Source organism: Bombina bombina, chromosome 8, assembly GCF_027579735.1.
Source record: "Bombina bombina isolate aBomBom1 chromosome 8, aBomBom1.pri, whole genome shotgun sequence".
NCBI classification, from domain to species: Eukaryota; Metazoa; Chordata; class Amphibia; order Anura; family Bombinatoridae; genus Bombina; species Bombina bombina.
In genome coordinates this window covers 15,903,066-16,047,244 of record NC_069506.1, presented here as the reverse complement: position 1 = coordinate 16,047,244, position 144,179 = coordinate 15,903,066, and the positions used below count along the sequence as shown (strand labels likewise).

The following is a 144,179-nucleotide window of genomic DNA, read 5'->3' as shown; positions in this document are numbered from 1 at the left end:
ACCAGTGTTCCTCAACCATGGTCCGACTCCTCAAGTACCCCCAGCAGGCCAGGTTTTTATTATAGCGGAACAGGTGAAATAATCAGCTGATCAGTAACCATGGTTACTAGCCTGTTATTACCCATCAGCTGATTATTTCTAATTCAGCTATAATGAAAATCTGGCCTGTAAGGGGACCACGGTTGAGAAACTGGTTTACAGCACGATAACCAGGTTTTGAACTGGAATAGCTTTAATTTTTGAACCTACAAAAAAAAAACAAGTGCAGTTATTAAGAATCAATATTAATTCTAATTTGCTTTTTAAAATCAAGTGTTTAATGTGATATTTGTGGTATTTTAAGGTCTCAGAGCATGTAAACAAAACAGTGCTGTAACACATACACAGGTATCTTCAGAAACAAAGACATTATATCAGTCGTTTTCACATTTTATTTCTTTTTTGCAGGTTCCTGATCTTGTATAAACGGGAGAAGGTTGCTAAAACGTGGCACAAGCAATAAAATAACACTGAATCAAGTGATTTCTATCCCCTTATTGTATGTCAGACCGCTAAACAAATGTGCTATTTGCTTATGTATACAGAACTTTACAATGTTTTTTACAAATAGTTTGTGATTTAATAATAAAGTTGGGTAACTGCTCCACAGAGAAAACAAACATCACATAAAGTCATTTTGCAAATGGACATAAAAGTTGGGGAGATTTCTGATAAAGCAGTTTCAACCAAAAAGTTAGAAGATGAACAGTTTCTTCACAATCTATAGGGCACACGGGTGACGTTACCTGGATTTGCATCCAAGTCAAAATGTGTTTTTAAAGGGGGTGCAGTTTTCCCAAGTCTTTTGCCTAGGGTAGCATAATTTAGCAAAGGAACACATGTTAAAGGGACAGTCAACACCTTAGTCATCTTAAAGTCTTACTTTAGATTAAACTGCAAATAATCACCTGCGCCCCTTTCTATATCATGCAGCAGTAACAGTAAAAAAGTTATTTTAAAATGACTATTGTTTCTGATCACTTTAAAATGGCTGCCAGGCTCCGCCCACTGATGACATCACAACCTGGGCTGCATCTATGCACTCTGCTGAATAGCATTGACATTCTGTTGAACCCAATTAGTGAGTCTTTTGTAACTAGTGAAGCCTTTAATGCAGCCCAGCTCGTGATGTCATCAGTGGGCGGAGCTTGGCAGCAATTTCAAAGTGACCAGAAACAATATTCATTATAAAATACCTTTTTACTGTTACTGCTGCATGATATAGAAAGTGTGCAGGAGGCTGTTTACAGCTTAATCTAATATCTAAATCATCTAAAGATGGCTAAGGTGTGGACTGTCCCTTTAAGTAATTCTGCAGCACAAATATCTTCCTACTCCTATGCTCTCCAAATATTTTATTTATTAATTTAATAAAAATGAATGATCCCACCATGCTCCCCTGGGCTCCGGTTCTGAAAAATATGGGAGGCAAATATGAGCTGAATGAATTGAAGGTGATGGAAGATTTCCTGTAGGTGCAGCACAACAGCTAAATACATCACTGTTTTTCATTAGCTGATTCCTTGAGTGTGTTCGGCACTTTTCCTGACTGATACCATCCGGCTATCGCTGTATATAATAAGCTGCACTGCTGTTCCAGTAAATATTGTCTACCTTTTGTCTCTGATTGTTCTATTTGATAAAGTATCGGATTTTATCATTTCATGATTTGTGGCGTTGTTTATTTACCCCTGTGCTGATAGTTATTTATCTGTTACTAATCAGCAAACTCTGTATACAGCTCCATATATCGGCATAGTAGGCAATTGCCTAGGGGTTCCTGGGCAGCAGAGCACACTTGTTCACAACAATCAAAGGGCTTGGATCTTACTGCTGGATAACATAGCTGCTGCACAGAAATAAATTGCAATCCTGAGTGCCAATGGGACAGAATTTCTAACTCTGTGATTGCATAAACTGAAAATGCACCTGACATACATACAGTGCGTGTAAGGATTTTCCTTAAAGGGACAGTCTACTCCAGAATTTTTATTGTTTAAAAAGATAGATAATCCCTTCATTACACCAGTTTTGCATAACCAACACAGTTATACACTGTATTAATATACTTTTTACTTCTGTGATTACCTTGTATCTAAGCCTTGGCAAACTGCCCCCTTATCTCAGTTCTTTTGAGAGACTTGCATTTTAGCCAATCAGTGCACTCGCATAAATAACTCCACGGGAGTGAGCACAATATTATCTATATGGCACACATGAACTAACACTGTCTAGCTGTGAAAAACTGTAAAATGCATTGAAATAAGAGGCAGCCTTCAAGAGCTTAGAAATTAGCATATGAGCCTACCTAGGTTTAGCTTTCAACTAAGAATACAAAGAGAGCAAAGCACATTTGATGATAAAAGTAAATTAGAAAGTTGTTTCAAATTCTATGTCCTACCTGAATTATGAAAGTTTCATTTTGACTAGACTGACAGTACCTTTAGTTATATTTTTGGTACTTTTTCACATAAAATGTAACCTCACAAGATTTCAAAATTCTATTATATGGTTGTTTAATCCCCTGTAGCAATGCACTTCTGTTTCACTTTTTTATATAAAAATAAGTTTACATGTATATAGGGAGAAATATATATAAATACAATACGTACCTGCAAATTGTCCCAAGTAACATGGCTCTCAACTAAAGGCTTTCCATGTTGTTCAGAAATACATAGAAACTATGGGGCAATACAGACAGGTTTATAAAAATGCACTCACGTCACCGCTACTCCCTTCTGAGTGATGCTCACTGCCTAGGGTAAAAAAAGAAATAAATCAAGTTTCATTTTGACTAGACTGTCCCTTTAAAAGTTATTTGCACAAATAGATCTTTATAAAGTATTGTATAAGAAATAATAACAGAATGCAAGTGGTATCCACTTACTTTTACTAAAAACTAAGATCTTTTACATTAAAAACGTATTTAATCCTTCACATTTTTTTTCTTTAAAAACAACAGCCCTCCAGAGAAGGTTGTGCCTAAATAAAATAATGTGGCCAATAATTTTTTTAAAATTATTTTTTATTGAGAACATCTTGTTTGCTCACTAAACGTATAGAGCATATGATTCAAGCAATTATACAACAGTGGACATACATAAACATCATTGGCATCAGCAAACATATAGATCTGTCAAAGTACAATAATAAGCCAGTTATCCAATATTTAGGGGACAAATCCCTACGTGTATGTCAAGACCATTTTATAACAATATACATAAACATCATTGGCTTTAGCGAACATATTAATATGTCAAAGTACAAAAATAAGCCAATCATCTAATATCTAGGAAGCAAACCTTTACTCTCTCTCCTTTTTGCCCTCAAAAGTAGCATAGGCCGTTTATGGACCTCAGTTATCTCATCTTTCTGAATTGAGGGTTCTTATTTAACAAAGGCCACTTTTGGGCCTGTACATTCACTAAATATAAATACTGATAAGATGCTACTGCTGATCCAGGTATCCCCTGGAGTATACAAAGATAAAAATAAAGCATACCCCTATTAAAACTCAGTGGCCACAAACGGACCGCATGTATACAACATAGTTGATAGGTGCTAGCGATAGGGCTACACGAGGGCCTAGAACAACAGCAGCATACTTCTATATGATAATAGGGCCACTTTTGAACCCTATGAATATGCTCTCAAGCAGAGAGCTAGAAATTCCCAAAAATTAAAAGAAGCTATTAGAGGAGAATACGTATATTCAGAACCTAGCCTCAAAGCTAGCACTCAAAACATATATTAACCCCTTAGTGACCAGAGCACTTTTCCATTTTCTGTCCGTTTGGGACCAAGGCTATTTTTACATTTCTGCTGTGTTTGTGTTTAGCTGAAATTTTCCTCTTACTCATTTACTGTACCCACACATATTATATACCGTTTTTCTCGCCATTAAATGGACTTTCTAAAAATACCATTATTTTCATCATATCTTATCATTTACTATAAAAAAAATTATAAAATATGAGGAAAAATGGAAAAAAACACACTTTTTCTAACTTTGAACCCCAAAATCTGTTACATATCTACAACCACCAAAAAACACCCATGCTAAATTGTTTCTAAATTTTGTCCTGAGTTTAGAAATACTCAATGTTTACATCTTCTTTGCTTTTTTTGTAACTTATAGGGCCATAAATACAAGTAGCACTTTGCTATTTTCAAACCATTTTTTTTCAAAATTAACGCTAGTTACATTAGAACACTAATATCTTTCAGGAATCCCTGAATATCCATTGACATGTATATATTTTTTTTTAGAAGACATCCCAAATTATTGATCTAGGCCCATTTTGGTATATTTCATGCCACCATTTCACCGCCAAATGCGATCAAATACAAAAAATTGTTCACTTTTTCACAAATTTTTTCACAAACTTTCAGTTTCTCACTGAAATTATTTACATACTGCTTGTGCAATTATGGCATAAATGGTTGTAAATTCTTCTCTGGGATCCCCTTTGTTCAGAAATAGCAGACATATATGGCTTTGGCATTGCTTTTTGGTAATTAGAAGGCCGCTAAATGCCACTGCGCACCACACGTGTATTATGCCCAGCAGTGAAGGGGTTAATTAGGGAGCATGTAAGGAGCTTTTTGGGGTAATTTTAGCTTTAGTGTAGTGTAGTAGACAACCCCAAGTATTGATCTAGGCCCATTTTGGTATATTTCATGCCACCATTTCACCGCCAAATGCGATCAAATTAAAAAAAACTTAAATTTTTCACAATTTTAGGTTTCTCACTGAAATAATTTACAAACAGCTTGTGCAATTATGGCACAAATGGTTGTAAATGCTTCTCTGGGATCCCCTTTGTTCAGAAATAGCAGACATATATGACTTTGGAGTTGCTTTTTGGTAATTAGAATGCTGCTAAATGGCGCTGCGCATCACACGTGTATTATGGCTAGCAGTGAAGGGGTTAATTAGGTAGCTTGTAGGGAGCTTGCAGGGTTAATTTTAGCTTTAGTGTAAAGATCAGCCTCCCACCTGAAACATCAGACCCCCTGATCCCTCCCAAACATCTCTCTTCCCTCCCCTACCCCACAAATGTCCCCGCCATCTTAAGTACTGGCAGAAACTCTGCCAGTACTAAAATAAAAGGTATATTTGGGCTTTTTTGTGCATTTTTTGTTAGCATATTTACATATGCTTCTGTGTAGGGATCCCCCTTAGCCCCCAACCTCACTGATCCCCCACTAAACAGCTCTCTAACCCTCCCCCTCTGACTTAATGTGCGCCATCTTGGGTACTGGCAGCTGTCTGCCAGTACCCAGTTTAGTGAAAAAAAATGCTTTTTTTTTAATAAAATATGTCCCTTTTCTGTAGTGTAGCTTTCCCCCCCCCCCAAGACCAACCCCCCACCCCTTCCAGATCCCTTAGATGGTTTTAAAAAAAAGTTTATTTATTTTTTTTTTTACTTTTCCTTTTCTACTTTTCTGTAGTGTAGCGGTTCCCACCCGCTCCCGCCCCGTGCGCGCGCCAACGACGATCCCGATCCCGCCCCCCGTGACGTCACGCGCAACACCGATGGCCGCCCACCCACCTCCCAATTCGGCTCCCACCCACCAACGATACCGGCCATCGATGTCCGGTGCAGAGAGGGCCACAGAGTGGCTCTCTCTGCATCGGATGGCCATGTATGGTTATTGCAGGATGCCTCCATATCGAGGCATCACTGCAATAACCGGAAAGCAGCTGGAAGCGAGCAGGATCGCTTCCAGCTGCTTTCCACACCGAGGACGTGCAGGGTACGTCCTCAGGCGTTAACTGCCTTTTTTTTGAGGACGTACCCTGCACGTCCTCGGTCATTAAGGGGTTAAAGCAAAACCCTGTGAACCAATAATAAACCCATGGATAGACAGCATATATATTCATACCGGATAATGTGGGTTCTAACATAAAAGTTGAGGCCTCCCCAAGGAAAAAAGTAATGAGTCTTGCTATATTCTCCGGGCTCTATATGTAGCTATGTTAATTAAAGGGCCTGATCCCCCAGCAATGTAAAGTACGCCCCAACTGCACCATCCCGGCCACAGACAGTACACCAAGGCCACTAACTAACAAAATACTAATCCCAGGAGCTCAATTAAATGACAGTCAATGTCTGCAGACCCAAGGAGGCCTCCCCTACCAACCCAAAAATCAGCAGAAGGTTACGTTATTACAGTATAACAAGGCTCACATATTTAACATAGTTAATAAATGCATAAACAAACAATAATACTATAATACTAGCAGACGAGCGCACTTATGAAAAAAAATAAATGTTAAATGCAGCTAAGCATTTCCCATACATAAATAATGCTGAGACTATAAAACCATATTCCCAAATGATAAATAGCAATCACTCTTGGGCTGCATAGCACTAGAGAAGAGAAATTATGGGATGAAAATATTTTTAAGGTCATACTAGGATTTTGATATTGTGGTGTAGCGTCTATGGGGACCTGTATACTATGTATATTAAAATAAAATGTTAAATTGTCCCCCTGGGACCCAGCACAGCATTACAAATCTATAAGCATAGTATAGGGAACAAGCCCGACATAAATACATCAATAGATAAGTCCCAGAAATTTAAACCATGCTGGATAGCAAAGTCTGTGAAATGTTAGGTGAGAACACAATATACATTTGATATTAGTGAAGTAAATTTGAAGAGACATAGGGATTCCATGTAACTTCATACATCTGGCTCATTAAGCAACCATCATTCAAAGTTTAGGAGGCTATATCATATCAAGTCAGTCTCCCACACATATGACACACACACCCAGTAATATAAAAGTTAGCCCACTCCTGTCCTGCTGTAGCTCTCAAGATCATGATCCTCTATAATGTTATTGACATCTGGTCAAAGGCGTCAAGCATATCGTGCTTCCTAACTGGTATGCCGAATCCCCAGATTTCCAAACGCAGCAGGGTCTGTATGGTGAGCCGCATGCACTGATCATCACAAGGCAATGGCACTGCTCCACTATTCCTCGGGATGAGGCCGGCCAGCACAGTAAACAGATGCCTTTCTGTGTGAACTTCGACCTGTGAGTCCTCACTATCCCCCTCCCGAGAGTTGGCAGCAACTCCCCGGACAGGGTCCAGAGGGAAAGGTAAGAAGCTGATGAAGAGACTCGCCCGTGTACTAACATCAAGAAGTTGGGTCATGGTTCGCCGCCCGAACAAGTCGCCTCTGTACGCAACTCTGTGTAAGCCTCAGGTACATCCCCTGCATGGGTGCGCTCCCTGTTGTATAATAGACGATCCAGCCTGTCACAAATTGTGTGCTCAAAATCGAGCATCAGGTTCCGAATTGCCAAGTATGTCTCCTTCATGTTTAAGCAGCTTATTCTTAAGACTGCGTTACAGCAGGCAGCCACAGCTACCTGCTGGGGGGTTAGAGCGGAGGCGTAGGCCCCAGGTAGTCTCCGGTATATTAGAGCTGCATAGAAAGTCATAAAAGGCTTGGTCAAAGCAGGTTTCATTCACAAATCAGAATCTGGGTTCCCAGGTCCTGGATGACTCCAATTACTGCTGCTTTGAATAAAAAATCTCACATGCTAGGAGCAGCTCAAAATATTGCGACCTAAGATGGCTGCTGCCCGGAAGTCCCCCCGTGGCCAATAATTTTGCTATGAGCAAAGCCAAATTGGCATATTAATGAAGCTGTGTGTGCACTCGATGTTATACGCACTAAAAAACAAATAGAATTGCATGTGCAATAGCACAGCATCATTCAATATTGCCTCTCAATGATGGTGACTTAAATGGATACTAAACCCACATTTTTTCTTTCATGATTCAGATAGAGCAGCAATTTTAAGCAACTTTCTAATTTACTCCTATTATCAATTTTCTTCATTCTCTTGGTATCTTTATTTGAAAAACATGAATGAAAGCTTATCTTTGGTTCAGAACCCTGGATAGCGCTTGCTGATTGGTGGCTATATTTAGCTGGCTCCTAAGCTTTCATTCCGGCTTTTCAAATAAAGATACCAAAAGAATGAAGAAAAATTGGTAATGGGAATAAATTTGAAAGTTGCTTACAATTGCATGCTCTATCTGATTCATGAAAGAAAAAAAAAATTGGGTTTAGTGTCCCTTTAAGAGATAATGTCACAGCCTCTAAATGTGTAGCCACCATGTAAAAAAACTGGGTTTAGAAATGAATTGATTTTTAAAATAGAATTGCAGCAAAAGGAGAATGAGCACTGTATAGAAGCTAATTGATTGTTTTAATATTTTGTCATAATTTGCCCTTTTATCCGATGTATCAACTGATTCACCAAGTTATCTTCACAATTTTAAAGGGAAAGAACAAAAGAAAATGACTGAAATGTTACACTGAATGAGAAATCAAATGCTTATGTTTAGGGTGAGTTGGTATCATGTCTGATTCGCTGAAATGGATAAAACTCCTCCGGGTGTGCAGGAATAAGGAGCTGCACATCAGATAGATAAAGAAAGCTAAGGCTAAATGCAGAAGACCTTATGATCATTGGCAGTTCCACAAACGCTCCTGTGTTTAGTTATAGGTCTTCCATGGGTGGGTGGAGGTGTAGTTACAAGGTTTCTATGTGCAGGTTCAGGGCAGGGGGAGTCAGAGTCACATGTGTTCTGAGGGCAGAGTCAGGTGGTTTGGGGTGTGGTTAGCAAGCTGTGGGCGTGGCCTGCCTAAAAGGACAGGTACAAGGAATAATTTTACCTTCTCCTCAGCTAAATAGAAGACTTCACCTTTGCTCCTATTCTAGAACCACCACTTATTATGAATTGACATTTAATGGGACATTAAGTTGCAATAAGATAAAAAAATTTTTTTCATATTTTACTATTACTTACCAATAATTTTATTTGTACTTCCTAAAATGAGTAAAACATATAGTTTAAAGTCAGTTCTTGAATACAAATGCACTACTGGTTCTAGAACTGAACACCGCTTCAATCAGGCCTGCATATGGCCTATTGAGCTTAGGATCAGTAGTACATTGTGGCTCCAGAACTGGCTTTAAGCATGTGTTTAACCACTTTGAGGCACTTAAACACATTTACAGCAATAAGTAATGTACTGGATATTTTTTTCATATTGGAGCTTAATGTCTTAAATGGTATAAAATATGAAAAAATGCAAAATCATTTGGTGAAAGCAGATCTCAGCTGCATAAGATGGAGGCAGATCCAGTTCTTGTAATGATGCCAGAGATCTATATCTAATTCATCCAACAGTCTATTAAACACAGGCCAGCAAATGACAGCAAAACAGCAGAGCATAAAGAGGGCTCACTGTGAGCACAACAATAAAACGCTAGCCAGCGAGCATGTCAGACCGTAGCAGGGTGTGTCTTTCTTCCTGACAGCCAATACACATCCGGATCACGTAATATTTCTACATAGCATGACATGGTAATAAAGATCAGTACATGGCCAATGCCAACTACTAATCTGATTACACTCCTTGGATAAATCTCATGGCAAGTCTTTACTTGCACAACTGAGCTAAAAGAAGCTACTCCCAGGTGTTAACAGGCCATAGAAAAAGCCACTAAGCTATTGTTCGTTCCTGGCAGACTGATTCTCTTCTGTTTATATTTGTATTATGAACCCTGGGGAAAGTCTCCATAAGCTTGATGGGAAAAACAAACATGCACTGCTTGCCCAATGTGCTTAGAGGGATATGGCCGCACCTCAATAAAGAGACCCAAAGGAGGCTGAAACGATCATCTGGGGTTGCCATTTCCCTTGTTCAGAGGAGAATTGCCTGGTATTTTGGGTTTGGACTGACTTTGTTAGGCGGGATCAGACTGATATTTTTCAGGAAAGTCTTCCTCTGTGAAAAGCACAACTGGGCTAAAAGAAGCTACTGCCAGGTGGTAACCGGCCATAAAACAAGCCACTGAGCTGCTGTTGGTTCCTGGCAGACTGCTTCTCTTTCTGTTTATATAAGTCTTTACTTATGTCCATGTGCTTACAAGAAACTTATTACTCCATTCTATCATTTGCCCTCTTATTATAGCCACATACAGACCTAAGGCAACATAAACCTAATGGTCTCTACCTTCTAAAACTAACAAATAGGCAGATAATAAGTACATCCACCAGGGGTATTATTAGAGGTGGGCATGGACTAAAGCCTATTCAAGGCATAAAATTCATCAGCACTTTCACCTGGACAGGAGATAATTCACTCTTAGTGCATAGTTTACAGTATATGTATTACCATGTGCAGAACGTATAGGTGCTGGTTTGTGGTTGTGTATGATTAAAGGGCATATAAAGATACATTTAAGTTAGGGTTTGAATTGGGGGAATATTTTTTTTATTTGCTTCAAGCCCCTGATCTGTAAGTCCCTAGTACCTTTCAATTATAGATATAGAAACTAGTGCAATTACTTACACAGTAAATAACTACACAAAATATATAAAGACTAACAACAATGTAGAATACAATCAGTACACAAATTGTAAATAAAGTATATTGTCATTTGACCCATTGAGTCATCCATTCACTGGCTCTCATCAAACCTAATCACCTACAATATTACTTACATAATAGACTTAAAGTTGGGATTAAAGATCTGTCCACAGCCTGTTTATTAAATAACACAAAACTTTAAATAACACTTACAAATTAACTGTTATCAAAACACAATAACATGATGAAAATCAGCAACCATTTTTGTGTTTGTGCCAGCACCTTTATAATATAATCTTCCACTTTCCACTTAACAATTTTGATTGACTAGGCCATCTTTAATTTCCACTGGACATAGCAAGGTGCCAAGTCCGTTACTTATTTTACTCTTCTACTCAGCTCCAAGGGACCCCATTCCAAAGTAGCCAATTACCCAGCTCTCCCACCCTTTGGGGAGGCTACTAAATAAACCCAGCTTTTTCCCATGGTCATAAAATTTTGATGCCTAGCACACCCACCACAAAATGGGAGGATAAAAATCCACCCAGTTCCGCCACCCTTCACATCAATAATTTTAGTTTCTCCAGAATATTGAGAATAAATAGTCGAAGACCAAATTCGTTCAAATAAACACCATCACGCCTGTAAAACTCACTGACACCTACATCCTCCAAATCATCGTGATAAACCACCGCTCCCCCAATTTTTTTTTAAAAAGAAGCCACTAGCTTGTTTACCTTCTGCCTGCTGTTATTCAAGCGGCAGTGATCCCAGGCTGCCCGCCAGATCAACCGCGGTACTATATTGGACCACACTATCAACAAGTTAGGAAAGAAAACCTGCAGCTTTGAACATTCATTCTTAATCCACCTCACAAGCTCCTTCTGAGGCAAAAACCCCAAGTCATTTTCACCAGCGTGGATGACCAACACTTGTGGCGGAGAAAAGTTCCTTGCACAGTCAAAGACAGTAAACAAAAGGTTGTTCCAGTGAAGGCCCCGTATTCCCAACCAAAGAAACAATGCATTTTCTCTTCCAAAACCTAGCTGAAGGCAATTCTCCGTTTCTGAAGCTGCTCTTTTTGCCCAGTAAATAAAAGAGTGGCCCACCACCCAAACGTGAACCGGATCTGATAAGAATAAAGAGAAAATATAATGAAATCCATTACACCCGCCCCTGCGGGCGAACATATGAGCAAAAACATTTAGACTGCCATCGACCAACACCCTTGATGACATCCTCACCCAAACCCAACCCCGCAACCTCAGTAGCAGCGCCAATTCTAAAGGAATGAGTACCGAATTCCCTGGGATTCAGTCCCAAATTCCTAAGTGCCCTCCCCAAAACCGCCTTAAACTGATACTGAGAAAGAGCCCTGCCATTCTTGTGCACCAACAATAAACCCCCCACCGGAGGCCGAAAACTCGTAGGGAACCCCATAGGGAACAACAACACAGTCGCCCCCTTACCCAACTGATCGGCTTACAAAGATGGACACCTGTGAGTCCGTAACCACTACATGTGAAGCACCCAAGCCACCCTGCAGCCCTTGAGAGCTACTAATCAGCACTGATATGCAAAAAGCACCGAAAAAGGCCAAAGCGAAAGCCGCCTGAAACAGCAAAACTTTGTAAGGCGAATCACACACCACCGCCAACGCTTTCCACAATTTCGATAATAGAGAAAACGTAACCGGGACGAATACAAAAAGATTTAGTAATGTCAACAATGTTCAGCAATTTGAAATGGAATGCCAAGGCAGTCAACTGCCTCTCCATTGACGAGGGTGACAAATTATCAAGCTTCCAACTCATATCCATTCAAGCAGCAATCTCTGACAGGCTACGTTGCCATCAATCACATTGTGCTGGTGGAGGAACACCTCCCACGACACCCAAACCTTGGAGTAAGCTTTCCATGAACTCGGGGCCAAGGAGGATCTTACCAGATCGGCAAGTCCTCCATACCAAGGGTCCACAATAAATCCGGGACATCTTTCCCCACATCCTCCGCCAATGGTGCCAGGTCCCGAAATTGCCTCCACTGCCAACGAGAAAGCGCATCAGCAATTGAGTTCTGTGTACCTGGTAAATGTTGTGCCCTGACCAACACATTCAGTTTCATACACTGCAGGACAAAAACTCTCAATAAACGGACAACTGGAGGAGAAGAGGAATGCAAACAGTTAACAGCTGACACTACTCCCAAATTATCAGTTGAGAATAAAATAGACCGATCCCTCAGCTCAGCACTCCACACAAACAGAGCCACCAGAATGGGAAAGAGTTCCAAAAACACTACATTTTTAATCAATTCCAACTCCTTCCACCAATCGGGCCACTCTAAGGTGCACCATTCATTTTCAAAGATGGCCCTGAAACCCTTCCACTCAGCAGCGTCCGTAACCAGGCTCAATTCCTCAGCCGAGGCCCTCGGGGCCTGAATTAAGGCTGAACCGTTAAAATGTGTGAGTTAAGCCTTCCACACACCCAAATCCTTTTTAAGGGGAGCAGTCAGCCTGATGAAGTGATGAGGCAACCCAATCCCTGCTGTAGCAAGGGAGAGCTGCCTGCAGAAGACCCTTCCCACCAGAATGATATCGCAAGCAAAATTAAAGGGACATGAAACCCAAAAAATGTATTTCATGATTTAGATAGAGAATACAATTTTAAACAACTTTCTAATTTACTTCTATTATCTAATCTGCTTCATTCTCTTGATTTCATTTGTTGAAGGAGCAGCAATGCACTAATGGTTTCTAACTGAACACATGGGTGAGCCAATCACAATCAATATATATATGCAGCCCCCAATCAACAGCTAGAACCTAGGTTCTCTGCTGCCCCTGAGCTTGCCTAGATAAACCTTTCAGCAAAGGATAACAAGAGAAGGAAGCAAATTAAAGAATAGAAGTTAATTGGAAATTTGTTTAAAATTGTATTCTCTATCGGAATCATGAAAGAAAAATTTGGGGTTTCATGTCCCTTTAAGTTTACCCAGCAGGGATTGCATCTCCAATAATTTCACCTTTTTAACAGACAGGGAATGATTAATCACCAGAATTAAATCCTTAACTCTGTTAACCGGAAGATTACATTCCATACAATCAGAATCCAATGTAATTCCTAAGAAACTTAAAACCGTAACCGGACCTTCAGATTTATTGAGTGCAATTGGAACACCAAATTCCTCGGCAATCCGATAAAACATATCACTCAAAATGGCGCATACTGCCTCACCAGCAGGACCCACAAATAAAAAAATTGTCAAAATAATGGACTACGGACGATAGGCAACTAAAGCCCCTACCTGAGGAGCACCTTGGCTGGCCACAGGCAAATTCAAAATGCCAGCCCCACCCCCGGGAATGGAAACTGGAACACCCACTTGGGGAACAGGCACTGCTGCCACCAACAGTGGGGCCCAAGCCCTAGCCACCGAGGGGTGAGGTGCAGCGGGGGCCATATAGGCCTCTACATTTCGCAACAACTCCCTTAACCCCTACAGTAGGCTCACAGATACACTAGTCGACCCTGAAACATCCACCATGCCACGTGAAACCCCCCTGACCTTGACATGTGTGTAAGCTCACCTGCCATCGCCGTCACATTCCGGGAGTCCAGTAGGCCGGCCGGAATACGCGGGTCATTCGTGGATGCTGGAGGTCCCCCGATAGAATGGGAAATACCCCAAGGAGCCTGCAAAAAAATTGTGAAGATGACCCCCAGAAAATGCACCATGATCCCCACGAGCCAGTTCCACATCCTTCTGTAATAATACACCACCCCCCAACCCTTTAGCTCTTTTTGACCCAGGCAAAAAAGAATCTAATGGTGTTTCCTTAATCACCTCCATACTTCTGATGTCGCCCCTGTTACCAGTAAAGACATCTCCTTCCACAGACTTGTGAACCACCATTGCACCACTTTTTTCAGTCCTATCATATGTCGGTCCCCTCAAACCATCCCCCAATCTGCCCCTAGATGTGTGCACACATTCACCTACCGCCGTAGAATTGTAGGCCTCACACGACACCGGTCCATCACCAGGGTCCAGACGAATCGACTCTGTCCAAGAATCCACTAGGCGGAAGGAGTCCTCCTCTCCACCATCAACAGGACACCTCACAGTCTGCTGCTCCAATGATGCGCCCCTTGAGGGTAACACCGTACCTGCTAGTGGAGAAGCAACATTAGCACCAGCATCTGAAACATTCCCTCTATACTGAGTCCCAGCAGAAAATTGCTCCCCCCCAGCAATGTCAACATGTTGAGCCTGAATACCCTTTTGCAACTTTAAACCTAATCTCCCCCTGGGTTCAGTTAAAAATGGGGTAGGGGGGACCACATCTTCACCCTCAGAGGAGCTAGGGAAATCTTCTATAACCACAGGGTCATTGTACACATTAGGGCCCCCTCCCACGTGAACCTCTTCCTGCAACACCTCTCCTTTTTGCCCTAGGATGCCTACCCCCACAAACTTGGGCCCCAGACTTAAAAGCTCCAGCACTACCCCTAGAACTAGGGCAGACCTGCATCTGCTTAGCCCCCAACTGACATACCCGGCCAGGCCTGGCCTCAGCAACCATTATTGAAATTTCATTACCTTCAGCGGCCACAACATCATGCTCCACTATAAAGTCCTCCTCTATCTGAACTGACCCAGCCCTGGAGGGGCCTAAATGGCTAACTGTATCCCCAGCAACCACATACACATCTTGCCCACTGATCATTCCCCCCTTTGATACCTCCCCAGGCCTAAGCAGGCTGTGCTGACCCTCATGGATTACTGTTTCCCCATATTTGGAGCCATGTGGTGCGTGGACCTCGGCCGTTATATCCAGGGGACGCCCCCATCACCAACAGCTTACCCTCCGTTACTGCCTCTACCCCTGCTGGGGCCACCACAGCTGATCTGACCTCCACCACCTCCTTCCCACTGGAATCCCTCTTACCGATGCTGGGACTTCTCTTATGATGACCACCCGATGTGCCAGGCTCAGGACTGAGACGTTCTGGAGGTCGGGAGCGCCTTGGGGGTCTGGACCTGGGAACCGGAGCCTCCTCTTCATGTGGAACCTCATCATCTTCAGAAGGACCGCCAGCTGTGCACGAACCCAATCCAGACCTCGAACTCCAGTGATGGAACGCAATCTGCTCACCAGATCATCCAACTCCATGGAGCCGGCAGCAGGAAAAGGAAGACGAAGACGGCACCAAACAATTTCTTCCTGTCAGGTAAGTAAACTCCAACTGAATGGCGCCAAATTCAGCTTCCTAGGACCTCCTTCTGTCTGATCATTCCACTTGCACTAACTGAGCCTCACTCCTCCCCCTGGGTCAAAGGGCCCCTACACCTACGTGCCTCTGTTTGCGGGGCTGAATAATATTGTGAACTCTTAATTAGGAAGAAAGGTAATTGTCTCTGAAGGATTGTTATTCCTCCAGAATGACCTCAGAGAAATGAAGAATTGAAAGTGAAATTCTATTATCAACAGGGTGTATCACAGGAAAGAACATTACCCGCACTTTGTGGAGCTATACCTAAGCTCCTATTCTATGCACATGGTTTTACCCATCACTATAACTTCAAGCAAGAATCAAACAAAGGATCCCGTAAAAAAATATTTATTAAAACATTAAAATCAAGGACATAAGAAGTGCTAAGTATTTTAGAGACTAGGGGCCAAATCCGCTGGGGTAGAATGTTTATAAAACACTGACTCTTACTGTAAACCTGCTCCTGTAATGCTGCATGTGCATTGCCTTTCAATTCCAGAACATGGCTTCCATTTATTAAGCAGCGGATGCTGCTTCGGAGTCCCATCGTTTCAGGCTCGTCTGAAAAGGAAATTAAGGAGCAGCAGTCATAAGATCGCTGCTTCTTAACCTGTCCGCCCCCTTTTAGGTTGCGGATTGAAATCATACCAATACGATTGGGATGATTGACAGCCCCTGCTAGCGGACGATTGACAGCCAGTGAGCAGGGGCAGCATTGCATCTTGATAAAGGCTGCCAAGCCGAAATGCATAGAAACCTGATAACCACACTGGCTGATTGCCGGTTCCACTTAAGGATACAATACCGAAGACATGTATTGTGGGACTATATGCATACCTGAAACCTGATAACTGTCCCTGATTTCCGGTCTCACTCAAAGGCATATAACCATAAACATGAAGCGGGGTGACATACTCTCAACCGGTAGATGTGGAGGACCCATCTCTGAGATAGCAGAGACCGGAACGTGTCAATTCGTCTACTAAAGCACTTAACAAGTGGACAAGGCATCAGATACTCAGACAAACAGTGCACTGTTTAGCGACTTCAGATTCGACATTGAGGAAAGCGGCATAATCACATCCGCTATGTTTACCCATAAGATGTTTAAGATCCGGAAAAGATCAATGTAACCCATACATATTATCTGCTTGGGGAATATATTTGAACTTATCATTTTGAACTCATAACTCTGCTAACATAGAGACATCCAACTACGAATACATACCTCTAAAAAGCCCTATCGATATTAACCACAATAAGACTGATATCAGAGATTTCTATTAATCCAATAAGAACGGATTATATCTGAAGGTTACTTTGTCAACTCAACCAGAATATAAATAAGATACATTGTACACTAAGTGATGCGCAGATTGATTGCATTTATATAGATACATTGTGCATGAAGAGATATAATATTGAGCAGTGCACATTAGAAATTATCCGTTTTATAAAGTCAAGACACCGGTGTCTGTTATTAGCATTTTAGATTATTTTATTTTGCTTTTTCTATATATTAGTGTATAGACAGGTTATTCATTTTTAATTGATCATATTTTAAGAGAATCCAAGTGTGAAATCTATCAAATGTTAAGTAATAAACATTAATTTGAAGTAACATCATTATCTCTGTTTTAAAGGTATATACTCTTTTGGAATACACATTGTGACCTCTCTTTATCACCTTTTTAATTTTTGGAACAGCATATTTGCGCCACCTATATTATATATAACTATTTCAAACTTTTTTCGGGGAAATTTGTTTTTAAGGTGTGCTAGTTTCCAATATCCTATATCTGATTCAGACAGTTATTAGTTCTTTTTACTGATTGCACAAGCATTTAACTAGAAATGCTTGTGCAATGATAAATGCCAACATCGTATGCTGTCGGCATTTAGCGATTTCGAGCGGATACGATTCGCTATAGCTAATCATGTCTGCTCGCCATTTTATACATTTACCCCCTGGAGTCTTTTATCTTAACGTATTGGAGCTATGGCAAATGGAGAATTATATTTAGGCTACAATTTTGGGTTTCAGTTAAATATTTTTTACTACTATATTTAAAAAGGCATACAAATCTTTAAAGCTGTAACATAAAATATTTAATTATCTGTAGTAAAAAAAGGTTTTCCACTGTAACTATTTATTTATTTTGTCCACTTTTTCCTGTAATTTAAATCCTAAACTATCTAGTTCTAAGAATCAAAAACACACTGCAGACTGCACAGGATTTTATGGTAGCACCATAATAAATGAATAAAGATTAAGGGCTAGATTACAAGTAGCGCACTTACTTGAAGTTGAAAGTAATCGCGAGAGGACAATCACATTTTACGCTTGTTGAATTAGCAAAACTGGAAGTCCTCACATAAAGGGCAGCACATTATAACTAAATATGTACTAAATACAACATAAATATATTTCAAAATACAGTTACACTCATATAAACGCTATCTGATAAAAATGATTCACTTAAATATAAAAATGTTAAAAGTTATACGGTATATGGCAAGGTATTTGACCGCAAAGCGCTATATTGTGTATATAGTGTACATACCTATACATGTCTAAATATGTGTATGTATATATGTGTGTACAAATGTTAATGTGTTTTACTTTGTATTTACTGAACATATTTAACATTTCAATGTTCTCAACATATAGGATAATGTAATTTGTATTGTAAATACATATTTTATTATTAAAGGGACAGTCAAGTCCAAAAAAAACTTTCATGATTCAGATAGGGAATGTAATTTTAAACAACTTTCCAATTTACTTTTATCAGCAATTTTGCTTTGTTCTCTTTGTATTGTTAGTTGAAAGCTAAACCTAGGAGGTTCATATGCTAATTTCTTAGACCTTGAAGGCCACCTCTAATCTAAATGCATTTTGATAGTTTTTCACCACTAGAGGGCATTAGTTCATGTGTTTCATATAGATAACATTGAGCTCAAGCACGTGAATTTACCATGGAGACAGCTCTGATTGGCTAAATTGCAAGTCTGTCAAAAGAACTAAAATAAGGGGGCAGTCTGCTGAGTCTTAGATACAAGGTAATTACAGAGGTAAAACGTGTATAATTATAACTGTGTTGGTTATGCAAAACTGGGGAGTTGGTAATTAAGGGATTATCTATCTTTTAAAACAACAAAATTCTGGTGTTGACTGTCCCTTTAAATATACTTATATGATAATGTTTATGTAAATTAGATATCTATACCTATATATCTATAGGAATAGATATAGATAATGGATATACTGATATAGGTGCATAACTCCTGTTGAGTTAGCGTGTGTGCAATAGGTGTTAGGCTTTTTTCTTCTGACTTCAATGGGGAGAATACGTTAAACTGGTTGCAATATCGCAAGGACCTTTGGTTAGCGCACATGGGGTTTTGCTTGTATACAAACTTTTTAATTTTTACTTGTAATCCACACACAACTCGACTCATGCAAAACGATTACTTACTAGCAAAGTTTACGCTCAAGTAGGTGCACTAAATAGCACTCCACTTGAAATTATTACTTATAATAATGTGATGGAGACCATTTCTCTCAATGGTTTTATCTTAAGATATTTTGCCTTCACTAAGCACCATAAGAAAAAAAATTACAAGATCAACAGGAATGGGAGAGAGAAATGGAAGCCCCCTTCTGGGAAGGACTTGTACGGCAATAAGATGCAAGGATTCCCTGTCTCACCCTTTGTGCTGTTCTCATTTTCCCTTAAGCTTGTTCTTGTGTTGTTTTACTGCAATATGAGACAATCTTCTAAACTTTACAGTGTAAAGGACAAAATATACACTTACAGCACCTGCCTGGAGGTAAATGTGTGAACTGTGATTACCCCTACAAGCCTGTAAAACATAGAAAGTAAAGTAAGGGGAACAATGGATTATTTCAATGAAAAATGTCTTTAAAGGAAATGTAAAACGTAATAAAGTTTTATAAAGAACTACTAATATAATATTATAATTTTTACATTTCAGTAAGGAGGAACAAAGTTCCAGGTAACCGGATAAAAACGTGTTTGGGAGCTCTGAAGTCTCAGCTTGTCATTATTAACCCTCTGTGGTGCATCAGTTTTAAAACGTTATCGTTTGGGTTAGTGAGATTATGTTGCTGCTATTTGTGTGATACTGCTGTATTAGTTTCATTTTAATATATAAAGCTTTCATTCATTTAGCTGAAAAGAAAAAAATGTGTTTAAATGCTGCTTTTTTAATAACAGTGGAATGTCCCTTTAATAACATTTGTGTTTTTCTACTTACTAATTGTGGAGTCTAATAATCTCTGTAGCTTTGGTGCTAATATTTTTTTATTAAATATTTTAGTTTTAAGCTTTGTATATGTACAAAATACATTCTGAAGGGCTGCACTTAGTATGTATGAACCATCAATTGCTCAGCAACCCTGAAGTGTGTATTTTTTATAAGAAGTGGCGTGTTCCCTTAATCAGCTTAAGGTTTTGGTTAGAGCACTATTTATTATTAATAATCATAACACTTTACAGTTTGGGAACTGTGTCTTCTCACTAATCAACAGACACCAGTTTTACCTAAATAAAGACATTAACATATCAGCACTACACAGAATGAGAGGTCACAGCAGCAGAATGAGAGGTCACTGCACTCAATAAGATACAATTTACCTTTCCCAGAAACACCCTATCACCAGATCTCCCACTATTACCAGATATTCTGCATTCCTAAACATAACACACAACGGGCCGGATTATGAGTGAAGCACAAAAACACTTTTGCAAGCTCGATATTAGCGTTTCACTTGTAATACCTCCAGCACACGCAATTGTGCGCTGCTATTTTAAGTGCCCCATAATCATTAACATTGCATGGAAGCATTGTGCATAATAGAGTGCGCTTCTGAAGGCTCCAATGTGAGCCTCGTTCTCATGCCGTGACACGAAGGGGGTAAGTCCCGCAGTGATGGGCAGCAGACTGTATATATATATATATATATATATATATATATATTTATATGTATATGAATATATATATATATATTTATGTGTTTATATGTGTATATACACAAATTTACACGTAAATATATATTTGTATATATTCATATACATACTGTATATATTTACAGGGAACACACAGTTCCCATAGACAGCAATTTAAAGGCACTTTCCAGTGCCGTTTTTTTCTAACAATCTCCACCCGCCAACTTTAGCCCCCATAAACTGCTTAGTGCAGTTATTTACAAAAACTAAAGATGCTACATTTTTTATTTTAATACAGGCACACTATTCCTAATTTTGGGGGCAATTGGGGGACTGTAATGGAGTGGACCTTGTCAGGAAATGTAGAGCACAAACCGAATGATGCAAAATAAGTTTTCACTTTTAAACAAAAGTCTTTACTTTCAGTTAACAGTTTAAGGGTTAAACAACCACCCTTTTGTGAAACAAGCAAGCAAAATAAAAACAGTACACATACAAAGGCATATGCTTTAGAACAGAAAAACAAACACACAACTTATATAATCCTACAAGTTCTTAGGATAAAACATTAGGCATTTTAATACAGGTTATCCAAGACAACTCTCCCAGTGTCTTGCTACTTCCCTGTCTGAGATCTAAACGACTCTCACCTTGCTTGGAAGAGCTGCCTTATATAGCCCTCTAACTATCCCAAACTGTTGTTAATTGGCTTCTTGTTGTCTGCTTGTTACTAATAGTAATATTTTCAGCAGTGAGCTGGCAAGCCTTACCATATTTTGGTTCTTTCAGTATAGTATTTTTCCCTATAGAGAAATTAACCCTTTCTACAGGAATTAGTTTATACACTCCATCACATACCTCCCCCTCAGAGTGGACCTCTGGTGACGCTCTACCAAATGAACCACACCACCCTCCTGAGAGAGAAAATCAGCATTGAGGTGGTCCTTTCCAGGTCTATAGGTGACAAAAAAAGAATAAGTTTGCAACTCCAAATACCATCTCATGAGCCATGCATTTTTGTCTTTCATAGTATTAAGCCACCTCAGAAGAGAGTGATCAGTGAGAATAGTAAATTGGTGGCCTAACAAATAATAGCGCAGAGTATCAACAGCCCATTTCACTGCCAAGCATTCCTTCTCTATAACAACATAACTCCTTTCTCTAGGTAACAATTTACTACTCAAAAAGAGAACAGGATGCTCCTGGCCATCAAATTCTTGCGATAACGCTGAGCCCAGGCCCACCTCAGTGGCATCTGTATGCAAAACAAAATCCTTGTCAAAGTCAGGGCTGTGCAATACTGGCTGAGTAAACAATATTTGCTTTATCTTTAAAAAGACTCAGCACAGGAAGGAGTCCATACTACCCTATTAGGAGCAGAGTTTTTTGTTAAATCTGTCAATGGGGCTGCTAATGAAGAAAACTGTGGAATAAACTTTCTATAATACCCTGCAAGGCCAAGAAAAGCCCTAACCTGTTTTAGGGACTGGTGAGCTAGCCAATATCTCAACCTTATCCGGCATAGGTTTAATGCAACCTTTACCCAATATATAACCTTAATACCTGGTTTCAGTTTTACCAATAGTACATTTAGCAGGGTTTGCTGTGAGACCTGCCTCTCTTAATGACCTCAAAACCACTGCTACCTTGTTAAGGTGATCTTACCAGTCGATACTATAAATGACCACTTCATCTAGGTAAGCAGATGCATACTTCCCATGGGATTAAAAAATATGGTCCATTAACCTTTGGAAAGTTGCAGGAGCACCATGGAGACCAAAGGGTAGGGTACAAAACTGGAAAAGACCAATAGGCGTAGAAAAGGCTGTCTTTTCTTTAGGGGCACTAGTAAGCAGTATTTGCCAGTAGCCCTTAGACAAATCTAAAGTTGTGATATACTTCGCTTTAACAAGCCTGTTTAACATATAAATCCTAGGCATAGGGTAAGCATAACATTTTGATACTAAATTTAGCTTTCTAAAATCAATGCAAAACCTAACAGAACCATCTGGTTTTGGCACCAGATTTACATGGCTACACCATTCACACTGTGAAGGCTCTATGACTCCAAGCCTAAGCATGCTCTCTAGTTCTTCTTGTACCACCTTTTCCATTCTCTCTGGTATCAAATAAGGATTTAGCCTCACAACTTCATTACTTTTAGTTCCTTTATGGTGAGCTATCAAGTGTGTACTCTCTGGTAATATGGAAAATACATCCCTAAAAACTACTACTTTTTGTGCTTCATTTTGTTGAACAGGACATGATTGTTCTCCCAGAGTCACCCCCTTTTGTTCTTTATCTATATCCCTGATATCTACAGTCTACACTCTCTGTTCTAGGAGCAATAAACACATTTTCCTCAGCCCTCCATGATTTTAACAAGTTTACATGGTATATCTATTTCTCTTTTCTGTGTCCTGGCTGGAAAATGTCATAATCCACCTCCCCAACTCTTCTAAGCACTTCATATGGACCCTGCCATTTTGCAAGCAACTTGCTTTCTGAGCTAGGTAACAACAACAATAGTTAAAGAACCAAAATCCTAGGACAGGGTGCACTCGGATATAATTAGAAATTTAATCGAAAGTATATGTGCTAACAGTCCCAAATAACATATTAAACATTATATAGGAAGAATTAAGTAAAAATTAATTACACTTAAACCAAAGCAGGACAAGGCTGCACCAAATACAAAAATGTTTGCTTTATTAAGAGTTAAAAAAGACACAAAGTATGCCTTTACCTTAAAAAATGTACCAATAAAATCATCAACAGATGAAATATAGAACACACAGATATGCATTTCATATACCTCACATGCTAGCATGTCCCAAATCCGGCCAAATAACAGTCCTGTAAGACACTGGGCACTAAGTGTTAACAAACACGCTCCGGTCAGACTGGAAAATAACACTGTCCCACAGGGTAGCCCAGGCTTGGATTTAAATGCTGTTAGTTTCTGTGAGCCAATGTCAGCTCCTCTTTATATTTGGATGCTTTATAACTGGGGATCGGATATATACCACTAATCGCAATGCAAGACTTGGCTTGCACGGCTTACCTTCACTCTGTAGTCTAATACCCGGTGCCTTTTCCTGGCCACCTATAGCCTCTGGACGTTCTGTGTGCCGATGCAGTTCTTCAATTGCCAGTCATATGCGTAGGGTGATCCGTAGGTCCATAGGTTCTATTTCAGAGCTGCTTGATAGCAATAGTGTATAGCTCCACGCTTCAAACTTTCACACTCCAAACATTACGCGTTTCGCCCCTCCCCCTTCAGGGCTGGAATAGAGGCTTCGTTAGATGTATGTTGTTACTGCTGCAATCAGCATTTAAATGTATTCTTTGTTGCAAACTGAACACGCCCCTTATTTATTTCTTAAGGGGACCACAGGCTACTGAATACAGAATATTCTTACTTGGTACATAATCTTATATTAAAGTTTTAAATATTTACATATATACACTTTTGGATGACACCAATGCACAGATATCTAGATAACAGAGCAAACTTGAGGAATAAAGTTTAACACCAATCCCTTACTAGTTGTTGCAAAACAGATTAATTTGATTTAATTTAAATCCTTGCTAGATATTAATCACATTTGACATTATTTACAAAAAACAAGCATATTCTATTTTCTCATTTAACCCTCCTGGGGCCAACCTATTTAGGGGCATATTTATCAAGCTCCTTATGGAGCTTGATGCTCCTTGTTTCTAAAGACCGCTGCTCCATAACTTGTCCGTCTGCTCTGAGGCTGCGGACAGAAATCAACCCGATCGAATACGATCAGGTTGATTGACACCCCCTGCTAGCGGCCGCGAATCTGCAGGGGGCGGAATTGCACCAGCAGTTCAAAAGAACTGCTGGTGCAATGATAAATGCCAACAGTGTATGCTGTCTGCATTTATCAATGTGCGGCAGACATGATACGCTACTGTACATGCAACGTGACTCATGTTGGAGCAATATTTTGTCTATGTTTCCCCCTCTCCTTTTGGGCTTTATATGTTCAATCCCTAGTACTTTTAATAGGGAGAAATCAGAATTGTGGTGTATCTGAAAGTGTCTGGCAATGGGGATATCTTGATCATTCTCAATGATATCGTCCCTATGCTCCCTAACTCTGTTTTTCAATTCACGTGTCATTTTTTCCAATGTAATACTTGGGACACGAGCAATGCAGCAAATAAATTCCATTATTTGTGTTACATGTAATTCTTTCATTAACATTATACATTTGTCCTGTTATATCTGTGCTAAATCTGGGAGCTTTCTCAATAAACTCACAGTAAACACAATGTCCACACGAGTGACAGCCCTTCTGGGGCTGTGATATCGTGAGCCAATTAGTGTTTCGTTCTTTCTGGAATTTGCTATGTACTAGCTTATCTTTAATGTTGGTTTCCCATCCGGCAGTTAGTGGATATTCTAATACATACCTTGTGAGAGTACTGTCACTGGTTAGAATATGCCAGTGTTTATTCAGTAATTTGCCCCAATGGGAGTTATATCTCGTTTTTTTGCCTTATTTGATTTTTTTTCTTTTTGAGTGTCCCTATTCCTATAGAGTAGCTGAATTCTAGGGGTGTGTCTTGCCCTAATCCAGCCTTTGCGTATTTGCCTTCTAGAGTACCCTCAACAAAGAATACATTTAAACGCTGATTGCAGCAGTAACAACATACATCTGACAAAGCCTCTATTCCAGCCCTGAAGGGGGAGGGGCAAAACATGTAATGTTTGGAGTGTGAAAGTTTGAAGTGTAGAGCTATACGCTATTGCTATCAAGCAGCTCTGAAATAGAACCTACGGACCTACGGATCACCCTACGCATACGACTGGCAATTGAAGAACCGCATCGGCACACAGAACGTAAGTCCAGATGATATAGGTGGCCAGGAAAAGGCACTGGGTATTGGACTACAGAGTGAAGGTAACCCGTGTGGGGCCAAGTCTTGCAGTGTGAGTAGAGGTATCCGATCCCCAGCTATAAAGCATCCGGATCTAAAGAGGAGCCGACATTGGCTCACAGAGACTAACGGCATTAAAACCCAAGCCTGGGCTACCCTGTGGGACAGTGTTTTTTTCCAGTCTGACCGGAGCGTGTCTGTTAATACTTAAGTGCCCGGTGTCTTACAGGACTGTTATTTGGCCGGCTTTGGGACATGCTAGCATGTGTGGTATATGAAATGTATATCTGTGTGTTCTATATTTCATCTGCTGATGATTTTATTGGTACAGTTCTTTTTAGGTAAAGGCATACTTTGTGTCTTTTTTATCTCTCAATAAAGCAAATATTTTTGTATTCGGTGCAGCCTTGTCCTGCTTTGGTAATTATTTTCACTGAACTCTTTCTATATAATGTTTAATAACAAAAACAATACCCTGTCCCCAGGTTCAAATGTTCGTATCCTTGCATCTCTATTATATCTGAGTGCCTGGGCCTGCTGGGCTCTTTCCAAATTGCTGCAGTCAAATTGTCCAATCCTTTGTAACCACTCTCTCAACTATATAGTATACTGGAGGACATTCTGATCAGGATTAGACTGAGCTTCCCACTCTTCTTTAACAAGATCTAGTATGTCTCTCGGTCTCCTCCCAAACAGCATCTCAAATGTGGAAAACCCTGTAGATGACGGAGGGACTTCCCTTATAGCAAATAACAAATATGGTAACATTTTGTCCCAGTTTTGTTTTTCACAGTCTAAAAATTTCCTCAACATCTGTTAAAGGGTTCCATTGAATCTCTCGACTAACCCATCCGTTTGAGGGTGGTAGACTGAGGTTCTAAGGGACTTTACTTTTAACAGAGTACACACCTCCTTCATAATCTTTAAAGCAAAGTTTGTTCCTTGATCTGTTAATATCTCTTTTGGGATGCCCACCCTGGAAAACAGTTTAATTAATTCAGAAGCAATAGTTGGAGCAGAAGTATCCCGTAAAGGGATTGCCTCAGGGTATCTAGTAACGTAATCTACTATTACTAAAATATGTTGGCTACCTGATGGTGTTCTCTCTAGTGGACCAGCCATATCTACCACAATTCTCTCAAATAGAGTTTTTACCAATGGTAAGGGTACCAAAGGTACTTTAATCGGAGCTACTAATTGACATTCAGGGCAGGACTTACAGAAATGTTCTACCTCCTTAAATATGCCAGGCCAATAAAATCTAGACAGCAACCTGGCTAGTTTTTTCTCACGCCCTAAGTGACCTGCAAGAGGAATAGAGTGAGAGAGCTGTAATAACTGTTTCCTATAGCATTTAGGCACTAATATTTGTTCTCATACCTCCTCAGTTATAGCGTTTTTACAGACCCTATATATCAATTCATCATGTAATATAAAGTGGGGAATGTTCTTACTTTGACCCACATCCAAAACATGGCCATTCGCTATGGCTAAGCTCTCATATGCTTCCCTTAATGTTGGGTCATTCTTTGTGCCCATCTAACATCCAATGGACTTGACAAAAATTCTGGAATGGGTGCATCTAATACATTTGTTGACTCCACATTCTCTTGTCTAACTTCCTCCACTGCTATTACCTCTTGGCTATAGCTATTTTTGTGTTTTACACAATTCACTTCTCCCCACTTCTCTCTTATCATGTTTCCTTTATTGTTTTGTTTTTGGGACCCGGACTCTAGTACAAAACAACTCAGGGTCTTAACAAGGGAACAGTTCTACTAATTCTGGGCACATTTCCTTTTTATTTGGCTCCTCCATATCCTTGACATGAGATTGGAGAACTTTAAAAAAATTAACCCAGTCTTTCCCAACTACTACTGAATATGGAAGGGTTTTGGCTACTTCTACAACAATCTGTGAAGCATGTCCCTCTATCGGTAGATTAACAGAAACTGATGGATATAGCTTTATGTCTCAATGGATGCACATTATAAACACTGTTTTTTTTAATTTCCCCACCTTCTAAAAGATCTTCATGTATAAAAGTTCACCTTCCCCCGGAATCAATAAGAGCCTTAACCTCTTTACCATTCACTAATGCAGTGACTAGAAAACTGTCAAGGCTAAAAAAATCCCCCATATTAGCTGTACAACACTGCCCAACATAATTACACTCCATGAAAGGACAGTACTTAGCAATATGACCAGTTTCACCATATTTGAAACAGACTAAGGATTTTTCCTTCAGCTGGTTGCTATGTGCATAACCTGGTGTCATTTCTAACTGGTTTCTCTCTTGAACACCTTTAGATGAGGGATCAGATGAGAAAGGTTTCTCTTTAATAAAATCTTTGTCTCTACTAGGAAAAGTTGGCTCTAATGTAAATCTCTGTTTCAGTGGACCATCCCATTTTTCCTTTTCCCCAACGTTTTGGGGACTTTGATATCCTCTAGCATCCTCTGCTTGCAAAAAACTCTTCTGAAGTTTGTACAGCATAATCTAGGGAACTACGTTTATGTCTTGAGACCTATTGGAAAAGCCCATGTAGTAGCTGTGTAATATATTGTTCCAAGATTATCATGTCCATAATATCAGTTAGTGTTCGAACTGAAAGTTTTAACCACTTATAGGCTACATCCTTTAGCCCTACGATGAGTTCCTGCGACAAAAAGTTTACTTCTGAATTTATTTCTATAATATTTATCAAAAAAACCCATATGGTTAAGTATAGCAGATTTAATCACATCATAGTCCCCAGCTTCTGTTTCTCCTAATGCATGATATGCTGCCTGAGCTTCACCAGTTAAGAATGGAGCCAGTCTTATAGTCCAAGTACCTTTCTGCCATTGTGCTAGAGTAGCAAGTCTCTCAAATGCTTTTAAGTAAGCTTCTGGATCATCCTCAGGCCCCATCTTAGCCAAGGCATTTGAAAAAGACTCCTGAGGTGAGCTTTCTGTCACATCTTGTCCCTTTGTTCTTTCCTGGATTTGTTTCCCTAGCCCAATTTGGAAGTCCTGTTGCTGCTTTTGTACTTGAGCTTGCAATGTGTGTTGCTGTGTATGCTGCTGTTGCTGAAGGGCTTGCATTTGCTGTAAAAGCTGGATCTGGAACTCCTGATGATGCCTCTGATGTTTTTGTTGCTCTGTCATCAACTTCAACAATTTTTCTGATTCCATTTTCCTGTAAAGGGAGCACAAAACACCTAGTGCAGACTGTCTGTAACTTCAGAAGGTACACAGATATCTTAGCGACTTAAGTACTCTTACCAACAGTTAATTTGGATAAGGCACATCTCCACTCCATACTTTTCCACCTGCTCCTGTAACCTGGTTTTCAATCCCACTTCTGACACCATATGTAATAGAGGGGATCTTGTCAGGAAATGTAGAGCACAAACCGAATGATGCAAAATAAGTTTTCACTTTTAAACAAAAGTCTTTACTTTCAGTTAGCAGTTCAAGGGTTAAACAACCACCCTTTTGTGGTTAAACAAACAAGCAAAATAAAAACAGTACACATAAAAAGGTGTATGCTTTAGAACAGAAAAACAAACACACAACTTATATAATCCTACAAATTCTTAGGATAAAACATTAGGCATTTTAATACAGGTTATCCAAGACAACTCTCCCAGTGTCTTGCTACTTCCCTGTCTGAGATCTAAACGAATCACACCTTGCTTGCAAAAGCTGCCTTATAAACCCTCTAACTATCCTCAGCTGTTGCTAATTGGCTTTTGTTGTCTGCCTGTTACTAATAGTAATATTTTCAGCATTGAGCTGGCAAGCCTTACACTATAGTATTTTTCCCTGTAGAGAAATTAACCCTTTCTACAGGAATGAGTTGATACACTCCATCACAGGGACATTTATAAAATTAACCAGAGCTCTGATCTCTGGTTTATTTAATGAGTGCTAATTGCTACTAGGAGCTCACAGTAGCAATAACTAGCCACTTGTAATGGCTGGTTATTTATCGTGCACCCATTAACGGGTGAATTTGACCATCTGCAGGCGTTCAATAAATTAGCGCTCCCCTTATAATGTAGCCCAATGTACCTAGAACCAAAACACAAATATGCCCTCCAAACCTCACCCCTATTGCCCTCAATATGATAGGTGGCGCTTGTACCTGCCCTCTCAGCTGTTTTATAGCAAAAAGACTGATCACATGACAAATTCTTATCTATTTCAGTGCCAATGAGTTCTTAAAATACATAACATATAACATGTTAATGATTTTTGTGGTTCTAAATAAATTTACTTTTTTAACTACGCAAAAATGCTTACAATTTCATAATTACAAACACACAAACAAAAAAAACACATATAAACATTTTTCCCAGTTTTTTTTTTACTACTGATGCAAGTTTACATGTAAAAAGCTATTGATCTAGCTGAGCGATTGCTACTGCTGATTGGTTCAAAATTAATTTCTGCTTAGGACCTGCAATTTTGTTTGCTGCTCCCAAGCAGTACTTTATTTATGTGTTTATCCTCTTTGCAGGGGTTAAACACATAGATTTGCAGACTCGCTAGTTCTAAAATTACATTCTCTAAAGAAATTGTGCATGTCATTTTGTGCACTTTGTAAACCTAGTAAAAAAAAAGTTAAACCACTATCAGGTTACACAAGCCGACTTAATCAATACTTTGTAACTTGTTTTTTTGCCCCAGCAATATAAATTTTACTTTTATTGGAAATGTTTCCATATAGTGTTTCCAATAGAAGGAAGTAGATTTGATAATATTTTTTCTCTTATGAATTGCATCCTCTTTCTAAAACATAAAAATTTAATTTTCCTTCCTTGTCCCTTGAATGCTAATAAAATGGTTGTTGTAATCTGTAAAATTTTGTTCATCTGTATAAAATAAAACGTCTTCTCGTGACATATAATTATCGTAGGGTTGTTTGCTTTTTGTGAAGTTAAGTACTAAAGTGATATTCCAGCATTTCATAGTAGCACCGCTGAAAGTAATTCCTGCAACCTGAGCAGTATATCTGTCAGAAAAAAATAAAATATTTTCTTCAACATAACTAAAGACTTGTGTAATGATTTTTTTGCTTGTAAGGTAAAATTACCTACAATAGGAATGTTCATTAAAATGACACCAGTACCACCAGTACCAGCTCCTCTGATATGAAATTAAATGGAAAATGGAATTAGATTATTACTTCACAAAAATATAACAAATAAATGTATTAAAAATATGATTTTTAATATAATAGGGTCGATTTGTAATGCCGACAGCATACACTGGGGCCTATTTATTAAAGGTCTTGCGGACCTGATCCGACAGTGCTGATCAGGTCCGAAAGACCTCGCTGAATGCGGAGAGCAATACGCTCTCCGTATTCAGCATTGCACCAGCAGCTCACAAGAGTTGCTGGTGCAACGCCGCCCCCTGCTGACTCGCGGCCAATGGGCCGCCAGCAGGGAGCTGTCAATCAACCCAATCGTACTTGATCGGGTTGATTTCCGGCGATTGCTGTCCGCCTGCTCAGAGCAGGTGAACAGGGTTATGGAGCAGCGGTCTTTAGACCGCTGCTTCATAACTTGTGTTTCTAGCGAGTCTTCAGACTCGCTAGAAACACAGGCCCACAAGCTCCGTACGGAGCTTTATAAATGGGCCCCACTGTCCGCATTTAGCATTGGACAAGCAGTTCTAGTGAACTGCTTGTGCAATGCTGCCCCATGCAGATCTGCTATCAGAGGGTGTCAATCAACCGGATCGTATAGGATCGGGTTGGTTGCAGTTCCCAGTTTAAAGGCAGCGGATCCAGCGAGCCTGAAGGCTCTTGATAATTCGACCCCAAAGTCTGTATTTTACGATTTATCAACATTTGTCTAGCATTTGTGTTGCAGGGCTCGATGACCTTAATGTCTCTGGGCTCACAAGATTATTAAAGAATGCTGGCCAGTCCTTCTATTTCCATGGTGGAATGATCTGAAAACATGGTGTCTCGGTAAGGGGCGTATAATGCGTTTTCTTTTGAAAAGTGCACAATAAAATACGTATTTTAAACATCATACAAAACAAAGAAGTTAACCATTCACACACTAATAAGCAGGAAAAAATTTATTGTTAAGGTGCATCAACTATTGTAATCAAATTGTTCACCAAAAATCGTATTTTACCAAAAACGTAAAATTTGTATCTAAATTATTCAGGAATAAATCTTCTTAAATATGCACAGTGAAAATCGTAATTTTAGTACACTGGATGCTCAAAAATCACTTCGAAATTTGTGCTTATTAGTGATGTCGCAAATAGTTCCCGGCGAACATAGCATGTTCGCGTTCGCTGCGGACGGCGAACATATGCGATGTTCGGTCCGCCCCCTATTCTTTATCATTAAGTAAACTTTGACCCTGTACCTCCCAGTCAGAAGACACATTACAGCCAATCAGCAGCAGACCCTCCCTCCCAGACCCTCCCACCTCCTGGACAGCATCCATTTTAGATTCTTCCGGAAGCTGCATTCTTAGTGAGAGGAGGGACAGTGTAGCTGCTGCTGATTTAATAGGGAAATTGATAGCTAGGCTAGTGTATTCAGTGTCCACTACAGTCCTGAAGGACTCATCTGATCTCTGCTGTAAGGCACCCCAAAAAGCCCTTTGTAGGGCTAGAACATCAGTCTGCTTTTTTTTTTTTCCTGTGTAATCTAATTGCAGTTGTCTGCCTGCCAGCGTGTGTGTCAGGCTCACAGCGTATACTGTGCCCACTTGCCCAGTGCCACCACTCATATCTGGTGTAACAGTAGTGTACATTAAAAAAAACAACACTTTTTTGACTGTGAAATAATAGCAGACAGCTGCCAGTACCCAAGATGGCCGCCAATAAGGCATATGGGGAGGGTTAGAGAGCTATTTTGGGGGGGATCAGGGAAGTTGGGGGCTAAGGGGGGATTCTACACCACAGCATATGTAAATATGCTATAAAAAAAAAATTAAAAACCTTTTATTTTAGTACTGGCAGACTTTCTGCCGGTACTTAAGATGGCGGAGACAATTGTGGGGTGGGGGAGGGAAGGGAGCTGTTTGGGAGGGATCAGGGGGTCTGATGTGTCAGGTGGGAGGCTTATCTCTACACTAAAGCTAAAATTAACCATGAAAGCTCCCTACAAACTACCTAATTAACCCCTTCACTGCTAGCCATAATACACGTGTGATACGCAGCAGCATTTAGCGGCCTTCTAATTACCAGAAAGCAACGCCAAAGTCATATATGTCTGCTATTTCTGAACAAAAGGGATCCCAGAGAAGCATTTACAACCATTTGTGCCATAATTGCACAAGCTGTTTGTAAATAATTTCAGTGAGAAACCTAAAATTGCGAAAAAATTTAAGTTTTTTTAAATTTGATCGCATTTGACGGTGAAATGGTGGCATGAAATATACCAAAATGGGTCTAGATCAATACTTTGGGTTGTCTACTACACTACACTTAAGCTAAAATTAACTCTACAAGCTCCCTACATGCTCCCTAATTAACCCCTTCACTGCTAGGCATAAAACACGTGTAGTGCACAGTGGCATTTAGCAGCTTTCTAATTACCAAAAACAACGCCAAAGCCATATGTTTGCTATTTCTGAACAAAGGGGATCCCAGAGAAGCATTTACAACCATTTATGCCATAATGGCATAAGTTGTTTGTAAATAATTTCTGTGAGAAACCTAAAGTTTATGAAAAAGTGAACAATTTTTTTTTATTTGATCGCATTTGGCGGTGAAATGGTGGCATTAAATATACCAAAATGGGCCTAGATCAATACTTTGGGTTGTCTACTACACTACACTTAATCTAAAATTAACTCTACAAGCTGCCTACATGCTCCCTAATTAACCCCTTCACTGCTGGGCATAAAACATGTGTGGTGCGCAGTGGCATTTAGCAGCCTTCTAATTACCAAAAAGCAACGCCAAAGCCATATAAGTCTGCTATAATGGCATATCTGGCACACAGTGTTGGGGCAAGGGTCCATCTGACCACTGATACCTGGTCTGCAAAGCATGGTCAGGGCAGGTATATCACCTGCACTGCGCACTGTGAAGTGGGCGTAACCCTTACACTACCTGATCGGCACGTTATTCCAAACAATTTAGGAATGTTAGGTGATTTATTATGCCCTTTATGGACTCTGCATCAACTATGTAATTTTCCATGGGAGTTTTGCCATGGATCCCCCTCCGGCATGCCACAGTCCAGGTGTTAGTCCCCTTGAAACAACTTTTCCATCACTATTGTGGCCAGAAAGAGTCCCTGTGGGTTTTAAAATTTGCCTGCCTATTGAAGTCTATGGTGGTTCGCCCGGTTTGGTCCAGTGTAATCCCTTCACCTCTAACCAGGATGATAGCTTACTTTATTTATTGGGTACAGAGGGGGAGACAATATTTCCCAAAGTTCTTCCTCTCCTGTAAGTAAAATTCACATGTTTCTGTTGATCTGATCCAAAACAAACTTCCGGTAGATGCTTTTTAATTATTTCACATACTTCTTGATAATGATTAGAGTTCTGTGTGATAAATTGTATATCTTTGTTATCTTTATTTTTATTTTTATTGTCGCTGGGATTGATTGCTTTCTTATCCCTAAGTAACGTATCTCTGTCCATCTGTGCCACAGAGAGCCAAGCGTTTTTTATAACTCTATTATTATATCCTCTTTCTCTAATGTCTCTATCCAATTTTGATGCTTCTTCATTGTATACTTTGGGGTCAGTGCAATTTCTCTTAATTCTGAGATATTGTCCCTTAGCAATTGCCTTAAAGGTGTGTAAGGGATGATTGCTCTTTGCATGTAATAACAAATTTTTGGAAATCGGTTTCTTATAAATCTTAGTTTCAACATTAGATTTCAATACATTACCCACTAACGTAAGTTCTAAATAATTTATTATATAACATTATCAGATATATATATATATATACTGTATATATATATATATATATATATATATATATATATATATATATATATATATATATATATATATATATATATATGGGCATTGGAGCCGTTCTACAGTCAAGTAGATGATGAAAACATGGAAAAACAAAACATATTTATGCAATATTCAAAGTCTTTAACTGTGTAAATATTACACATTCCAATGTTCTGCACAAGTATTTACAAATAGATATTTCTATATATGTATATATCTATATCTATATATATATACATATAAAAATATATAATAATAATAATATCTAGGTATAAATATATATTGTACCAGAAAACTATTAGATATATGTAGAAATATGTATTTATGAACAAATAGAACATATTCTGCTATGTGAAGAATGCTGGAATGTAAAATATATATATTTTCATGTTGGATTATTGCACTTGACAAAATGCGATCAGATTTGCGGGCAAGTAGGGTGTTAGTTTTTTTTTCTCCACTTTTCTTTCTTCATTGACCTCTCTGGGGGAATACATTAATGCTGTCAGGATATTTAAAGTTCAACTTTTTGCACGCATAGAGTTAGGGCATGAGCAAAACCTTTATACTTTCAACTTGTAATACGAGTGCTACCTGACGTGCGCAAAAAGCTTACTTCTGGCGGAGTTAGCGTACGAGTGGGAGCAATAAATAGCATTCCACTGGTAATTTAGCCCCAAATTATTTAATTTATGTGACATTAGATTGAACTCTGAATGTCCCTTTAATGCATTATCATTGAATTAACACTGAAATAAACTGTTAGACATAAAAAGTGAACAATAAATTAATACAGTGTCTCCATAATCGTTGTCGTTTTGAAAACTAATTAAATCATTTTGATAGGAATTAGGAAATGAAAAACATTTAAGTTGAAATGTTTAGAAATGAAAACAAGCAGAGATATAAGGAAATGTGAGAGAATCAGGTCTAACCAGACACTAGAATTAACCTTAGGGTATGAGTAACATACAGACTGATAACCGATACAATGCTTTGGGTGCTGAGTGAAGTGATAAGGATCAACAGATTACACCAGCAATAAAAGAATATGAAAGTCTCTGTCTCCATACTTGTAACAAATGTATTTATATTATTTTAGCTATCGCATTATTACAGCTAAAGACTTGACAAATCGAGCACCAGGGAACCATTTAGTTCTTAAAATTACGTCCTTAAGACACCTATGGGTGCCCCCCACTCCCCGCACCTAAAATTTTGCTTGGTGAGGCTGGATCCTTTCTAGGCCTCAAATATTGTTAGAAAAATATATATATATATATATATATATATATATATATATATATATATATATATAAATATAATGTATACATTATCTATTTATCTACCTATCCTTAGTGCTGTGTTTACGGTGTTGGAATCTCTGGGGAATAGGACATCTTCATTTAAAGGGACACAAAACTCAGATTTTTTTTCTTCCATGATTCAGATCAATGTATTTCCAATGTATTTCTATTGTCTAATTTGCTTAGTTATCTTGGTATCCTTTGTTGAAAAGCATACCTAGGTATGTTTTGGGACAGCAATGCACTACTGGCATTTAGCTGCTGATTGGTGGCTGCACATATGCCTCATGTCATTGGCTCACCTAACGTGTTCATCTATCTCCCAGTAGTGCACTGCTGCTCCTTCAACAAAGGATTCCAAGAAAATGAAGCAATTTTGCTAATAGATACAACATGAAAAGTCATTTAAAATGGTATGCTCTGTCTGAATCACAAAAGTCCCTTATATTTTCTGGGTTTACCATTTAGGGGCATATTTACTAATGTGCGAGCAGACATGATCCGATATTGTGGAACATGTCCGCTGCACATCGATAAATACCAACAGCATCTCTGCATTAATCATTGCACCAGCATTTCTGGTGAAATGCTGGTGCAATACCTCCCCCTGCAGATTTGTGGCCAATTGGCCGCTGGCAGGGGGTGTCAATCAACCCAATCATATTGGATTGGGTTGACTTCCGGTGATGTCTGTCCGCCGCCTCAGAGCAGGCGGACAGGTTATGGGCAGCAGTCTTTAGACCGCTGCTTCATAACTTGTGTTTCTGGCAAGCCTAACGGCTCGCCAGAAACACGGGGCATCAAGCTCCATACTGAGCTTGATAGATAGGCCCCACAGGCTTGGTTTTGACACAGCTGATATACTTTAAAAATAAAATGCATTTATCTAAATCCTTCACAATTTTTTTGCATTTTTAATTCTCTCTTTGTATTCACATTGCTAAAATAAATGTACAATTATTTTTAGTACTTCTAATGAATAAACAGATTGGTGTTTTTAATAAATATTTTAAGAGATATCTTGTCATGGGGCTTAAATCCTTATCTTTCCATCAAGCATGAGCGCTTTAACTGTTGATAAAAAATTAAAAACCTATATTACTCTTACTGGGTACAAAGATGCTCTACTGTAGACTAGGATCATGGGTAATTGTATGATAATCAGTCATTTTAAAAACCTTTAATATACCACTTCCAATTAGACGCACATACAGTATATATCCTTTAAAGGAAAAAAGTAATATCTGAATGATGGATTTATAATTATCATATATCAGTATACCTACAATATTTTTTTACCTTCTGATGTATTGTAAAGAATTATCGCTACATATTTTCACGGTCTTTTGGAGATTCGTTACTTAACATTATCACAGTCTGTTTCAGAAGGATTACTGCAGCTTTTAAATTTATCTTGTCACTTGAAAGAATGTATTATTTCAGCCTTTATGTCAAGTGCAATAGGATCAACTGTTGCGCAACTTCTATTGTGAAATGTTAAGTGTTTACTGACAACAAGCTGGGATTTGGGGCAACTCTTTACGGAAATATTTATTTTATTTAATTGTTTCCATATAACAAATTTTTAAATTCTAATATTAGATGTTAGCATCTAAATGGTGAATAAATATTGATTATTCAAAACTAATTTATAGATAAGTAGACCTGATTTATGACTTTCTAAATTTATCTGATTATTATGTAACTTTATAATATTATTTTGTTGTCTAAAGAAGGACTGCTATGAAAAAATATGAAAATATATTGGTTCATTTATTTCTTTTCAAAATATTGAAATAATGCTGAAATTCTGTTTGATTTTGGAGATTGAGAAATAATTTATTTTTGTTACATGTGTCTTTTTCCCATTTAATACACAGAGGGATTATGTACTTCTTCTGATAATTGTTTCCATCAGTAGTAGTGCCTGATGTTGTAGGACCACCTCCTGTTCTCTGCATGTAGCAAGCTTCGCTACTCATCTCCTCATTTATATATGGTTTCACTACCTATTTAGGTTTCACCTATACAATTCTTGACATTGGTAGTTGTATCCAGGGACACCCATGCGATGCCCAGCTGCCAACACATGCCTGCAAATCTGGTGGGAGAGTTAATATAATACTTGTTGCTATGTGGAGAGGCATTATAGGTTGTGATCACATCATGCACTTTCATGGAGACAAAGAGAAAGAAGAACAGATGCAGACACATGGAAGACCTTCCATTCAACAGAGAGATAGTACACTGGGTGCTGAGTGTGCCAATCTGGTGAATATGTGGAGTAGGTCCGATTAATGGCCACAGCAACACCACACTACTACAAAAATTGTCCTGGAAATGGCTGAGAGAACGCATGTAATCTTTCTTTTACATAAGAGATGACTAACTGGTAGCCCATGGGACACATGTAGCCTCTCTGACCATCACTGTTTTACATATTGCTTGTTATCATGGTATTAGTGGTGCTGGTCAGGCAGCATTGTTCCTCCCTCAAATTGTTAACCCTTTCTCAGTGTTAATGCCAGTGTCATATCTCATCATTCTTTTGTTGTGAGTGCTATTTGTCATGTTGTGATCATAACCACCTTTTTCTCATTTTGCAGTATTGCAGCTTTCCCATTGTAATGTCACATAACTCATTTTGTTGAGTGTTGTGTATTAAATAGTGAATTTATGTTCCAGCACCAAATAATTTAAGGAACTTATTATATTTATGACAAAAATCCTGTACCCTTGACTTGGATTTGAGCCTATGGTTTCTGTTTGTCCTACCTGCTTGATTTGCTAAACTTTACAGAAGCCTATACTAAGCTGTGGCTTGGGGTTTTTTTTTGACAAATTGTGTGTTTCCTGGTGTCAACTGATTATATATTGGTGACTCTTTGACTTGTCTGACTATGAGATAGACATTTTTTGAGAGTGGACTGTAGATTGACCTTTAACTGATGCTTCTTCTTCACATTAGCCTTTGCTAATGATCACTACATATTTGTATATATGTATGTATGTATATATATATATATATATATAAAATATACTGTATATATATATATATATATATATATATATATATATATATATATATATAGGCAGATGTGTGTATGAATTAGTGAAGGAATTATTGATTTAGGTGAAGTAGTTAAGTTGGTGGGTGACTTTCAAAGGTTAAAGGAGGCAATGTTTTTGTGTGTTCCACCCATATGTGTTCAAAACTTCTAATGTGTGACATCTACTTACATCAATCCACTCATTATAGGTTGAGATGTAAATGTCAGTCCAGGTATAGTGGCTGTGATGTTGCTTGACACTACCCCAACATGATGAATAGGGTACAGGGCTTGACCAATAGAAAATCATAGTGCAGTCCTTCTCAAGTAAGCACATGCAAATCAGAGCCAAATCAAAACCAAAAAGTAGATGAGAATGACACAGAGGTCAAACACATCCAGACATGACTGTGGAAACAAAAATGACCCAAGAGGTAATCAAAGAAATCCTGTAAGTGTAATGAAAAAAAGATCACCAGCGTTGTAATATTTCCATCATTACTATGTTGCTCTCCCACCTTCAAAATTTCTGTGCTGCTCCTAATCTATGGACCTCTATAACCTGCTCTACCATATTGTCTCCCACCTATTTAGCGAGATTTACCACCTCTTCTCTGATTGCTCCTTAACCAATAAACTATGTTTTTAACTGACTAGTTACCCCACAATTTATTTCTATTCAGATTGTAAGCTATTTTAGATCAGGACCTACTTCATGTTCACAGTGGTAGAAAATTTGGTGTCACTTTTGAAATAAATGATAATTGTAATGATAATAATATAATTTAGCGCTGCGGAATCTGTTGGCGCTCTACAAATAACCGATAATAATAATAATAATTGTTAATACATGAAGGAGAAAGGTAAAAAATTCATCACACAAATCAATGTTTTAGTCACAAATAAACATATGACCAATTATACTGATGTCAAATTGCAAAAATGGGGCTGCAGTGAAAAAAAATACCTATTGCAGTTTCTTTATTTTTAATAATTATATATATATATATACATACCTTCTCCATATCTGCAAGAGCATTTAGATATAGTCTATTGTTTCATGTTTTGCTGAGTGGGTGAACTGGTGGTACTGGTTTCTCCTGAAAATCACCTCTACATAACTAGAAAAGGAGCAGAATTTCCAAGTTAGTTTAACAGGGCTTCACAGTAAGAGACCAGATCAGGTAAGAGATATTTCTTTTTAATAGTAGCATTTATTAAAAATGATCTGTCCTAAAATCATTCTTGCAGTAGAAAGTCACATGCAGGAAAAGAAATATGACAAACGTAGTTGTGGACTATTATGTTTTCTAATAAACTGAAAAAAATTTAAACAACATAGAAAATAAAATGTAAAAAAGTATTTTTAAAAAGTCATATGTTATTTTCTTCCTATATTTAACCTTTAAAAAATATTACATTAGTACTATACTCTGTATACACCAGTAAAAATATGTTCCAATGACTGTTACCAATAGTAAAAACAATAACTACTATATTTTCAGTCATTACAAATGAGGACTCATTAATTTGATCAATTTATTATAAAAAATATATTTATTGAGAATTTTATGTAAACAAGTTTCAACTTCTGTATTCATGGCTATTTGGTTTCACTATTTTATAGAATTTTAGGCACAATATATAAAAGTATTTCCACTAAGCTAAGAGCTTTCTATAAATTTTAAAAAAACAAAAAACAATAATAATTTCATTTATTCTGTGGAGCATATTCACTAAAGTATAAACCATCTCTCCATAACTGAATATAATTTATTGAGGTCTTATATTGAACTGAAAATCTCCTTATTGAGAAAGACCAATTTCAATCACAGATTCATCAATATCCACTTAAATATTTTAAATCAACATTAAAGAGTTATTTTCTATATTTGAGTGTTTTTAGAACAGTTATGTTCTGTGGTTTGTGCTGTATTCCTGGATCATTGTTTAATCTCACAACATAATTAAGGATTTACAATCAGATTAAATGTTTTTCTCTTTTTTCCTCCAATCTGTATTTTTTTTTAACAGTTATAATTTCACTTCATTGAATTTAATGCTCTTACTTTAAAATAGAAGTATGTTGCGTGTAGAGATTAATAGCATAATTTATGAAACTTAATTGATTAATTGCAAGAAATAGCATAACATAGTTTAAATTGGATTCACAAGAGCAAGTGGCAATTTCAGAAAGGCAATAGACAATAAATAAATATAGGTTCGGAGATATGTTATTGTTTTAAATATTTATATTTCTTTGTATTTGTTTTTATTTATTACAACCTTTTGCTATTTTTGTATAATAAGATTTAACCGTTTTTTAGGAAAGGTAGAATAAATGCACATATATATATATATATATATATATATATATATATATATATATATATATATATATATATATATATATGTAAACATTGAAATAACTATAATAATATAAATGATTTTTTGCCATTTTTAACGTAAACTAAAATGCCATTGTGACTAATTACTTTAACCTAGTTTCAAATTGTGATGCTGCAAGTTATTCTGCAGAAATATGTATTCATTTAGCCTCTCAATAAGAACTTGTTTTGCTCACTGGAATGTGTATTTTTTAGCCTATAATCCCTCTTGACGTAGCCAATCATTACTGAAGACTGACAAGGTCATAGAACTTTGAAGTAAACATACTAAAATGCAAAGATTCTAAGCAAATGCACAAAAAATAAGCAAGTCTTGTCTGCCATAACATATGGGAATAAAAACCCTAACAATTATTCTTTTAGATGATCTACAAGTAGGAAATCAATTTTACAAAGCAATTTAAAAATATTAAAAAGGATTTATGTTGAGAAATAATAATATTATCTATCAATATCAGAAATTCAAAATGCATTCACCATTGTGAAAAGGCACTGCATTATTATTTCAGATTACTTGCCAGTAAGAAAGCAGTTCATCAAAGCAATGAGGAAAGAGATTAAAGCACACAATTTTGGAATGAAAGCTATGCCTTACAATAGCAGAATTAAAAGCCAAGAAATAAAAAATATTGACAATACTAACAAGCATGAAAACTATGTAACAAAAGATGGTGGAAAAATAAGTATGAAATATGGTTTAAAATAAAAGTTATAGCATTATCAACTTTAAGAAACTTTAAAAAGACCAATTTATGTTTCAAATTTCTTGCATGTGAATAGGCAACTAAAGTAACTGTAAAAGTTAGAAAATTAATAAGAAAGATGATCTTCTCAAAATAGATAAACTATTAAATGGCAGCCAAAATACTGATTACATAATCCAAGAATATAGTTACACAAGACTTACAACTAAAACTGTAAATGTTATATTTAGTCAGTATAGTATATGTTCATAAGACATAACAAAGATGAGAACAAAGGTAGCAGATAAATATTTATTTGTATTTAAAAAATAATGCTTCTAATTAAAATATAACAACACTAACTAGGAGGATATCTCTTCTCTGTTTCTTGGTTAAATTATGTATTTGTTTATTCATGTATTTGATTGGTTATACCCAGCTATGGTAAAATTGCAGTTTACTATGGAATAACTGTTCTGTCCAGAACTTTGCAGATGGAGATATTGTTCTGCAGTGTGTAGCAATTCATATGAAATTACATATATAATAATAAAATGTTTAAAGTATTAAAAAAAAACATGAACAGTGTGTTCTCCTATTTCACGTTGTTTTCTTTAAAAATAATAAATAAATATTATTTTTTAAAGCAGAGTGACAATATATAGCAGTGAAATATGCCATATTTATCAGCAAACAACATATTTATGCATCAAGTTTAATTGAAAACAAAAGACAACAAATAATTGTTTAAATGACATTAAAAATAAGCACAATTGTTTCATTTTTAAAGTATATTAAAATATTAAGTTTTTAGGAAAGTTTTAGATGTATACAGACTTCAGACTGCTTCTGTTTGTATAATGGGTCTTTTCATATGCAGGGGAGGTTCTGCTCTCAGCCCCATTCAGTGGGTGTCCCAGACTAATCTCATCAACAGTGCTAAATTGGGAGCTTCTGAGTAAGCTTTTAAAAGGTTTTACACTGGATTTTTATATCAGTATCTGTGCATATTCTTCTTTATAGTAGTGTCTATTACATGCTGTTAAGTGAAAAATGGTGTATACTGCCCTTTTAATATATTGTTTCTGAGATGTCTGATCAATGTTCCAGGTAGCAGCCAGTAAAGGGGACATTTTTTTGTATTTATGCATAAAAAAAATCATTGTGTTTGAAAAAATATGGCTTGTTTTGCAAACCTATGATACACTTCTTTAAAACCCTCTTGAATAATGCTTATCTTACTTTATTTGCTGTGGCCAAGTCTAAACAAACTCCTACACATTAACCAATCTTTGGTGGAGTGGAAAATGTACAGGAAAACCAGGCAAAATAAATAAGTGCATTGAAAAGTTATTTTATTTTGCATAATTTAACATTTCATAAAAATGATATTTTGAGTTTAATGTCCCTTTAACATTCCAATTTACTTCTGTTATCAATTTTGCCACATTTTCTTGCTATCCTTATTATAATTTATTTACAGAGCTAGCTGAACGCATTGGTAAGCCAGCGACAAGATATGTATATACAGGGAGTACAGAATTATTAGGCAAGTTGTATTTTTGAGGATTAATTTTATTATTGAACAACAACCATGTTCTCAATGAACCCAAAAAACTCATTAATATCAAAGCTGAATAGTTTTGGAAGTAGTTTTTAGTTTGTTTTTAGTTATAGCTATTTTAGGGGGATTATATGTGTGTGCAGGTGACTATTACTGTGCATAATTATTAGGCAACTTAACAAAAAACAAATATATACCCATTTCAATTATTTATTTTTACCATTGAAACCAATATAACATCTCAACATTCACAAATATACATTTCTGACATTCAAAAACAAAACAAAAACAAATCAGTGACCAATATAGCCACCTTTCTTTGCAAGGACACTCAAAAGCCTGCCATCCATGGATTCTTTCAGTGTTTTGATCTGTTCACCATCAACATTGCGTGCAGCAGCAACCACAGCCTCCCAGACACTGTTCAGAGAGGTGTACTGTTTTCCCTCCTTGTAAATCTCACATTTGATGATGGACCACAGGTTCTCAATGGGGTTCAGATCAGGTAAACAAGGAGGCCATGTCATTAGATTTTCTTCTTTTATACCCTTTCTTGCCAGCCACGCTGTGGAGTACTTGGACGCGTGTGATGGAGCATTGTCCTGCATGAAAATCATGTTTTTCTTGAAGGATGCAGACCTCTTCCTGTACCACTGCTTGAAGAAGGTGTCTTCCAGAAACTGGCAGTAGGACTGGGAGTTGAGCTTGACTCCATCCTCAACCCGAAAAGGCCCCACAAGCTCATCTTTGATGATACCAGCCCAAACCAGTACTCCACCTCCACCTTGCTGGCGTCTGAGTCGAACTGGAGCTCTCTGCCCTTTACCAATCCAGCCACGAGCCCATCCATCTGGCCCATCAAGACTCACTCTCATTTCATCAGTCCATAAAACCTTAGAAAAATCAGTCTTGAGATATTTCTTGGCCCAGTCTTGACGTTTCAGCTTGTGTGTCTTGTTCAGTGGTGGTCGTCTTTCAGCCTTTCTTACCTTGGCCATGTCTCTGAGTATTGCACACCTTGTGCTTTTGGGCACTCCAGTGATGTTGCAGCTCTGAAATATGGCCAAACTGGTGGCAAGTGGCATCTTGGCAGCTGCACGCTTGACTTTTCTCAGTTCATGGGCAGTTATTTTGCGCCTTTGTTTTTCCACACGCTTCTTGCGACCCTGTTGACTATTTTGAATGAAACTCTTGATTGTTCGATGATCACGTTTCAGAAGCTTTGCAATTTTAAGAGTGCTGCATCCCTCTGCAAGATATCTCACTATTTTTGACTTTTCTGAGCCTGTCAAGTCCTTCTTTTGACCCATTTTGCCAAAGGAAAGGAAGTTGCCTAATAATTATGCACACCTGATATAGGGTGTTGATGTCATTAGACCACACCCCTTCTCATTACAGAGATGCACATCACCTAATATGCTTAATTGGTAGTAGGCTTTCGAGCCTATACAGCTTGGAGTAAGACAACATGCATAAAGAGGATGATGTGGTCAAAATACTCATTTGCCTAATAATTCTGCACACAGTGTATATATTTAGAAAGAAAGTCTAAGAGGAGTTTGCGCTCGATGAGCCCAAGGACAGATCAGAAGAACCAGTGAACAAGGTGCAGTGAACAAGTGCGCATGCGCACAAAACATGTCTGCAGGAGGATCAGTTCACTAACCTGACTGCTCTGAGTCACTGCTGGCTTTTTTACAGGACTTGTGTCTTTGGTCCTTTTAACTTTTTTCAATAAAGTATGGTTTTTATTTAACCTTCTGCCTGGGCTTTCTTCATCTGATCTGTCCTCGTACTCATCGAGCGCAAACTCCTCTTAGACTTTCTATTCTTGTTTGTATGCGTGTGTGGCAGACACGCTTGGAGTTGCAACCAATGAAGAGGATCCACACAGGGGGTGTGTCCCCCGCCCACTCTCCATAGTGCCGGGTACGCGAGATTGAAAGGACGCTCAGGGAGAGCGCAACTTCCAGCGAAACTTCTTTGAACCTGTATGTATGTATATATATATATATATATATATATATATTTATTATATATACAATATCGAGATTAAAATCCTCCATAATCAATACAAATATTTGCATAGGAAATTAGCACATCTATGCAAGATTCCCTGCTTGCTTTTCCCCAGAAATACTCCATAAACAATGTTACCAATGCACAAGAGAATTCTGGGTAAGATATGCAAATTAGATATGAAAATTTTCAGTTTTTTTTGGTTCAAATACTGTTTTAACACAGCGATCCTTTTAACGGGATTATTGCAGCAATACAGAAATCACTCACTAGAAAGCCTGTTTTGTTCTTTTTAGAACTTATCAGTAGGAATTTTGCATTTGCATATCTAATTTGCAAATCTTACCCAGAATTCTCTTGTGCATTGGTAACATTGTTTATGGAGTATTTCTGGGGAAAAGCAAGCAGGGAATCTTGCATAGATGTGCTAATTTCCTATGCAAATATTTGTATTGATTATGGAGGATTTTAATCTCAGTTTTTTATTTCCACCATAATTTTAATGAATTTTGATTTAACCCTGAAAGTAGCTTTACCAAAGCAGCAACCAGAAATCTATCTCCTACTGACGAGTTCTAAAAAGAATGAAACAGGCTGTCTAGTGAGTGATTTCTGTATTGCTGAAATAATCCTGTTAAAAGGATCGCTGTGTGAAAACAGTATTTGAAACAAAAAAACTGAGAATTTGCATATCTAATTTGCATATCTTACCCAGAATTCTCTTGTGCATTGGTAACATTGTTTATGGAGTATTTCTGGGGAAAAGCAAGCGGGGAATCTTGCCTAGATGTGCTAATTTCCAATGCAAATATTTGTATTGATTATATATATATATATATATACACGGTAAAGGAAGGCACTCACTGGCCTTTTCTTCAAAAAAACTTTAATAAGCGTGACATTTCGGGGACACACTCCCCTTCCTCAGTGTGTCCCCGAAACGTCACGCTTATTAAAGTTTTTTTGAAGAAAAGACCAGTGAGTGCCTTCCTTTACCGTGTATATTTACCTGCTGGCACCCTGGCATCAGGACTTTGAAAGTGAGAGTGCTCTCTATCTACACACATATATATATATATATATATATATATATATATATATGTGTGTGTGTGTGTGTTCAGCCATCAATAAGCAGCTAACTCCCAGCTCCTGAGCCTACCTAGGTATGCTTTTTAATAAATTATATCAAGAGAATGAAGCAACTTATTTGGAAAATTATTTAAAATCGCATGCTCTATCTTAAAAGTGAAGAAAAAATGTGTAGTTTCATGTCCCTTTAGTTAAAATTTTGATCTGCTCAGTGCCTGTACTACACAGTGCATACACAAAATCTAATATGAGCATGCTACAATCCTCTGTAAGATAAAAGAGACTTCATAGTCAGTGGGAAATATTCTTTTGAACAATCTCTGGAATTTCATAAATTGTCCATGTTCATTTTAGTTTCAAGAAAAATTCATTTATTAAGAAAGTTTAAAAAAACAACTAAAAACTAAAACTTAAAATGTTCTGTGCAGGGAGAGTCAATGGTCTCTTTTGTAAGATTTGAATCATGAAACGAATGTTCACCTTGACATGTAATTAATCATTCAAATGTTTCTATACAATGAATGTAACTTCAAATGCTGATTCTCTTAGACTGAGATCGAGCACTGGGACATTCGACTTTCAAATGTAAGTTGTGATGTTTTGAATGCGGTTCTATGAACTCAAAGGTTTCTCGCTGTATCGCTATTTTTTTGTGTTTCATCATTTTTTTCACATAGCCCATCCTAAGCTCTCACTTATAAAAAATGTTTAGGTCATAAGTGCTTTTTGTTTACAACAGAAAAAATAGAAACCAACTGTCTTCTTCAGAGGTAGAATCAGTAATTAACATTTTTAGGTATTATTTAAAAGAGATGATTTACAGTTAGGATATGAAAGAATGTTGGAAATCTGGTCTGTCAAGCAACCTTAATACAGTTAAAACACCCAGGGACAAATTTGAAAACAATACATGGATATTGCTATGAGCTGCTCTTTAACATTTTAGCTGTCTTAGGTGAAATAAGTCGGTATTATTTGTACAGGTTCTAAGTATTTATCTGATAAGCACCAGGGCGCAATTAGCTTAGAAATTTAGACTGGAATTTAAATGTCTGTTTTGATTATCCAGCAATGGAATCTGCCACTCTAGGAAGTTTAAATGTAAAGTGCTATAAATAAATACATTTTACTATGCAGCAAATTAGACAATCGCTGAATAACAAATTATTAAATAAATGTAGACGTCTTAAAATTAGATCATTTGGGATCCAACATAATCACAATGTTTACTAATTCCCATATCTGATTATCACTGTAACTTTTATTATAAAAGTCCCCCGCTGAATTTTCGTTAGATATTTAGTGAAAATTATTTGTTTTTAGTATTTTTTTTTTCAAACTTGTTCCTCATTTTTTAGTTTGAAACGACAACCTATAATCCTTTAAAATCAAAGTCAAGTTAAAATTAAATTTTCATGACTCATGCAATTTTAAACAACTTTCCAATTGAATTGTTTTAATCAAATTTGCTTTGTTTTCTTGGTATTCTTTGTTGAAAGCTAAATCTAGGTCGGATTATATGCTAATTTCTAAGAACTTGAAGGCCGCCTCGTATCTCAATGCATTTGAATGTAAATGTATCCACCAATAAGCAAGCACTATCCAGGGTGCTGAACCTAAAATGGGCCAACTCCTAAGCCTTACATTCCTGCTTTTTAAATAAAGATAGAAAGAGAACGAAGAAAAATTGATAATAGGAGTCAATTAGAAAATTGCTTAAAATTGCTGCTCTATGTGAATCATGAAAGAAAAAAAATTGGGTTTATTATCCCTTTAATATAACTGTATTGGTTATGCAAAACTGGGGAATGGGTAATAAAGGGTTTATCTATCTTTAAAAATATTAAATTCTGTAGTATACTGTCCCTTTAAGATAATTTAATTAAATAAAAAAAATTCTATAATTTACGGTACAATAATGCATTTGTCTTTAATTTCATTCAGTATAATTATACAAATAAATTATAATATTTGTATTGAAAATACTGTGTCACACTATCTTAGACAAGAGCTTGATGTCTTTTCTTTAGATAAAACTTTTTAATTTTTTTTTAATTATTTTTTATTTTATAAAGTTTTAGAAAGGTGTATTTTATACTCCAAATAAGAGGTTGAAGCAGAATTCTATTTTAATTATATGAAGGAAATCACTAGAATGTCATAAAAAGTACATTTTATTACTTTATGTACACAAAGGATAGCAATAAAACACCTACATTTTATCTGTCCTATTCTGTGTTACAGTTATTAAATGTATTATATAAAAGTTACTACCCCAAAATATGTTACCATCGGTAAACCAGTTTTGTTTTAAATAAAAACATGCAAGGTACTCATGGAGTTAAATTTTGCACCCTTCATTTTGTGACACTTTTTTCTGTAATTAGGGCAAAGTCAGCATTCCAAAGTTTTAATGAGTTGACACTGCTTGGCAACTGGTGCAAAGCAACTAACACGCTCGGGGCGTATTTAGGCTTTGTGCTGCCCTAGGCACCGGCCTTGTTGGCCTATGCCTTAATACGCCCCTGAAGACGCTGTCTCGTATCTCTATAATCTGTAAACAGAGTCGTGTTTCCTGTAAACTATGAAATAAATATTAGTGCTTGGAGCATCATTTTAGTGGAGTGGTAATAAATCCAGATAAGAGGCATTTGTGTCATTGCACAAACCAAAAAAATGCTTGAATTTTCAAAGCATCAATCAGACACAATTTATGCAAATAATTTGATGATAAATGTGAGTGAATTTTGACACAAAATAAAAGCCAAATGTTCTTTTCCGGACTTGTAAATGTGGGATTTTATATTTTAGTATTTTTTGGTGATTCCTGCAAAAGGTATTTTTTAGTGTTAATAGTTAACCCGAGCTTAAAAACACATTAGTGTGCATTTTTTTCTGTCCGATAGTCATTAAAAAGCCAGAAAACAAAGACTTCAGCTTTTGCCAGTTTACAAGGATATACAAATGTTTATCATATATGGCAGCACATTTTTTTTTCTTTGCTGTCTTTGAAGTCAGGGGGAGCTATTACATTTTCATCTTCTATAAGTTTGTACTGAAGCCGTTACTACTTTTCGATTAGGCAACTGTTGAGATTAAGGTGCTTAAACGTATTTCTTCATCTTCTAGGTGTACAGGGGATAGCGTACCCTTTATAACTGTTATTACAAAATCAGAATCACTTTCAAAACATGTAACACACACATATTAAATAAAATCATATGAATTATAATGGTCACTCTAATATTTGCAGGGGCTAAAAACAATTAGAATTGTAACAGTTCAATAAGAAAGTGCTCTAGCGCACTATATCATTTTATGGCAGATTTATGTCCATTTGAGTGTATAAGAAATATTTGAATGCTGCTGTCAGTCTTCACTTGGTATGGCCAATGCAGGCACACAACCAAAACCCTTTTTACAAACAGAAAATATATTTCAATATGTGCTGTATCAAGGGTGCGAGTTTTACCTCCAGCAACTAAACTTGATGTTTTTAATACAATTATTCATGGTTACTAAACTGGGCACAACTGAAAAATATTAGAACTAATTTGTAAATACAACAGCTCATGTAGGGCGAGATTACGAGTTGAGCGCAAAATATCGCTTAACTGAGTAATGTGCGCTGGTATTGCATGTGAGGTGCATTGCACGGTTGCATTGCACAGAAGCATTGCGCGCACAAGAGCACGCTTCCATAGGCTTCAATGGGAGCCTTATTCTGATGCCATCATACACAACACGACACAGAACCTAGCGCACCAAAGGGGGTAAGTCGCACAGCCATGGGTAGCAAATATAAATATATATTTATATGATAATATACTGTATATGTATGTATTAATATGTGTATATGGGAGACTTTTAGAAAATTAATCAGAGCTCTGATCTCTGGTTAATTTTCTGAGTGCTAATTGTCACTGCAAGCTCGCAGATAGGCAGATGGGCAAATTTACCCATTTGTGGGAGCGTGATAAATTAGCGCTTCACTTGTAATCTAGCCCATAATAATAGTATTGTTCTTTAGAGCAGAACCTAAAATTGCAATAGAGAAAGACCATTTTTGTTTCATAATTCTCATACTGATCGGAGACATTAGTAAACTGACAAGACTGTTAAAAATCTGTTCACTGTATTAATATTTATTTGCTTTACAGCAATGGGGCCCCCTGGAATCCTGCGCTGCTTCCTCTTATTGGCCTGTGGATATGGTGAGTAGATTTATATGAAATAGCTGCACGACCAGTATTTATTTATATGATGTGTATTATGCTTCATGGTTATTATGCTTCATGGTTATGTAAAAAGCAAATATTATTACTGATATTGCTTTTGTTATTATGTATGTATTTATTTATGTATTTATTTATTTATGTCTTTATTTATGTTTTTATTTATGTCTTTATTTATTTATGTATTTATGTCTTTATTTATGTCTTTATTTATGTATTTATTTATGCATTTATTTATTTATTTCAAACCATCAAGTTATGAAGCACTAACAAACTATACAGTTACACTAACATACTGAACCATATTATTTTGGGCTAGAAAATAGAAGTAATAAATGAACATTAAACTCGATAAATGTGTATCATGCATATGAAACAGCACTATTTAAATATTTAAGATTTTAGCATTGAAAATGTTAAAGGGTCACTGTACTGAAAAATACTGGCATCCATATGGAATCACTAAACTTCAGTTTTTCATGAAAAATGTGCAGTTACATTAGTTTTAAAAATTAAACAAAAGCAGCTGTATCAGCTGTGTACTTCCTGCTAATATCTATTGCCCAATAGGTACTTCTTGTTGGTGCTCATTGGTCAATAGATACTTCCTCCTAATAGATACTTCCTCTTTGGTTGATAGGTACATTTCTCTTAATGTTCATTGGTTAATAAATACATCCTACAAATGCTCATTGGTTGATAAGTATTTTCTCTTAATGCTCATTGGTTAATAGGTACATCTTAAAAATGTTCATTGGTTAGTAGGTATTGTCTCTTAATGCTCATTGGTTAATAGGTACAACCTACGCATGCTCATTGGTTGATAGGTATTGTCCCTTAATGCTCATTGGTTAATAGGTACATCCTACTAATGCTCACTGGATAATAGCTCCCTGGTTAGTAGGTACTTCCTGCTAATGCTCACACCTACCCAATAGAGAATTGACTTGCCAGCTTAGGCCAACAAGAACACAAAATCTTAAAATTAATAAAGGGCCCAACAGGGACAATAACAAAATGCTCTAATGCATTATATTATTTTATTATTGCACTATTGCTTGCAGAGAACTATGTGTTTAGCCCTACTTAGCCAATCAAGGACAACATATGTGTGTAGCCACTAATTAGTGACCATGTTTAGCTCAGTATTGACAGTGTTTGCAGGGTTAAACGATACCTCCCAACATTTCCACAGAGCTTTTTGGGACAGGTATTTGGGAGGACTTGTGGGCAGTGTGTCAGCAGTGTTTTATGGGCAATTGGAAGCTGAGCATCTCAGTGGCCAGTGTGTGATGGGCTGGGCCATGCAAGATTAATTCATGTAATGTGTATAACTGTGTAAATAACTAGACATACTTTGCCCTGACCAAGGTAGTTGTGTGTCGAAAAGTGGGCTGGTTGAGAGATCTGGGTTAAAGGGACAGTGTACCCTAATTTTTTCTCCCCTTTAATTTATTTACAATTATCCATTTTATCTGCTAGAGTGTATTAACTTGTTTACAAATAGTTCCTTTACCTTTATGTTGGCTTTCAAAATAGCTTATTTTCCCTGTAGTATCTCTACCAATACTAAAAGTGCTATAGAAAAGCTATGTAAGCATAGTCAGTAGAAGAAATTACACTTCCATTGTGAGGTAGTAGAGATAATCAATAACATGTTAATTTTAATTTGTTCTATCTAAGTATTGTGCTTTGACACACAGACAGAGATAATATGAATAATCATGTGTTTGTACAGAAAGTGATAAATTAAGGAGATTTGATTTCCCTGCAAGCTCCACCTGTTTTAATGGGTTTGGGCTTCAAAGACAAAAAACAGCTATTTCATATACAGAACAACATAAAGAAGCAATTGCTCATACATTTTATACACTGCAGCCGGCATTGGAAAACTCACTAATAATTTTAATGTACACTTTCCATTAAATAGATAGTTCTATTCAAGAAATACTGCAGCTACAATATGATGCCCCAGCACATTACAGTATTTTATTATTTTATGTCCCTTTAAGATAAGTCTAAAAGGGGATCCTGTGACAGGTCTTGTATTTTATTGCTAAGGTAAAGCCAGTAGCTCTGTGATCTTTTATTGTTTCCTGGGATCTCAGTAGAACCAAATCTCCTAGAAAGCATTATATTTTACTACTGAGTAAGAAGCTACCCTTTGGCTGCTAAGCCATTTCCCACCTTGGCACTTAGCTGGATTTGAGTTTTTTTTTTTTTACTTTTTTTAAATATATATTTTTTTTTACTTTTTTTTACAGATCCCCATGCCTTATACATATAACTGGTTAGGCGATTACCTTTCCAATGGTGGGTCTTGGGGGTCTGTAGCTGCTTAGATGCCTGGGATACAGGCTTTTAAGCAGCATGCCCCCATTTCCCTATATTGTTCATTGTTAATTTTAAATAAAGTTGCACTGTGACGTCATTGCCCTCAAGGCGGGTGAGTGCTAGCGACAGCTCTGAGCCGTAGTCAGTACCTGACTGGGACAATTTGCGACAGCTCAGAGCCATCGTTAGCACTCAAAGGATTGAAAACTAGCCTTGCACAACTGCTTCTCGTACCCTTCACACTAGATAGTTTTATTTATTTTTAGCAATGAGATGAATAGCTCTCTGCTTTCTGACAAATCATAGTAACAGATTAATGTGGAAAAATGAAATTCAAAAAGTTAGTTAGCTGAGCCAAAAACATACTGAAGCTTAAAGGGACAGTCAACACCAGAATTTTTGTTGTTTTAAAAGCTAGATAATCCCTTTATTACCCATTCCCCAGTTTTGCATAACCAACACAGTTATAATAATATACTTTTTACCTCTGTGATTAACTTGTATCTAATCATATTCTGACAGCCCCCTGATCACATGACATTTTATTTATTATCTATTGACTTTAATTTTAGCCAATTAATGCAGTGTCTGCCACAATCCACGGGCGTGCTCACAATGTTATCTATAGGGTTTACCTGAACTAGCTCTCCCCTGCTGTGAAAAGCAAATACAAAAGTATGTGATTAGAGGCGGCCTTCAAGGGCTTAGAAATTATCATATGAGCCTTCCTACGTCTAGCTTTCAACTAAGAATACCAAAAGAACAAAGCATAATTGGTGATAAAAGTAAATTGGAAAGTTATTTAAAATTACATGCCCTATTTGAAACATGAACGTTTTTTTTGGACTTGACTGTCCCTTTAAAGGGAAATACTTTGTTCTTTTCAAATTCAGTTAAAGCATATACATTTAAACAACATTTCAATTTTCTTTCTATTAAAATTTGCTTTGTTCTCTTGGTAATTTTTGTTAAACCGCATATGTAGGTAGACTTAGAAGCAATGTACTACTGGGAGTATATGTGTCTTGTCGTTGGCTCATTGGGTGTGTTCAGTCATCTCCCAGTTGTGCATTGCTGTTTATTGAATGATTTGCAAAACTACTTTAAAACTTAGGTGAGTATCTTTATATTATCTCCCTAAATAGTGTTCAGTTAGAATGAGCTGTAAATAAGTTTGTCCACTATTCTAAGCAATCACAATGCTTGTGTGGGCAATTTGCTTCATTTAAAAAAAAAAAAAAAAAACTTATATTAAAGAGCAAACCCATTTTTACAGAAATGTTTAATAACCTCTTCTTGTTCAGGGCTGGACAAATGACATATATATATATATATATATATATATATACCTGACTTGAAAAACTATTGCTACTGGGCAGTGCTAAATAAATATATCGCTGAGTACACACCAGCAACCCTCTATAAATGACACTGAACAGAATTTTATGAATTATGGGGTCTCTGGCTTGTGGGATTTGTAAAGCTCAGAATGAGCAAATATGAATGGGCGACACAATAGTACAATATTGTTTTTACTGTTCTCATTGGTGGCCACCGCCTGGTAACACGACCTTGACTTTAGCGGAGGAATGCAATTTAGCCACCTTCATATTTACTGAGGAGTTTCCCAACACAGGGCAAAAATGTACTGCACAATTGATTGCTAATCTAGTTAGTCAGCAAAAATCTTCACTCTATAAATGCTTTGTACTAGAATAGCTTTATTGACTTAACATGCAAACTCAACTTCAAAGTTCAAACTAATAAAAATGTTACTCTGTGAGTACAGTGCAGCTCCTTAAAGCATTATGTTTAATTTGTGAGAACATTTTATTATTAGATCAATATCAATTTCCAAAATTCCAACATATCAGAAATCCCTTACATGCACATTGCAGCATTTTTTTTTTTGCTGGATTCAAATTCATTATAAACCTTGAGAATACTATCAGTGGAAGGTTTTTCAAAACATTCATGACAAGAAAACACCCAATATATACCCTACCTGGGGACAATTTACCTTGATTATTCAGTGGTTGGTGCTACTATAGGTACTGGAAAAATTGATAACCCCTGAATAGGGATGGGCAAATGTTTCACAATATTCGAAAAATGAAACGAATTTTAACACATTTGTTCATTCGTTTCGAATTTAGAATGTTTGTACATTTAAAAATAATATTCTGTTGAAATTTTTCTAATAATTTAATTCGAATTATGCAATATTCTAATTCGAAAAATTAGAATCTATATATTTGTAATAGCATTTCTAATGCTTTCTTTAAATGTAATATTCAAATTATGCAATATTCCAAATAGAAACATTTAAATTGATATATTTGTATCTATTATGTATCAATTTACTAAATTCCCTACCACATGAACTATTGAACTTCTGAATAGTATTTGTCAAGATTCAGATAAAGAATATAATTTTAAGCAACTTTTTAATTTACTTCTGATATCTAATTTTTCTTGTTCTCTTTGTATCCTTTGTTAAAAATCACACCTAGGTAGGTTTAGGAGCTGTGATCTAGCTGAACATATTGCCTCTTGTTAAGGATTACCAATATGTTCAGCTAGCTCCCAGTAGTGCATGGCTGCTCCTGAAACAAAGGATATCAAGAGACTGAAGCAAATTTGATAATCAAAGTAAAATAAAAAGTTGCGTAAAAAAATCTGTACTCTATCTGAATCTTGAAAGAATAAATGTGGGTTTGATGTCCCTTTAAGGGTATAGTTAACCCCTAATACACACATAGAGATGTACACTCCCAGGAATGAACAACCAGCTCAATACAAGGGCGTATTATGGCCTAGGCAGACAAGGCCTGTGCCTAGGGTGGCAGATTTTGAGGGGCGGCACTATTTGACATGCTTCCAGCCGGGCTGCTATCTTTGGGTAACTACTGTCAAGGGACCGGTGAGCAAACAGTTTTTTTATTTTGCTAAGTAACAGAAAACAGCTGCGTATCCAGCCGTGCTCCCTATGTGATACCAGCCTATTACCTGTAGTATTTCAGTCTAATCCCGCCTATTACCTGTAGTATATCAGTCTGATCCTGACTAATACCTGTAGTATATCAGTCTGATCCCGATTATTACCTGTAGTATATCAGTCTGATCCTGCCTATTACCTGTAGTATATCAGTCTGATCCCGCCTATTACCTGTAGTATATCAGTCTGATCCCGCCTATTACCTGTAGTATATCAGTCTGATCCTGACTATTAGCTGTAGTATATCAGTCTGATCCCGATTATTACCTGTAGTATATCAGTATGATCCTACCTATTACCTGTAGTATATCAGTCTGATCCCGCCTATTACCTGTAGTATATCAGTCTGATCCCACCTAATACCTGTAGTATATAATTCTGATCCTGCCTATTACCTGTAGTATATCACTCTGATCCTGCCTATAACCTGTAGTATATCAATCTGATCCTGCATATTACCTGTAGTATATCGGTCTGATCCTGCCTATTACCTGTAGTATATCAGTCTCATCCTGCTTATTACATGTAGTATATAAGTCTGATCCTGCCTATTACCTGTAGTATATCAGTCTGACCCTGCCTATTACCTGTAGTATATCAGTCTGATCCTGACTATTACCTGTAGTATATCAGTCTGATCCTGCCTATTACCTGTAGTATATCAGTCTGATCCTGACTATTACCTGTAGTATATCAGTCTGATCCTGCCTATTACTTGTAGTATATCAGTCTGATCCTGCCTATTACCTGTAGTATATCAGTCTGATCCCGCCTATTACCTGTAGTATATCAGTCTGATCCCGCCTATTACCTGTAGTATATCAGTCTGATCCTGTCTATTACTTGTAGTATATCAGTCTGATCCTGCCTATTACCTGTAGTATATCAGTCTGATCCTGACTATTACCTGTAGTATATCAGTCTGATCCTGACTATTACCTGTAGTATATCAGTCTGATCCTGCCTATTACCTGTAGTATATCAGTCTGATCCTGACTATTACCTGTAGTATATCAGTCTGATCCTGCCTATTACTTGTAGTATATCAGTCTGATCCTTACTATTACCTGTAGTATATCAGTCTGATCCTGACTATTACCTGTAGTATATCAGTCTGATCCTGCCTATTACCTGTAGTATATCAGTCTGATCCTGACTATTACCTGTAGTATATCAGTCTGATCCTGCCTATTACTTGTAGTATATCAGTCTGATCCTGCCTATTACCTGTAGTATATCAGTCTGATCCCGCCTATTACCTGTAGTATATCAGTCTGATCCCGCCTATTACCTGTAGTATATCAGTCTAATCCTGCCTATTACCTGTAGTATATCAGTCTGATCCAGCCTATTACAGTCTGATCCAGCCTATTACCTTTAGTATATCAGTCTGATCCTGCCTATTACCTATTGTATATCAGTCTGATCCCGCCTATTACCTGTAGTATATCAGTCTGATCCAGCCTATTACCTTTAGTATATCAGTCTGATCCTGCCTATTACCTATTGTATATCAGTCTGATTCCACCTATTACCTGTAGTATATCAGTCTGATCCTGCCTATTACCTGTAGTATATCAGTCTGATCCAGCCTATTACCTTTAGTATATCAGTCTGATCCTGCCTATTACCTATTGTATATCAGTCTGATTCCACCTATTACCTGTAGTATATCAGTCTGATCCTGCCTATTACCTGTAGTATATCAGTCTGATCCTGACTATTACTTGTAGTATATCAGTCTGATCCCGCCTATTACCTGTAGTATATCAGTCTGATCCCGCCTATTACCTGTAGTATATCAGTATGATCCTGCCTATTACCAGGGCCGCCATCAGGGGGTGACAGGGGTGACTCCAGTCAGGGGCCCAATGAGCCAGGGGGGCCCCATGAGGCAAGAACTTTAAAAAAAAAAATTTTTTTTTTTTTTTTTACATTTGGGCAGCCACCAGTGTGGTACTACAGCAGAGTGTTAATTGAGCATGGGAAATGTTATTACAAGGACTAAAGTATTAGCATTTGAGAGGATTTCTGAGTGTGCACTAAACCACTATGCACAGTGTGAGACAGACTTGGCACTTTGTACAGTGTGTGCCTGAGTCAGACGGCAGATCACTTTCATTTGCAGAGGAGGTACGACTTACTTAGCAAATATTTTTTATTTCTTTGTGCAATTTTGGATTGTTTTTTTTTAGCAGCAGTGTATTTATGATTATTTGACAATGCTGTAGAAATTCTATATTTAAAACCATGCAGAAATGTTTCCTCCTAAATACACAAATGGTAGATGCCCTTTTGGCAGATATGCATTATCTCCACACTTTCCAGATGCAAGGAGGCATTTTATCTAAGATTTTTACATCTACATAACATGTTATACTCTCAGACTAAGATTGCTCAGTGTTTGACTTAAAACTGTACAGTTTACACTACAGCTGACTTAATTTTGAAATGCATACCAACAAGCCTAAATCCTGCATTTAACCAGATCTAATGGTATGAGTACCACAGCTTATGGTTCCACCAAGACCATATAGAGTACAGCATTTTCAAAATCCATAAGTACAGCTGACAGCTGGGAAAATTTGTACACTATATTTGAAGTGGTGCTCTTGGTTGGGGAAAATGGGGAAAAAACAAACAAACATATGTCAACCTTTTAAAGGTACTTTTATTCATCTAGCCATCTACCCAGCTCATTAATGTACAATTTTGCATTCACAGAATTATTTTTGTTTGCACATATACAAATATGATTCTTTAAAAAGTGATCTCTTAATTTATAAAAAAATATTTATCATGCATGTCACACACTGTTGATTTAGGGGATGCAAGGTGCATAAATGTTTCTACATGTGAGTGTTTCTGTGGGTGTCTGTGTTTATGTCTTTGTGCTTTGGTTTGTGTCTCTACGAGTGTGTATGTATTTTTTATATGTGGGTCTCTCTATGAGGGTGGGTGTGGTGGGTGTGTATGTCTTTGTGCATTTTCTGTGGATGTCTGTGAGGGTGTGTGTATGTTTGTGTTTTCTGTGGATGTCTCTGTGAGGGTGTGTGTGTGTATGTATGTCTGTGTTTTCTGTGGATGTCTCTGTGAGGGTATGTGTTTTATGTGGGTGTCTCTGTGAGGGTGTGAGGATGTCTTTGTGTGTTTTCTGTGGATGTCTCAGTGAGAGTGTATGTATGTATGTCTTTCTGGGTTTTTTATGTCATTGTCTCTCTGTGTGTGTATGACTTTGTGTGTTTTCTGTGGGTGTCTCTGTATGTGTGTTTTCTGAGGCTGTCTCTGTTGGTGTTTCCTTGGGTGTATGTGCAAGTTTGAGTTTGTGTGTGTGTGTGTGTCCATTGTCTGTTCCTTTTTAAGACATTTTGACCTTACTACTAATTATTCACATCTTTCTACAGACTTTGAGACTAACAAGGCCTTTCCAGAAGTAACCAATCCACCATTTAACCTTTAAATTATTATTTAGGCAGTTCAGGGCCCTTCCTTTCAGCCACTGCATGCTGTTGTCATAATTTAGTTGTCATCTTCCTTTACAAAAAGATAATCAGAACTCCATATTTTGTTTTCTAAATCTTTTTTTTTTTTTTTTTTACAAAACTGTAGTTTACCTCATTACTTGTCAGGTCAATGTAAACAAGTGCTGAGTGTTTGGGTGTCTGTCTGTTTCTTTGCATGTCTGCTAGAGTGTCTATATGTGAATCCTTATGTGTGAGTGTGTGTGTGATTCAGTGTGTCTGTGTGTTTGTATGTTACTACCTTTACAACATTTCCAAGTTTAAATAGACAATTAAGAATAAAGTGCATATACGTTTTAGTCACTTGGTCAAAAATTGCACATGTCAGAGGGGGGGGGGGGGCCCTGATCAATGGTTGAGTCAGGGGCCCCAAAATTTCTAGTGGCGGCCCTGCCTATTACCTTTAGTATATCAGTCTGATCCTGCCTATTACCTTTAGTATATCAGTCTGATCCTGCCTATTACCTGTAGTATATCAGTCTGATCCAGCCTATTACCTGTAGTATATCAGTCTGATCCAGCCTATTACCTTTAGTATATCAGTCTGATCCTGCCTATTACCTGTAGTATATCAGTCTGATCCCGCCTATTACCTGTAGTATATCAGTCTGATCCTGCCTATTACCTATTGTATGTCAGTCTGATCCTGCCTATTACCTGTAGTATATCAGTCTGATCCCGCCTATTACCTGTAGTATATCTGTCTGATCCTGCCTATTACCTGTAGTATATCAGTCTGATCCAGCCTATTACCTGTAGTATATCAATCTGATCCCACCTATTATCTGTAGTATATCAGTCTGATCCCGCCTAATACCTGTAGTATATCAGTCTGATCCAGCCTATTACCTGTAGTATATCAATCTGATCCCACCTATTATCTGTAGTATATCAGTCTGATCCCGCCTAATACCTGTAGTATATCAGTCTGATCCCGCCTATTACGATCAGTCCAGCACTGAAATACAAGCCAATTCCTCTCTGAAAAAGGAACACAGCAACCACAGATAATCATTTTGGTCTGTTGTAATTAAAGGGATATGGAACACAGAAATTTTATTTTGTGATTCAGACAGAACATAACATTTTTAAAAAGTTTCCAATTTACTTCTATTCTCAAATTTGCTTTGTACCCATGATATTCTTTGTTGAAGAGATACCTTTGTAGGTTTCTGGAGCACTAAATGGCAGGAAATAGTGCTGTCATCTAGTGGTCTTGCAAATGGATAACATTCTTGCAAAACTGTTGCCATATAGTGCTCTGGAAATGGGCCAGCTCCTAAGCATTTGTCAATGCTTTTCAAAAAAAGATACCAAGAGAACAAAAGAAATATATAATAGAAGTAAATTAGAAAGTTGTTTAAAATCACTGCTCTATCTGAATCATGAAAGAAAAATGCTGGGTTTCTTGTCCCTTTAACCCCTAGCAGCCAAGTGATTAACACAGCATTTTTAACACCAGAGTAGTGTGTACCATTTTAATGGAATTGACCACTGTAATTTTACGCTTTAACCAATCTATGGCCAGATTACGAGTGGAGCACTAACAGTTACTTGCAAGTGAAAAGGGGCTCATAATTATTTTAATAGATTCATTTTCTTGGTGCTTTTTCTCTTCCACAACAGGTCTCGTCTTAGCTGGATTACCAGGAACAGAGTTTGTAACAGTTTTCTTGCAGAACCACCCTCTGAATCCAGACACGCCAAATCTACAACTCACTATCACCGCCCTTGCTCCTTCAACCGTCATCACTATCTCCATCAACAAGTATAGTTTTCGCAAGAAGATCACTCTGGAAGAGTATGAGGTGACGACCATCAAAATTCCATCATTTCTCCAAATGCCGCCCTCCAAACTCTTCTATTTTTCTGTCATTGTGATGTCCAATAACCCGATTTACGTTGTTTCATCTAACAGCAAGGACATAAGTTCGGAAAGTTCTTCATTGTATCCACTGGAGGTAAATAGACTTCAGTCCCATAAATATATCATTTATAAATGTTCACATATTGTTTGAAAGCAATGCTTTTTTAAGGATTACATTTCCCCAATAACTGCTTTACAATATATATATATTTTTTACTTTTAATGGGACATTAAACACTAAATACATTTTATAAGCATAGTATTGAGGTTATTCCATGCCTTCCTCTAGTCACCAGTGCCGCCATGTTGAAATCTAGGTGTCACTACAATCCAGTGCTGATGTGTTTGCACATGTGCAGTAACTCTCCTTCACGTACCTGCAGTATAACCTAGGTTACATAATGGCAGCCCTATAACTAGAGGGAGGTGCATGAAATGTATTTAGTGTTTTATGTCCCTTTAACAAATTTAAAGCTATTAAATATGAATGATGATGATTAATGAAAAACATTTTGTAGAATTAATGGGGAAATTAAATGAATATTCTAAAGCGGAAACTACATGTTCTAATTTGCCTGCTTACTATGGCCTAGATTTGGAGTTTGGCGTTAGCCGTGAAAACCAGCGTTAGAGGCTCCTAACGCTGGTTTTAGGCTAACTCCGGTATTTGGAGTCACTCAAAATAGGGTCTAACGCTCACTTTTCAGCCGCAACTTTTCCATACCGCAGATCCCCTTACGTCAATTGCGTATCCTATCTTTTCAATGGGATCTTTCTAACTCCGATATTTAGAGTCGTGTCTGAAGTGAGCGTTAGACATCTAACGACAAAACTCCAGGCGCAGGAAAAAAGTCAGTAGTTAAGAGCTTTCTGGGCTAACGCCGGTTCATAAAGCTCTTAACTACTGTACTCTAAAGTACACTAACACCCATAAACTACCTATGTACCCCTAAACCGAGGCCCCCCCACATCGCCGCCACTCGATTAAATTTTTTTAACCCCTAATCTGCCGACCGCCACCTACGTTATACTTATGTACCCCTAATCTGCTGCCCCTAACCCCGCCGACCCCTGTATTATATTTATTAACCCCTAATCTGCCCCCCAAAACGTCGCCGCCAGCTACCTACAATAATGAACCCCTAATCTGCCGACCGCAAAGCGCCGCCACCTACATTATAGCTATGTACCCCTAATCTGCTGCCCCTAATACCGCCGACCCCTATATTATATTTATTAACCTCTAATCTGCCCCCCTCAACGTCGCCTCCACCTGCCTACACTTATTAACCCCTAATCTGCCGAGCGGACTGCACCGCTACTATTATAAAGTTATTAACCCCTGATCCGCCTCACTAACCCTATAATAAATAGTATTAACCCCTAATCTGCCCTCCCTAACATCGCCGACACCTAACTTCAATTATTAACCCCTAATCTGCCGACCGGAGCTCACCGCTATTCTAATAAATGGATTAACCCCTAAAGCTAAGTCTAACCCTAACCCTAACACCCCCCTAAATTAAATATAATTTTAATCTAACGAAATTAATTAACTCTTATTAAATAAATTATTCCTATTTAAAGCTAAATACTTACCTGTAAAATAAACCCTAATATAGCTACAATATAAATTATAATTACATTGTAGCTATTTTAGGATTAATATTTATTTTACAGGCAACTTTGTAATTATTTTAACCAGGTACAATAGCTATTAAATAGTTAAGAACTATTTAATAGTTACCTAGTTAAAATAATTACAAAATTACCTGTAAAATAAATCCTAACCTAAGTTACAATTAAACCTAACACTATACTATCATTAAATTAATTAAATAAAATACCTACAATTACCTACAATTAAACCTAACACTACACTATCAATACATTAATTAAATACAATATCTACAAATAACTACAATGAAATAAACTAACTAAAGTACAAAAAATAAAAAAGAACTAAGTTACAAAAAATAAAAAAATATCTACAAACATAAGAAAAATATTACAACAATTTTAAACTAATAACACCTACTCTAAGCCCCCTAATAAAACAACAAAGCCCCCCAGAATAAAAAATGCCCTACCCTATTCTAAATTACTAAAGTTAAAAGCTCTTTTACCTTACCAGCCCTGAACAGGGCCCTTTGCGGGGCATGCCCCAAGAAGTTCAGCTCTTTTGCCTGTAAAAAAAACATACAATACCCCCCCCCCAACATTACAACCCACCACCCACATACCCCTAATCTAACCCAAACCCCCCTTAAATAAACCTAACACTAAGCCCCTGAAGATCATCCTACCTTGTCTTCACCTCACCAGGTATCACGATCCGTCCTGGCTCCAAAATCTTCATCCAACCCAAGCGGGGGTTGGCGATCCATCATCCGGTGGCTGAAGAGGTCCAGAAGAGGCTCCAAAGTCTTCATCCTAACCGGGAAGAAGAGGCGTTCCAGACCGGCAACCATCTTGATCCAAGCGGCATCTTCTATCTTCATCTGATGATGACCGGCTCCATCCTGAAGCCCTCCACCGCGGACCCATCTTCTTCCGGCGACGTCCAACTGAAGAATGACGGTTCCTTTAAGGGACGTCATCCAAGATGGCATCCCTCGAATTCCGATTGGCTGATAGGATTCTATCAGCCAATCGGAATTAAGGTAGGAATATTCTGATTGGCTGATGGAATCAGCCAATCAGAATCAAGTTCAATCCGATTGGCTGATCCAACAGCCAATCAGAATATTCCTACCTTAATTCCGGTTGGCTGATAGAATCCTATCAGACAATCGGAATTCGAGGGATGCCATCTTGGATGACGTCCCTTAAAGGAACCGTCATTCTTCAGTTGGACGTCGCCGGAAGAAGATGGGTCCGCGGTGGAGGTCTTCAGGATGGAGCCGGTCGTCATCGGATGAAGATAGAAGATGCCGCTTGGATCAAGATGGTTGCCGGTCCGGATCGCCTCTTCTTCCCGGATAGGATGAAGACTTTGGAGCCTCTTCTGGACCTCTTCAGCCACCGGATGATGGATCGCCAACCCCCGCTTGGGTTGGATGAAGATTTTGGAGCCAGGACGGATCGGTGATACCTGGTGAGGTGAAGACAAGGTAGGATGATCTTCAGGGGCTTAGTGTTAGGTTTATTTAAGGAGGGTTTGGGTTAGATTAGGGGTTTGTGGGTGGTGGGTTGTAATGTTGGGGGGGGGGTATTTTATGTTTTTTTTTACAGGCAAAAGAGCTGAACTTCTTGGGGCATGCCCCGCAAAGGGCCCTGTTCAGGGCTGGTAAGGTAAAAGAGCTTTTAACTTTAGTAATTTAGAATAGGGTAGGGCATTTTTTATTTTGGGGGGCTTTGTTGTTTTATTAGGGGGCTTAGAGTAGGTGTAATTAGTTTAAAATTGTTGTAATATTTTTCTTATGTTTGTAGATATTTTTTTATTTTTTGTAACTTAGTTCTTTTTTATTTTTTGTACTTTAGTTAGTTTATTTCATTGTAGTTATTTGTAGATATTGTATTTAATTAATGTATTGATAGTGTAGTGTTAGGTTTAATTGTAGGTAATTGTAGGTATTTTATTTAATTAATTTAATGATAGTATAGTGTTAGGTTTTATTGTAACTTAGGTTAGGATTTATTTTACAGGTAATTTTGTAATTATTTTAACTAGGTAACTATTAAATAGTTCTTAACTATTTAATAGCTATTGTACCTGGTTAAAATAATTACAAAGTTGCCTGTAAAATAAATATTAATCCTAAAATAGCTACAATGTAATTATAATTTATATTGTAGCTATATTAGGATTTATTTTACAGGTAAGTATTTAGCTTTAAATAGGAATAATTTATTTAATAAGAGTTAATTAATTTCGTTAGATTAAAATTATATTTAATTTAGGGGGGTGTTAGTGTTAGGGTTAGATTTAGCTTTAGGGGTTAATCCATTTATTAGAATAGCGGTGAGCTCCAGTCGGCAGATTAGGGGTTAATAATTGAAGTTAGGTGTCGGCGATGTTAGGGAGGGCAGATTAGGGGTTAATACTATTTATTATAGGGTTAGTGAGGCGGATTAGGGGTTAATAACTTTATTATAGTAGCGGTGCGGTCAGCTCGGCAGATTAGGGGTTAATAAGTGTAGGCAGGTGGAGGCGACGTTGTGGGGGGCAGATTAGGGGTTAATAAATATAATATCGGGGTCGGCGGTGTTAGGGGCACATAAGGATAATGTAAGTAGCGGCGGTTTACGGAGCGGCAGATTAGGGGTTAATAATAATATGCAGGGGTCAGCGATAGCGGGGGCGGCAGATTAGGGGTTAATAAGTGTAAGGTTAGGGGTGTTTAGACTCGGGGTACATGTTAGGGTGTTAGGTGCAGACTTAGGAGGTGTTTCCGCATAGGAAACAATGGGGCTGCGTTAAGAGCTGAACGCGGCTTTTTTGCAGGTGTTAGGTTTTTTTTCAGCTCAAACAGCCACATTGTTTTCTATGGGGGAATCGTGCACGAGCACGTTTTTGAGGCTGGCCGCTTGCGTAAGCAACTCTGGTATTGAGAGTTGAAGCTGCGTTAAAAATGCTCTACGCTCCTTTTTTGGAGCCTAACGCAGCCTTTATGTGGACTCTCAATACCAGAGTTATTTTTATGGTGCGGCCAGAAAAAAGCCGGCGTTAGATTTTCGGGTCGTTACCGACAAAACTCTAAATCTAGCCGTATGTGTTTAACTTCTACAAAGAGGTTAACCACATGGATACACAAGTATTCCGGCTTCTGAGTAGAACATGGATGGAGAGCCATTAATGAGAGAAAGTTGAACATAGCTACCAATCAGCTGCTGTGTCCCCCTCGGGAGCTACAATGCTTGTGACTCCAGAATGTGACTTTACCAATGTGTTTAACCCTTTTCTAGAGTTCGCAAATAGGGATATATTACAAGTAAATTGCAAATTTGCGCTCCCGCAAGTGCTTTATCTGCACTCAACTTTTTTTTACCATTGAGCACCTAGTTGCGCACATAATTACTTTGTAAGTCATTATAAACAAACAACGCTCATGATTCCAATAGCGCACACAAATCTTTATAGTTTAATTCTAGTGTCAAATTTACTTCTTTTTGTTGCTTTCATTTGTTGAAATATGGCTTCTTTCCATAGCAGAATACCTAGATAGCCTAAGGAGCATGCACGTGTCATGAGCTTTATATGTATATATGCATATGCTCTGGAGCTTTAGATGTGTATATGTATATGGTCTGGAGCTTTAGATGTGTATATGTATATGCTCTGGAGCTTTAGATGTGTATATGTATATGCTCTGTAGCTTTATATGTGTATATGTATATGCTCTGGAGCTTTAGATGTATATATGTATATGCTCTGGATCTTTATATGTGTATATGTATATGCTCTGGAGCTTTATATGTGTATATGCATATGCTCTGGAGCTTTAGATGTGTATATGTATATGCTCTGGAGCTTTAGATGTGTTTATGTATATGCTCTGGATCTTTATATGTGTATATGTATATGGTCTGGAGCTTTAGATGTGTATATGTATATGCTCTGGATCTTTATATGTGTATATGTATATGCTCTGGAGCTTTATATGTGTATATGTATATGCTCTGGAGCTTTAGATGTGTATATGTATATGGTCTGGAGCTTTAGATGTGTATATGTATATGCTCTGGAGCTTTAGATGTGTATATGTATATGCTCTGGAGCTTTAGATGTGTATATGTATATGGTCTGGAGCTTTAGATGTGTATATGTATATGCTCTGGAGCTTTAGATGTGTATATGTATATGGTCTGGAGCTTTAGATGTGTATATGTATATGCTCTGGAGCTTTAGATGTGTATATGTATATGCTCTGGAGCTTTAGATGTGTATATGTATATGCTCTGGAGCTTTATATGTGTATATGTATATGGTCTGGAGCTTTAGATGTGTATATGTATATGCTCTGGAGCTTTAGATGTGTATATGTATATGGTCTGGAGCTTTAGATGTGTATATGTATATGCTCTGGAGCTTTAGATGTGTTTATGTATATGCTCTGGAGCTTTATATGTGTATATGTATATGGTCTGGAGCTTTAGATGTGTATATGTATATGCTCTGGAGCTTTAGATGTGTATATGTATATGGTCTGGAGCTTTAGATGTGTATATGTATATGGTCTGGAGCTTTAGATGTGTATATGTATATGCTCTGGAGCTTTAGATGTGTTTATGTATATGCTCTGGAGCTTTATATGTGTATATGTATATGGTCTGGAGCTTTAGATGTGTATATGTATATGCTCTGGAGCTTTAGATGTGTATATGTATATGGTCTGGAGCTTTAGATGTGTATATGTATATGCTCTGGAGCTTTAGATGTGTATATGTATATGCTCTGGAGCTTTAGATGTGTATATGTATATGCTCTGGAGCTTTATATGTGTATATGTATATGGTCTGGAGCTTTAGATGTGTATATGTATATGCTCTGGAGCTTTAGATGTGTTTATGTATATGCTCTGGAGCTTTATATGTGTATATGTATATGCTCTGGAGCTTTAGATGTGTATATGTATATGCTCTGGAGCTTTAGATGTGTATATGTATATGCTCTGGAGCTTTAGATGTGTATATGTATATGCTCTGGAGCTTTAGATGTGTTTATGTATATGCTCTGGAGCTTTATATGTGTATATGCATATGCTCTGGAGCTTTAGATGTGTATATGTATATGCTCTGGAGCTTTAGATGTGTATATGTATATGCTCTGGAGCTTTAGATGTGTATATGTATATGCTCTGGAGCTTTAGATGTGTTTATGTATATGCTCTGGAGTTTTAGATGTGTATATGCATATGCATTTGTTGAAATATGGCTTCTTTCCATAGCAGAATACCTAGATAGCCTAAGGAGCATGCACGTGTCATGAGCTTTATATGTATATATGTATATGCTCTGGAGCTTTAGATGTGTATATGCATATGCTCTGGAGCTTTAGATGTGTATATGTATATGCTCTGGAGCTTTATATGTGTATATCTATATGCTCTGGAGCTTTATATGTGTATATGTATATGCTCTGGAGCTTTAGATGTGTTTATGTATATGCTCTGGAGCTTTAGATGTGTATATGCATATGCTCTGGAGCTTTAGATGTGTTTATGTATATGCTCTGGAGCTTTAGATGTGTATATGTATATGGTCTGGAGCTTTAGATGTGTATATGTATATGCTCTGGAGCTTTAGATGTGTTTATTTATATGCTCTGGAGCTTTATATGTGTATATGTATATGGTCTGGAGCTTTAGATGTGTATATGTATATGTTCTGGAGCTTTAGATGTGTATATGTATATGCTCTGGAGCTTTTGATGTGTTTATGTATATGCTCTGGAGCTTTATATGTGTATATGTATATGCTCTGGAGCTTTAGATGTGTATATGTATATGCTCTGGAGCTTTAGATGTGTATATGTATATGCTCTGGAGCTTTAGATGTGTATATGTATATGCTCTGGAGCTTTTGATTTGTATATGTATATGCTCTGGAGCTTTAGATGTGTGTATGTATATGCTCTGGAGCTTTAGATGTGTATATGTATATGCTCTGGAGCTTTAGATGTGTATATGTATATGCTCTGGAGCTTTTGATGTGTATATGTATATGCTCTGGAGCTTTAGATGTGTATATGTATATGCTCTGGAGCTTTAGATGTGTATATGTATATGCTTTGGAGCTTTAGATGTGTATATGTATATGCTCTGGAGCTTTAGATGTGTATATGTATATGCTCTGGAGCTTTAGATGTGTATATGTATATGCTCTGGAGCTTTAGATGTGTATATGTATATGCTCTGGAGCTTTTGATTTGTATATGTATATGGTCTGGAGCTTTAGATGTGTGTATGTATATGCTCTGGAGCTTTAGATGTGTATATGTATATGCTCTGGAGCTTTAGATGTGTATATGTATATGCTCTGGAGCTTTTGATGTGTATATGTATATGCTCTGGAGCTTTAGATGTGTATATGTATATGCTCTGGAGCTTTAGATGTGTATATGTATATGCTTTGGAGCTTTAGATGTGTATATGTATATGCTCTGGAGCTTTAGATGTGTATATGTATATGCTCTGGAGCTTTAGATGTGTATATGTATATGCTTTGGAGCTTTAGATGTGTATATGTATATGGTCTGGAGCTTTATATGTGTATATGCATATGCTCTGGAGCTTTAGATGTGTATATGTATATGCTCTGGAGCTTTAGATGTGTATATGTATATGCTCTGGAGCTTTTGATGTGTATATGTATATGGTCTGGAGCTTTAGATGTGTGTATGTATATGCTCTGGAGCCTACCTCAATATGTTCTCATAGAAAGGAGCTAAAATTCAACCATGTCACTTTGCCAGTCCCTGATAAGCAAACTTGTTTGTTTGTGTTATCTTACATTAATGAAATGCAAAATTTATAGTCAAAATAGTTGAAGTTTCAACCAATAGAAAAATAAGTTAATTGTATATATATATATATATATATATATATATATATATATACATATATATATATATATATATATATATATATATATATATTTACATTGCAAGTTCTATCTGAATCATGGAAGTATAACTTTAACTTACATGTCCCTTTAAATGTTACAATTTCATTTTATTGATATATGTTAACAATTGAATGTTGATTCTCATAAAGTTTAATAAATGTCTGTTGGAATCAATATACCAATGTTAAAATGTAAACATATAAATTGTAGAACATATATCAAGGAGATTATGTAATCAACCATTAGAATATCAAAATATAGTCATTTGCCCATTCCTACTGAAGGCAACACCAATAAAATCTTTATTTTCAAAGTTGTTTTCTAATTAAAGAGACAGTTTATTTAAAAATCGTCTCCCCTTTAATTTGTTCTCAATGATTCTCTTGACCTGCTGCCGTGTATTACATTGTTTACAAGTATTTCCATTACCCTTATATTGGCATTTGAAATAGTTGATTTAGCCTGTGGTATACCCACCTATCCCGGAAGTTTTGGGCTTTAAAGGGACAGCCAAGTCCAAAATAAACTTTAATGATTTAAATAGGGCATGTGATTTTAACAACTTACCAATTTACTTTTATCATTAATTTTGCTTTGTTCTCTTGGTATTCTTAGTGGAAAGCTAAACCTAGGTAGGCTCATATGCTAATTTCTTAGACCTTGAAGGCCGCCTCTAATATGAATGCATTTTGACAGTTTTCACCACTAGAGGGTGTTAGTTCATGTGTGTCATATAGATAACATTGAGCTCATGCATGTGAAGTTACCTAGGAGTCAGCACTGATTGGCTAAAATGCAAGTCTGTCAAAAGAACTAAAATAAGGGGACAGTTTGCAGATGCTTAGATACAAAGTAATCACAGAGTAAAAAAAAAAAGTATTATTATAACTGTGATGGTTATGCAAAACTAGGGAATGGGTAATAAAGGGATAATCTATCTTTTTAAACAACAATTCTGGTTTTGACTGTCCCTTTAAGGCCAAGCTGTGTAAACAGAGCCAGTAGAAGAAATTATACTTCCAGTGGGGTATAGAAGAGATAAGGTGATAAAATGTTAATTTTTCATTGTTCTCTCCAAGTATTGATCTTTGGTTTACGGACAGATATAGGATAAAGACACATGTATATGTACACAATGTGATAAAATAATGAGATCTGATTATACCTACAGATATAAGATAAAGACACATGTATATGTACACATTGTGATACAGTAATGAGATCTGATTATACCTACAGATATAAGATAAATACACATGTATATGTACACAATGTGATACAGTAATGAGATCTGATTATACCTACAGATATAAGATACAGACACATGTATATGTACACAATGTGATAAAGTAATGAGATCTGATTATACCTACAGATATAAGATAAAGACACATGTATATGTACACAATGTGATAAAGTAATGAGATCTGATTATACCTACAGATATAAGATAAAGACACATGTATATGTACACAATGTGATAAAGTAATGAGATCTGATTATACCTACAGATATAAGATAAAGACACATGTATATGTACACAATGTGATAAAGTAATGAGATCTGATTATACCTACAGATATAGGATAAAGACACATGTATATGTACACAGTGTGATAAAGTAATGAGATCTGATTATACCTACAGATATAAGATAAAGACACATGTATATGTACACAATGTGATACAGTAATGAGATCTGATTATACCTACAGATATAAGATACAGACACATGTATATGTACACAATGTGATAAAGTAATGAGATCTGATTATACCTACAGATATAAGATACAGACACATGTATATGTACACAATGTGATACAGTAATGAGATCTGATTATACCTACAGATATAAGATAAAGACACATGTATATGTACACAATGTGATACAGTAATGAGATCTGATTATACCTACAGATATAAGATATGAGACACATGTATATTTACACAATGTGATACAGTAATGAGATCTGATTATACCTACAGATATAAGATAAAGACACATGTATATGTACACAATGTGATAAAGTAATGGGATCTGATTATACCTACAGATTTAAGATAAAGACATGTATATGTACAAAATGTGATAAAATAATGAGATCTGATTATACCTACAGATATAAGATAAAGACACATGTATATGTACACAATGTGATACAGTTATGAGATCTTATTATACCTACAGATATAAGATACAGACTCGTATATGTACACAATGTGATAAAGTAATGAGATCTGAGTATACCTACAGATATAAGACAAAGACACATATATATGTACACAATGTGATAAGTAATGAGATCTGATTATACCTACAGATATAAGATAAAGACACATGTATATGTACACAATGTGATAAAGTAATGAGATCTGATTATACCTACAGATATAAGATAAAGACACATGTATATGTACACAATGTGATAAAGTAATGAGATCTGATTATACCTACAGATATAGGATAAAGACACATGTATATGTACACAGTGTGATAAAGTAATGAGATCTGATTATACCTACAGATATAAGATAAAGACACATGTATATGTACACAATGTGATACAGTAATGAGATCTGATTATACCTACAGATATAAGATAAAGACACATGTATATGTACACAATGTGATAAAGTAATGGGATCTGATTATACCTACAGATTTAAGATAAAGACATGTATATGTACAAAATGTGATAAAATAATGAGATCTGATTATACCTACAGATATAAGATAAAGACACATGTATATGTACACAATGTGATACAGTTATGAGATCTTATTAAACCTACAGATATAAGATACAGACTCGTATATGTACACAATGTGATAAAGTAATGAGATCTGATTATACCTACAGATATAAGACAAAGACACATATATATGTACACAATGTGATAAGTAATGAGATCTGATTATACCTACAGATATAAGATAAAGACACATGTATATGTACACAATGTGATAAAGTAATGAGATCTGATTATACCTACAGATATAAGATAAAGACACATGTATATGTACACAATGTGATACAGTAATGAGATCTGATTACAGCTACAGATATAAGATAAAGACACGTGTATATGTACACAATGTGATACAGTAATGAGATCTGATTATACCTACGGATATAAGATACAGACACATGTATATGTACACAATGTGATACAGTAATGAGATCTGATTACACCTACAGATATAAGATAAAGACACATGTATATGTACACAATGTGACAAAGTAATGAGATCTGATTATACCTACAGAATAAGATAAAGACACATGTATATGTACACAATGTGACAAAGTAATGAGATCTGATTATACCTACAGATATAAGATAAAGACACATGTATATGTACACAATGTGATAAAGTAATGAGATCTGATTATACCTACAGATATAAGATAAAGACACATGTATATGTACACAATGTGATAAAGTAATGAGATCTGATTATACCTACAGATATAAGATAAAGACACATGTATATGTACACAATGTGATACAGTAATGAGATCTGATTATACCTACAGATATAAGATAAAGACACATGTATATGTACACAGTGTGATACAGTAATGAGATCTGATTATACCTACAGATATAAGATAAAGACACATGTATATGTACACAATGTGATACAGTAATGAGATCTGATTATACCTACAGATATAAGATAAAGACACATGTATATGTACACAGTGTGATAAAGTAATGAGATCTGATTATACCTACAGATATAAGATAAAGACACATGTATATGTACACAATGTGATAAAGTAATGAGATCTGATTATACCTACAGATATAAGATAAAGACACATGTATATGTACACAATGTGATAAAGTAATGAGATCTGATTATACCTACAAGCTCAACCCATTTTATTAGGTTGTGACTTCGAAACACAAAATCAGCTAATTCATATACACAAATAAGCCTTCAAAAGCAAATCAATACATTTTATGCTCAGCTGGTAAAAAAAAGTAATTGGAAACACATTAAGGGAAAAACAATTTTATAGTATACTGTCCTTTTAACCTTCTGCTCAATTAAAGGGCCAGTCAACAAAAGAATTGTTGTTGTTTAAAAAGAAAGATAATCCCTTTATTACTCATTCCCCAGTTTTCCATAACCAACACAGTTATATTAATATACTTTTTACCTCTGTGATTACCTTGTATCTAAGCCTCTGCAAACAGCCCCCTTATTTCAGTTCTTTTGACAGACTTGCATTTTAGCCAATCAGTGCTCACTCCAGGGTAACTTAACGTGCCTAAGCTCAATGTTATCTATATGAAACACATGAACTAATGCCCTCTAGTGGTCAAAATGCATTTAGATTAGAGGCAGTCTTCAAGGTCTAAGAAATTAGCATATGAACCTCCTAGGTTTAGCATTCAACTAAGAATACCAAGAGAACAAAGCAAAATTGGTGATAAAAGTAAATTGTAAAGTTGTTTAAATTACATTACCTATTTAAATCCTGCAAGTTTTTTTTGGACTTGACTGTTCCTTTAAGTGAGCCTTACCTGATATGATGAATTGTATTATTTGTTCTAGATATACAGTGGGGCAAAAAAGTATTTAGTCAGCCACCAATTGTGCAAGTTCTCCCACTTAAGAAGATGAGAGAGGCCTGTAATTTTCATCATAGGTATACCTCAACTTTGAGAGACAAAATGTGGAAACAAATCCAGACAATCACATTGTCTGATTTGGAAAGAATTTATTTGCATATTATGGTGGAAAATAAGTATTTGGTCACCTACAAACAAGCAATATTTCTGGCTCTCACAGACTTGTATCTTCTTCTTTAAGAGGCTCCTCTGTCCTCCACTCATTACCTGTATTAATGGCACCTGTTTGAACTTGTTATCAGTATAAAAGACACCTGTCCATAACCTCAAACAGTCACACTCCAAACTCCACTATGGTGAAGACCAAAGAGCTGTCGAAGGACACCAGAAACAAAATTGTAGACCTGCACCAGGCTGGGAAGACTGAATCTGCAATAGGCAAGCAGCTTGGTGTGAAGAAATCAACTGTGGGAGAAATAATTAGAAAATGGAAGACATACAAGACCACTGATAATTTCCCTCGATCTGGGGCTCCACGCTAGATCTCACCCCGTGGGGTCAAAATGATTACAAGAATGGTGAGCAAACATCCCAGAACCACACGGGGGGACCTAGTAAATGACCTGCAGAGAGCTGGGACCAACGTAACAAAGGCTACCATCAGTAACACACTACGCCGCCAGGGACTCAGATCCTGCAGTGCCAGACGTGTGCCCCTGCTTAAGCCAGTACATGTCCGGGCCCGTCTGAAGTATGCTAGAGAGCATTTGGATGATCCAGAAGCGGATTGGAAGAATGTCATATGGTCAGATGAAACCAAAGTAGAACTGTTTGGAAGAAACACAACTCGTCATGTTTGGAGGAGAGAGAATGCTGAGTTGCAACCAAAGAACACCATACCTACTGTGAAGCATGGGGGTGGCAACATCATACTTTGGGGCTGTTTCTCTGCAAAGGGAACAGGGCGACTGATCCGTGTACATGAAATAATGAATGGGGCCATGTATCGTGAGATTTTGAGTGCAAACCTCCTTCCATCAGCAAGGGCATTGAAGATGAAACATGGCTGGGTCTTTCAGCATGACAATGATCCCAAACACACTGCCCGGGCAATGAAGGAGTGGCTTCGTAAGAAGCATTTCAAGGTCCTGGAGTGACCTAGCCAGTCTCCAGATCTCAACCCCATAGAAAACCTTTGGAGGGAGTTGAAAGTCTGTTTTGCCCAGCGACAGCCCCAAAACATCACTGCTCTAGAGGAGATCTGCATGCAGGAATGGGCCAACATACCAGCAACAGTGTGTGACAACCTTGTGAGGACTTACAGACCTCTGTCATTGCCAACAAAGGATATATAACAAAGTATTAAGATGAACTTTTGATATTGACCAAATACTTATTTTCCACCATAATTTGCAAATAAATTCTTTCCAAATCAGACAATCTGATTGTCTGGATTTGTTTCCACATTTTGTCTCTCATAGTTGAGGTATACCTATGATGAAAATTACAGGCCTCTCTCATCTTCTTAAGTGGGAGAACTTGCACAATTGGTGGCTGACTAAATACTTTTTTGATGATGAAAACTAACCTGCTCAACGGGGCGCCTCTGGGGTATGTAATGAATGAAACAATATTATAATAGGCACTGCTAGAGTGAGGGTGTGGGAATTATATCCCCGTTCAAGACAGTTATATTCTCCGTAATTATTCTCAGGCGGCAACTGTTGTTCCCTGTGCGTCTGCACACGCACCCAAAATCCTCATAGTATCCAGAGTTGGGAACAAAAAATGGCGCTCCAAGCCCAAAAATATAAAAAGTTCAACTTTATTCCAAATAAGTTTAAAATAATACAAAAATGTATAAAAAGTGGTCAGCACAATAGTGCAAAAAACAAGATGAGATATTCTTTTTAAGAAATATTCTTTTAATATCATGTACAAACAATTATGTATTTCTTTAATATGTCATTTAATGAATTTAGAAACACAAGGTTTCTTGTCATAGGCTCCCTTACAAAATAACAAAATACAAGTTGATAAAATCCATTATGTTATTTTAAGAAATTGTATTTAAGCAGGAGAAAGGGTCTAGATTTTGGATATGTTCCTTGTCATAGGCTCATTTGTGTAGCATTTATATTTTTTCTGCAAAATGAATATATTATTGTTGTCCATGAGATATTCTTCTTAAGAAATACTGTCCTAATATCATGTACAAACAATTATGTTTTTCTTCAAAATGCCATTTAATGAATTTAGGAAACAAAAGGTTTCTTGTCATAGGCTCCCTTACAAAATAGCAAAATACAAGTTGATAAAATCTGTGATGTTACTTTAAGAATCTTGGCAATAAAAGGAGAACAGAACAGGTGCATCAATTAGCAATGACCAAGTGCGTGGAGCACGAAACGTTTGCTGTTTTTTGCACCTGTTCTCTATCTTGTTTTTTGCACTATTGTGCTGACCACTTTTTATACATTTTTGTATGATTTTAAACTTATTTGGAATAAAGTTGAACTTTTTATATTTTTGGGCTTGGAGCGCCATTTTTTGTTCCCAACTCTGGATACTAAATACTTTTCTGCCCCACTGTACAAACTAAATTTTTATTTTTTATTTTCTAGTTTGTATAATGGTAGCTCAATTTAACCATTTTTGTAACCCTTTAGGAACTAGGAACAGAGTATTATATATTTACTCCAGAGGAAGGTCCAGAAGGATCCTTTAAGGAATTTGCAGTGGTTGCATCGAAAGAGCCAACGTCAGTAACTATTACTCCTACTAGAACGATTTCCTTCCTTGATCGCGAATATCCTAAAGGAACTAAGCTCATTATTAATCTTGAGCCTTTTGAAGCTGTGGAGTTTTTGAGCAAAGAAGATTTGTCTGGCACAAGAATCCAATCAAATAAGCCAGTGGCTGTTCTGAGTGGGCACACATGTTCCTGGAAGCACACTAAATGTACCCACGTGTATGAACAGCTTCAGCCAGTCTCCTCCTGGGCAACAGATTACCTAGTAGCACCATTATCATTCCAGACCAAATATGATCTGGTTTATGTAACAGCCTCAAAAAACACAGTAGTAAACTATCAAGCTGGACAGCTTAAAGCTACCAAAGAACTAAACTCTGGAGATGTACTTGAGATCAAACTATATGCCTCAGCACCTCTCTATATAACTTCAACTGAAGGTATTCAGGTCCTTCTGTACTGTGCTGGCGGCAAAAACGGCACATTGTCCTATGACACCTTTCTTATGAATGTCCCAGACATTACATCTTTTTGCACTACCTATCAAGTTGTAGGCCAGGAGGACTTCTTCAATGATGCTGTTGTCTTAGCTAAAACATCATCATTGCAGAGAATAACAGTAGATAAAGCATCTCTTGGAGAAATAAATTGGAAGAATATCCCAGATACAGAGTATTCTTGGGGAGAATTCAGTTTGGGATCAAAGTCAAAAGCTTTGTTAATTGAAGACCCAGATAACCCATTTGGACTCATTACTGTTGGAATGAATTTATTGAATAACTATGGGGAGCCTGGTATCTGTGTTAAAGGTAAGCCTTGTGTGTGAGTGTTTAATATTTTTATTTACAATGAAAATAAATTAAAATGTTATAGCAAAATCCATATAGATCTTTTAATGCGTGTACACCGTAAACTTTGGATAAAAAGATTGTATATAAAGGCTAAGTTTGTAAGTTGAGTTATTTGTATATCAGGAATGTCAGTACTGGAAATACAGGTAGCAAATCAAATAAAAATCACAGCATAGGGTGATCTATATATAATGTATGCTTGGTATGTAACATATTTATTTGACAAATTCAAGTTAAAGATTGTTAATAGAGGGAGGAATTTTAATCCTTTTGTAAACACTATCTTTTTGTAGCAGTACTGTTGTGATAGGATATATGCTTGCTTAACAGATAGAGATTTGTGATAAATGGAATTGTGTTTTATGGGTGTGACCAAGGTAAGCACAATATGAAAACGGAGTCTGTTCACAAGAATTAAAAGCTAATATGGTTAATTATTAAGGGCCAGAATATGACTGGAGCACATTACACGAGAGCGATATTTGCGCTCCATTCAGTAATACCAACACATGTAAATGTGCGCTGGTATTACACAAGAGCGCACTTCCATAGGCTCAAATGGGAGCCTCATTTTCTTGCTGGTAGCCACTCAAACCAACCAGTGTACAAGAATTAGCAATTGAGTACAGCACCTGTTAGTACCTTTTAGTAAATGTCTGTTCTGTTTGATGCCCGTGGAGAAAGGGTTACTGCCACCCTCACAGCAATGTAGAAGAATAGTATCCACAGCACCAATTTCGGTAAAAGAAAAAACCTTTATTTTCACATTACATGCAACGTTTCGGCCTGTATGGCCTTAATCATGCATGAGAAAATAAAGGCCGAAACGTCGCATGTAATGTGAAAATAAAGGTTTTTTCTTTTACCGAAATTGGTGCTGTAAACCAACCAGTGTAGCTATTTTTTTTCTCCTTTGACTTCTATGGGGTAATATACAGAAAAGACAAAAATATAGACTGCGCTTCTCTTACTCAAACCCCTAAAACAGTAATGTTAGTAAATTGATATCAAATGGTTTCTAACCATATTATGCAATGTGCAAAAACCGAGTTGTTTGCTTCTGCTGGTCATAAATTGTCACCAAGGGAGGTTCCCCTAGTGTCTGCAGTAAGAAATACTAATCACATGTGTTATAAAAATATACACTTAAACATCGAGTATAAAATATATCAATTGACAATATAAAATGTGACCAGATAAATTGGCTAACAGCAAATAACCACAGGGATAAACAAATGAAATAATAAAATAAAAGAAACACAATACAAAAAGGTGAAAAAAGGTAAGAAACACAATCGCAAGTAATAAATGCAGACTATGTATACTTCCCAAATGTAGGTGGGAGTGTTGACCCAGGGTAGGATGCCGCTCTGTTCAGGGACGCAAAAACTGTGCTCCTGCTCCCAAGGAAAAGGCTATAACAAAAACAGAAGAGAGACAGAGCGCATCCACCTCTGAGCGTAAAACTGTTTAATACAAACTCTCAGTTAAAAAAGTACAAAGACTAGTGCATAACGAGCACATACATAAGACAAAAAAAATGCAGTCATAAAAAAATCACCACCGTTCCAGATCCTCCTTAAATCTCCAGAGCGTGCTGTTCTATTCCCTTGTTCCACTGCTCGTCTGAGATCCCCAAGAGCGGGTAGCGAGGACAAACCGGGACGCCACCGGAAGTAGTTCAGGTAACTACTACGTCACGGATCCACCGTCCCACTGTCTGAAGCTGTTGATGGCTACTACACTGTAGCCAGGTTCTGAAGTGCACTCTACGCGTTTCGTCGGGTTGCGACCCGACTTTGTCAAGAGATAATTCAATGCTAATAGGCAGTTCATTTTAAAAGTGGCGGTTTTGACTCGCCTCCAAAATCCAACGATCTGATTGGCTGAATGTCGTAAAATCATATAGTCAATAGAGTTCATCGGTTCCTGAAGTCCGGCGGTGAAGTCTTCTTCCAAGCAGCGACTGGTTCCTGAAGTCCGGCGGTGAAGTCTTCTTCCAAGTAAAAAGCAACTGTGTATAAAATATATACACCACGAAGCGCTGTTATATTTAAATACAGCAAGTATATAAGTTGTTCTATCATATAATAGATGTGCTATATAGTCCAGCAGCTCCTCTTAGATTAGGGCAACTCCAGGAATCCCAATAACAAAAGCTTCTTTGCCAAAAGTCAATTATATTGAATTCAAAGAAGACTTCACCGCCGGACTTCAGGAACTGATGAACTCTATTGACTATATGATTTACGACATTCAGCCAATCAGATCGTTGGATTTTGGAGGCGAGTCAAAACCACCACTTTTAAAAGGAACTGCCTATTAGCATTGAATTATCTCTTGACAAAGTCGGGTCGCAACCCGACGAAACGCATAGAGTGCACTTCAGAACCTGGCTACAGTGTAGTAGCCATCAACAGCTTCAGACAGTGGGACGGTGGATCCGTGACGTAGTAGTTACCTGAACTACTTCCGGTGGCGTCCCGGTTTGTCCTCGCTACCCGCTCATGGGGATCTCAGACGAGCAGTGGAACAAGGGAATAGAACAGCACGCTCTGGAGATTTAAGGAGGATCTGGAACGGTGGTGATTTTTTTATGACTGCATTTTTTTTTGTCTTATGTACGTGCTCGTTATGCACTAGTCTTTGTACTTTTTTAACTGAGAGTTTGTATTAAACAGTTTTACGCTCAGAGGTGGTTGTGCTCTGTCTCTCTTCTGTTTTTGTTCTATGGGGTAATACATGAACGGGTACCCCTACCCAATATTTTGAGTTCGGATTTTTGCACTTGTCGGGTTACCGGTAGAGTGAAAACAGTTTACTTTCAACTCAAAATACAAGCGTAACCTGACGAGCCTACAAATATTACTTCTAGAGGAAGTAACGCTTAAGCTGGAGCGTTAATTTGCACTCCACTCATTATCTGGCCCTTAATATTTATTTTAATGAAAATAAAAAGTTAATGATCAAATGTAACATTTAAATACTCAGATATCAGCATTTGAATATCCATATATCAATATTTACATATTCTTATGCACATCAATGGAAGCCTGTGAGAATAAATAGTCAACTGCTGATACATAAATATTACAATGTTACATTCATTATTTAACTTTTTATGTTACAATTGTTCTATAGAAACATTTGAATTGCTGAACTAATATCAAGGGGAACATTTGTTATGTAATTCAGATTTGAAAATTACTACATTTACTGTTACTAAATAACATTGTAACAATTTCAAATTCAGCAGATTGTAAATATTTTAGTTTGAGAATCTAAAATGTGTGTGTTGACTAAGTTGTGCCATTTTGTATGTGACAGGTTCAATGCGTCCATCATGCAGTCATATTAAATGCAGGAAGAAGGAAGTGTGTAAAATAATTAAGGGTCAAGCAGTGTGTGTTTCAAACTCTGAATCCGTGTGTTGGTCATGGGGAGACCCTCATTACCACACCTTTGATGGAAAGAACTATGATTTCCAGGGAACCTGCAGGTACACAATGGCCAAGATGTGTAGTTCGGACATCACTTTGCCCGACTTCAATATTGAGACCAAGAATGAAAACCGTGGTTCTTCTCTTGTGTCCTACCTAAGTTCTGTTAGCATACAGGTCTATGGATACAATATCTCTGGTTTCAGGTCTGAATACGGTGTTATCAGGGTAAGTACTGTGAGTGTAACAATCATTACCGAGTTTACATTGGTGGCTGTGATAATTTGTGACCTGTAAATAGATGTTTAAATGTCTGTGGAAAATGATAAAACCATTGGGTAATATTATATATTAAAGTGATAGTAAACACCAAAAATGTTATTGTTTAAAAAAAAAGATAATTTCTTTATTTACCATTCCCCAGCTTTGCACAACCAGCACTGTTATAGAACTTTTACTTTTACCTCTGTAATTACCTTGTATCTAAGCTTCTGCAATCTGCCTCCTTATCTCAAATCTTTTGAAAGATTTGCATTTCAGGCAATTAATGCTGACTCTTAAATAACTTCAAGTATGTGAGCACAAAGTTATCTATATGAAACACATGAACTTATGCCCTCTAGCTGTGAAAAACTGTTAAATGCATTCAGATAAAAGGCGGCCTTTAAGGGCTTAGAAATGAGCATAGGTTTAGCTTTCAACTAAGAATACCAAGAGAACAAAGCAAATTTGATGATAAAAGTAAATTAGAAAGTTGTTTAAAATTACATGATCTATCTAAATCATGAAAGTTTAATTTGGACTTTACTATCCCTTTAAAGTATTAGAGAATTAATTAAATAAATAAGAAATTGTTTAAAACTGCAAAGAAAAAAACTATTACCTAATCATTGGAATCTAACATTAAATTAAACAGTTCACTAAATATTTTAATTTTTATATATATATATATTATAATAAATGAGTCAATCAAAGGTGACAGTAACAGGTAAATAAAAAAGGCTTTTATATACTAAGGGCTTGATTACGAATTGGGCTCTAACTGTTGAGTGTTAGCGACAAGGGTATATAGCGGCTCTTTGCGCGTCTGAAGTAGTGTGTGTTTTATGAGTGGAAAGTAAAGGTGCTTACTTGAGCGCAATTGAATTTAATATGTGTCAGGTTAAAGCTACTTCAGAGCTCTGGTTTAAAAAAAAAAGAGCTGCAAAGGGCTTTAACAGATTCATACATATACATGTCTAAATATATGTATATATATATAGGAGCATATTTATAAATGTGCGAGCGGACATGATCCCATATAGAGGATCATGTCCACTGCACATCGATAAAAGCCGACAGCATACACTGTCAGCATTTATCATTGCACCAGCAGTTCTTGTGAACTGCTGGTGCAGTACCGCCCCCTGCAGATTCGTGACCAATCGGCCGCTAGCAGGGGGTATCAATCAACCCGATTGTATTAGATTGGGTTGATTTCTGTTGATTTCTGTCCGCCGTCTCAGAGCAGGAGGACAGGTTATGGAGCAGCGGTCTTTAGGCTCGCCGGAAACATGGTATCAAATATGCCCCATAGACTGCACTCACTGAATTTGAGAAAAAAATAGATTTATTTTGTTATATCATAGTGACGTTTTCGGGATCCACAGACCCCTTCCTCAGAGCAAACGGTCTGTGGATCCCGAAACGTCACTATGAAATTTAATCCTGACTAAGCACACTGGTTGTTGACTACCTGGCAGTGAGAGTGCAAATACTTGTGGGATTTATATATATATATAAAACAATCCAAGATGTGAATCCGCCCTCCTGAGGTCAACCACCTGGTCCCTCTGTGTACATACAGCGAGCTTCAACAATGTCAGAAGCAAACCAGATTTTCTTCAAAGCAATTAGTCAAATTTATTGACGTTTCGGGGAACAAAACTCCCCTTCTTCAGAACACAAATAACACACACAAACCGTGCTTAAATAGAGTGACACACAAACAGGTACCTCCTTCTTCCTGTCAAAAAAGCCACCAAACTGACATCATTTCCGGTTTAGGTTAATGTGACCCTGGAAGTTTACAACATCCACTTCCGGGTAATAATAATCTTTATACGTACAACAATTGTGAACAAAAAGGGGATCACTAGTGTCCCCAGTGGCCCCGTGTATTAAAACAACTCACCATTAATAAACCTAGTTCTACATTGTATGTTAAAGGGACAGTCTAGTATAAATTAAACTTTCATTATTCAATTAGGACTTTTAATTTTAATTAACTTTCCAATTTACTTTAATCATCAAATTTGCTTTTTTCTCTTGGTAATCTTAGTTTAAACTAAACATAGGTAGGTTCATATGCTAATTTCTATGCCTTTGAGGGCTGCCTCTTATCACAGGCTTTTTAAATCTCTTTTCAACACAAAGAGACAGAAAGTACACATGGGCCATATAGATAACACGTGTTCAGGCGCAGCGAGTTATTTAAGAGTTAGCACAACACAACACTAAATGCAAGTCAATAGATAATAAATAAAATGTCATGTGATCAGGGGGCTGGAAGAAGGTTCCTAGATACAAGGTAATCACAGAGGTAAAAAGTATATTAATATAATTGTGTTGGTTATGCAAAACTGGGGAATGGGTAATAAAGGGATTATCTATCTTTTAAAACAATAACAATTCTATGGTAGACTGTCCCTTTAAAGCACAATTTACAATGTACCTCATTCTATATATTTCTTATATGACGCATAGTGTGTGCAGTGCTTCACTATACGTGTTTACTTATACTTATGCTGGAAGTGGCGTCACTTCCGATTGCACCGGAACTCTACCATTGTGACATCACTTCCGTGACAAATATTTACAATATCACACGTGCAATGCGGTGTCAGTGTTTACATGGCAAGTAAGCCTAAACCATAGCGATGTCAGACGACAATTAGAACAGCCAGTAAAAATATACCAACAAACATTACGTGGTCAACCATTTAAACATGCCAAAAAAATGGACAATACAACAATAAGTTAATGCTCAGAGGATCAGCAGCAGGGTTACATCTCTTAATCCACACATATATAATTCCTCTTACAAGAGGGGCTTTAGTGCATGTCTATATATGTATATACATCATTCTTTGTTACAGATAGTAATCAATATATCACATTAACACCCATCATTATAGCAATTTTATTGGCAACGGTGCATACCTTGTACTACCATTTATCTGTCATGTGTTAAAGTCACCTATAAGGGTGGGGAACTTAATACTGGTCGAGGGGGTACCATGGCGATAGCGCAAATCATCTCTAATCAGCATCATCGCCTATACCATAGACAATGGCTGGTGGTGTATCCCTCGTCCAAAGGCGAGAGGAACACCCCCAGTCAGTCCCCATCCACAACCAACAAGTGCCCCATCCCAAGAGTGACACATTACAAGGATATATTATGTTAATGTGCCAAAATCAGCCACAGAGTTCAGTCCCTTAGGATTTATGGTATCCAGCCTGTACATCCATTCCGCCTCCCTTTTGAGAAGCAGCTTATTTCTGTCTCCACCTCATGATGGTTTAGGGATATGATCAATGAGAATCACTTTGATTGTAAATACAGGATGCTTGGCCACCAACCAGTGGTGTGCCACCGGTTGGTCGGATTCTCCTTTCTTTATGGCCTGCCTTATAGCCATTCGATGGTTGGCCATTCTTTCTCTGATTATCCCCTGGGTCTTCCCAATGTAGTGCAAACCACATGGGCATATCAACATATAAACAACGTGGTTTGTGGTGCACATTATGAAGTGATTGATGGTGTACTTCCGATTACCATGTGGATGGTTAAAACATTTTGTAGCTATCATTCCATTGCAGGTGGTGCAATTAGGGCACCGGAAGCAGCCCTTCCGTGTTACCTTCATATCATCATTTGAGTAACACTTTATGAGATCTGAAATGACCAGAAGGTCCCTGAGATTAGTATTGCATCTTTAGTCTACTATGGGGTTAGTGTTCTTGGCAAATTTTAGCTTATGATCCAAGAGTAGGATGTGCCAGTGTTCTTTCATGGATTGTCCAACCTTGGACATGTTGGGGGCAAAAGATTTATTAGTTCCTATGTTATTCTATTCACCTGATTCACAAAAGCATTGGAAGTTGAGTTGGTGTTTGCAAAGTCACATATGTTATTCAAGGAGTAGAACCACAATAATGAATAAAGAATTTGTAAGAACACAACAGGCTGAGCAAATTCTTGCACATTACCCATAGATGTACAGTCCACAGAGCAGGTAGACATGGTACCTGGGTGTAATGGTCACTGAAATCATAGTAGGGGCAAAACAAGTGTGTATACAGAGAGGCTGAGGGTCCTATTGGAAAGGTAGATAGGAACCAATTTGTGAGCCAAACGAGTAGTTATTAAAGAAGATAAAACTATCTGGCCTTCAGATCTTCTCAAACGCATGACCCACCATCACCCAACTCTTTTCCTACACTGACCGCCCCATGATTAGATATCAATGTGTAAAGGGTGGTATGGTTTTGGTAATCAATTACATATAATAACATAGGAACTGATGACGCTGAAAAGGCATGGTGGTGGTGGACCTATCCCTATTGTAATTAAAGCATATTGTTAAAGGCTCCATGGCATGCTCATATTTCCCTATGGAGATGTTTAACCAGCAAACAGCTAAAGACAGGGTCTTACTCTTAGACTACGGACACAGTGTATTTTTGTATGTACTGTTCTTCTGTCCTTTAAATATAACTTCACTAAAATAGGAAAGATAATTGGTTAAAATATTCCATAGGACCATGTGCATCTCTTCTAGTGAATAGAACATCACTCACTGAACAGAAATACAGTTATTAACTTTAATATTACTATGTTATTTCAGGTAAACAACCAAAGGTCTCAGCTTCCAGTTACGTTACATGATGAGAAGCTTAAGATCTACCAAGTTGGTACTTCCTTTATGCTGCAAACAGAATTTGCGCTCAAAGTTCTCTATGACTGGAACATTCTCTTGAAGATCACTCTTCCTAGCAGCTTCTCAGAAAGTGTTTGTGGTTTGTGTGGCAATTACAATGGGAACCCAAATGATGACCTCTATTCTATTGCATCAATTCCTTTAACTCCTATAGAATTTGGACGGAGTTGGAAGGTGGAGGACAACGGTGAGTGTTGGGATGACTGTAATGGACCATGCAAAAAGTGCTCCATTACTGTAATGCAACAATATAGTCAGCCTTCATCTTGTGGCATCATCAGCTTAAAAACAAAAGGACCCTTCAGGATGTGCCATGCAGTCATTGATCCACAAATCTACAGGGACAACTGTATTTATGACTTATGCATGAATGACGGGTACAAGCAGATAATGTGCCAGGCGCTTAAGACTTACAGTGATGCCTGCCGCAGTCAGAGAGCAGAAGTCTATGAGTGGAGAGACATCACAGGATGCAGTAAGTATAGAACATCTATTTATGAATCCATATTGAGACTGCATAACATTTTAAGTTTTATGTTAGGAAGGATTGCACCTAAAACTAACTAAATGTATTTTGTACCATATCTTATCTTGAGTGCTTCTTGTATCCTTCTTGAGAGCTTTGTTTTTTATAAAATTCACCCAGAATTAATACAACTTAACATTCAGAAAATAAACATGTGTGTAATCTTTTAAATTTTTATTTAAGTGGAATGTTTGTGCTCAGTCCAGCAAATCAATTGTATTTTGGGAAGATGATGGTAAGAAATGCATAACACATACACAGACACAGTATACACACACACAAACATACCTACACCACACACACACACATACATACATACACACATACACATACATATACACACACACATACACATACATACACATACGTACATACACTCACACACATACATACACACACACACGCACAAACACATACGTACATACACTCACACACATACATGCACGCACAATCTGACAATCTGGCCCCTCTTACCATAGATCGGAAATCACACACTCATCCTCAGCCCTGGCATACACCTCTGACATTGTACCTACGCAGATGTTCCCGTACTGTTGAGCGGCACTGGAGAAAATCTCGGAGTTCAGCTGATTTTCTTCATTACAAATTCATCTTGAACTCCTACTATTCTTCCCTTAATCTCCATAAGCAACACTACTTCTCTACTCTTATCTCTAATCTTTCTTCAAACCCAAAACGTCTGTTCTCCACTTTCAATACTCTTCTCCACCCTCCCCCACCTCATAATACAACTTCTCTGTCAGCTCAAGACTTTGCCGGCCACTTCATTAACAAAATCGACTCCATCAGAAACAAAATCAGCTCTCAACATAATTCCATTCTCTCACCCCCTCAAATGCTCTCAATCAACCACAACCCACATAACCTTAAACTTAGCTCATTCTCCCCTGTTACTGAGGAAGAAGTTTCGGCAATTATACTGCACTCTCACCTCACTACCTGTCCCCTTGACCCTATCCACTCACAGTTACTCCCCTCCCTCTCTGCTACACTTACCCCTATACTGACACACATTTTCAACCTCTCCCTCAGCACCGGAATATTTCCCTCATCTCTGAAACATGCACTGGTCACACCTATCCTCAAAAAACCTTCCCTTGATCCTACCTTCCCATCCAACTACCGCCCTATTTCCCTCCTCCCTCTTGCCTCAAAGCTTCTCAAAAAACTAGTATATGCACGCCTATCCCACTTCCTTACATTAAACTCCCTCATTGACCCACTGCAATCTGGATTTCGTCCCCATCACTCCACAGAGACAGCAATTGTTAAGGTTACCAACGATCTACTTACAGCAAAATCAAAAGGCCACTTCTCTCTGCTTATCCTCCTTGATTTGTCCGCGGCCTTTGACACTGTTGACCACCCTGTTTTGCTCCAAACCCTCCAATCCTTCGGCATCTGTGACACAGCCCTCTCGTGGCTCTCTTCCTACCTGTCAAACCGTACCTTTAGTGTAGTCTTCTCTGGGGCCTCCTCTGCCCCGTCACCACTTTCTGTCGGAGTACCACAAGGCTCTGTCCTCGGTCCCCTTCTCTTCTCAATCTACATGTCATCACTAGGTTCCCTAATAAAGTCCCACGGTTTCCAATATCATTTGTATGCAGACAACACCCAAATCTACTTCTCTGCACCAGACCTATCTCCTTCCTTGCTAACCCGTGTCACTGTCTTTCTCACATCTCTTCCTGGATGTCCTCTCACTACCTCAAGCTAAATCTCTCCAAAACTGAGCTCCTTATTTCCCCCCCTTCTTCCAAAATCTCCACCCACAATCTCTCTATAACTGTCAACAACTCCATCATTACCCCTACCCCACTTGCCCAATGTCTCACATTTGACTCAGATCTTTCTTTCCCTCCTCACATTCAGTCCTTGGCTAAAGCCTGCCGCTTCCACCTCAAAAACATCTCTAAAATTAGAAACTTCCTTACACAAGACACAACTAAGATTTTAATCCACTCTCTCATCCTTTTCCGCCTCGATTACTGCAACTCTGTCCTCTCTGGTCTCCCCACCTGCCGCCAAGCTCCTTTACAATCCATAATGAATGCCTCTGCCAGGCTCATCTTCCTTACACATGGCTCTTCATCTGCTGCACCTATCTGCCAATCCCTTCACTGGTCTCCTCTTGCCTCTAGGATCAAACGCAAAAAAATCATACAAAGTCCTCATTTGCACTGCTCCCCCCTATATCTCAGACCTTGCCTCCAGATACTCTCCCTCCCATCCCCTTCGCTCTGCTCATGACCTCCTACTCTCCTCCTCTCTTGTTACCTCATCACACTCCCGTTTACAGGACTTCTCCAGACTGGCTCCCATCTTGTGGAACTCTCTGCCTCGCTCCACAAGACTCTCCCCTAGTTTTGAAAACTTCATGCGCTCCCTAAAGACTCTACTGTTCAGGGATGCATACAACCTACGCTAATCTATACCAGTTCCTCTCCTCCATTGCTATCCCCTGAACACCATAGCATGTAAGCCTAAGAGTCCAGCTGTTTGTAGATCACCTTCTTAAGAGCTGACTACAACAGTGCAACTCTTGGCAGGGCCCTCTACCCTATAATTGTTTTGTTGTACTCCGCCTTTGTTTATAGCGCTGCTGAATCTGTTGGCGCTCTTCAAATAACCGATAATAATAATAAAAAACACACACATATATACACACACACATACACACAAACATACATACACCACACACGCACACCCATACATACACACACATACATACACACACACACACACACACGCACACATACGTACATACACTCACACACATACATATACACACACACACAAATATACACACACATAATACATACACACACATACATATACACACTTATACACATACATACACACACATACATACACTCACACACATATATACACACACATACATATACACACACACACATACACAAACATACATACACCACACTAGCACACCCATACATGCACACGCACACACACACATACAAACAAGCACACATACACATGCACATACATACACACACACATACAAACAAGCACACATACACATGCACATACATACACACGCATACACACACGTACATACACTCACACACATATACACACACACAAATGCAGACACACAAACCTACACATACCACATACACACACACCACATACACACACATGTACACACACGCATATATATATATGGACAAACACACACATACACACACACACCACATACATACGCGAACACACACACATATATATATATATATATACATACACACACACAAGCAAATATACACACACACGTACACACACATACATATATACACACAAACATACACAAACATACAAACACATACACACACTGACACACATACATGCACATACATACATACACACACAATCATACACACACTCACACACATATATACACAGTACACACCACATACACACACACTCAAACACACAAAAACACATACACACACACATATATATATATATATATATATATATACACACACATATATATACTATATATATATATATATATATATATATATATACACACATACACACATATATATATATATACACACAAATTCAAACACAAAAAAACACATACACACACACATATATATATGCACACACGCATATATATATATATATATATATATATATACACACACAAGCATATATACACACACACATATATATATATATATATATATATATATATATATACACACGCTAATATTGAATATTCAAACATAGGAGAGGAAAGGATTGATTTATCAATCATTATTATTTTGTTCTCATCTTGTACCTATTTATTCTTCTCAGGTTTTGAATGTCCCACTAACAGCACTTACAATTTTTGTGGGAGCGCTTGTCCTGCCACATGTCAGGACCCTACCGCCCCTTCAAAATGCAAAGAACCTTGTGTAGAAACTTGTGAATGTGATGCAGGATTTGTAATGATTGAAGGACGCTGCCAACCCAAAGAAAACTGTGGCTGCTTTTATGAAGGACGATTCCTTGCCCCCAATGAGTCATTTTGGGGTGACTCTTTTTGCAAAGAGAAATGTTTTTGCAATGCAAATACCCACAAAGTAGAATGCAAGAAGATGGGCTGTAGACCAGGGGAGGAGTGTGCAGTTAAAGACGGTCTTCAGGATTGTTATGCAACCACATATGGAACCTGTACAGCATCTGGGGATCCTCATTATATCACCTATGATGGATACCACTACAATTTTCAGGGGACTTGTCAGTACAAGCTATCAGGGCTCTGTAAACAGAGTCGTGGGCTAACTGATTTCCAAGTCCATGTACTCAACCAGAATAGAGGAAGTCTTAGTGTATCTTATGCCACGGCTGTTAATGTAACGATATATTCTATAGAAATCCAGGTCCGCAGAGAATACCCAGACCAAGTCCTGGTAAGTTTAAAATAGAGGTGAAAATATCCTCATATATGTGAAATAACAGGAGTTTATAATGAGATCTAAAATATATAACAACTGTCTTCAAAATTGATGAGTCAAAAAATGAAAACTTTTATATGGCCGTCATAAGGATGTTCCTCACATTGACTGGGCTTTTACTGCTACAGTATAATTGCTTCACCCAAAATTATTGTGTTTCTTGATTGTAATAATATTATGAAATATGGGATAATTGTTTTTGAAGGTTATTTATATGAACACAAATCTGTAGCAGGTCAGAACTTCCTAAATAAGTTGCAGAGCCCGCTGAAAACCCAGCAGCCAGTCAGAATCTGCGGAAAAAGCTGTAGCTAATCAATATAGGTTTAAAACCAGTACAAACTGTGCTTTGTTTCACGTTGTGTCAACATATGGGGCTCAGTTACACCTAGATTACAAGTTTTGCGTTCGGGTTTTAACGCTGAAAAAATGGCTATTTCAGCGTTAAAACAGCACTGCAGCCATTACAAGTCTTGTTGGTATAGCTGTACCGCAAACCTTTTAGCCTGTAACGCAACGTCAGTCCCGCACTCATAAAAATTAAAAAAAATTATGGGACTTCCATAGCACAGCCATTACGAGTTTTGCGGTCAGGCTAAAAACCTGCATTCCAGCCTAAAACGACAAAATCCGTTTCGCAATCTGAGAGCAGTAGTTATGAGTTTTGCGCTACAAAACTGTAACTTAAAACTCATCACTAAACTGCTACAAAGTACATTAAACACCCATAAACTACCTATTAACCCCTAAACCAAGGCCCTCCTGCATCGCAAATACTATATTAAAGTTATTAACCCCTAATCTGCCGCTCCCGACATCGCCACCACTAAAAATAATTATTAACCCCTATTCTGCCGTTCCCTGACATCGTCACCACTATAATAAAGTTATTAACCTCTAAACCGCCGTCCGCCCACATCGCCCCCACTGTGCTCAAGTTATTAAGCCCTACACCGCCACCACTATAATAAACCTATTAACCCCTAAACTGCAAGCCCCCCACAACGAAATATACTAAAGTAAACTATTAACCCCTAAACCGCAAGCCCCCCACACCGCAATAAACTAAATTAAAGTAGTAACCCCTAAACCTAACCATAACCCTAACGTAACCCTAACCCTAACACCCCCTAATTTAATATTAAAATTACAATTTCCCTATCTTAAATTAAAATTTACCAGTCAAATTAAAAAAACTAAGTTTAAACTAACAATTAAACTAATATAATTATTAAACTAAAATTAAACTAACTACCAATTAAATAAAACTAAACTACCGATTAAAAAAATCCTAACACTACTCTAAAATTTACAAACTATCTAATTACAAAAAATAAAAAATACTAAATTACAAAAAATAGCAAACACTAAATTACAAAAAATAACAAACGAAATTATCAAAAATAAAAAAGAATTACACCTAATCTAATAGCTCTATAAAAATAAAAAAGCCCACCCAAAAAAAAAAAAACCTAGCCTACAATAAACTACCAATAGCCCTTAAAAGGGCCTTTTGTAGGGCATTGCCCTAAATTAAACAGCTCTTTTACTTGTAAAAAAATACAAAGACTCCCCCCAACAGTAAAACCCACCACCCAACCAACCTCCTAAAATAAAAAACCTAATTTTTAAAAATCCTAATCTACCCAGTGCCCTGAAAAGGGCATTTGTGTAGGCATTTAGCTCTTTTGCTGCCCAAAACACTAATCTAAAAAAAAAAAAACACCCAAAAAAACCTTAAAAACACCTAACACTAACCCCCGACGATACACTTACAGTTTTTGAAGTTCCGCTTGAACGATCTTCATCCTGGCGGCGAGAAGTCTTCATCCAGTCTCTTCTACCTTCATCCATGCGGCATCTTCTATCTTGATCCCGGAGGCGCGGAGCGGGTCCATCCTGAAGACATCCGGCGCGGAGCATCCTCTTCATACGGTCGCCGCCATACATGGAATCTTCAATGCAAGGTACGCAATTCAAAATGGCGTCCCTTGCATTCCTATTGGCTGAAAATTTTGAATCAGTCAATAGAAATTAGAGCTGCTAAAATCCTATTGGCTGCTCAAATCAGCTACTAGGATTTAAGCAGATCTCATTCTATTGGATGATTCAAATTTTTTCAGCCAATAGGAATGCAAGGGACGCCATTTTGAATTGTGTACCTTCCACTGAAGATTCAGTGTACGATCAGCCAATAGAATGCAAGCTCAATCTGATTGGCTGATTGGATCAGCCAATCGGATTGATCTTGATTCTGATTGGCTGATTCCATCAGCCAATCAGAATATTCCTACCTTAATTCCGATTGGCTGATAGAATCCTATCAGCCAATCGGAATTCGAGGGACGCCATCTTGGATGACGTCCCTTAAAGGAACCGTCATTCTTCAGTTGGACGTCGCCGGATGAAGATGGGTCCGCGTCGGAGGTCTTCAGGATGGAGCCGGTCCTCATCGGATGAAGATAGAAGATGCCGCTTGGAAGATGATGGTTGCCGGTCCGGATCTACTCTTCTTCCCGGATAGGATGAAGACTTTGGAGCCTCTTCTGGACCTCTTCAGCCACCGGATGATGGATCGCCAGCCCCCGCTTGGGTTGGAAGAAGATTTTGGAGCCAGGACGGATCGGTGATACCTGGTGAGGTGAAGACAAGGTAGGATGATCTTCAGGGGCTTAGTGTTAGGTTTATTTAAGGGGGGTTTGGGTTAGATTAGGGGTATGTGGGTGGTGGGTTGTAATGTTGGGGGGGGGTATTGTATGGGTTTTTTTTACAGGAAAAAGAGCTGAACTTCTTGGGGCATGCCCCGCAAAGGGCCCTGTTCAGGGCTGGTAAGGTAAAAGAGCTTTGAACTTTAGTAATTTAGAATAGGGTAGGGCATTTTTTATTTTGGGGGTCTTTGTTATTTTATTAGGGGGCCTAGAGTAGGTGTAATTAGTTTAAAATTGTTGTAATATTTTTCTTATGTTTGTAAATATTTTTTTATTTTTTGTAACTTAGTTCTTTTTTATTTTTTGTACTTTAGTTAGTTTATTTCATTGTAGTTATTTGTACATATTGTATTTAATTAATTTATTGATAGTGTAGTGTTAGGTTTAATTGTAGGTAATTGTAGGTATTTTATTTAATTAATTTAATGATAGTATAGTGTTAGGTTTAATTGTAACTTAGGTTAGGATTTATTTTACAGGTAATTTTGTAATTATTTTAACTAGGTAACTATTAAATAGTTCTTAAATATTTAATAGCTATTGTACATGGTTAAAATAATTACAAAGTTGCCTGTAAAATAAATATTAATCCTAAAATAGCTACAATGTAATTATAATTTATATTGTAGCTATATTAGGGTTTATTTTACAGGTAAGTATTTAGCTTTAAATAGGAATAATTTATTTAATAAGAGTTAATTAATTTCGTTAGATTAAAATTATATTTAACTTAGGGGGGTGTTAGTGTTAGGGTTAGACTTAGCTTTAGGGGTTAATACATTTATTAGAATAGCGGTGAGCTCCGGTCGGCAGATTAGGGGTTAATAATTGAAGTTAGGTGTCGGCGATGTTAGGGAGGGCAGATTAGGGGTTAATACTATTTATTATAGGGTTAGTGAGGCGGATTAGGGGTTAATAACTTTATTATAATAGCGGTGCGGTCCGCTCGGCAGATTAGGGGTTAATAAGTGTAGGCAGGTGGAGGCGACGTTGTGGGGAGCAGATTAGGGGTTAATAAATATAATATAGGGGTCGGCAGTGTTAGGGGCAGCAGATTAGGGGTACATAGGGATAATGTAAGTAGCGGCGGTTTACGGAGCGGCAGATTAGGGGTTAAAAATAATATGCAGGGGTCAGCGACAGCGGGGGCGGCAGAATAGGGGTTAATAAGTGTAAGGTTAGGGGTGTTTAGACTCGGGGTACATGTTAGGGTGTTAGGTGCAGACGTTGGAAGTGTTTCCCCATAGCAAACAATGGGGCTGCGTTAGGAGCTGAACGCGGCTTTTTTGCAGGTGTTAGGTTTTTTTTCAGCTCAAACAGCCCCATTGTTTTCTATGGGGGAATCGTGCACGAGCACGTTTTTGAGGCTGGCCGCGTCCGTAAGCAACTCTGGTATCGAGAGTTGCAGTTGCGTTAAAAATGCTCTATGCTCCTTTTTTGGAGCCTAACGCAGCCATTCTGTGGACTCTCAATACCAGAGTTATTTTAAAGGTGCGGCCAGAAAAAAGCCAGCGTTAGCTACGCGGGTCGTTACCGAAAAAACTCTAAATCTAGCCGTAATTTAATTATAGTGTAGTGTTAGGTGTAATTGTAACTTAGGTTAGGGTTTGTTTTACAGGTAAATTTGTATTTATTTTAGCTAGGTAGTTATTAAGTAGTTAATAACTATTTAATAACTATTGTACCTAGTTAAAATAAATACAAACTTGCCTGTAAAATAAAAATAAACCCTAAGCTAGATACAATGTAACTATTAGTTATATTGTAGCTAGCTTAGGGTTTATTTTATAGGTAAGTATTTAGTTTTAAATAGGAATAATGTAGTTAATGATAGTAAATTTATTTAGAAGTATTTAAATTATATTTAAGTTAGGGGGGTGTTAGGGTTAGGGTTAGACTTAGGTTTAGGGGTTAATAACTTTAGTATAGTGGCGGCGATGTTGGCAGCGGCAGATTAGGGGTTAATACATTTAATATAGTTGCGACGATGTTGGGGGGGCAGATTATGGGTTAATTACTATAATGTAGGTGTCGGCGATGTTGGGGGCGGCAGATTAGGGGTTAATAAGTGTAAGATTAGGGGTGTTTAGACTCGGGTTCATGTTAGGGTGTTAGGTGCAGATATAAAATGTATTTCCTCATAGGAAACAATGGGGCTGCATTAGGAGCTGAACGATGCTTTTTTGCAGGTGTTAGGTTCTTTTTCAGCCGAATCTGCCCCATTGTTTCCTATGGGGAAATCGTGCACAAGCACGTTTAGCCAGCTTACCGCTACTGTAAGCAACGCTGGTATTGAGGTGAGATGTGGAGCTAAATTTTGCTCTCCGCTCACTTTTTAGAGGCTAACGCCAGGTTGAATAAAACCTGTAATACCAGCGTTGTTTGTAGGTGAGCAGTGAGCTGGAACTTAAAGTTAGCACCGCACACCATTACCGACAAAACTCGTAATCTAGCTGGTAGTTAGTTAATAATAGTAAGTTTAATTTAGCTCTATTTTAATTATGTTAAAGTTAGGGGGTGTTAGGGTTAGAGTTATGTTAGGGTTAGGTTTAGGGGTTAATACCTTTATTTAGTGGCAGCGATGTTGGGGAGCGGAGGAATAGGGGTTAATAACTTTAATATAGTGTGGGCAATGTTGGGGTGTAGCGGAATAGGGGTTGATAACTTTAGTATAGTGGCGGCGATATCGGGAGCGGCAGATTAGGGGTTAATAGGTTTATTTAGGTGGCGGCGATATCGGGGGAGGCAGATTAGGGGATAATAACTGTAGGTAGGTGGCGGCGATGTTGGGGGCAGAAGATTAGGGGTGTTAAGATGTGGGGTTTATGTTAGGGTGTTAGGTTTAAACATATCTTTATTTTTCTCCATAGACATCAATGGGGCTGCGTTACGGAGCTTTTCATTCCGCGATCGCAGGTGTAAGACTTTTTTCTGACCCGCTCTCCCCATTGATGTCTATGGGGAAAGCGTGCACGAGCACGTCAAAACAGCGATTGTATTTTGTGCGGTATGGAGCTTAAAAAACCCATATCGCACGCACAAGCCGGCTGTTTCAAAACTTGTAATGGCAGCGCTATAGAGGGTTAAATAACGCAACTTTTGTTGCGTTCTTTAATTTCCCTATAGCGCTCATAACTCGTAATCTTGCTGATAGACATTATGAAAATAAAAACAAAATCTTATGTCACCAATACCTGAGAATGGAACAAAATATTGGTTCTAATTTCAAATTTTAATTGGAATTTCTATGGAAAAAAAATTCAGTTGCAATTCCAAGTAGGTTTTAAAAAACTAAAAAAAAAATAACCAATTAGAAGTTAAAATACTGATAAACTAATTCTTAATTCTTAATTATTGTGTCATATTTTAAATGTTTTACCTTTCTAGCTCAGTTGTCTAAAGAATCCTGACTTGAATGCACTTTTCTTTTCCTTACAGATTGATGGGTTACTATCCAACCTTCCACTGACCCTCAGCAATGGGCATTTGTCCATTTTCCGTTCTGGCCGCCACTGTATAATTCAGTCCAGGGATGGAATTCGAGTAACTTTTGACTGGGATGCACGTGTTGCTGTCACTGTGCCCTCTTCCTATTACGGATTAGTTTGTGGCCTCTGCGGCAACTTCAACAATAACCCATTAGATGATTTCACTGGCCAGGACGGTAGTCTTATTAATGACATTATTGAGTTTGGACAGAGCTGGAAAGTAGGTGTTGTGCCAGGGTGCCGAGAAGTCCCAGAAAAACTGTGCCCTGACTTGGCATCTCTGGAGAAAGAACAAAAGAAAAGCAAAGAAGAGTGTGGCATATTATTGGACAAGAAGGGTCCTTTCAGAGATTGCCATGCTGTCATCTCACCTGAAGATTACTTTGAAGACTGTATTTATGATCTCTGTGCTTATGGCAAACGTGGGGACATTCCCTGTCGCCTTATATCAGCATATACTTCTACTTGCCAGGAAGCTGGCGCTACTGTATATGAATGGAGATCTGACACATTCTGCAGTGAGTACAATCCGTCAAGCCTTGCATATTATAGTCCAGACTACCTCTACCCAGTCCTCAAATATTTATTTCCTAAATCATGTCTAAAAGATTTTCCAGTTCTTGTGCTAAAAACAAGGGTTATTTCACTGTACGTACAAAAAATATATTTTTGGCATTTACAAAGAATATTTTTAATATTATGCATTAACATTTTTCACAATGAAAAGACCAGCAAATACAGTAGATTTGCATAACTACTAGTGCATAATAGAAAGACAATGCAGTAAAGTCTGAATTTCAAATGAATAGTACGTGTTTTTTCTGATACATTTCAAAGTTACTTCTATTTCCCTTCCCTCTGTATCACGTGACAGCCATCAGCCAATCACAATATACATGTTATATGTAAATATTGGGAAATCTTGCACATGCTCAGTACTAGTGCCTCAGAATGTGTGCATATAAATAGAATAAGCACATTTCGATAATGGAAGTAAATTGGAAAGTTGTTTAAAACTGCTGCTCTTTCTGAATTATGTAAGTTTAATTTTGACTTAAGTGTCCCTTTAAGTTTGTGCAGATGTTTTTAAACATCATTATGCTATAACCGAAAACTGCTAAATTCCTTTTACAAAATCTAATACTTTGGTAAATTACTTTGTTCAAAGTCAGTTTGCTGTAGTTGTTTCATCTATAAGACAGTGTTTACAGAAGGTCTTAAATGTATTGAAACTGAATTCTGTATAAGGTTACTTATTCTGATTCCAAACATGACTAAACATCTTAACTGTCTCTCACTAAAATTTCAACTTTCCACCACTGCAGCACTGCTCCTCTGAATATGACTTCACTCTACTTATTGGGCTTTAAGGCTTAAAGGGACAGTCTAGTCAAAACTAAACTTTCATGACTCAGATAGGGCATTTCATTTTTAAACAACTTTCCAATTTACTTGTATCATCAATTTTTATTTATTCTCTTGGTATTCTTAGTTGAAAGCTAAACCTAGGTAGGTTCATATGCTAATTTCTTAGCCCTTGAAGGCCACCTCTTATCTGAATGCATTTTGTCATTTTTTTACACAACTAGGGGGCACTAGTTTATGTGTGCCATATAGATAACATTGTGCTCACGTCTGTGGAGTTACCTAGGAGTCAGCACTGAATGGCTAAAATGTAGGCAAGTCTTTCATAAGAACTGAAATAAGGGGGCAGTTTGCAGAGGCTTAGATACAAGGTAATCACAGAGGTAAAAAGTACATTAATATAACTGTGTTGGTTATGCAAAACTTGGGAATGGGTAATAAAGGGATTATCTATCTTTTCAAACAATAACAATTCTGGTGTAGACTGTTCCTTTAAAGATACCAAGAGAATAAAGCACATTTGAAGGTTGTTTAAAATTGTATACTCTATCTGAATCATGAAAGAAACATTTTGGGTTTGATGTCCCTTTACTTTATCTATATGAATGAATGCTTTCTGCTCTGCTCTCAGAAGAAACTAACAATGTTTTCACTACCTGTTTTGCAGATCTCACCTGTCTAATCAATAGCCACTATGACTTATGTTCAAGTGGTTGTCCTTCCACTTGTCTGTCACTGACCACTTCCACAAGCTGTGATGCTCTTTGTAAGGAAGGCTGTGCCTGTGATACTGGTTTTGTTCTCAGTGCTGGCCAATGTGTTCCCATGTATGAATGTGGCTGCTCCTTCAATGGGCAATACTACAAAGCTGGAGCAGTCTTCTACCCTACAGACACCTGTGACCAGAGATGTTCTTGCAACATTGGAGGTTCTGTCGCATGTTCCGCTTTCTCTTGTGGGCCCTATGAAGAATGTCGTGTGGAAAAAGGCGTACAAAGCTGTCACCCAGTTGGCTCTGCTCTATGCTCAGCAATGGGAGAATCAAGCTTTATGACATTTGATGGTTTGACATATGACTTTTATGGGAACTGCTCATATACTTTAGCGAAGTCTTGCATCTCTCCATCATACAACCTGAATCCATTTGCTGTCAAAATAAGAAACCAAAAAGCTGGGGCTATTGTTTCATCCATTAAGAAAACAATTACTGTAGAAGTCTATAATTTTACCTTAAATATTCTTCAAGACTCAGAAACTAAAATATTGGTAAGTGCATCAATTCCCAAAATGTTGTGCACTGTATTGATATAACAAATTGAAATACATTTATATTTACTACTATTTGTTTATTAGGGAATTTTATTGTAATGTATTATTGTTATGATGTATTATTTGTACATTTTTACAAAGGCACCTGTTGCCTTCAAGCTTTATTGCATAAAAATCCACTTTGGAACAACATTATTATTTAAAGATGTGTTAGCTTCTTGGGTCACTAAATGGAGAATGTTTTTATGTAATACATTTTACAATGTCTGTATATATACTATACAGTATATATACTTTCGTGGCTGGACTTTTAGCCGACGGACATTTGGCAGACGGACATTTGGCCGACGGACATTTGGCCGACGGACATTTGGCCGAAACACAAGTGTCTGTCAGATAACAGTCCGACCACGAGATAGATAGATTTGATAGATAGATACATAGATTAGATAGATAGATAGATAGATCAATAGATGCAATAGATACATTTGCTAGATATGATAGATAGATAGATAGATTTGATAGATAAATAGATAGATTTGATAGATAGATAATTTCCCAGACAGAGAATTACAAAACGTGCGGTCTGGGACCCATGGTAAGGTTCCCAGAGGCAGTTGCGGCGCCCGAGGCTCTGATTAGAACAGAGCACTCTGGAACGTATCTGCCCTCGGCCGAAATCGGAACATTCTTTAGCTTTCTGTATGTCGGCCAAATGTCCGTCTGCCAAATGTCCGTCTGCCAAATGTCCTTCTGCATTTTGTCAGAGCACCTATACTTTTATAGAACACCCTGTTCAATCTAAGAATAACAGAGAGATAGTATCTCATAAAAAAATGTAATTAAAGTTACTTAAATGGGTGCTTATACTTCAATATAAAGAGCAAAATTCCAGGGAGCGCGGCTTGGTGCATCTTGCTTCCCCCTCCAGACTCCCACAATGCATGCTCCAGACTTCGAAAGCTTTACCCTTCAACATGCTATAAAGCAATTTTCTTGATCAGTGTAGGAGCTAATTTATTTCTGTCCCTAACTGTCCACAGCCTATAAGATAAGATAAAACCTACTTAACATGCTTTTCACAGGGTGTGTTACTGGATCTAAAATCAATAAATGATTTGCTAACTGAATTTAATTGATAAGCAGATCTTTTACAATGCAGTATTTAATTACTGATGCATAAATAAAATGTTTAACCACTTTTCTTTATTAATACAACATTAATCTTCTATTATTTAAACAGGTGGATGGAGTAATATACAATGCTCCTTTTGACCTTTTGTCAGGTAAAATTAGCGTGACACTTCAAAGCCTTGGTATATCTATTAGTACCGACTTTGGATTGATCATAAACTCTGACTTGACTGTTCGGGTAACTGTTCCGGGCAACTATCACAATCAGATGTGTGGTCTTTGTGGGAATTACAATGACAACCCTGAAGATGACCTCAACATTACCGATGGCAACATCCCTGCATTTGCAAACTTATGGAAGGACCAGGATTCAGCAGAGCTCTGTAGTAGCAGTGAAAGTTGCATCGGAGAGGGCTGTCCAACCTGTGCGAAGAAAAAAGCAGAGGCCTTGGCAAAGGAGGCATTCTGTGGAATACTTACATCACCTCATCGTCCATTTGCTTCTTGTCACTCTTCAGTTGACCCATCTGGGTATCTCAGCAATTGCGTAACCTCCCTGTGTTCTGGAAGTGGAGACTTGTGTGTCATCCTTCAAAGCTATGTCACAGTTTGCCAGGAAGCTGGTATCACAATCACATCATGGAGGACACCAAGTTTCTGCCGTGAGTATAGAAAAAAAAATGCAATGATTTGTTTAAAAAGGAATTATAAGAACTCCTGCTCTAAAATATTTTTTTTTAGTCTTGAAATTGCCAGTCTTATTTTTCATGTTTATATTAAAATGTACATATGGAGTAGTAAATATTTAAACATATGTATAACTAAAAGTCTTACAAATAGCGACTCACTGAATAGAGCTTGGTTAATGGGATATGAAACCCAAACATTTTCTTTTATGATTCAGCTAGAACAATCAATTTAAAACTAATTTCTCATTTACTTCTATTATTAAATTGTCTTTGTTCTCTTGGTATCTTTTGTTGGAAATCAGGGATGTAAGCTTAGGTGCATGCACTTGTCTCTAGTACTATATGGTAACAGTTTTGAAAGAATGTTTTCCATTAGCAAGCGCACTAGAGGGCAGCACTATTACCTGTCATGTAGTGCTACAGATACTACCTAGGTATCTCTTCAACAAAGAATTATTAATAATAATAATTTTATAATAGAAGTAAATTTGATTATTTATTTTTTTAAATTGTGTGCTCTGTCTAAATCACAAAAGAACATTTTTGGGTTTCATATCCCTTTAAGGTTGCAGTTATGTTGTTCAAATTGTAGAGTGAATATTACCTTTGACATTTCTTCTGCCACTGAAAGGTTTCTAGAGAATGAATATTAACATTTGAATATTACATTGAAATATTGATTTACGTAGACATACACTGAAGTGTTTGAAAATCACCCTTTGAATGTTGATATATGGCTATTCAAACAGCACATTCAATACTCAATTGTTCTGTTTCACAAATGAATGTTTCATTCAATATTAAAATGTTACACTTTTAATATTTGTTTTGCAAAACTAGAAATGTTCAGCAAACATTTGACATTCACTTAAAGAAATGCAGCCAATATGTTCTATTTTTAACAAATGCCAGGAAAGATTTACTCATTACTTACACTGCGATAGTGCAAATATTCTATTTTAAGAATTCCCATTTTTCTTCCCTATAGCATTAACTTGCCAAGAACACAGCCATTTTGAATCCTGTGCTGATCTCTGTTCTACAAGTTGCTCTTCTCTCTATGACACTGCCATCTGCCCAACGACTTGCTCGGAAGGATGTCAATGTGACACTGGTTTTCTGTTTCAAAATGGAGCCTGCGTTCCCCCTAACCAATGTGGCTGCTACCAAAACATGAAATTCTATATGGTAAAACTTGTCACCTGATGACTTATGAAAATGATCCTGCTTTATATTAATTGTATATTTATAGTTGAAAATATCTGTGTCCATTTTATTTAAAAGGACATTAAAATATATTGGAAAACTAAAAGATAATTAACAAATCACATCCCTGCAACCAAGCATTTCCCAAATGTATATCTAATCATTAAACAAACAGATCCACACTAATTTATAATCTGCTATATGTACCAAAATATAACTATATATTTATATAGACACATTCATATCCTTATAGACCCACAGGGGCATATTTATCAAGCTCGTATAGAGCTTGGTGCCCCGTGTTTCTGGCGAGTCTTCAGGCTCACCAGAAACACAAGTTAGGAAGCAGCGGTCTAAAGTCTGCTGCTCCATAACCTGTTCGCCTACTCTGAGGCGGCAGACAGACATCGCCGGAAATCAACCCGTTCCAATTCGATCGGGTTGATTAACACCCCCTACTAGTGGCCGATTGGCCGTGAATCTGCAGGGGACGGTATTGCACCAGCAGTTCACAAGAACTGCTGGTGCAATGATAAATGCAGAGAGCGTATTCTTTCGGCATTTATCGATGTGCAGTAGACATTATCCGCAATATCGGATCATGTCCGCTCGCACCTTCTTAAATAGGCCCCATTCTTAAATAGACCCCATAGTCTATAGATAATGAGAGGTAGCCTACTGCATTTTAAGTTATTGTACAAGTACATACTGTTGACTTCTGTTTGACCATAATATTCATACATAAGCTGCCTATCATCCTCATTACTACTGGCAAGCAGCAACATAAATAATCCCCCCGAAGAGAACGCGTGGTTAGAGAGACTATGAAGAGTAAACACTAGAGCATGAGAAAAAATCAATAATAATCTGAGCTCAGGAATTTCTGGGAGGAACTGGAACAGGCACCCACAGACACATGCATAATACACAATTCATATACATTGTAATGTTGTTATGTTTATTTTATGGATGAGTTACATTTTGAGTCTTAATATCTCTTTAATCTTACAATAATATTTATTTTTTTAAATGCACATTTCAGAGTCTATAACCAGTGATAGTTATATTTATTTTATGGGGTTGATTCTATTCCAGTTGAAAAATGTACCACAGATTCCATCTGCAAAATCTCCCATAGATTTTAATGGATTTTCTTTAAAAAGAAATCAGTTTACAAAGCCATCAGATGAATTATAATTAGTTTACCCATTGCGTGATACTGTAACAAGAGCTGCCTTAGTACTTAGGGAAGTGTAGAAAGGTTTTATTAAAGTATCCTACTGATTCCCACCTTGTGTTTCCTTCCAGCCTAATGAAACTGTCATATCAGATGGCTGTAGTCAACAATGTACATGCAAAGCCAATCAGTTGTTGGTCTGTGAGCCCTACGGTTGTGCTGCTAGTGAATTGTGCACGTACCTTTCGGGATCTGTTGGATGCATAAATCCTGGTAAGATGAGTATATAATCCCTGTGATGACTCAATATAGTTCTTCATTTATAGCATTGATAGAACAACAATATTTTATGGCCGTACAATAGTATAGACTATAAAAACAAATAAACTTCTGATTATTATTATTTAAAAATGCCTTATTTATAAACATATTCCATAGCATTATACAATGTTTCAATAAATAAATTGTAGGAACATCACTAATTACAAATCCACATACAGACTAAGTAAGGACACACTTAATATATGGTATTGCACAGTTTAGAGAACATGTTCATATTAATATTATTGTTTATTTATTTGTAAAGCCCCACTGTGTTTCTCAGAATACATGGCCATTCGGGTTTATAGTAGAAAACAACGGTAATCCTGTATTTTATTTATGTTACCAGGAAGTGTAATATAAAGTATTATTCTTTATATAGGAACAAGTGAATGCTGGTATAGTGGTGTGCCATACAGGGGGCAGAGCTAAAGACCCCCACAAATTGGTCTTTCCCAGGGCCCTGCACACACTAAGGGTGGCCTTGGTTTTAACAATGCAAAGTAACATGGAGGTTATTGGAGGGTTGAGAATCCTGCTTCGACGAGCTTACAGTCTGTTATAGTACTCTCAATGGGGTCCATTTATCATTGTGCGGACGGACATGATCCGCTATAGTGAACCATGTTCGCCGCACATCGATAAATGCCGACAGCGTACGCTCTCAGCATTTATCATTGCACCAGCAGTTCTTGTGAACTGCTGGTTCAATACCACCCCCTGCAGATCGCTAGCAGGGGGTGTCAATCAACCCGATCGTATCTGACTGGGTTGATTTCTGTCCGCCACCTTTAGAGTAGGCGGACAGGTTACGGAGCTTGATAAATAGACCCCTGTTAGGCGATATTACATTGTAAATGATTATTGTAGCTATTATTATTATTATTGTTATTATTTTTTAGCAATAAAGCACAGCTTGGTATAACATTACCACAAATATATAAATTCGCATACCTTTTAGGATATGACAAATAACTGTTTACTTTAATTTAGATATATATTTATATATTCAAATTCAAATGGTATAATGAATATTCATGTTGATTAATTGTTTTACCATTCAAGAATGTGTTTGCTAATGAATGTTCTAATGGTATTTGTTAGGGCTAAGGGTACGATGAGCAAAAACTTGCTGACATGGAGAGAAATCTCGCAAAATCTTTGTTTTGTTTTAAAATAAATTCTTGCTGTGCGTGTGTCTCATCGTCACATCCCAAACTTGTGAAATAAACCGTTCTTAAGCTAAAATTTGCCTTTCTAAAATTCTTTGATGGACCTCACAGAACTGCCAAGACTATTTGTATAATCTCACCCGACGACAGAGCGTTAGATCATCATCCCTAAGTGATGTCATTTTACATTTAAATAATAAGTGATAAATTCTCTTTTCTGTATAAGAAGGTTTTCAGGGAAAAGATTTAAAGCTATGAAAACTGGGGGAGAGTCCAAGAGAGCAAGGAAAAAAGATTCACTTAATAGACGCAAAAATCATATCTTATAAGTTGCGCTTTGCTGCTTTATATTATTTCAATATATTTTAAGTATGATGTACAGTACATATTATTTTAGTGTAATGGTTCTTTTTTTCAGATCCATGTAAGTCGATCACCTGTAGAAGCCAAGAATCATGTAAGATTCAAGATGGAAATCCTGTCTGTGTCCCTAACTATGTAGGAACTTGCTGGGAACTGGGAGATAACCATTACAAAACCTTTGATGGTTATGAATTTGACTTTCATGGCACCTGCACTTATGTCCTGGCTAAATATGTGGGAAATGACAATAATCTGGTACCTTTTCACATTGAAGAGAAAAATGAGAACAGATGGAGTAAATCAAAGTCCTTTGTCCAGATCCTTACTGTTTTTGTGTATGACTACAAGATTTCCATTAGTAAAGGAGAATTTGGCAAAATCAGGGTAAGTTCTTCCTACAATGACATTTTTGTTGCTGTACAATACACAGATTTGTTTTAGTTAACATTAACAAACATTTTTTTAAATATTGCTGCCTTATAGTGCTCAAGACACGTGCACGATCTTGAGCCTACCTAGATATGCTCTACAACAAAGGATACCTAGAGAATGAAGTACATTTCATATAGAAGTAAACTGGAACGTGTGACACAACTTTCCAATTTACTTCTATTATTTAATTTGCTTCCATCTATTGTTATCCTTTGTTAAAGGGTTTAGCTGCGTGAGTTTAGAAGCTGTAAAGTGCCTGGGTGCTAGCTTCTGATTGGTGGCTGCATATATATACACCGAATGTGATTGGCTCACCCATGTGTTCAGTTAGAAACTAGTAGTGCATTGCTGTTCCTTCAACAAATGATACCAAGAGAATGAAGGAAATTTGATAATAGAAGCAAACTGGAAAGTTGTTTAAAATTGTCTGTTCTACCTAAATCATGAAAGACAAATTTTGGGTTTCATGTCCCTTTAATAATAATTTACTTAACATAATAATAATGTAAAAAATATTTTAAACAAGTAGAACAATTTTCTTTTTATAATAATGCACATTTTTTTCCCAAACATGAGCCATTTAAGTCAAAAAGCAAAAGAGGAAGCTGTTTATAGACTCATATACTGTTAAAGGGACACTGAACTCAAATTTTTTCTTTCGTCATTCAGATAGAGCAGCAATTTTAAGCAACTTTCTAATTTACTCCCATTATCAAATTTTCTTCGTTCTCTTGCTATCTTTATTTGAAAAAGAAGGCATCTAAGCTTTTTTTTTTGGTTCAGACCTCTGGACAGCAATTTTTTATTGGTGGTGAATTTATCCACCAATCAGCAAGGACAACCCAGGTTGTTCACCAAAAATGGGCCGGCATCTAAACTTACATTCTTGCATTTCAAATAAAGATACCAAGAGAATAAAGAAAATTGTATAATAGGAGTAATTCAGAAAGTTGCTTAAAATTTCATGCTCTATCTAAATCACGAAAGAAAAAATTTGGGTTCAGTGTCCCTTTAAGTAGTTAAAATAAGCCTTTTCCTGACATAATGTAAGTGTAGCGTGCAGCACTATCAGAACTAGATATGCTGTTACCACTATTACCTTCCTGTGAATATAAGGACTTCTGGAAGCAAAATAATGATTGTTATACAGCCGCAAAAAAAGACAGTATTAAAATAGTTCATTTTCTGCTGGTCCATTTTACAGAAAGATCATTTTAAAATTATATTTTTCAGTATATTTCTTTATTGTATTATGTGTTTAACCCCCTGAAAATGTATTACATACATAGATAAAGCTGGGCTCATGTGCCACTCCAGATGAAGATACAACTAATGAGCTAATAAGGAGGCGGCATACATGTGTATGAGCCAATCACTGGCCGTTTCCTCATTTAGAGCACAATGAAAGTGTTCTAGGAGTACAACTTTGACTTCATGAATTTCCCTGTTCCCTTTTGCAGTTAAACACATAGTAAAACAGACTTGATTTAAATATAAAATGCTGTAACATAAAATGGTATTTATTTTTACACTAGAATACAAATAAACCATCTTGTATTCATTTATGCTAAATACTGTATACAGTGACTACAATTTGTCATATTTTGCCATTGTGTTTGCTTTGGTCCTGTCTCATGAATCCTCAGTGTCTGACATCTTGAGCCATTTATTATTTCTGCTTCTTTTTTCATTTTAGATAAATGATGAAATCACCAATATTCCTGTAATTTTATTGGGCGGCAAAATCTCAGTAAGCCTCAGTGGTCCTAGTGCTGTGTTGAGCACCGATTTTGGCCTTCAGGTAGCTTATGAGAATGACTCTAATGTGGTAATCACCATCCCTAGCAGCTACTATGGAGAAACCGGTGGCTTGTGTGGAAATTTTAATCAAAATTCTGGAGATGAAATGACCATAGAAAACGAACCAGTGGGCTCAATAACAGAGTGGGCAATGATTTGGAAAGTAAAAGATCAAGACGCATTTTGCTTTGATATCTGTCATGGAAATTGTCCAAAATGTGATGAGACCAAGAGGACTCTTTATGAAAGCAAACAATACTGTGGTCTTCTTGACAAAACTGTTGATGGACCTTTCAAAGAGTGTTATGGCATAATCAGCCCCGAGAGATTCTTCGATAACTGCATGTACGATGTTTGCAATAATAATGGAGAAAAACAGTATCTGTGCCAGGCATTGCAATCCTATGCCGCAATGTGCCAGAAGGAAGGGGTTAATGCAACCAGCTGGAGAATAGAATCTGGATGCTGTAAGTATAATGTGAAATTATTATGAGGATTATGATGAGTTCTATATATATAGGAATAGATATACATGTATAGGTATATATGGATAGATATAGAAATATGTATTTCAAATAAGAATAACATGAAGAACATTGAAATGTAAAATATTTGAGGTAAATACAAAATAAAACACATTATTAAATATTATTATAGAATGATTATTTAGATTATTTAGACACACACACACATATATATATATATACTGGTATTTATGTAGTGTTTGGTGCAACTTTTATTTTATCCCTAACCCTTTACACAAGGTTTTCTGTCGCACTAACCCGGTGCACTCTAAATTTGATTGCTCTCAAGCGAACGCTTTTCTTTCAACTTGTAATACGCTGGCACCCGTGACATTCTTATACTGCTTACGTGCAAAAGTTATCCCCCCACTTGTAATCTAGCCCCTACAAATAATTATAAGACAAAATATCAGGACAAAAAACTTTATAATAAAAAGTAATTGTACCATATAGGTTGCATCATATACTAGCATCCAACTTAAATAATAATTATAATAATAATCATCTATTATGTATTTCTTTATTGCTTTTTCTCTAGTACCCCAGTGTCCTGAGAATAGTCACTATGAGGCTTGTGGCAGTGCTTGCCCTCCTACCTGCTCTGACAGGACATCTCCAGAAAGATGCACCCAACCTTGTAAAGAAACTTGCCAGTGCAATGATGGGTACATTCTAAGTGGTGATAAATGCGTTCCTGTTGAAAACTGTGGATGCAGCTACAATGGTCGTTATTATCAACCCAACCAAGAGTTTTGGTCTGATGACAATTGCAAAGTGCGCTGCAAGTGTGATGCCAATTTTGGAATTGTGATGTGCAAAGAGTCAAGCTGCGGAACTGGTGAAATATGTAAAGTGTCTAATGGTATTAAAGGGTGCTACCCAGTAAATTACTCCATCTGTGTAGCCTCTGGTGACCCACACTACACCACTTTTGATGGCAGGAAATTTGACTTCATGGGTTCTTGTGTTTACCAGTTTGTTGGTGTTTGCTCCAATGATACCTCTCTCGAGAAATTCATGGTTAAAATTCAGAATGAACATCGTGAAAATAAAGTCAGGTCTTTCACTAAGGAGATAACCTTGGAGGTGTACGACCAGATTATTACATTAAGAAGAGAGAATCCACAGCAGGTCTTGGTAGGTTTCTTGTGATGCTTTACTGAATATATTTGTTTAGCAAATAAAATAAACAAGAATACCAGACAAATATGCAATGTCATATTCTATTCCAGCCACCAATATATATTCATCATTATTCCTTTGTTAATAGATCTATAATTCACAGGTGGTGTCTAAGGGTATGTGGGGTCCTCAGTGGCTTCAGCAGTGTAAAATGTCTTTGTTTTACCTCTGGATCATGAAATAATGTTTTCAAAATATAGATTGTCAAGAATGAATCACTGATTTGAGAAATACATCAATGCAAAATAAATATTTAAAATGGTGAATTTTTATGTTTTATGGATTAAGACCAATTAGGAATAAAGGGGCCGATTTATTAAAGGGACATGAAATCCAATTTGTTTTCTTTCATGATTCTGATAGAGAATATCATTTTACACAACTTTCTAATTTACTTCTATTATCTAATTTGTTTCATTCTCTTGGTATCATTTGTTGAAGGAGCAGCAATCCACTTATGGTTTCTAACTGAACACATGGGTGAGCCAATCACAATCGATATATATATGCAGCCACCAATCAACAGCTAGAGCCTAGGTTCTCTGCTGCTCCAGAGCTTTCCTAGATACACCTTTCAGGAATGTATAACAAGAGAAGGAAGCAAATTAAATAATATAAATACATTGGAAAGTTGTTTAAAATTGTATTCTCTATCTGAATCATGAAATAAAATGTTTGCGTTTCATGTCCTTTTAAGCAGTCAACCTGCTTATTCCGAGCAAGCCTTCAGGTTCGCCAGAATCAGGAATTAAGAAGCAGCAGTTATAAGACCGCTGCTCCTTAACTCACCTGACACCTCTGAGGCGGCGGACAGCAATCATCGTAATCAGATACGATCGTGATGATTGACACCTCTGATAGTGTCCGCTAATGTGCAGGGGGCGGTATTGCACAAACATTTCACGAGAAATGCTTGTGCAATGATAAATGCTGACAGCGTATGCTATAAGCATTTGTCAATGTGCGTCAGACATGATCCACTACAGCGGATCATGTCCGCCCGCACAATGATAAATCGGCCCCCAAGTGTAAATGGCTAAGTATATGTGGGCTTATACACAGCTCTAAGCAATTAGTGGTATATAGCTGTGTTCAGAAATCTGCATCATTTTGTGCATATACAATATTATACATTTCCTTCTAGTTTTAATACAAGCTAAAGTATATTTGTATGCCCCCTTTAAGCATAGTTACATAAAGATATTTCAGAAAGTAAACATGGCCATTTCTTTCTATGCAAGGAAGACTGGGAAGCAAAAAAAACAGCACAGTATTCTATAACATTGGATTATTTTAGCTTTCCTTTAGAATGTCCCTTTATTTTGAAATTGTTTGTATGGTCTCTATTTGTTTTTATTGATAAAAATGTCATATTCCTTGCTTAAACTATCGGTACTAGGAATTTATTTCACATTATGCAGTTCCATAGTGACCCTATCTTTCTGATTTTAGGTTAATGGAGTTCCCATGAAGTTTCCCTTTTCCTACGAATCCAATAAAATCAAGGCCTTTGTTAGAGGGGAACACGCCTTTGTCAGAACCAATTTTGATGTTACAATGAATTTTAACTGGGACAATTATGCTCGGGTGATGCTGCCCAGTAAATATACTGGTGCTGTCTGTGGTCTTTGTGGTAACTACAATCAAGATCCAGAGGATGACGTTGCACCAAAAAACATTAAAGAAGATGTTGAGTTTGCCAACACATGGAAGGTTGGAGAATGTATTTACGATTGAGACGTCCCTATTGCAGTAAAAAGTAAACACTGACATAAAAGAGCATAGAATATTCTTGTTCAAAATTAACTGACAAAACAACTATCTTTATGATGCCTTCAATTACAAATGACATCTAGAAAAGAAGGAAAGAAAGAATTAATGTTTTTTACTGCAAAATGCAGATGATAAAGATAATAAACCTCAATAAAAAAAAGGGGGGTTCTGTGGATTTTTATAAAAGTGCTATTGGTAATGTGTAATAATAGACAATGTGATATACCCTGATTTAGCTCAATAAATATAATTATAAGTAATAATAAGTGTCAACAAGTCTCAATACTTTAGATGTTTCTTGCAAAATTGATAGATTACACCACAGCTCATAAATATTAACAAACTTATGTGTCAACATCACTTGAGCAAATCAATAACGCTTTTGTTTTTTTCTCATATTACAAGTCTATGTTATTTTTTAGAGTTGGAGCAATAGTCTAAAGTGCGTTAACATCTGCACATCAGATAACGTGGGTACACATTAAAGGGACATGAAACCCAAAAGTTTTCTTTTGTAAATCAGTTAGATCGTACAATTCTAAACAACTTTCCAATTTACTTCTATTAACAATTTGACTTAATTCTCTTAGTATCCTTTATTGAAGGAGCAACAATGCACTACTGGGAGTGAGCTGAACACAATGATAAGCCCACCTCCTTAGCCTATCTTTATAAGCTTTTCCCCAAAGGATACAATAAAAACAAAGCAAGTAAAATAACAGAAGTAAATTGTAAAGTTATTTAAAATTGTATGCTCTATTTGAATCATGAAAGAAAAATGTTGGGTTTTGTGTCCCTTTAAAATTAATGTCATATATATTGCATTATCACTAAGTCATGGGGGCACTGAGCCGAGGGTACACTAATCTGAAGGTGGGGTAAGCCAAGGGTGCGCTAAACTGAGGGTGTGCTAAGACTAGGATGAGCCAAGCTGAGGGTGGGCTAAGCTGAGGATACGCTAAACTGAGGATGGGCTAAGCCAATGGTGCGCTAGCTGATGGTGGGCTAAGACGAGGGTGCGCTAAACTGAGGGCGAGCTAAGCTTAGAATGTGCTAAGCTTAAAGTTGGCTAAATCGAGGGTGTGCTAGGCCGAGGGTGCGCTTAACTAAGCGTGCAATAAGCTGAAGGTGAGCTAAGCTTAGGGTGGGCTAAGCCAAGGGTGTGCTAAACTGAGGGTGCGCTAAACTGGGGGTGGGCTAAGCTGACGGTGCACTAAAATGAGGGTGGGCTAAGCTGAGAGTGCACTAAAATCTGGGTGGGCTAAACTGAGGGTGCACTAAGCTGAGGGTGGGTTAAGCTGAGCGTGTGCTAAGCAGATGGTGCACTAAACCGAGGGTGTGCTAAGCTGAGGGTGGGCAAGCCAAGGGTGGGCTAAGCCAAGGGTGTGCTAAGATGAGGGTGTGCTAAACTGGGGGTGGGCTAAGCTGAGGGTGCACTAAGCTTAGGGTGGGATAAGCTGAGGGTGCACTAAGCTGAGGGTGGGCTAAACTGAGGGTGCACTAAGCTGAGGGTGGGCTAAGCCGAGGGTGTGCTAAGCAGATGGTGCACTAAACTGAGGGTGTGCTAAACTGAGGGTGGGCAATCCAAGGGTGTGCTAAGCTGAGGGTGTGCTAAGATGAGGGTGTGCTAAACTGGGGGTGGGCTAAGCCAAGGGTGTGCTAAGATGAGGGTGTGCTAAACTGGGGGTGTGCTAAGCTGAGGGTGGGCAAGCCAAGGGTGTGCTAAGCTGAGGGTGGGCTAAGCCAAGGGTGTACTAAGCTGAGGGTGGGCTAAGCCAAGGGTGTGCTAAGATGAGGGTGTGCTAAACTGGGGGGGTGCTAAGCTGAGGATGTGCTAAACTGATGGTGGGCTAAACTCAGGGTGCACTAAGCTGAGGGTAGGCTAAGCTGAGGGTGCACTAAGCTTAGGGGGGGCTAAGTTGAGGGTGCACTATGCTGAGGGTGGGCTAAGCTTAGGGTGGGCTAAGCAAAGGGTGATATATTAAAAGAGAAAAAGGTGCAGACACATCCTTGAACAATTAAAAAGTCTGATGTTTATTGTATACAAAGTATATTCATATTATCAAATTCAAAGTCCTGGAAGATATAACAGGAGGCGCCTCATGGTGTGGTTCAGTAATCCCAAACAAAAACAATAGGCAGAAATTGACAAATTCAAACTCACAAGTTCGATGGCACGCAAAGTGCAAATGGCGCAGGCCGAGGCTTCAGAGCCGCCCGACAGACTCACTCCCGTGTTTGGGATTCTGGTATCACTCCGCCAGTAAGGTCAGAGGCAGTGTCACAGTACGCCAACCAGTCATCGGTCCAAGAAAAGGTAAAAGCAAGTTCCATTATAATCGTCCGGCAATAATGACTCAAACAGAGGTACAGCCTGATGAAACAGCGCATGAGACGAGAAACGCGTTGCTGTCTTTTATTAAAGTTTTTATATTACAGCCCGCTCTATTTGAGTAATCATTTCTGGGCAACAATCCTGGAACTTGCTTCTACCTTCTCTGGGACGGATGATTTTTGCACACATTAATTTATTTTTTTACATAAACCGTCATTAGATATTATGGCCTTATGATCGACCTGGAGAGAACTCACACAAAATCTTTTGGGGGCTTTTCAGCATTATATTGTAATGCAGGTGTTTCTCCTTCACATCTAGAACCTACACAGTGCAATAAACGGCTATCAAGCAGGAATTTGCCTTTATAAAATTATTTGAGGGATCACGCACTTCTATTGAAAATTCTTTAGATCAGTAGGCCCTATATGACTAACGCTTACATATTTACTGTATAGTAAACTTTAAATCAGGGACGGCGCAAGACATTGTACTGCTTAGGTCTGAAAATAAAGTGACTCTGCAGCTGACCTTATTTTTGCTAAAATCAAAGTCCAGCCATGGCACTGAATTACATTACAGGTAGGGTTGCACCGATACCATTTGTTTAAGACCGAGTACAAGTACCGATACTTGTTTTCAAATACTCGCCGATACCAATTACCGATTATTATTTTTTTATGTCATGTGACAGTTTACCAAGCACAATACAGACTAATTATTTAAGATTCCTTCTTTATAATTATGAAGGACTCTAGCTCAAAAGACAAGAAATATGGTTTTATTTGTCACAAAGTTCACAGAACATGTTTAGAAATAAAAATATTACAATAAAATATATTAACAACAACAATAAATAAATAACAAATATAAAATTGCAACCAACCAAAAGTGCCATACAGTAAAAAATAGAACAGAATACTGTTTAATCATGGTGAACAACACTATGGGCTAGATTATATTTGACTGGTAAGCTTTAGCAATGCTCTCATTACACGTCCTACTCCATTAAAGGCTATGGAGTTGGAAATGTTAACAGAGCATTGGTAAAGCTTACCAATCAAATGTAATCTAAATCTAGTCCTATAATTGCAGGATGAGTGTTCATTGTGATTAACTTAATTTTTCCTATGAGTACTCTTCCTGCAATTATATAAGCTAAGATGTTCCTCAGAGTACAGTATGTTTTGAACATAATTGTGCAAGATAAGAACTAGTAGTATAAAAGGCAATCTAGCAATGAGAATAATTTTTCAAAAGTTAGTGGCAAGTTCTTTTTAAAGGGACACTCAGTTTTATTACATTTTCATGATTCAGATACAGCATGTAATTTTAAAAACTTTCCAATTTACTTCCATTAAAAAAGTGCACAGTCTTTTATATTTACACTTTTTTTTTTTAGTCACCAGCTCCTACTGAGCATGTGCAAGAACTCAGACTATACGTATATGCATTTGTGATTGGCTGATTGCTATCACATGGTACAGGGGGAGTGGAAATATACATAACTTTAAAATGTGTTAGAAAGAATCTACTAATCATTTGAAATTCAGACTAAATGCTATTGTATTGTCTTGTTATCTTGCATTTGTTGATTATGCAAATCTGCTGTGTTCACTGCTCCTTTAAGGAACAAAACAGAAGCATCTCTGCATATTCAGCTATAAGTCTGTTTTTACTATCAGTAAGGAGGTTCAACTTCCCACAAGATATTGTTGGGCCATTTTAGCCAGAGCTGGAAATCTCAGTTTATTAACTGCCCAGTACTTCAGGGGTTTGTCTGAACGCAGTACAGTGATCTCTCCTACAATAATACAAATAAGAGCAGTTTGTATTGGCAGAACAGTAGTAAACAATGTTTAGTTTAGTCCCCACTCCAGCTTTAAATGAAATGGGAACATGCAGTTTGAAAAAAACACCACAAGGTAGCAAATATCTGATAATTTCTTTTTTATTTTGTGTAATTTAGTATTTGTTTTTGTAATTTAGGTAATTGTATTTAATAAATGTAATTTATTTAATTGTAGTGTAAGGTTAGGTGTTAGTGTAACTCAGGTTAGGATTTATTTTACAGGTAAGTTTGTGTTCATTTTAGCTAGGTAGTTAGTAGATAGTTAATAACTATTTAGTAACTATTCTACCTAGTTAAAATAAATACAAACTTGCTGTAAAATAAAAATAAAACCTAAGCTAGATACAATGTAACTATTAGTTATATTGTAGCTAGCTTAGGGTTTATTTTACAGGTAAATTGGTATTTATTTTAGCTAGGTAGTTAGTAGATAGTTAATAACTATTTAGTAACTATTCTACCTAGTTAAAATAAATACAAAGTTGCCTGTAAAATAAAAATAAACCCTAAGCTAGCTACAATGTAACTATTAGTTATATTGTAGCTAGCTTAGGGTTTATTTTACAGGTAAGTATTTAGTTTTAAATAGAAATTATTTAGGTAATGATAGTAGGTTTTATTTAGATTTATTTTAATTATATTTAAGTTAGGGGGTGTTAGGGTTAGGGTTAGACTTAGGTTTAGGGGTTAATAAATTTAGTATAGTGGCGGCGACGTTGGGGGCGGCAGATTAGGGGTTAATACTATTTAACTAGTGTTTGTGATGCGGGAGTGTGGCGGTTTAGGGGTCAATATGTTTATTTTAATGTTTGCAATGCGGGAGGGCCTCGGTTTAGGGGTTAATAGGTAGTTTATGGGTGTTAGTGTACTTTTTAGCACTTTAGTTATGAGTTTTATGTTACGGCGTTGTAGTATAAAACCCATAACTACTGACTTTGAGTTTACGGTATGGATCTTGAAGTTTTAGGCTGTTCCACTCACTTTTTGGCCTCCCAGGCAGACTCGTAATACCGGCGCAACGGAAGTCCCATTGAAAAAGGACTTTTTGAAAGCTGCAGTAATTACGTTGCGTTACGGCCAAAAAAGTGTGCGGTGCCCCTAAAGCTGCAAGACTCGTAATACCAGCGGTAGTGAAAAAGAGTCTTAACGCTGCTTTTTCACCCATACCGCAAAACTCGTAATCTAGCTGATATGTTAGTTCAAACATGTTTTCAAAATGATGTTAAACACGTTGGCAAGTGAAAAGAAAGCAAAAACGTCCTTGTTTCACTATAAGGCAGATTTCACTTTACAACAGGGCTCCAGTCCCTAACGCGGTATGAGCGAAGCGTAAGAATATATAACCATAGTGCTGCCGTATACCAGGCTGTATCATACAGAAAAGATAAATACTTCAACAACAGAATATGCTCATTTGCACAGAGACTCTGCAAACACATGACAACATAAAAACATACCCGAGGATAGGACCTGCACAGATAGTGAGCTGACATTCTACTGTAAACTGGTAATGAGAAACCATATGTAGCTAATATCATCAGACTGTAAACTGGTACTCTAAAATGGCTAGGGATGAAGATGATTATGCTAACGGGAAGGTATATACCTATAATAGGAAATCAGGAAATGAAATTAAAGAAAATCCAGAAAACAAAATGGGAGACGGTACCATCACACAATAGATTTATTCACAATAATGATAGGCAGACACATACAACAGCCAGACATGGACCCCAACACAAAAGTTGTCACCACTCCAATTGGAGACAGAATAGACATATGAATCAACATCAACATAACACATCTAGTAATAACAATTGGAGACTGAGAAATAATGGCCCACATCAAACTCATTGGGATACCAATAGGGATCACAATTTTGGTTGGGGGCCCAATAGCCATCACCATTATGATAATGGATATCAGAACAAAACCCACCAAAATTTTGATAAACAAATTACACATAGCTATGGTAACAATGGTACATACAATCGAACTGGACGTCACAGCTATGAAACAACTACACATAACAGATATGAGCCACTTACAGATTTAGATCCCAATCACATACCTATTGTTCCATATCAAGAACAAACAAATCCTAGAATTGAAAGACCATCAACCTCAGGAAATGCAAATAATAATTTTTTAGGGGACAGACCTTTAGCTCCCCTCTGGAACAGAAACAGATCCTCCCAACCTCCCTCAAACAACAAATAAAGATCATATGCAAGCGAGGGAGAAGAGGTAGAGGGAAAACCGTAAAAAAAACAGAATTACTAAAATTAAGAGAAGGGATGTTCAATCTCTCTACCCATGAATTAACAAATGATGAAATTAGAATTCTAGGTAGGGGTCTATCATTCCGTCCCCCTAATGAACCAAATTTGTTTAACTTATATGTAGATCTGAAAGCATTCACCAGAAAACTCAACATACAAAGGTATTTTGCAGCAAAACATCCTAAGAAAAAGAATTTGGAAGGTGTTCCCATACTAATAGACATAATGGATCCTAAAAGGTTAGACTATATTCTATATACTCAAATGGATGATATATCCAATGAGTTATTTGAACAAATACTACATACCCCTTTTGCACCTCCCTCCGTATTTAACCCCCCTAAGTATGAATGCTCTAATGTGGATCTATATCAGCAATTAGTTATGGAGGACATAAAAAAAAAGCTGTAAAACTGGCAAACATACCTCTAAAAAATTATGGCACAATTCATCTTGTCACATAATTACTTCCAATTTTTGTATGAATTTTTTCTACAAATCAAGGGGACAGCCATGGGCACCAGGTTCGCCCCCAGTTTTGCCAATTTATTAATGGGCAAATTTGAGGAAAGATATATATATATCAGCCTGACTGGAGGGGGAACCTGGTGTTCTATAGCCGTTACATAGATGATTTGATATTTATATGGGAGGGGCTGTTAAAACTAGCGCAGGAATTTGTAAATAGTCTTAACTCAAACAATATGGATCCAACCTTCACATCTAATATCCAAATAAATAAAATAGAATTTCTTGATGTTATACTAGGATGGGAGACAGATGGTAGTCTCTTGTCATCCACATACTTCAAAAGTGTAGATAGTAACCATTTTTTGCATTTTTCTAGTAATCACCTAAATGGTTGGAAAACCAATATACCATACAGCCAGTTTAGGTGAATTAGAAGGAATTGTGGAACTTTAGAATTGTACGACACCCAATCGACTATTCTAATAAACAGGTTTAGAGAAAAAGGCTATCCCATGAATTTGATTAAGGATGGATACACTAAAGCTAGGAATATTGATAGAGGGTTGATATTACAACAAACACCTAGGTCTAAAATTACCAATTAGATGGATATGTCATAAAATCCAGCATTTATTACCCAGTATAATTCAGGGCACAAAATCATTAGGGAAATATTGAATAAACATTGGCCCATCATTTTAAGGGACCCATACCTTAAAGGAAACCTTAAAAATAATCCACAAATGGTATTTAGACGTGCTCCAACTTTGAAACAAAAATTGGCCCCCAGCAAAATAGTGGTTTCCAAAAGGAATATACATAATACACTACCTAGAAAAACCATTGTAAACAAAAAGAAACTGGGTGCTTTTAAATGTAATAAGAAAAGGTGTCATATGTGTAAATCTATTACAGCATTTCCATTACAAGTTATACCACTGGTGACATTTTTAATATCAAAACACATATAGATTGTGGTTCAGACTATGATATTTACGTCCTCACATGTGAATGTGGAATACAATATATAGGGTGTACCTGTAGGAAGGTGGGCACAAGATGAAGTGAGCACAATAGAAATTTGAGAATTGGCTCATCAAAACATAGTGTATCAAGACACAGTGTTTTACAATAAGGCAAACAAAATTATTTTGTGATCACTCCACTTGAGAGCATCCCTTGCTCTAATAAAAGAAAATAGATGCACTTGTTTATGCCAGAGGGAGACATATTGGATCTATCGTTTCCAGTCCCTCTTTCCATCTGGACTAAACAAAGTCATTGATTTGGCTGCTTTTTGATGGTTATGTCCATTCAACCTGTCTCCAGTTACACCACAATATATTATATATTACACTTTGGGTCATGTATGGTTCACATTTAGTTTGATTTAGTAGTTTATGTACTATTTGGGAAGAAGATTCCCTATTAGTGATTCACTTTATGTCGGTATTTTATAAGTACTGTATATATTGGTATTGGCCACATGTTTATGGTGTATTCCAGCCATGTATATCCATATTTTGTTGCTCATATTTTATGAGAGTATTATGATCTACTACTGCCAATATATATAGTCTTTGGTCTATATAATATATTTTTATGCTAATTTCTATAGATATTATTTATGATAGTGTAGAAAAACTAGCAAACATTGTTTTGGGCATAATATCTATCTAATATTCTCACATTATAGAAAAGACACTAGTTATAACTTCACTAGTGTATTATGCAGTAAAGTTAATCCTCCCTAGGGAATTAGTAGGGACACATTATTTTACTGGTCCCATTAATTATCATTAGATTATGTTCTTTGATTTTAGATAGTCTTTGTTCCCCTTCATTATACACATATTCCACACTCCACAATGGTTTACACCATTATTAATATAATCTATAGATCATGCTTTATATGATAAAATCATGCTTTAGATAGCCTATACTATTCCATTATTATATACTGTGATTCCTATCAGTGGAGGGTCATTAAGTTAATATATAATGTAGACCTTATTGTAGTTAATATAGGAACCCTATATTTATATACTGGGGATCTAGCCTCAGATATAGATATATATGTAGGGGCACTCATTACAGATTAGTTCGAATGATAATGTGTAACAAGTTTTAATTTGTTACATATTCCATTCCCCATATAATATATACTCCCTTTCCACAATCATAACCTTCTATATATTAAACACTTATGTATAATATTGTGATATTTAATATAATTTGTAGTTATATCACATATATAACTCTAGTTTTAGTGCCAATAAATAAATGTAACATAGACCTGTCAATCATATAGTACTGTATTATGTTATATAATTTATTAGGAGAATTATTATACACTTCACATTGCCCTTAGTGTCAACAGCCAATATATACATCATCATATTATAGGAAGAAACACTAATGTCACTTACTAATATAGACAAACTCCTTTAAGGAGACATTTAGCACATAATATACTATATATCTCATCATATATATTTGACACGTCTATATAATTACACTCTCACACTCTTGGAGAGTTTTACTATCACACACATATCACATTGGTAATTTATACACAATCTTTGTGATACACACGCATAATGAGATCCAAAGTCACCAGTACATTAGAATATATATTATCACGTATTCTGGCCACGCCACGTCATATTTACTGTGCATAGGAATCATTACATTGATATAGGCTCAACACAAGCCATTTTAGATTCACCTACATAACTTTACTACACACTTCATAGTATATCACACTGATTGCACTACAGTCACACGATTTGCACCTCTTTTGACTATAATCACATCATCTTAGTCACACTAGTACCTTCAGGTACGTATAGCCACAATACATCGTATCACGTCATTAGGCTACTCCCTAATGAGGAGCATGAATAATTAATTTTTCACTGTGAGAATCTGACATTAACACAGATTGAATACAAGCCGGCTTTTGATTGGCACACACACACCCCACATCACATAATAGTTGGTTAACACCATATGATTGGTCTAATGCGGTGATGTCAGAGAATGTGACACTGGAATTGGATAAACATCATAACAATTACTGATCTGAAAAAGTAACATTATGTGCAGATTTTAAAACTCACGCTGCCTATAACAGCTTAATCTATAAGGATCACAGAGGTTTTTGGTTTTTTTTTTGAACACCAAGCTGTATAAAAATATAGGAAATCAGATAAAAAGCTAACTAGAAATGAGGGCCACAGTTAAAAACGCTAACCATAAGTATGGCGAAAACGGAAGTATGAGCATAATAAGTATATTCTTCATGAGGGATGATATAAGTATATAGGCATATAAACAAATGAGCAATAGAAAATGGAGATGGGTGGTGTAGCGGGTCTCTGTACCCCAGACTGGGTATACCTGCTAAAGTCAGCTTCCTCCCACCAAATGCCAACCCATGAACCTCCACTGGATACCTTCCGCTATTAGAATAACGGCCGCTGCAAGTTATAACTACCCCCAAGAACATTAGCCAAGACTGAATGCTTGAGGGTCAAAATAGGAACTGCTTTATTGCACAGAAAACACAGCTTTTTTATGGGGGTAGTTACTACATAATCAATAGAAACAAATATTATACAATGAGACAAACATCAGACAATGGTTAGTTAAACAAGATTCTAATCACCTCCTGACTTACAAAAGGACAATGGATGACTTACACAATAATAGAAAGACACTTCACATCTAGACTAGAAAACAACAGTTGGTCCCAGCATTAGAGCAGGAGGTTTCAATTAACTCAAACATTCTGAGTCTCTGAGTCTGGGGGGGGGGGGGTTGCAGCAGACAATGCTGGATTGGGCTGTCACCTTATACTCCAACAAAACACAGGAAACGTCAAGGCCCTTCAGTTCTTAGAGTCTATGGGAATTCATGGAAATGAGGTAAACCTGAATCCAGGGTAAAAGTACTCCAAATGTATCCTGGACACCCGCTTCCCAAATCATAGAATCCCCTCAAGTTCCAGGGTCCATAGTCGGTGGGGAGGAGGCTGAATTCCTCTCCAAGTACAAAAGTAACGGAAGCTTCCGTTACAGGTGGTTAATAAGGTTAAAACAAAGGGATTATGAATAATACTCTCATGTATTTTACCATACATGTGTCCAATACTAAACATTTTTGTTCTGTGCCAGTTTATATCATAGTCCTGCATCCCAGATGGTGCATGCATAGATCTACATTTTATATGAAGTTTGATATATATATATGCTTTTATTTGTTGTATATTACTGTGATCGCCACATATGTGCTATGTCTTTTGCTTATCTCTTTACATTGTAAACCATTGTATATATATTTACTCCAACTATAGAGTTGCTGTTAGCTACCAATTAATGATGTATGGTATTCCATACGCCCCTTTGTGGGTGTTCACTTGTCTATAATTGGTTAGAAGTAGTTCAAAAAGGATGTCAGTTAGAAGGTGCTTTATGCCTGATGAAACAGCCAATGCTAAGGCTGTGAAACGCGTTGCATTTTATATTCTTCTTCTGTAACCACTGCTTGTCACTTGTTTTTATTTGTTTTTAATAAATAACTTGTTTTATTACAAGCATTGGTTCAGAACCTTATTGAGTATCATAGCTACTGCATCTGACATTTTACGTTTTGGAACACACCACTCATTGAGTGGGACAAGATATACCTGCATTGGTTCCAATCTGCCTGGAGAGGGTTAGCTGGTACACCCCAAGTTACCAGCCTGCTTCTACCAGTACATAACTGTACTTGGGCCAAATGTGAGTATCCATTTGGCTCTGTCTACTTCTGTTCATTTCACTTGATATGCTGATACACGCATGAGACGCCCCTCTGTTCTCTATTTTCTTCTATAGTTTTATCCAGACAAGTCTGTGAGGAGGAGAACAGCCACCTACCTGTTTTTGCCATACATCCAGTTGGATCATCCAGTCTCATTGGACATCCTATTCTGAATACTAGTCCAGCACTCAAATTGGGACTTATCTGTTGGGATCATATCACCCATGAATATTGGATGATATGGTTTGAAATATTTTGTTCTAATATTTGTTTTTCAAAATACACAATTTGTAATTGTAAATGTATATTACAATGGTTTTTTACTATATTTGATATAGATTCATAGAGCGCCCCCTCATTTATTACTACTGAGAAGACATATGTAGCTAATATCATCAGAGTTTACTGTACACACAGATGACATTACTGTATACTCACATGTCAGGAATTACTGTTAATTAGTATTAACAAGGCATAATGTACCTGCTTTGGTAAGCATAATTTAAAAAAAAAAATGTACCTGCACAGGCATGACAAGGATCTGGTAAGTCCACAATTTAAAGTTAAATTACAGAAACAGGACAAACTAAACCACAAAAGCATATTACAAAGCTTTTTAGTTTTTTACAACACATATTTAAACATTTTATATTGAAATCTCAATCAGTTTTTTGTATCACTTTAAATTTCAGTGAAGCACTATCAATGAAATATATAAGACATATGTTTGCTTAAACTATATTGAAAGACAATATTATATCCCAATGTAGTATAAAAAGAGGCAAATATATAAAGGTTTGAATTCTAACATTTGTACTGTGTATTGTTCTATTGTTGTATTATTTTTCACCACTAGATGGCATCATTTACATTAGATTAAAGGGATGTTAATCACCGTAAAAAAAAAATGCACTAAGCAGTTGCTTATCGTTAATAGAAATCATTGCAATACGTATTATTCAAAATTTTAAATGGATTTGACCATTTATTTATTTTTTACACTACATTTGTATAGTGTCAATTGCTTCCTGTCACAGCCTCAGCAGGAAGGTTTTTCTGATGTCATAAAACGTTTAGGCTGGTTTACTATAAATTAAATAGATAAGGGAGTCAGATTTGCTCATGATCAGAACTGGCAGAAGGAAATTTAGGGCGAGATTACCTATACGGAGTAGGTTTCAGCGCAACTGCTGAAACCCATGCCGCCCGTAAGTTCACCTCGCACATCGGGTGAATCACTTATACGGCTGCGGCAGATCATATACTGCCATAAGTCGGATAAACCAGCGACGTTCAGAAATGTACAGAAATGCCAGTGACTTACGACCGTTTATGAACTGCCAAGGCCTAAGAAAAAAAAAGTTTAAATCAGCCAATAGTATTTAAGTCCTATTGGCTGATTTTAAATTTTCATCCAATAGGAATGCACGGTACCCCAATATAAAACGGGAACCTTGCATTCAATCTTAAGTGTGCGGCGGATGGTTGCATGAAGAGGACCCACCACACGGCCACCGTTCCTGCTCCACGCCGCCTTCTCTCTGGGCCACCTGGATGAAGAAAGAAGATGGCCCCACATTGGATGAAGATGAAGCCGCCTGAAAAAAGACCTTCACCGCCGGTCTTCAGGAATGGTAAGTACCTATGTTGGGGTTAGTGTTAGTTTTTTTGGGTGTTGTGGTTTTTTTTAGATTAGAGCTTTTTTATTGGGCACTAAAGAGTTGATTATTTTATTAAGGGCAATGCCAATACAAATGCCCCTTTAGGGGCAATGGGTAGCTTAGGGGTTTTTTTAGAGTTAGGTCTTTTTTATTTTGGGGGGTTGGGTTGGTGGGGTTTTTTACTGTTAGGCGGTAATTTGTATTTTTTAAAGTAAAAGAGCTGTTAAACCTTTAAGGGCTATTGGTAGTTTAGTGTTAGATTAGGGGGTGATTTTATTTTGGAGTGGCTTTTTTGTTTTTAAAGGGCTATTAGATTAGGTTTACATTTTTTTATTTTGGATAATTTTGTTTATTTTTTTCTGTAATCTTAGACTTTTTTATTTTTTGTAATATGAGATTTTTTATTTTAATTTAATTTTAGGATTTTGAATTTTTTATGTAAATTTAGTTTTTATGTAAAGAAAGGATTTTTTATTTTTGGTATTTTTTATTAATGTTTAAAGGTAGTCTTTTTTATTTTATGTAATTTTAGTTAATTGTGGTTAATTTAGGGGGTGTTAGGTTAGGGGGCTTAGTGATTAGATTAATACTTTGTTTTGTGGGGGGATGGTGGTTTAGGGGTTAATAGGTTAATTAGGTAGATTGCGTTGTGAGGGATTGGCGGATTAGGGGTTAATAGTGTTAATAGGTAGATTGCGTTGTGGGGGGTTGGCAGATTAGGGGTTAATAGTGTAATTAGATACTTTGCGTTTTAGGTGGGTGGCGGATTAGGGGTTAGCAACTTTACTAGATACTTTGTGATTTGGGGTCAGACATATTGGGGTTAATAGTTATTGCGGTGGGGGATGACGGTTGAGAGGTACATATGGCGCATGCGTTAGGTGTTTGTTAAGACTTCCAGGAAGTTACAGTGCTCATATAATCAGCGTAAGGCTTGCTGTGCCTACCTATGTGTGGAGAGGTAAATACAGAGAAAAAAATTCTCCAGTTTTGCCACGTAAGTCCTTGCGCTGAATACCGACTTGCAACGCCGGTTCTATGTTAGTTTATGGGAGTAATAACAGCGGGCAATGGGTGAAATATATGTGCCGCACTTGTATGCGGCACAGTACATATGATTGCTAGATCCGTCTAAAAATAGCCAACGCCGGCTTTTGCAGTCGACGCCGCATATGTGATCAGACCCCAGGTTTTAAAATTTTTCCACTCTTATCAAATTGTGGGAAAGGGCTACACTGAGGATCTCTTGCTTATCTGATGGGTGGTGAAAACTAGATATAAGTCTGCTTATCTTACTCATCAGATAAGCAGACTTATATCTAGTTATCACCACCCATCAAATAAGTAGACATATCTAGTTGTCACCATCCATCAGATAAGCAGACATATCTAGTTGTAATCACCCATCAGATAAGTGGACCTATCTAGTTGTCACCATTCATCAGATAAGCAGACTTATATCTAGTTGTCACCGTCCATCAGATAAGCAGACTTATATCTAGTTGTCACCACCCATCAGATAAACAGACTTATATCTAGTTGTCACCACCCATCAGATAAACAGACTTATATCTAGTTGTCATCATCCATCAAATAATTAGACTTATATCTAGTTGTCACCACCCATCAGATAAGCAGACTTATATCTAGTTGTCACCACCCATCAGATAAGCAGACTTATATCTAGTTGTCACCACCCATCAGATAAGCAGACTTATATCTAGTTGTCACCACCAATCAGATAAGCAGACTTATATCTAGTTGTCACCACCCATCAAATAAGCAGACTTATATGTAGTTGTCACCACCCATCAGATAACAGACATATCTAGTTGTCACCACCCATCAGATAAGCAGACTTATATCTAGTTGTCACCACCCATCAGATAAGCAGACTTACATCTAGTTGTCACCTTCCATCAGATAAACAGACTTATATCTAGTTGTCACCATCCATCAGATAAGCAGACTTGTATCTAGTTGTCACCACCCATCAGATAAGCAGACTTATATCTAGTTGTCACCACCCATCAGATAAGCAGACTTATATCTAGTTGTCAACATCCATCAGATAAGCAGACGTATATCTTGTTGTCACCACCCATCAGATAAGCAGACTTATATCTAGTTGTCACCTTCCATCAGATGAGCAGACTTATATCTAGTTGTCACCTTCCATCAGATAAGAAGACTTATATCTAGTTGTCAACATCCATCAGATAAGCAGACTTATATCTTGTTGTCACCACCCATCAGATAAGCAGACTTATATCTAGTTGTCACCTTCCATCATATAAACAGACCTATATCTAGTTGTCACCTTCCATCAGATAAGCAGACATATCTAGTTGTCACCACCCATCAGATAAGCAGACTTATATCTAATTGTCACCACTCATCAGATAAGCAGACTTATATCTAGTTGTCAACATCCATCAGATAAGCAGACTTATATCTTGTTCTCACCTTCCATCAGATAAGCAGACTTATATCTAGTTGTCACCATCCATCAGATAAGCAGACTTATATCTAGTTGTCACCATCCATCAGATAAGCAGACTTATATCTAGTTGTCACCTTCCATCAGATAAGCAGACTTATATCTAGTTGTCACCATCCATCAGATAAGCAGACTTATATCTAGTTGTCACCATCCATCAGATAAGCAGACTTATATCTAGTTGTCACCATCCATCAGATAAGCAGACTTATATCTAGTTGTCACCTTCCATCAGATAAGCAGACTTATATCTTGTTGTCACCGTCCATCAGATAAGCAGACTTATATCTTGTTGTCACCGCCCATCAGATAAGCAGACATTTATTTCTCTCGCTAGAACAGTTTGGACTGACGGGGCAGTTATATGAATTTATCCGTATAGTTTATTCCGCCCCTAACTCATCGTTGCTTGTTAACGGAGAGCTATCACAACGTTTAGTGCTACAAAGGGGTACGCGACAGGGATGCCCACTATCCCCACTGCTTTTTAATCTCTCACTTGAGCCATTAGCGATCTGGTTCCGTCAACAATTGGACGGAATCCGGATAGGTGACCAGAAATTGAGAATATTAATGTATGCAGATGACATACTTCTATGTCTGAATAACACCAGGAAAACGCTTCCCCTTGTTCTATATATGTTTGAAACTTTCGGGGCAATTTCTGGCTATAAAATTAACATTTCAAAATCCGAACTTCTGTGGATAAACAAAAGAGAACAAAATATTAAGTACCCGTTCAGAGAAACATCTCAGATATCATATTTAGGTATAAAACAGTGCGAATCCAGAGGAGTGGTATAAGTTGAATTTTGCCAACTGTTTTTTAGAGTCTAAGAAAAAAATGGAAGGATGGTTTAATTTACCCATCTCATTAACTGCCAGAGTAACGCTTATAAAAACTATTATTTTTCTAAAATTGTTTTATCTTATTCAAAACATCCCTATGCCGATACATAAGACAGATATAATTAAATATAATAAAGCGTGTTCGAATTTCATATGGAAGGCGCAAATGTGCGTATCTCAGTCGCCAGATTAATGAATAACAAAGATGCGGCAGGTCTCAACCTTCCGAATATGCAGCTGTATAGTTTAGCATCTCGGGTTAAGATTGCCGTAGACTGGCTAACAGAACAAGATCAAGTAGCTGCTTCGACTTGGGAGACCTCTTTGATAGCCCCGTTTGGTTTAGCTGCTATTCTCCACTGCCCAATCACTTTGTTACCTTCGACGGTTTTTTCGTTAATTACATTCAGATATATAATTGCAGCGTGGCAAAAATTATGTGGGATAATCGATTGCTCTCCATATGTCTCTGACTACTTACCAATTATTGGCAATCCGATTTTTCCGCCAGGGTTGTCAGATAAAGTTTTTAGAGATTGGACTGCTAAGGGGTTAGTTTATGTTAGCCAAATAGCAGATAAAGATCGCATTCCGGTTCCGTTTCGTGATTTAAGTGCCCAATTTGGGCTTACAAATAAAGACTTTTACGCCTTTTTACAGGTAAGACATCTGATAGCTGAGCTAAAGCAAAGATACGGTTTTGATTGGGCACTCCGGCAGATCCAAACTAGGATTAAACTATTTAAGATAGGGTATTATTCAATTGGCCCATTCTACGCTTTATTTAATCAAAAGCCCTCCGAAATACAGGTAGAATATATAGTCCAAAGATGGAATAAAATATTCCCAGAGATAGAACGCTCAGTGGTAACAAATTCCTTCAAAGTAATTCAGAAAAGCTGGATTTTAACTTCATGGAGGGAATCACAGATCAAACTATCTCTTATGGCCTATTTAACACCAGATAGTTTGTCTAGATGGTATAAGACCCGAAAAGTATGTACGCGTTGCAGCGCCCCCTGTGCAGACTTATTCCATTGTTTTTGGTCCTGCCCAAAGATTGCCCAGTTTTGGGCGAAAATTTTTTATTGGATGAAAGTAACTCTCAAGGTGGACTATGAGATCCACCCTTTGGAAATATTTTTTTTGGCTCAAAACGCCCAGCGCGGGACTAAATTAATTAATATGATTATATTATTGGGCCGTATCTTAATATTGAGATCCTGGAAGGCTAAAACTGCTCCCACCCTGAAAGAGTTAAAAAAAGCACTAGTCACCCAAGTTATTTCGGAGCAATATAATCTGCAAAACCCAGCTGATGACCGTCTTGCAATATTTTTTAGACACTGGAAGACATTTATTTTATCTTGCCCACGCCCGATACAGATAATGTTAGTTAAACCATTTAGGGAAAACACCTATGTCCAATTGCAAGTACTTGCTGGACATTTCCCGGGGGCTTGGCTCAGGGAGGGTGTTGAGGAGGGTGTGGGGGGGGGGGGTGTGAGGATAGAGGGGACCTCTTCTACCATTTATTTTCTACTGGTTCCTTTTTTTTTTTTTTTTTTTTTTTCCGATTCGTTATAAAGATTCAACCTTGCAATGCGGGGCAAGCATTGTGGTGTTAATATATCTAAAAAGGGAAGGATTGAAGATTTTTTGTCCAGATGCTAGATGAAACATGGCTAGGGACAATTGTGAAGTGGCGGTATAACTTGTTTTTTTTTCGTATGCAGTGTTTTTCTATATATATGGAATATGAAGTGTCTTTTTTGTATCAAGTTTTGTTGAAATTTGCTGTTTGTGTTTTTTCTTGAAAAAAAAAAAAAGAAAAAAAAAAAAAAAAAAAAAGATAAGCAGACATATCTTGTTGTCACCTTCCATCAGATAAGCAGACTTATATCTAGTTGTCATCACCCATCCGATAAGCAGACTTATATCTTGTTGTCAACACCCATCAGATAAGCAGAGATATCTAGTTGTCACCATCCATCAGATAAGCAAATATATTTAATTGATTTCAATGTATGAAAGTTTTTACAACTTATTCATTCATCTTCCTATGTTTTCTTATGTCCTTTTTTATGTCATTGTTTATGCTTCTCTATATAAAATCATATATGCAACCATGTAAAATACAGAACAAACAAAGCATGTGCACTGACTATTCACTTTTTAATGAAAAAGGACTGTTTTGTATACATATAGATTGAACGCACATTTTTGATAGCTCTGACAAAGTGCTGAGGTGCGGCACGAAACGCGTAAGCTGTTGGTCTACATAGGGCCTGCTGGCTTCTTTGACTGCAAATCTTTGGATATATTTTACTTTATTGATTGAATAAAGGTTAAGTTTTAACTTTCCTCCTTTGATGTCTTTTCTATTGTTACTTAAAATGAATATACATGTCTTTTTCAGAAGTCTTGTATTATTTATAGTTTTAGTTTGAAATAATTAAAAAAAAAGATTAAATCCTTTGCTTTGTTAATTTTGAGATTCATATCTCTAAAAGGAACATAAAAGTCAGATTTTATATGTGCATCATATATGCAAAATATTTTTGTTTGCAAAAATGCTCCAAAGAAAAATTTTAAGCTATAATAACTAGACAAGAGCATTTGTTTAATTATGAGTGCACATTCCTTACCGAAAGATGGATATTTACCTAATTTTAAATAGATGAAAATCTGAATGAATTCAGCATTATTCATTAGATACCTGTAAATAATTCCTAAGCGCACTGGAGAGCCAAGCTAACCTGCTCCTCTTCTTCACAGCGCCCCAGCAGCGCTAACAAGAGGCTAAGAGAGGCGGCTCCCAGAGCATGCGCTAAAGGAGAGGATTCTGGGAGCAGCCAAGCTAAACCTCCTCTTAGTGAGTCCGGAACAGAACTGGCACGTTAAAGGTACAGTAAAGTCATAATTAGACATTCATGATTCCAACAGAGCATACAATATTAAACAACTTTCCAATTTACTTATATTATTTAGTTTGCTTCCTTCTCTTGTTATCCTTTGCTGAAAGCTTTATCTAGGTAAGCTCAGAAGCAGCCTAGGTTCTAGCTGCTGATTGGTGGCTGCATATATATATACCAATGATCATTGGCTCCCCCATGTGTTCAGTTAGAAACCAGTAGTGCATTGATGCTCCTTCAACAAATGACACCAAGAGAATGAAGCAAATTTGATAATAGACGTAAACTGGAAATTTGTTTGTTCTACCTAAACCAGGAAATAATTGTTTTGGGTTTCAGTTCCCTTTATGTGTAAGGAAAAAAGGTCTTCTAATATACAAAAAACGTTTAATTTAAACCCTGCAGCACCGGTTTGCCCAGGGCCAATAACAATGGCATTTTGTTATGTTCAGAACTCTTAGAATGTTCAGAAGAGGGTGAGACAAGAAGATATCGCACAAAGACTGAAAACTAAACAAACAGAAGCAGCAAGCGATGAATGTTCTCCCTCTGGCATTGAAGCTTTTCCCATGAGCGGCCTCACTAGATATTTTTGGTTTCTCACCTGAGGTAAAAACATTTTAGAAATTCTATTATCAGGAGCAACTGTTTACATATATATATATATATACACACACACACACATATATATATATATATATACACACACACACATATATATATATATAAATCAATGTAAATATTTGCATAGGAAATTAGTACATCTAGGCAATAGTAATGTCGCGAACCTAAAATTTTGCGTTCGCGAACAGCGAACGCGAACTTCCGCAAATGTCAGCGAACCGGTGAACCGGGCGAACCGCCATAGACTTCAATAGGCAGAGTCTGGTTTTCCAATCCATTAAGGGCATAAATCACCTAACATTCCTAAATTGTTTGGAATAACGTGCTTTAAAACATCAGGTATGATGTTGTATCGATCAGGTAGTGTAAGGGTTACGCCCGCTTCACAGTGACAGACCAAACTCCCCGTTTAACGCACCGCAAACAACCGCAAACAGTCCATTTGCACAACCACGAGATCGATAGATTTGATAGATAGATCCATAGATTACATAGATCAAAAGATGCAATTTACATTTGATAGATACGAATTACATAGATCAAAAGATGCAATATACATTTGATAGATACGAATTACATAGATCAATAGATGCAATATACATTTGATAGATACGAATTACATAGATAAAAAGATGCAATATACATTTGATAGATACGAATTACATAGATCAATAGATGCAATATACATTTGATAGATTCGAATTACATAGATCAATAGATGCAATATACATTTGATAGATACAAATTGCATAGATCAATAGATGCAATATACATTTGATAGATACCAATTACATAGATCAAAAGATGCAATATACATTTGATAGATACGAATTACATAGATCAAAAGATGCAATTTACATTTGATAGATACCAATTACATAGATCAAAAGATGCAATATACATTTGATAGATACGAATTACATAGATCAAAAGATGCAATATACATTTGATAGATACGAATTACATGGATCAAAAGATGCAATATACATTTGATAGATACGAATTACATCAATAGATGCAATATACATTTGATAGATACGAATTACATAGATCAATAGATGCAATATACATTTGATAGATACAAATTACATAGATCAATAGATGCAATATACATTTGATAGATACGAATTGCATAGATCAATAGATGCAATATACATTTGATAGATACCAATTACATAGATCAAAAGATGCAATATACATTTGATAGATACCAATTACATCGATCAAAAGATGCAATTTACATTTGATAGATACCTTCCATCAGATAATGTTCTCCCTCTGGCATTGAAGCTTTTCCCATGAGCGGCCTCACTAGATATTTTTGGTTTCTCACCTGAGGTAAAAACATTTTAGAAATTCTATTATCAGGAGCAACTGTTTACATATATATATATATATACACACACACACACATATATATATATATATACACACACACACATATATATATATATATAAATCAATGTAAATATTTGCATAGGAAATTAGTACATCTAGGCAATAGTAATGTCGCGAACCTAAAATTTTGCGTTCGCGAACAGCGAACGCGAACTTCCGCAAATGTCAGCGAACCGGTGAACCAGGCGAACCGCCATAGACTTCAATAGGCAGAGTCTGGTTTTCCAATCCATTAAGGGCATAAATCACCTAACATTCCTAAATTGTTTGGAATAACGTGCTTTAAAACATCAGGTATGATGTTGTATCGATCAGGTAGTGTAAGGGTTACGCCCGCTTCACAGTGACAGACCAAACTCCCCGTTTAACGCACCGCAAACAACCGCAAACAGTCCATTTGCACAACCACGAGATCGATAGATTTGATAGATAGATCCATAGATTACATAGATCAAAAGATGCAATTTACATTTGATAGATACGAATTACATAGATCAAAAGATGCAATATACATTTGATAGATACGAATTACATAGATCAATAGATGCAATATACATTTGATAGATACGAATTACATAGATCAAAAGATGCAATATACATTTGATAGATACGAATTACATAGATCAATAGATGCAATATACATTTGATAGATTCGAATTACATAGATCAATAGATGCAATATACATTTGATAGATACAAATTGCATAGATCAATAGATGCAATATACATTTGATAGATACCAATTACATAGATCAAAAGATGCAATATACATTTGATAGATACGAATTACATAGATCAAAAGATGCAATTTACATTTGATAGATACCAATTACATAGATCAAAAGATGCAATATACATTTGATAGATACGAATTACATAGATCAAAAGATGCAATATACATTTGATAGATACGAATTACATGGATCAAAAGATGCAATATACATTTGATAGATACGAATTACATCAATAGATGCAATATACATTTGATAGATACGAATTACATAGATCAATAGATGCAATATACATTTGATAGATACAAATTACATAGATCAATAGATGCAATATACATTTGATAGATACGAATTGCATAGATCAATAGATGCAATATACATTTGATAGATACCAATTACATAGATCAAAAGATGCAATATACATTTGATAGATACCAATTACATCGATCAAAAGATGCAATTTACATTTGATAGATACGAATTACATAGATCAAAAGATGCAATATACATTTGATAGATACGAATTACATAGATCAATAGATGCAATATACATTTGATAGATATGAATTACATAGATCAAAAGATGCAATATACATTTGATAGATACGAATTACATAGATCAAAAGATGCAATATACATTTGATAGATACGAATTACATAGATCAATAGATGTAATATACATTTGATAGATATGAATTACATAGATCAATAGATGCAATATACATTTGATAGATACGAATTGCATAGATCAATAGATGCAATATACATTTGATAGATACCAATTACATAGATCAAAAGATGCAATATACATTTGATAGATACCAATTACATCAATCAAAAGATGCAATTTACATTTGATAGATACGAATTACATGGATCAAAAGATGCAATATACATGTGATAGATACAAATTGCATAGATCAATAGATGCAATATACATGTGATAGATACAAATTGCATAGATCAATAGATGCAATATACATGTGATAGATACGATTTTAAGGAGTGTGTTTGTAAAAGCTAGTCCTGAGGGAAATAAAGCAATAGTAGTAGTTCCTTCTGGAACAGGTAGTCCTGTCTGATTCTTTCCGGTATACCAGTTGCAAAGCTTCTGAATCTGCATTCTGGCTGCACAATCAGTAGGTTTCACGACCTAGCCAATCATCTGTTGCCGTTTCTGAACATGACAGCCGAAACACAAGTGGCTGTCACAAAACAGTCCGGCCACGATATCGATAGATTTGATAGATAGATCCATAGATTACATAGATCAATAGATGCAATATACATTTGATAGATACCAATTACATAGATCAAAAGATGCAATATACATTTGATAGATACGAATTACATAGATCAAAAGATGCAATTTACATTTGATAGATACCAATTACATCGATCAATAGATGCAATATACATTTGATAGATACGAATTACATCGATCAATAGATGCAATATACATTTGATAGATACGAATTACATCGATCAATAGATGCAATATACATTTGATAGATACGAATTACATTGATCAATAGATGCAATATACATTTGATAGATACGATTAGATAGATTTGATAGATAAATAGCTAATTTGAAAGATATATAATTGCACAGACTGCGAATTACAAAGACGTGCGGTCTGGCACCCATGGTTAGGTTACTTCCTTTTGCACAATAGAGTATACCAGTTGCAGAGGTTCTGACCCTGCATTCTGGCTGCACCTCTCCCTGCAAGAGAGATCTGTTACAGAGTCTGTGGGCCTGTATGCAAAGAGCTGGCCTGCCTGAAAGGAGCAGCAAGGCAGATCAAAAGATGCAATATACATTTGATAGATAAGAAATACAGAGATCGATAGATGCAATATATATTTGATAGATACGATTGATAGTTATATAGATTAGATAGATAGATAGATTCGATAGATAAATAGATAGATTTGATAGATATATAATTTCAATGACAGAGTATTACAAGACGTGCGGTCTGGGACTGGGACCCGTGGTGTGTTAAGTACTTAGTAGTACTATTCTTAGCAGTTTAATACCTGTTACTCCCCCTATCGGTGGAGGTCTATATGGCCTTGATTTTCGAAACAGGGAAATGGAAGAAGATGCTTGGTCTGTCCTCCGAATTCAAATTTGGCCGAAACACAAGTTGCTGTCACAAAACAGTCCGGCCACGAGATCGATAGATTTGATAGATAGATCCATAGATTAAATAGATCAATAGATGCAATATACATTTGATAGATACCAATTACATAGATCAAAAGATGCAATATTCATTTGATAGATACGAATTACATAGATCAAAAGATGCAATTTACATTTGATAGATACGAATTACATAGATCAAAAGATGCAATATACATTTAATAGATACAAATTACATTGATCAATAGATGCAATATACATTTGATAGATACGAATTGCATAGATCAATAGATGCAATATACATTTGATAGATACGATTAGATAGATTTGATAGATAAATAGCTAATTTTTTTAAAAAGTTACACTAATGTTACACCAGATATGAGTGATGGCACTGAGGATGGAAGTTGGCACAGTATATGCTGGGAGCCTGACACACAGGCTGGCACTAGTGGCAGGCTGGCCTGGCAACTAAAATTAAATAACACTAGAAGACTGATGTAAAAGTTTTTTTTTTTTTAAAAAGATACACTAATGTTACACTAGATAGGAGTGGTGGCACTGAGGATGGAAGTAGGCACAGTATATGCTGGGAGCCTGACACACAGGCTGGCACTAGGAGCACGCTGGCCTGGCAACAAAAATTAAATAACAATAGCAGACTGATGTAAAAGTTTTTTTTTTTTAAATTTACACTAATGTTACACCAGATATAAGTGGTGGAAAACAGAGCAATTAGGCACAGTATATGCTGTGGGCCTGACACACAGGCCTGATGGAAAATGAAATTAGATTACACTAGCAAACTGATGTAAAAGTTTTTTTTTAAAATTTACACTAATTTTACACCAGATATCAGTGGTGGGACAGAGCAATTAATCACAGTATATGCTGTGGGCCTGACACACAGGCCTGATGGAAAATGAAATTAGATTACACTAGCAAAATGATGTAAAAGTTGTTGTTTTTTAATTTACACTAACCAGATATAAGTGGTGGCACAGAGAAATTAATCAAAGTATATGGTGTGGGCCTGACACACAGGCCTGATGGAAAATGAAATTAGATTACACTAGCAAAATGATGTAAATTGTTTTTTTTTTTTAAATTTACACTAATGTTAACCAGATATAAGTGGTGGCACAGAAGAATTAATCACAGTATATGCTGTGAGCCTCACACACAGGATGACAGCCAGGCAAATGCAAATAAATTTACCAAAAAAAACAAAAAAAATGACTGAAGTTCTAGCCCTAAAAAGGGCTTTTTGGGCTGAAGTTCTAGCCCTAAAAAGGGCTTTTTGGGGTGCTGTCCTTACAGCAGAGATTAGATGAGTCCTTCAGGACTGTAGTGGACACTGAATACACTAGCCTAGCTATCTATTTCCCTATAAATTCACCAGCAGCAGCACTAAACCTCCTCTCACTAAGAATGCAGGATCGTAATGAATCTAAAATGGCTGCTGACCAGGAGCTGGGAGGGTCTGAGAGGGAGTGTCTGCTGCTGATTGGCTGAAATGTGTCTGCAGACTGTGAGATACAGGGTCAAATTTTCCTCAATGATGACGAATAGGGGGCGGATCGAACATCGCATATGTTCGCCTGCCGCGGTGAACGCGAACAAGCTAAGATCGCCGGGAACTGTTCTCCGGCGAACTGTTCGTGACATCACTACTAGGCAAGTATCCCCGCTTGCTTTTCCCCAGAAATTCTTAATATACAATGTTTCCAATGCACAAGAGAATTATGGGTAAGATATGCAAATTAGATATGCAAATTCTCAGTTTTATTTTTTTTTTCTTCAAAATTACTGTTTTGACACAGCGATCCTTTTAAACAGGATTATGACAGAAAACCAGAAATCACTCACTAGACAGCCTGTTTCGTTCTTTTTGGAACTCATCAGTAGGAGATAGATTTCTGGTTGCTGCATTGGTAAAGCTATTTTCATGGTTAAACCAAAATTCATTAAAAATATGGGGGGAAATAAAAAACTGAAATTAATTAAAATGGAGGATTTTAATTTCAGTTTTTTATCTCCCCCCATATTTTTAATGAATTTTGGTTTATATATATAACCCCTTAATGACCGGACCATTTTTCAATTTTCTTACCCTTAATGACAATGGCTATTTTTACATTTCTGCAGTGTTTGTGTTTAGCTGTAATTTTCCTCTTACTCATTTACTGTACCCATACATATTATATACCGTTTTTCTCGCCATTAAATGGACTTTCTAAGGATACCATTATTTTCATCATATCTTATAATTTCCTATAAAAAAAAATATAAAATATGAGGAAAAAATTAAAAAAAACACACTTTTTCTAACTTTGACCCCCAAAATCTGTTACACATCTACAATCACCAAAAAACACCTATGCTAAATAGTTTCTAAATTTTGTCCTGAGTTTAGAAATACCCAATGTTTACATGTTCTTTACTTTTTTTGCAAGTTATAGGGCCATAAATACAAGTAGCACTTTGCTATTTCCAAACAACTTTTTTTCAAAATTAGCGCTAGTTACATTGGAACCCTGATATCTGTCAGGAATACCTGAATATCCCTTGACATGTATATATTTTTTTTTAGAAGACAACCCAAAGTATTGATCTAGGCCCATTTTGGTATATTTCATGCCACCATTTCACCGCCAAATGTCATCAAATAAAAAAAAAGTTCACTTTTTCACAAATTTTGTCACAAACTTTAGGTTTCCCACTGAAATTATTTACAAACAGCTTCTGCAATTAAGGCACAAATGGTTGTAAATGCTTCTTTGGGATCCCCTTTGTTCAGAAATAGCAGACTTATATGGCTTTGTGGTTGCTTTTTGGTAAGTAGAAGGCCGCTAAATGCTGCTGCGCACCACACGTAAATTATGCCCAGCAGTTAAGGGGTTAAATTAGGTAGCTTGTAGGGAGCTTGCAGGGTTAATTTTAGCTTTAGGGTAGAGATCAGCCTTTCACCTGACACATCCCACCCCCTGATCCCTCCCAAACAGTTCTCTTCCCTCCCCCACCCCACAATTGTCCCCGCCATCTTAAGTACTGGCAGAAAGTCTGCCAGTACTAAATAAAAGGAGTTTTTATTTTTTTTAATAAAAAAAAATAAAATGTTTTAGCTGTGATGGACTCCTGCCTTAGCCCCAACCTCCATGATCCCCCCCCCAGCAATCTAACCCTCTCCCCTACCTAATTGCCGCCATCTTGGGTACTGGCAGCTGTCTGCCAGTACCCAATTTGCCCCCCAAAAAAGTGTTTTTAATTATTTTTTATTACTAATTTATTTTTTTCTGTAGTGTAGCAGCCCCCCACAATACCCCAACCCCCTCCCCCTCCCAGATCCTCATATATATATATTTCCCCCCCTCTTCCCACTCATTGGTGTCAGTGTGGGTAGGTGATCGCGGGCGTGCGCGCGCACGCGCACGCGCGCCCCCGCACGCTCCCGGCACCCGGCGTGCACATTGCACTAACAGGAGCCGGATGCCGGGTAGCGATGGGCCGCCCACCCGCCTCCCAGTTGCGCTCCCACCCACCAACGAACCGGCCGCATCGCTACCGGTGCAGAGAGGGCCACAGAGTGGCTCTCTCTGCATCGGATGCTTTCTAAGGGTATTGCAGGATGCCTCAATATCGAGGCATCACTGCAATACCCTGAGAGCTGCTGGAAGCGATTGCGATCGCTTCCAGCACTCTCTTAGACAAGTGACGTACCAGGTACGTCCATTGTCACTAACTGCAAGTTTTTGCAGGACGTACCTGGTACGTCACTTGTCATTAAGGGGATAAAACACGGAAGGGGACTGCACTATCAGACTGGGTACACATCCCATGACCCTGCAACATGCACAGCCCTTGAAACTCACAGGTAGCTGTATCGTCCTCAGGCAGTTAACCCCAGACAAGTCTGGGTGCAAGGCCCATAGGGAAAATTACAAAACAAATTAATACAACACGCAGAGGAAGTCCAGCACTCGCTTGCAAGCTCTCAGCTAAGAATAAAAGCAAAAATGGAAGCGTTAGTTACTGCATCTGGCCAAATGGAACAAGCCCAGGTATTACCTCAAGGTCTCTCCATGGGTTAACTGCCTGTGACTCTGGGGATGGTCCTGCTAGTAGCTACCTGTGATTGCTATTGAGCACCCAGGGTTGTGCATGTTGCAAGGTCATAGGATGTGTTCCCAGTCCAGTCTGAGAGTCCAAGTGTATATGTGTGTGTATGTATATATCTATATATATATATATATATATATATATATATAGTATATTTATTTTTATATATATATATATATATATATATATATATTTATATATGTATTTATTTATATATATATATATATATATATATACAGTATATACACACACTTCTATGTAAACAAATGTTTGTGTTAAAAGATTTTAATTGAATTATCCAAATGAGTTAATTTTTTAATGTCCCTTTAAGTATGTTTTTAATAAATTTCATGCATCTCTCTAATCATGGGCACTGCCATATTAGAACCTAGGTTTCACTGCAAGAGTTACCGCACATTTGCAAACACATCAGTTATGGAATATGATAAAAGCAAGATTTCAACATGGTGACACCATGTATTTAGCGTTTAATGTCGGAGTGTCCAGTGCCAGAGAGTGTTGGTGGGTGCCTGGTTTGCACTTTCTGAAGATGGTCTGAGAGTTGCCTTTTGTATTAATATATAATTGAACATTTTCATCTTATGAGGTACCTTTTCTCTTCTTACATATTCCTTAGGATGGTAGTGGTAGAAGGATTGACGTTATTTTAATCCCGCCCCTTTTGTATACTAAGACCCCTGATTCGTTGTTTTTGGATTGATGTGAGTTGTTTTTTTGACATCTAGTGTTTGCTAATTAACTTGACAAAGAGGCAGGTGGGCTGAAACGCCATGTGTTTTATATAACCACAAGAACCCCATTTTACTGAGTCAGATCTTCAGAGAAACTTTTTTTTCCCTTCTTTTTCTAAGCTTTTTTATAAGGGATTAATTGCTTATTGGGGTGTTTCCAGGAGAAAAGGGAACACACTTTAACTTTAACTTACCTAAATATAACTTAAAACATGTGCAATAATAAATAAAGACAGACAACTTCGTAGTGGTAAAATTTTGACCGTCACAGGTCAAATTTTTATTAAACTTTTAACTTTATTTTTAGCCAACAGAAACAAAAATGGCGGCATAGAGCTAAATAAGGCCCAGAACAGCAAGGAGATCAATGGCCCAACGGAAACAAGCAGCAGAGGGGTCTCTGCTCAAAAAGGAAATGACGCTGAGGGGTTGCAGAGATCATGTGACCATCCCCCAATGGGGAGAGAGGGGGGTTACCTCACGTGCACATTAGGCCTACCGCCCCTCCCCTTTCTGGTCATCACTCACCCCTAGCAACCTTTTCCTGCCAACAGGGCCGAGACCTCCCGCCACAAGGAAGCATTACCAATGCTCTTGCCACCACCACCGCAACCTGACTTACAGAAAGGGTGAAATAGCTCTCTTGATGTCCTTAATAAACAGATCTAGCCCTACATCTGATAAATGAACCCTATCCCTTCTGTAGAGTTCAGTTCTGTCGGCTGAGATGGCTTTGTGCCGTACCACGAAGCCACCATACCCTGTGATGGTTTTTGACATTGAGGCATTCAATTTTTTTCTAATTCTGTATGCCGCCGTATGGGCCGACATATGCCTCTAATGAAGGCGGGGAACTATGTTTGACCACCCTACAACTACTCCCGGGATATGCGTATGCAGCCAGGTGATATCTGACTGCATAATTTTAATCAATTGGAGTTATGGGACGGACCCCACATCATTACCCCCCAGATGAAGGACAAGGAGATGAGGTTTCCCCCATCTTAAGAGGGCCCCAGAGATCACCTCAGCAAGTTTAGGCCAGCACATTTCCCTATTCCCTAACCACCTAACAGAGGCTTTGTGTGAGGGGAACCCTAAATTCTGTCCCAATGGGTGGGAGGAGCATCGAATGGAGGCCCAGTGGATGAAGGAGTGACCCACAATCCATATGCGCTTCACTCCGGGGTGTTCTTCTGTGGAGAAAAACAATTTAGTATGCGTACACACAAATGTAAATCAAACAAGTGGTCGAACATATTTTTTAAAGCACTTGGATCGCCACTCCCCCAAACGCTTAATGTCATCGCCTGAATGGCCTATGATCGCTGCTTGCATTGCTGCCCCGATGCGAAATGAGTGAGGCTCAATTTTCCTGTTACTTAGGCCTGCTTTGAGTGCTGCTTGCTTCAAGACCCTGCTAAATTGGAATTTGGAGAGAGATTTCCCGTCATCGTGAATTAAAAACTGACCTGACAACTGGGGTCTACAAGACAAGTAAGCGTTGATTACAGCTATAGGACATGAAACCCTGCCCGGCCTAGATGCAATGTGGAGCCAAGTGCCTCTACCTGACTGGTCTGTTTTTGAGCGTGGGATAAATAGCAGGAGGGAGTCAACCACAGCTCTAATGTGCTTCAGCTGAACTCCCAATCCTACTGTCTGTTTAGAGGGGGCGACTAACTCACTTACGCGGAGGGCCGCAGCAAAAGCCAGCACAAAAGCGGCTTTAAACAGAAGGACCTCAAATGGGGAGGAGCAGGTGCTATCAAGCACATGTACCAGCCTATCAAGTCGCTCTTCGGTGATGGGCTCGCGAGCGTCAATCTTCCGAGGCTGGACCCTACCCCACCCTTTAACTACCTGCCGAATGAAAAATGAGTTTGTGGGGTCTGGTAAATTCAATGCCTGGTAAAAAAATGACAAAGCAGCCAATTTTGATTGGATGGCTCCCTGACGAGCGCCTAAGGTGTGAAGATTCACTAACCAGTCACACAAAGATGATTGATTCCCTCAGGCAGCTTCTACGCCCCTGGACAGACAGAACTGGTCCCATTCATTCCATAGTTTCAAATAAGTGTGCCACGTGGATGGGGCCACTACGTTATTAACTCCGGGAACGTGTCTTGCTTGGAACTGTATATTGAGTTCCAGACAACGCAGCACCAAGTGTCGCAGCAAAGTCACTACCACCCCTGAAGTGGCTGACAGGTTATTAATCATGTATACGACACTGGTGTTGTCCGTCCAGAAAACGATTGTCTTGTTTAAAAATTTCCT

At 37.2% G+C, this 144,179-nt stretch overlaps 1 protein-coding gene across 1 annotated transcript; it reads left to right on the top strand.

Annotated features, from left to right (window-relative positions):
- The first annotated feature begins 40,021 nt into the window (after positions 1-40,021).
- LOC128638271 (IgGFc-binding protein-like) lies at positions 40,022-112,716 on the top strand. Its single transcript, XM_053690137.1, has 16 exons — positions 40,022-40,112; positions 50,852-50,905; positions 61,406-61,740; positions 77,473-78,364; positions 81,734-82,074; positions 86,739-87,306; positions 91,204-91,802; positions 97,994-98,561; positions 100,076-100,674; positions 101,921-102,473; positions 103,489-103,688; positions 105,015-105,156; positions 106,795-107,123; positions 108,868-109,438; positions 110,034-110,632; positions 112,130-112,716. The coding sequence occupies exons 2-16, from the start codon at positions 50,854-50,856 to the stop codon at positions 112,412-112,414; spliced, it is 6,633 nt and encodes a 2,210-aa protein (XP_053546112.1). The 5' UTR covers positions 40,022-40,112; positions 50,852-50,853; the 3' UTR covers positions 112,415-112,716.
- Positions 112,717-144,179: the final 31,463 nt, after the last annotated feature.

Coding starts and splice junctions, on each gene's coding strand:
- LOC128638271 (XM_053690137.1), top strand. CDS start 50,854: ATGGGGCCCCCTGGAATCCTGCGCTGCTTCCTCTTATTGGCCTGTGGA. Junction 100,675..101,920: donor ACTCAGAAACTAAAATATTG/GTAAGTGCATCA, acceptor TTATTTAAACAG/GTGGATGGAGTAATATACAA. Junction 105,157..106,794: donor TGTTGGATGCATAAATCCTG/GTAAGATGAGTA, acceptor TCTTTTTTTCAG/ATCCATGTAAGTCGATCACC.